This window comes from Trichomycterus rosablanca, chromosome 2 (assembly GCF_030014385.1).
Source record: "Trichomycterus rosablanca isolate fTriRos1 chromosome 2, fTriRos1.hap1, whole genome shotgun sequence".
NCBI lineage: Eukaryota > Metazoa > Chordata > Actinopteri > Siluriformes > Trichomycteridae > Trichomycterus > Trichomycterus rosablanca.
Window position 1 is genome coordinate 5,390,025 of NC_085989.1, and position 144,179 is coordinate 5,534,203.

Consider the following 144,179-nt stretch of genomic DNA (forward strand, 5'->3'; position numbering starts at 1 on the left):
ACAGTACAATGCCTGACCCTGCGCTCTGACCCCAGGTTCCAAACTGGGATACTTGGTACTGTACACCTGTATATGTATATATGACAAATAAAGCCATTCCATGAAAGCTTCTTGAATGAATGGTCATCTTCACAGATGTCCAATGAGATTTAAGTCTGTGCATTGGCTGGACCACTTCAGGCCACTGCGGTGTTGTTTTGGCTGTATGCTTGGGGTCACTTGTTGGAAGTTTTCATGCGTCCTGGTATTATGGTGTGGAAGAAATCTGGTCTGTACAGTCCTGATTTAACCCTAATAAACACCCTTAAGATCGGATGACTTGGAATGTTCATTGCAAGTCAGATATCATGCCGAACATCAGTCCAACATTACAAATGCTCAGTTGACCAAAGTACCACAGACACACCTTAACATCTTGTGGAAAGCCTTTCCAGAAGACTGAATGAAGAGAAACTCAATATTGAAGGCTGTGGTTTGGGAACAGGATGTTCAGCAAGCTCATGGTCAGGTGTCCAGATACTTTCAGCCATACAATCTGTGGATCCTTGAAACAAGGGCATTGTTTATGCCATACCAGTAGAGCAACACCCAATGGAGAAAAGTACCAAGAGGTCATTTTTTCTCAGGATAAATCTGGGTTTTAGCTCTTCTGGTCACTAGAGATAAAGCGTAGCTCTCTTTCCCTATTTTCCCTGCCTTGCTCTGTTCATCTGCCGGACCATTACCTGACATTTACACAATGCTTTTGTCCTTGCCATGCTGACACATTATCTCTCTTCTTTCAGTCCAGCTTTCTCTCGGATTTCTCCTCAGCATGGTTGGCTCCATTCTTCAGCATCTCAGTCAGGGTTGATGGAGAGGCGAGCGTATGCATCACTCAAGGCCTGTGCAGAGAAGTAATGCCTCACTTTCTTAATAATGTCATTTGGACTGAGTGCTATTGACTGATTTCTCAGGCTCAGGGTGCCGGGGCATGTGCTGAGGAAAGATAACCTTGCATTTCATGATTTAATAAAGATGTTTTCTCTGCAAGGCAGCGGTTTTCCACCATGGGGTCGGGACCCCATGTGGAGTCACTGAAATAGATGCAGGTGGGGTAGGAGGTTTTTATGAAAAAGAAACAACTTAGTTATGGAATATTTTCTTTAAGCATACATACTTTTTTATGCTTAGGTTATTTGTTCAAATAATAGTTATCAACTTGTATTTTCTCTGGTCCCAGCTTGGTCTGGCTTTGTTTGATTTATGGAAAATCAAAAGTTGCTTCTTGTTTCTGATTGGCTAAACAAAATTGATCAGGTATAAATCTGCCTAAATGTGCAGGGTAAAATATTTAAAATACATTAACGGTGGAGGAATACATCGAGAATAGCATGGTCCTCCATGAGGCAGATGAGACGTAGGTTAGCTTGCAGCCATCCTCAGCCACCAAGAGCGTTGCACAACTGGTTGCCAGAGTGCACAGGGTCTTTGTTTCAGCAGCTTCAAGTTTGGTTGTTGGATTACTCCCGACCATCAAGAGACCACTAATCCATGTAATTTTTAAAATATGTCATGTTTATATGGGCACAGAGAAGTCAACCAACTCATTGTCCTGCTGAAAGACAAATTAGTTCCCAGCTTAAGCTTTCTGGAAGAGGGGAAACAGTTGCAAAAGTTAGGGTCTGTTTAGGGCCAACACCACCTGTTTTAGGATAAAGTGGTTACTGAGGTGAAACAAGTTGTAATGTGGGTGCACAGCAACATGGGACCTGGTGACCTGAGTTTAAACCTTGCCAGTCACTATCTGGTTTCCTTATGTTACTCATGTTTCGTTACACCTACCAAGACCATTCAGAAGTAACTGGCTACCATAAATAGTCCCTAGGTACATTTAAATATGAGTGGCTAAGTAAGTGTGATAAATTGGCAACCAAATTCCCATCAAACACCCAGTGTACCATGCAGGCACCAAAGCTAAGTGGCTCTAAAAAGTCGTTTCCTTTCACAGACCAGATTAATACAGAAATCACGACAATCAAAAGGTTTGACATGTTTTTCTTATAACAGTACATTTATGATGCATTTTTAATGTAGAACTTAATTCAAGAGTTACCACACCACCAAGGTCTCTGGTAATATTCCTCCACCCCCTATATCAGGTGTGTGTTAAACTTCCATGCTGCAGTTTGATTGAAAAGAAAAAGAAATGTAAACCATTTGCAGGTGAAGTTCTTATGGAGTTTAATCTGCCGTTTTATCCCTACAAGCTGAATTTCTATCCCGCATTAGCTCTCGTCACGTCATTGGCATCGCTCTTCTCCTTCCATAAGCGTTCTATCGCTCGCTTGCACACCGGCATTAGTGGTTTATCTCATCTAGCTCAGCCACGGCTCAGTCCTCCAGGCGGCTCCGCTAAGAACGTGTTCCTTATCAGGCGCGCTGCTCCTCAGCCCGTGATCAAAGACCCAATTAATGGAGCAGGAAAAAAGGTGAAGCATTCGAATAATAAAGACAGCTGTTTTTCTCCATTCTGGAAAATCCATTCGTATTGTTATCAGGCGGGAACAGCTCCCCAGACCTGCGCTTATTTTAGTCCTTGTCTGCTCTGGCAGGATGATAAAAAGTAAGAACGTAAGAGGCATCGGTAGTAAATGGCAGCAATTTCAGCCTTCCGACTCATCCCAAGTTTGATCAAATTATATGGTGTTCCAAAATTATTATAACCGTTTCTTTACTTTTAAATTAGACCCATGTTTTCTCATTAAAAGACAAAAAGAAGAAAGCGGTATCTACCTACATCTACACTACCTGTTTTGGCCAAAAGTATTTGGACACCTTCTAATTGAGGTGTTCATTTGTGCCAACATCTATCTGCCCCTGTCTAAGAACACCAGTGGATTGAACAGTGCCCCAAAGCTCTGACCCCAACCCCCGGAAAAAAAAAACACCCAGGCCATATTAGACCATTTGTAAGTACTTCCAGCAGTATTTTAGGACTAGTCTCACTTCATATAGCATAACATGATGTCATATTGAATTTTGCATGTCTGCGTGGGTTTTCTCCAGGAGCTCAGGTTTCCTCCCACAGTCCAAAAACGTGCAGTCAGGTTAATTGGAGACACTAAATTGCCCTATAACTGAATGGGTGTGTGTATGTGTGTATGTGTGTCCGCCCTGCGATGTACTAGCGTCCCGTCCATGGTGTTACTGTGTGCCTTGCGCCCATTAAAAAGCTGGGATAGGCTCCAGCACCTCCCGTGACCCTGATTGGATAAGCGGATAAGAAAATGAATGAATGAATGAATGAATGTGTGAGTTTCCTCAGGATACTTTAGTGTCCTTCACCTCCCAAAACATGCTGAAGGTGGATTGGCTGATCAAGATTGCCCATAGGGTGTATTCTTGCCCTGCACATAGTCATTCCAATAGGAATACAAAACAGAATGTCATTTATAACATGCAGTTACTGAAACGACTGGGTGAAAATGTGCTGTATTCCAAGGTGAAAGATTATGAAGTATAGTTGTTAATTGTAACGTCTAAGCTGCGGCTAAATACAACATGTAATTGCTACAATAAATGCCATGTCAACTGCAGGCTTTGAGAGAAAAATAGTGCTGAAGGCTGGACGTATTAACATGTCTCATATCAGGTGGAATAAAATGAAGCGACAATTTCAAACCTAGACCTTCCACCTTAATAGCCTTCTTTAAGGCAGAGCAATTCCACCTAATTAGCCATGCGAGACCATTACTCGAAGCAAACAAAAGCAGAGCAGTTTCAGCACATCCCCGCAGCTACAGCTATACGACCAGCATTCTTTCATTATCATCAGGTTAAAGGTTAAGTACAGTAAAATTAAAGAATGGAAAGACAATTTATTATCACACCTGGGCTTCTGTGCTTTAATGAATGTTCCTCAGGTTTTTATTCATTATTATTATCTGCACTGTGTTGAGGCAAAATTGAAATAGCAATTATAATGCACTATACTGCGCAGGCAGCTAATTTGAAGGACATTTCATTATGGGTTTTGTCTTCTATTATGTATTATCGGATTGAATGTGACAATAAAGTGCTTCTATTTTGTACATTGTATATGGTTTACTATTGTTTACTGCATCAGCTGTCTCCTAGGCTTGCATTGAGCTATTTGTCCATTATTAATTGTCTATTCGATTTGCATTTTTAGTTAATATTAAATTGCAGAGTTAGATTTTGCTTTAAATTAAATATTTATTAATGGAATTATGCAGCAAATAAATAATGAATGGAGTATTTTAGAGTACAACAATATTATGTCACAATTATTCATTTCTGGTGGCACGGTGGCTCGGTGGATAACACTGTTGCCTCACAGCCACAAGGTCCTGGGTTCGATCCCCAGGCGGGGCGGTCCGGGTCCTTTGTGTACGGAGTTTGTATGTTCTCCCCGTGCCTGCGTGTCTTTTCTCCGGGAGCTCCGGTTTCCACCCAAAGCCCAAAAACATGCAGTCAGGTTAATTGGAGATACAAAATTGCCTTATAGGTATGTGTGTGTGTGTATGGGTATGTGTGTCTGCCCTGCGATGGACTGGCGCCCAAAAAATTTAATGCAGAGTACAAAAACACCCATGTTACTGACACGAAGACATGACGAACAAATGTGCTGAAACAAATGTATCATGCATCACAAGATCACTTCACAAGCAAGGACCTTATGGCCTGACTTCATGACTCATGTCACAAAAAAAAACTGACCAAGAGGCACAGGAGGAGTTGAATGGAATGTGCCAGAACGATTTTGGATAGGCCTCCAGAATTCTGGTACAAAGTTCTATGGAGTGACAAATGAAAAGTGGAACTGTTTGGCCGCATGGATCAGCGGTTTGTCTGGCACAAGAAAGCTAAAGCTTACTGCAGGAACTGGCCAATCTTGACCATGTGACTGGCATCACTGTTTCACAGATATACCAAGGCATTTTGAGGAGGAATATTATGCCCTCTGTTGTGAAATTGATCCTTGTTGATAATTGGACTTCCATGTCAACCAAAGCTTGTTTAAGGAATCAGTTGTGGAATATCCTGAAGTGGCCTTCTCAGGCTCCAGATTTACATCCAATGGATTTTAAAGGAATCCTGTGGATTTTAAAGGAATTTGCAGCATGAAAGCCTTCAATTATGAATAAAAAGCATCTGTACAAGAAGAATGGGCAACAATTATAAAAGAAATAAGTTAAATAATAGTGCACACAGACCTTTGACAAAAAATAGATGTTTTTTTATTTTAACTTATTTTAATGATGTTGACTTATAGCGATGTAATGATGCACTCTACCCACGATGCGATAGGTTTCACAATACTGGGTTCACGATACGATTTTTCCCGATTTTTTTAAACAAAATAAAAGTGAAGACAAATTATTATGTTTCTTTTTATTATTTGTCTTTAAAAAAAGTAAAGTACTGTATTTGTGCATATCTTTTATTTATCTAAATAATGAATGCCCTTTTATTTCTGAGGTAGGTACAGACTATGCCAAATAATGCTTATTGTGTAAAAAAAACTGAAATGAAATTTTAAAACAAATCCAACATTATATAAATAAATGAATAATACAAATAAAGAAAGTATCCTCACATAAATACATTTGGCTGGAAAATTCCCTACATGGCAACTTTGTGAAGTGCCATCAACCAGGCGAAGTGAATAGCGCCAGCGCCCTCTTCTGTTTAAAGTAAATATTGATTCATCTTAAATGAATAACCGATTCGAATCGTGGCACATGTGCACCGATTTTTAACTGTCTTGTGGTGCATCGTTACATCCCTAATCAAAACTGCTTGTATGCATTAATAAATATTATTTCTTTTTTCTGTGTTTACTAAGATTTCTATACACATCATCATAATACCTTTTAGGTGAGGGGAGTTTAATATTTCTGATCACAGAATCCTATAGAAATATACTGAAATGAAATATTCATAGTACTATGATGTCAAACATGACGTCATACATTTTCATACTCAATTCATGTTTTACAGATTTTTTTTTTTGTAATTTTATTAGGATTTGAACGTCATGTTTTACACACTTTGGTTACATTCATGACAGGATCCATCAGTTCAAGTTTAATGTCAATCACAGTCATAGACAATTTTTTATCTCCAGTTTACCTTATTTGCATGTTTTTGTACTGTTGGAAGAAACCAGATCTCCTGGAGGAAACCCACGCAGACATGGGGAGAACATGCAAACTCTATCTGGGAATCGAACCCAGGACCTTCTTGCATTGAAGCGACAGTGCTACCCACCGAGCCACTGTGCCACCCCACAGAAATGAAGAAAAACAGAAACTGATGCCTTCTGTGCAGGTATTAACATATTTATTACACAGTAAAGAGTACGACAATATCAGAATCATACTGCAAGGATTCACAGACTGACAGACCATTGATTATAGCCCCCCAAAATAATCATATAAACAAAACGAACAAAAGAAACAATAAACAAGAACCCACAGTTGTAACATAGTAGATGCCGAAGCGCAAGATTGTTCTGACAAAGTGTGATGAAAGAGCACATCGCCAGTGTCAGTCTACCATTAACCTGTGGTTCATGTTTCAAATAAGTATTGCACAACAACCTTCATTTATTTCAGCTTTATCTTTCCACAATAAAAACGTTCATTTCTTTGTGCCCGAACCAGACCCTCCCTGTACCAACCCGGTTAATCAGATCGGTCCTGTTTCCTCTGACCCATGTTTATTCACTTTATAAATTGAAAAATGCATGTACATACATCTTCCTCAATCAGGCATGCGCAAAAAAAAAAAAAAAAAATCACCAGCCTTTTTTATTCACACATCTTATGTTTAGTTCGAGTCTAGAACCTGAAGCTAGATGACCTAGAGCTTCTTAGAACGAAATTGGAAGGAAAAGGGACAAAAGGGATAGACGTGGTGTATCACATTTCTCACTTGATCAATTCTTATTCTGTCAAATGGAGTCATAATAAAAACATGAATATTTTCTATTCACAGACGTGATCTGTGTGCGACAAGAATAAAAAAAGAAAAGTTTGTTTTTTTCAGCTTATTTTTTCTTTTCATTAGGTTTTATTTCTTATGAGGTCTGCATTGTTACCAAGTAGTGATATGGTTTTGCAGCTGTATGAGCTTTTAACTTTGGATTTTTTTTTTAGTCCTGTTCTCACCTGCCCATTTGGTTTGACTCGACCAGTGTCTGCTCAGCGACTGGTGCTCGTAACATGCCGTCAGAGGTAGAGTAAGGTTTTTTTTTTTCATTTAATTTTTTCCACAGCGGAGAAAAAGAAGTCAAAGCAAAACAGAAGTAAAAGAGCTTTGTAGGTGTTCCGTCACACTTCCACGGTGCTGCTGCTGATTTACCCAGACATGCACTGATTATAATGACTGAGATAAAACTATGCATTTAAGTAGATGATACACTCAGGTTCACATCAGTTTGGATTGTTTATCTGTGAGTGTTGAAAAATGAATGTAAAAGAATGTTTAGCACCATGGATTGAAAAGAGAGTGTGTAAAAGGATGAGCGCTCTCCTTAACAGGCGCTTAGCAAATTTGTTTCAGTACATTTATTTGATTTAGGTTTGCTGATATGCACTTTGGCCAAAAATGGGGAAAATTCAGTTGTTCTAGTTGTTCAATTTTGCTTTTTTGGCTATGAAATCTCCATTAACAAACATTGCCAATAGAATGGGTCATACTGAAGAGCACAATCACTTTTTTATTAAGTTAATTTTATGCCTGGTTAGGGATAACGGCCTGGTTATTATGAAACGTGACAACTCGGCCTCAATACTAAGTGACTGCTTAGTGCTCAAGTCCATAATATGTTAAACCCAGTCCCAGACTGCCTCTGGAAACTACATCAGCACAAGATCTGTTAATGTGAAGCTTTATTAATTGGTTTTGAAACTTAAGCCCTAAGATAAACATGCACAGTCCAATGCATGGGCTATATTGATGTAAAGCACACAGCCACTGGACTCTGTAGATAGTGTGCTGGTCTTAAATAAACTCTAAATAAATGCACAGTTTTAAAGTATACACTAATGACTTTAGGTATCCGTAACAATTTGGCCATGAGGTGTAGAACTTGAAAATGAATCAGGGTTGGTTTCCCTATTTATGGCTTTACTGTGCCCTCTGAGTAGAGACATTTGAGTTTGGATATGATGTATGATGGTGTATAGGAATACGCTGCCTTAGTGCAATTCCAACCAGTAAAACCTGATGAGGCAAATCATCAATACACACTAACATGTTCTTTTCTATCAATAATCTAATGAAGATTAAGTCTAAGATACCTTCTGCGTTATTGCTCATTAGATAACACTGACTATTCATAATCGCGTACGTAATAACGACTTCACTTTTCCTCTATTCAGGCTGAGCAGGGCTGGTCTTGGCATTCAACAGGAAAATGTTAAAGGTTTTTAAATGGAAACGAACACGGTTTCCCCTGATGAACGCTCAAACAAAACAAAGAATCTGTCATGATTTTGTTTTTCTAACATTTAAACGTTGGATAAAATCAGGTTTTGGTCCTTGGTGTCGGTCTTTGGCTCTCTTCCGTGTTAATTCTTTTGTATTACTGTATAACCTGGTGCTTTGCAGTGTTAAAGCTGTCTGTTTTAAACCTCTGCATTTGGAAAGTTAAATTCTTAGTGAATTTTTTTGTATTTTTTTTGCTTTTTGTATAAAAGAACGAAAAAAGAAAACATATACTACAACATTCAGTAATGTGCATGCACTGGTTGTAACTATTTAAAGCAAATGTATGACTTTTCGCTAAGAAGAAAGCAGGTCGTAATACTTTTTTTCCCTTCGTGTTTTTACATAAAATGAAGATCACAGATCACTCGATACGTAAAGAAGCACTACAGAGGAAAAAATGGAATCTGCGATGTAAGGCTCTCGACCGAGGAAAAAAAGAAGAAGCATGCGGAGAGGAAACTCGTGACAGTGCAAATACATTTATGTACGTCCCATGTACAAAATATTAATGTTAGCATTCCAGGTTTCATGCTAGTTCTCAGAAAGGTTGACGTTAGACTGAAGCAGCTCTGAGAGATTGATTTTTTAAAGTACTACTTTGTGAAGATACTACCACAAATACATACAAACAGGAAAGCAGCTTGAAATATGCGCAATGTTATTTTACACCAGCTAGAAGATCGAGCGCTAAGGTATGACCGTATGACATGTTTTTTTCACAAAATCTGTCCAACACATATACAATAAATAAGCACCGGAGACAGTTTAAGACACTATACAATGAAAGCTAGATGAAAAAGAACTGAGAAAGATGCCAGGGCTGGAACTGGAGCTGGAACTGGAGCTGGAACTTGGCATGACTTGAGGAGCTTGCCTGTCACATAGCCTGCTGTTACAGGGGTTCTGTGTTTTTTAGCCCTTCATCCAAGCCGCTGTCACAGTGAGGGTCTGACAGTCCAGCTCAGGTGGGCGTTTGATTTTTGCTTCCTGTCGGATCCAAATAATTCTCCAGCAACATCGCAGGCTGTTCGATTCTTAGTAGTTCCAGCAAAACAGAGCTTTATTTTTCAGACCACTGACCTGGATCGCATCAAATGTCTTGCCAGTGTCAGAGATGCCATGCCACGAAGTCCAGCCCTGTTTTATTTTTGCTGTTCCTTACTTGGAATTCTGTCTTTCATGCTCACATTTTGTGTCTTTTTTTAACAAGTAACTCCTTGGTTTGTTTGGTAAAGTGTCTTTCATTGAGGTCAACTAGTTTTCCAGCAAGCAGAGAGGAAAGAAAAACAAAAACGAACAAACAAATAAAGATAAATGTGCTCATCCAGAGGTCAGAGGTCTCCACTGTTCAGTCTTTTCAATATTTACAAGAGCAAAAAAAAAAAAAAACATTTAACACAACGATAGTACAGGAGAATGAAACAGGGCAAGAATTTCAACCAAAGAATATCTTTGTCTTCTTTATCACAGCAAGTCAATATGACCCGAAATGGACCTCCGGTGGGCGATCGCTCTGAAACCGGTTAGTCTTTCTTGGTTAGCATGTTAGCATTAGCAAGTTTGACAAAGCACAGCCTACACGACAGTCCCGATTGCGCTGTAACGGCTCTAGCGTGGCGCGGGCTCTAACGCCGAAGGGGTGCCAGGCGTTCCCGACCGGGGTGTAGCGGTAGCCGAGGGGGTGTCAGCAGGGCTCCCGGTGCCACTGCTGGGAGTGCCGGAGGAGCTGCCGGTGCTGGCTGTCTCGCCCTGCTGCTGGGCTTGGAGTGTCTGGCCGCACACGTGGTGGTGCTTCTCCCAGTCCTTGTGCTGGCAGAAGGAGCCACAGTAGCGCGCCGTGTTGCACCCGCTGCATGTCTCGCTCGCTTTGCGCCCACAGTTCCAGCAGCTCTGCGGGAAGGAAGTCCAGGGAGAGAAGGTTAGATCTGTAAAGATGCTATAAAGTGTCATTAAAAATATATATATTTTAAAGCTAACCACAACCGAAGCTATTTAATGTTCATACTAGTTGGTTTATATTAATCCTTATAAGTTTGCAATTTTAAAATTATGATGCCTGATTTTCAGAAAAGCTAGCAAATCCTCAGTGCTGTAAAACTGCAGCAGGTTTTGATGTTTGTGCAAACTTTCACAAGTTTTAAGCCAGGCTTACGTCGTCTACCTTCTCCTAACTACTGCTTGTACTGCACTCTCAAGTCTCAGGTCTCTCAACACAGCAGTAAAAAGCAAAAACAAAAACTGTACATACAGCAACGTGTCATTTCATTTTATAGCATTATTATTTTTGTGATTATTTTTTACTTTTATCTGGTGACTTCTCTGTGCCCCTGAGCCAGTTTGAAAGAAGCTAGTTTGCTATTACTCAATAAAATATATGACACAGTGAGCTCTTTTGCCAAGGTCAGAAGAAAACACTAATTGGCATATTACACGTCTGGATTATCATATGAGACTCAAAAGTCAACCAAATAAACTCGATCCACTGTGTAATTTATTTGATTTATTGATTTATTCCACTGTAAAATAAAACAGTGGTTCTTATTTAGCAACATGTTTATACTGTAAAACACAGCCCCTTTTCTTTAGGCTATTTTGTAGTCCACAAAGTCTGCATTTAAGAATAACTGCTACAAACCATCTGTAAAATGCTAATAGAGACATGGTTTGTTTATTCTTTTCTTGTTTTTCCTTTCTAAATTTCTTTCTACATTTATACTTACGTTTGTAGATGCAGCAACAAATTGTGTTTTTGAACAAAATTTGTAAAGCATTTAATTTAAGGTGGTTTCCTTTCATTTACTAAATCTTTTGATAATATTATGCACTGTAGATGGCAAAATACCATGTTATTTGTATAATTATTAATTAAGTTTTGTGATATATATGATTTCAAGGTTTGGAAGTAATAGCAGGGTATATGCTGTATAATTGAATATATAAATTGTCATAGAATAATTCTTACAAACCAGTATGTAAAATGCTAATAGAGACGTGATTTGTACATTCTCTTCTCGCTATCGCCTCGTTTCCATCCATTTATTAAATCTTTTAATAATATCATGCACTGTAGATGGCAAAACACTTTAAACCCTTGTAATAACTGAATAAACTTTCTTACACTAAAAAGTAAACTATTTGCTCCAATTTTGTCTGGCTTATTAAAGCCTGGGCTTTTCCTCCTGCTTCTTTTACACTTAGTTGTGATTGCATTACCTGTTTACCATGTTATTTGTATAATTATTATTGTAATTTTTGTGATATATATGATTTCAAGGTTTGGAAGTAACAGCAGGGTGTATTTAATTGAATAATTGTTAATAATTGTTATATAAATTGTTATAGAATAATTGTTACAAACCTCAGTGGTTTGTGTATTTTTTTCACATTGTACCTTATAAACATAATGTTCGTAGATGAAGCAACAAATTGTGTTTTTGAACTAAAGATTTTTAGAGCATTTGTGCTGATACATTATAAAACATGCCATTTAAGGTGGTTTTCAGTCCCATTTCCTTCCTTTTTCTAAATCTTTTGATAGTGTTATGTACTGTAGATGGCAAAACACTTTAAACCCTTGTAATAACTTGTTGAGAAACTTTCTTACACTAAAAAGTAAATTATTCACTGTCATTTATTATTGCTTATTAAAGCCAGGGCTTTCCCTCCCGCTTCTTTTACACTTAGTTGTGATTGCATCACCTGTTTACCATGTTATATGTATATTTATTTATTTATTTTTGTGATATATCATTTCAAGGTTTGGAAGTAATAGCCATGTGACTCATACAGGCCTGTACTACGTAGCGAGACGTGAGGATACATTTATTACAGGTTTACTCCAAAACACTTACAGATCTCAGCACTACTCAGGTTACAGCGAGGGCCCCTTCATGTTTGCCTTGGGGCCAAATCTAAACAATTAGTCTAAAGTTCTGAATGTGAAGCAGAAATAGGAAGTTATAAACAGCTACCGATGCAGTTCTCCAGGGAGGCGTGTGCATAAACACGGCGCGTGCAATTAAAGTCAGATGTGTGCTGCATTTTTTCACTGATTAAATGTGCTGAACCTCGACTGCTTTCAGCTTTAACAGACTCCCCCATACACCTACCACACCAGTACCACCTTAAACATTTAAGCATTGTATTTAAACAAAGGACAGGTACTGCTTTAGGAGACAAATGCCATGTTGTGTCACTCTTTTCCTCCCAGGAACACCCAGCATAGACACTGGGGTGTTTAAAAATCCCAACAACATCATGCAGTACTGAGACTGGCCCATCACCCAAATAACACCTGGTCAGTAGGGCCCCATGGGGTACCGTGGTGTATAGTACACCTAGCTAAGGGTTTTATGGATATTTACCTCACTCGAGTCCTCTTGCTGGTTGATAACAGACAGCGCGTCCTCTGCTGCTTGCCTCTTAGCCTCGGTCACTGTGCGCTCCATCTTGGCACGTTCGGTACTGATCATCTCATGAGCCTTGCGTTCAGCTTCAGCTACGGCCTTCTGCAGCTCAGACATGGCCTGTCTTTTCACCTCGTTTACAGCCTCTTCTGGGAGAGAATCGAAGAGGGCATGAAATTCCAGGAAATACCATCAAAATGCTCATGAGAAACAAAACTTAATAGTCAAAATATTACGTCACTCTTTGAGCCTTTTGCATGGATGCAGTGTCATTAGATAGAATTATTCCATTATATTATTTAGTTGATCAGCCTTAATAAATAAGTATGCAGGTCACTTATTTCCTTGTGATAGGTGTCAAGCATTTACGTCCTCTTGGTGTACAACACAAATGCACTAACCAGTTCACACTTTTGGCCATATAGTTTATGTTTTATGATTAGGATTAAAATTAATTAAAAAAATATATCAGCAGCCTTGAGAATAAAATCTGTTGCCGATTTCAATGTATAATTAGAATTTATTCAGCTTCTTTATGCTTCCAGCTTTACAGCAATAGTTTAGGGAAGACCCTTGACCCTTGGTTTAAAGAAACTACCACTTTGGTTCACCCTGCCCTTTATGTCACCATAATTGTCTTTTATTTTAGGCTTTTCACATTATTGTCTATTTTCTGCTCTCACCTGCTTTTTTCCAGACCTCTTCGGGTACATAACCAGACACAGGTCTGTGAAGCACCTCCCGATGGATCTCTATTGCACAGAAAGAGAACGATTTTACTATAACAAACGACTAATTATAACTCCTAAGTGTGTAACAGGGCTGGGCAGTATGACAAAGATGGTAGGAAAGTGTCTCTTGCTCTATCGGCTTCACTGTTATGTACCCAGGGAAAACCCTGGACAGGCTGCTAATCCACTTTGGCCATGTCCACTCATACATAACCAATCCTGTCTGTGTAGTTGCCGATAGCACCACTGAGATTCGAAGCCAGATCTCATCTGTGGTGGGCTACCATAATAAATTGCTGCACCATCCAAGCACCTCTAAATCATTTACCTTACGTAAACTGTTGCTCATGTTAAATAAGTCTCTGATTAGAAAAATGTAGAAAAAATTTAGTAAACACCAATCTATGCAACTGTTTCCAAGTGGCACACTATTGTACCAAATATTAAGTCTAATTAGTGACCATTAAATAGTTCCACAATATATAGCACATAGTTTGGATGTACATGTGAGGCCTCTAGTACATTGATTCTAAATCACTGGATGACAATTTTAATGATATAAACTGCAAAATGTTCTGTAGTATTAGAAGAAATGTCTATACAGAATGTTAAATGATGATTGGTGTGATGTTACTCAGAAAATAAAGAAGCAAGAAGGACAACAGCGCACCGAAAAACCTCTAAGAGAACGAAATTAAAAGGTTTTTATGTTTTTTTAAATATATTTTTATATTTTTTTAAAATATTTTTTATTGTTTTTATTTTAATTTTTTGCATTACATCTACATTTTATTTCATTTATTTTTATTCTTTTTTATTTAAAAATAAAAATACCTTCTTTTTTTTTTTGCACTCAATAGAAGTGTTGCTGTAACACTGCAGTTTCCCTTTGAGGATCAATAAAGTAATCAATTAATCAATCAATTATGCAATCAAGCAATCAACCGTTCAATCAATCATTCAATCACTCAATCAATCATTAATTCAATCAATAATTCAATCACTCAATAATTCAATCAATAATTCAATCAACAATTCAATCAACAATTCAATCAACAATTCAATCATTCAATCAATAAATAATTTAATAAAAAATTCAATAATTCAATAATTCAATCAAAAATTCAATCAATAATTCAATAATTCAATCAATAAATAATTCAATCAATAAATAATTTAATAAAAAATTCAATAATTCAATCAATAATTCAATCAATAATTCAATCAATAATTCAATAATTCAATCAATAATTCAATAATTAAATCAATAATTAAATCAATCAATTGAATTAATCCTGGACAAAGTGCCAATTCAACCAATAAGTCATTCAATCACTTAATCACTCAATAAATCAATCAATAATTCAATCAATAATTCAATAATTCAATCAATAATTCAATCAATAATTCAATAATTCAATCAATAATTCAATCAATAATTCAATAATTAAATCAATTGAATTAACCCTGGACAAAGTGCCAATTCAACCAATAAGTCATTCAATCACTTAATCACTCAATAAATCAATCAATAATTTAATCAATCAATCAATAATTCAATTAATCAATCAATCATTCAATCAATCAAATGTTTCGTTCAAAGACTTGGCTGGTTGACCCACATTTAAGATGTTGTTTTGTGGGCGTGGCCACACTCAATTTCAGTTCCGTTCATAGGCAGGTTTTTAGTTTTGTTAATAAATTCCTTACAGGACTAACGTTCCTACATTTTTTTGAATGAAACACTACCTGCAGGATTGCTGTCCTGGCTGGCTGGACTCTGCTGTCTGGACTGGCTGCTGCTGCTCTTCTTCAGGTCCTCTGCATCACTGTAGCGCCGGATCCAATAATTGAGTTCCTCGCGGTCGGCCTCCTGACACCGCCTGAGCACGGTGAGTGAGCGGCGTGTCTTCTCCACCATATCCATGATACAGTTCAGGAGCTGAGGGACATAAACACACGTGTGTGTACAGCTTTATTTAACGGCTAACTTTATAATCATCAGTGAATCAGGCAAAAAGCATCATGCACATGTATGAAGATCCAGTCATGTAATTCATTTTAGTTCAGTTTTTCTACTTTTATTAAAAAAGTCCTGGTCAGGGTCGCAGCGAGTGTGGTTCCACTGTGAAACACTGGGTGCAGGGCAGGAATACCCTGGACAGGGCGCCAATCCATTGCAGGGCTTCGGTTGTTCACCGCTATACACAATCATGTCCGTATAGATGTCCGGCCAGCTGATAGCACAGCCGAGATCTGAACTTAATTTAGGATTTTCAGTTCTAACATTAGAATTGAGTAGAAGTGTGATCTATATGAGTGATTTTTGGTGTCAGATGGGCTGTTTTGCATATATCAAAAGCTGTAGATCTCTGTAGAATTCTATTTATAAAAAACATCCAGTGAGTGGCAGCTCTGCAGTTTTCAGGTAATTAAGGCATATTTTTTCCTCCAGTCATGCCAACAAACACAAATACATACCAACAAATACACGAATACTGGTAGTAATAAAAATGTTATTACTTTTCTTACATGGTCAAGGTGCTTCCACTCCTCGGCCCATTCCCGCTCTGTAAGTCTGTGATCGATGACCTCCTCCTGACGGGTTCCTCCATGCATCCCTGCTCAAAAAAAAAAAAGAGAGAGATAAGCGCTAGTGCAGTCATTACTCTCTAAGCTACCATTTTTTTCTTATAGCAGAGTTGGAGTCTGTTTCAGAGCTATCACTCAGCTCCTTCCTGACACTCCTCATCACTCTCATCCTCACTTACACACTCTTCATCACTTCCATCCTCCCTCCCGCTACACTTTCATTCCTCACCACCCTCCGCAGAACTGCCTACGGGCATCGGCTCGGTCTTGGTAAAATTAGGCCTGCCAGGCTCGAATCGATCTCATTCATACATCACAGGACAGTGTACATGTGTATTTTTAGTACAGCATTAAGCCTATTGAGGTTCTTTTTGTAATGATTGAACCCGATTTGTGTTTTTATGTCTTTTCATGTCAAACTGAATGAATTCAAATCATTAAACAAAACTCAACCCTGTGTGTAAAACATTGTACAGTTTTACTATATTTATTGAAGAGATAAAGGTATTCAACACCAGCATTGACCCCTTTATAAATTGTTGGATCAATTTCGGCAAGCAATGACTGCAACTATATACTTTTTAGACTAAATAGACACCCGAATCCATTTTACCCCTTTTTTCTCCCAATTTAGCATAGCCAATCCACTGCTCGGGACCCTGACGGCGTCCAGGGAGAGTGTATATTTGCCTGACACACACTCCCTTCAACATGTGCGCAGTCAACCAATCCCTTCTTATTCACCCATACTTCGGTGGATTTGCGCTTGAAGTCGGCTTCGCATACGGAGAGCCACGCCCTATCTCTAAGCTCCCTCCGCCAAGGTCCTTACACAGCATTAATAACCCCACCCCTTTAGTCCAGTCTTTTCTACCCAGCAGACTGGAAGCACACTGTCTGCTGCAGGCACAGCTAATCATGCCTGCTAGATGGTGCCCAGCCGACCGGTAGCAGAGCCGAGATTCGGACCCGGGAGCGGATTATCCCTCTGCGCCACCTGACTGCCTAGACACCCCATTTCTTAAATGCAATAAAAACAAGAATCTGTAATTTGTTAATCCTCTTGAACTTTGACAACTGACAGAAGTACTTACCGATGGGCCGTGGACGCTCGCGGATCTCCCGGGGGTTTCCATGCCGGTACGAGTCTCTGTAATGGTGCCCGATGGCCATGTCGTCGAGTCGATAGTGTCCCGGTGGCGGCGGAGTGGGATGAGGAAGTCCGTTGGGCTGGTACGAGAGCCCGTTGTTGGGGCTGAAGCGCTGCCCGGGACTGATAGTGCACGGCCGTTTGCTTGGGTGTTCCGGGTGCGGTGGTTCCCTCTCAAAGCCATTCTCTTTGGTTCTGGAGAAAGGGAACAAGGGTAAGGAGGGAACAGGGAGAGTTCTGAATATCAAAAATATGTAAGCCAATATGTAAGTTTTGAGGTGCCAAATTGTTGTTTTGTGAAACTTTATAGTTTGCAGCTATGGTGCAAAGATGCATCAGATTCTTACCTGCCATTAGTAACATTTACATATGCAATCAATTCTGTTGAAGTGATTTTTATTGTTCACATGTCACTAACCCCACCCTGTATTTTGCACCCAAAACTGCATATTTATTAAAGCAACCCTGCACTAAACAAAACTACACCCAACTATAGTTTTATTTTATTTCCTTTATTTTTATTAGCAGGATGCAATGCTACGTACGCCTATTGATAAATCAGCTTGACCGCTTTTTTATGCTTGCACAAATTTTCACACATGTAAATATAATATATCAGGTCTTAAATTAAAAACTGAGACATCCATCTGACTCCAAGATCAATGCTTAGTGGTAGTTAGAAGAACCTGGCAACCCAGTCACATTGAATTACCACTACTAGGCATTTCTACAGTAATGTGAATGGGGCTGGGATCATCATCACCCCTTGTGTTCTGTGGGTGGGTGTACTGTCACCCTAAAGGAGACAACTCACTTAATATTGATCAGGATATCAGTCGGATGCCAGTAATATGCCCACATAGCATAAAGCCACCAAATGCTTGAGAATTTACGCCTGTACCATTCTCTTGATGTATGCCACACATCCACGCACTCACTCATAAGGATATGGAGTACTACTTGCAGGCGGAGTTTACATTTTGAGGGCATCTGAAGAACATCAGGTTTTCCGACACGCTTGACTGTACCGAACCCTGCCAGGTAGGACATTGCGATGTCCTTCACCGCTTTTATGTGTCAGTGGGTACGCGCCCACAAAGTGTTCACTCGCTCTGATTTTTTTCTGTGTGCGGATGAAGTTTTTATGTTCGTAGCTATGCTTGCTGTGCCACCGCAGTAAGCCTGAGCCCCCTCTGTTAGCACTCAAACAGACCAAACTTCCTAATGAGCCACTTTTGCAGGCTCCTAATGCTCATCCGACGCAGCCCATATGCTTCACGCAACCCCCTTCCCCAGTACATGCTGTTCCAAACCTAATAAGCACTTTCACTTCTGTCTGATCCGAGACACTGTTGTTTTTTTTTTAAAAACAATATTTAAAATAGTCCATTAGACTATGTATAGACTATATATTCAGCTATGTATACACTGCATGATCTAGGTTAAAGGTTAAAAACAACCTGAATTGTTCCACATGAACAGTTTTAATGCCCCTTGGTATAGATTTCTTCCATATGCTAATAACAACCCTCGCTGTGATTCACTGGAGTCCTACTGCTTGTGACAGTATGTTGTCTAAGCAAAGGCCCAACAGTGACAACCTGGCAGAGATGGGGCTTGAACCAGCAACCTTTTGATTACTAGTTCAGTACCTTCTTTTTCTAAATCTTACTGATTAATCTCCAATTTCATCCATTAATATTTTAGCCCCTATTTTTGATTCCTGTGTAATTCTGACTCCTCTGCGCTTACCTGTCTGGCGTCCTCCTCTTCCCGTTCTCGTTGACGTCCAGCAGCAGGTCAGACGAGTCAACAGGGGATGTGATGCTGGTGTCGAGTAGCAGCTGCTCATGCTGTGCCAGGTACTGCGCTGGGTTCTGCTTGGCCAGGCGTGCACAGTGAAGAAGCTCCCGTTGTAGTAGCGGCAGGTTGGCCTGCAGGGGGAGATAGCATTTAGCACTCGCTCGTGAACAAGCCCTCGTCCGTTAAAGACGGAGTGTGACAATGCACTTGGATGGGTTCCAGGGTTTTTACAAGCATTGTTTACCCATTATGGTGATTGTGGGGAAGCTCTTTGGAGGTAAAAAAAATGCACTGCTTTAGTACTCTGTGACCCAAACTGTGCATTAGTGCTTTCAACGTGCCCGCCGCCTGGCAAAGGGCATGTGAAATTACCGTCCGCATGGAAAGTGGCTTCTTCAAAGCAACATCATCTATCATTTTCTCTCATTTCTGTCCTTTCTCTCTGAGCACTGATTGCTGAGAGGTGAGCTGGCTTTGTTCGCGAGTGCTTTCTGGAGGGGGTTGGCACTTCAAAGTGAAGCAGAAGGGCATTTTCAGGTAGAAACTGCATGACATTACGCGTGTCCAAAACAGCATGATGAGCTTAAAACTTTTACTTTTCTTTTTTTTTCTTTTTGAAATCAGCTCTCAGCAGTGAGGTTCAATTTTGTGAGTTTAAATGACTCTACATAGACGTGAGGAAAGCTCTGCTCCTGTTAGCCGGGTGACTGAACCAGCGTTGCATTAACAGCGGATGACGGTAATTACCACGAGGCTGAGAAATTGCTTTGACTGCACTGACCTCGTTACGTTTATTAACCAGAGGACGTTGACGTTACTGACAGGTCAGGTGCTGAATTATAGATTTGGCAATTATAAGGTCAAAACTCGAGCTCATTGGAATGGAAAAGTCAGGGAATGAGTTCAGACTGAAATCTTGCTCAGTATTTTACATGATACAGTGGTACCTTAAAACCTGACGTCAATTGGTTCTGGGCGTGGCATCAAGTTTAAAAGATGTTGAGTTTTAAGGTATTTTTTCACATTAGGATGTTTGGGAAACCTGCTAATGTGTTCCATGGTCCAGTGGAACTGCATATATTTTAGGCTAATGTAAAATAATGTGGTTGTTTTTTACACTTATACAGTAATCCCTCCTTGATCGCGGGGGTTGCGTTCCAGAGCCCCCCGCGAAAGGTGAAAATCCGCGAAGTAAAAACCATGTGTTTATATGGTTATTTTTTATATATTTTAAGCCCTTATTATAAACCCTCCCACACTCTTATAAACATTTCCCGCACAGTTATACAGCATAAAGCGGAATCTAATGCTTCTCTCCTTCGCTGAGCCAATAAGACTTCGATTTATAATACAGATTATTTAGACAACGGTTAGCCTCAGATCATTCAAACCAATGGGGTTGAGGCGGCACAACCTGCTAGCATGCCAGCTAACGTCTACCTCTGTGTACCGAAAACAGTTAAACTGTCACTGACGAGCCTGAATTTACAAATAAATGACACTTGTGCACCTTTATATAAATTAAAAAATCTGTGAGAATTTACTTACATTTGAAAAGAACTCTGTTGGTTGCTCCACATTCGTTTGCCACATTTCTTATTTTTTGTGAGACTGAATGCTGGGATTGCCTTTAGAGCTAAGGAAGCACTAGATGCTCCCTCGCAATTCAGGCAGTTTATCGCTTAGAAATAAGGCACCTCATAAGGCAGCATTTTAAGGTATCTAAGAAATTAGACATGCCTTCTTCTCGAGAGCATAGGATGGCGTAAAGTGTGTCTATAAAGAGAGATCACTAGGTTTCCGAACAGATTCCTAGTCATCCTGGAACAGTTGTTGTCAGTTGTGAACATATATATTGTTTTATGTAACTGCAACCCAGTGTAGTTCATACACCTGTAACAATTTGTGTAGCCGAATCCTCAGAACCTAATTAGAAGTGGTGTCCACAAATTTTTGGCCATTTAGTCCCCCACTGGTAACATATGTCAGATAGAGACACAGAAAAATGTCACCTCATCCCAATGTAACAGTCATTCGGACAAATCTTACACAATCTCACATAAACACAAAGGCCGTCAGCTGGTATCGACTCCAGATGACATCATTAGCATGGTGCGAGCTGCCCTTCCAGTAAGCACTTTTCTTCAAACCCACCGCTGATGTGAGGGTCATTAGATGGCATTAGCCTAATTAAAAAAAGAAACCCGCCTCTAATGCACATTGTTGCAGCTGAGCTTCTGTGCACTTATAAAAGCCCCTGTTCCCACAGCCATATGGTATTTGTCATTAAAGGCTCCTTTGAGGAAATGCACTAAAATTAGACGAGATCGAGCGAGAGATGTTGAGAGAATGAAAGACAGAAAAGAAAGAAAGTGAGAGCGTGAGAGAGGAAGAGACAGTGTGAGAGTGAGAACACAAGTTGCATGTTTGATAGCACCCCTCCTGACTGGATGATACAGTAACCATATGGTGCAGAGCGAAGAGACGAACGCTGAATGTGAAAGGAGGAAGTGTCCCTGTGTGCTTCTTCACATCCGTCAGTGACCCCTAATGGGAACGATTTTAGCGGTGCGATGCAGCCCCGGGCTTTCAGTGCATGAGATTTCATGTCTGAAAATAATTTCTGTATGAAAGGGTCAACATTCTGAACTCAGTGCATCTAAAGGCTTCATTTAATCTTGTTTTTATGTTGTACACAACCAAACGCGGGCTTCATAACAGCTGTTATTCTACTCATTATGGGATGGATGGGTACAGATTATGAGGGGAAATGACTAGCTTATTAGCATCTTTTCACAATATCTCTGGTTAGGGTACAGCCTAATCATACACCGATCAGCCATAACATTAAAACCACCTTGTTTCTACACTCATTGTCCATATTATCAGCTCCACTTACCATATAGAAGCACTTTGTATTACTGACTGTAGTCATGCATGTTTCTCTGCATGCTTTGTTAGCCCCCTTTCACCCTGTTCTTCAATGGTCAGGACTGTCATAGGACCACCACAGAGCAGGTATTATTTAGATGGTGGATCATTCATGTTAGTGTGTGTTGTGCTGGTATGAGTGGATCAGACACAGCAGCACTGCTGGAGTTTTTAAATACCGTGTCCACTCACTGTCCACTCTGTTAGACACTCCTACCTAGTTGGTCCACCTTGTAGATGTAAAGACAGAGACGATCGCTCATCTATTGCTGCTGTTTGAGTTGGTCATCTTCAGTGGTCACAGGACACTGCCTATGGGGCGCTGTTGGCTGGATGTATTTTTGGTTGGTGGACTATTCTCAGTCCAGCAGTGACAGTGAGGTGTTTCAAAACTCCAGCAGCGCTGCTGTGTCTGATCCACTCATGTACATATGTACAAATGTATCTTTTGTGTGACAACACAAACCTAGAAACCCAGAAACTCATCTAAACAGAGCACCATATACATTCATTTTTGCTAAATATTTTATGTCCCAACATAAACAGACATCGTACAGCAATGAAATCAGTGACAAATGAAGAGTACCACAGGCCGCTGTCCTGCCAGAGAAGAATAGTGGCTTATGTTGCCCTGCTAATGGTTTCAAACGCATCCCACCCTCCAACATCTAACGTGTGGGAAAATCGATCGCTAAACGTAAGGGAGTCCACATGGGAGTCACATGAAACGAAAAAGAATCATTGTTCTGGGAGCTGGACCAGGTGCACCTTTACTCCATATATAGGTGTCTGAGGACAGGAAATTTAGCGCTCATGGGAAACCTGGATACAGATCTATTTGTGCTCGAGCTTTGCTTCCCTGAAACCATAGGAAGCGAAATAAAAAAAAGAGCAAAAATGAGCTGAATGAAATATGCACATCTGGGTCTGGGTTGTACAAATGCTTTCCAGATATCTGGCTTGTGCCGTACCTTCAGAAACGGGATGACAAAAGGTCGGAGAGGGAAGTTGGTTGCTTCTTGCAGCTTGGAGTGGAATTCTTCTATGGTTAACGTCGAGTTCTGGAAGGAGCGAGACGGAGGAAAGAAAGAGTAAACAAACGAGTACATGTGGAAGACATTAGATGATAATATTACTTATTGGACTCTGAACCAGAGACCACTGCAGCTTGCTTTGATGGGGTGAATTGGAGACATATGGAAGGTACAGGGACTTAAATGCTCCTTACATGCACAAATACTGTCTAATGCATGATGAAACACACTTCCAAAACATCAATGTTAAAGCCCAAGAAAGGAAATGAATGATTACTGCCTGTTTAGGTTCATGTTTTCTTATTGGCTACAATATACATTATAAAATACCATACAAATAAAATAAAATAATAAAAATACACCAGATTATTGTTAGTACTTAGTCTACCATGAGAATAATTTGCCTCCTTGCAGCATTGGGGTTAAATTTTTGCCCATGTAAAAGCTGCTTAAGCTTACAAAGATCCTTTTGATAGACTTTTAGCAATTTTAAAATACTCTCAAAATGTTTTACGAATTAAGGGTAGGAGATTTATTAGGTCATGAAAGGACACTTAACTTCTTTAACCCTTTAATGGTCTCCTCAACCATTTGGTTGAGCTTAGATTGAGTTTAAATACTTGGGTAAAAATAAGCTGTATTTAAATAATGTTGTTTGGGCTGCATCTATTCCTTGGCTGACATATGTTAAACTCAAAAATATTGGTAGATGCTTTTTAAAAAAAAACAGCCTTTCTAACCTATATGTCAACTTGTACCTGACATATAATCCAGCTAGCAGTTTTGGGTGAGATGATTGGAGACGGTGCAGTAAAATGCTCCACTGTGTAACTGTTGTTCCTGCTGATTTGAAATTGTCCTGTCACATTTATCAGGTGACTGCTGGCTTCTTTCTTAAGTATACTAATCTAAGAGCACATTGTGTGGACCAGATCAGGGGTGATTACTCGTGATTACTAAGTTAATTTCCCTAAGGGGATCAATAAAGTCTTATCTTATCAATAAACCTTTAACATGCAGATTTTTAAACAAACTGTACTGATAGGGATGTAGTTGTTGATACATACAACTACATAAATATTTATTTGGATAAATTTGGATACTAGTGGAGTAAAAGTATCCCAATAAATGGCAAGATCTGTAATTATGTTATTAATAATTATGTTATTATGTTTATTTTCTTGCAACATTAACATTTATTTATGTATTATTATTATTATTGTGTTTACGCTTTTTATTCGTTTTTTAAAGTTTTTTTTTAGGTTTAGGGCATCACATGTACCCTAAAATAATAGAAATATTAAATATTAAAAATAACAAAAACAAAAGAGCTCCGATACTTGTTTGTAGGTATGAACACTGTATAATATCACGTACATAACAGCCTAATGAATGAGGTATTTAATGAAAATTAAGTGCATTGACATTCACATGTGCTACATCCTAAACCACATATTCTACCTTTATGATCAACTAGTAGAGTAAAAACATCCTAATAAATGTCAATATATTTTAAACTTTTTTTGCAACATTAACATTTAGGACTTCATTATGGGATCTTTCTATATAAATTGTATTATTATTACTGTTTTTTTTTATACACTTGATTCGTTTTTAAAGCATCACATGCACCCTGAATTATAAAAAAAAAAAAATTAAATATAAAAAAAAACAAAATAAAAGATGTCAGGTATTTGTATCTAATTGTAAGTATAAACACTGTATAATAGAACATGCACATATAAGGCTAATCACACAGAGGTGAAAAATCTGCTCTGTTTAATACGGATTTAGGTTCTGGTTCCTCGCGGATCTCCAGTGAGTTTGCACATATCGTCTCCTGCAGCTGCTCGGTGGAGCTCCAATCGCAGTTGGGAAAAAGAGAAATGACTAATTTCTCTGCTCCACTCTCGCTGCTCTATCTCATTTTAACAGACTGACAGGATGGTGACACTATTTTCAATTTTCAAGATGTTACTTCCAAGACGAAATAAGAAAAAAAAGTGGAAGAGGGAGATGGAGTGCGTTGGAGGAAAAAAAACTGCAGCTTTCTCCCTCATTTCCCAGACCTGAATTTTTTTACATTAGGCTTACATCTGTTCGCCCAGATTGCAGCGGCCTGTTTTGACAGCCAGAGAGCCTCCTGAGCTTTTCTCCGGCATTGCCGGCGCTAATTAAGTGTGTCACTCTTTTCAATAAGGCAGAGAGGGGAGCATATTAAAACGAGCCATGCAAGCCAAGGGGACACAAAAAAGCCTCTGCGTGGAGACACTGTAAAAAATAAACAAATGTGCGCCAAAAAGAAAAAAAAATAGAAGCCTGCCTTTCCGAGTGGCTAATTGAGGCGGCCTCCCTCTGGTATGACCGCTGTAATTTTACACACACTTCTTTCATAACTAGATGCTGTTTGCAGAAATGCTTTCTTAGTCGTAGCCTGTGCTCTATCAGGTCCATTGTGCTGCTACACCCAGCTGTGGTTTTCTACACCTAATTTGTTGGACATGCTACTATTTTTCTCCATTGTTATTTGGTAAGAGTATAAAAATCCACACCAAGGGTGGAATGAAACCCAGTCACCCCTTGATCCTCGCTGGTCCTCAAGTTGTCCTTGCAAAGCTTTGAGGTTTAAAAGGCTTGTGCTAGCCCACTATTGTTCCAGCCCACTACTGCTGGGCTCTAGGGTTCAAAAATTGTGCTAGCCCACTACTGCTGGGCTCTAGGGTTCAAAAATTGTGCTAGCCCACTACTGCTGGGATCTAGGGTTAAAAAATTGTGCTAGTCCACTACTGCTGCGATCTAGGGTTTAAAAAATGTGCTAGTCCACTACTGCTGCGATCTAGGGTTCAAAAATTGTGCTAGCCCACTACTGCTGGGATCTAGGGTTAAAAAATTGTGCTAGTCCACTACTGCTGCGATCTAGGCTTTAAAAAATGTGCTAGTCCACTACTGCTTCGATCTAGGGTTCAAAAATTGTGCTAGTCCACTACTGCTGCGATCTAGAGTTCAAAAATTGTGCTAGTCCACTACTGCTGCGATCTAGGGTTCAAAAATTGTGCTAGTCCACTACTGCTGCGATCTAGGGTTCAAAAATTGTGCTAGCCCAGCACTGCTGGGATTTAGGGTTTGAAATTGTTCTAGCCCACTACTTATGGGACCTAGGGTTCAAATATTGTGCTAGCTCACTACTTCTGGGATCTAGGGTTCAAATATTGTGCTAGTCCACTACTGCTGGGGTCTAGGGTTCAAATCCCCAGCAGTGCTATCGGCCCATTGAGCGTCTACATGCAGACACTGTGGGCGGTGTCTGAGGAGGAAGAATGTCCGAGGCCCTGCAGTGGATTGGCATCCTGCCTGGGGTGTGTTACTGTACAGTGCCCAGAGGCTCTGCAGAAACCAGACCCCCCGCAACCCTGACTGGGATAAAGCAGTGGTACACAGATGACAATAAAAATATTTTAAATGAAAAGAAACCTTGTTAACAGCCTCACCTGTCTGGCTGTGTGTGTATCTGTGTGTAGATAAAGACTCACCACAAGGCCCAGAACCAGTGTGCGAACTCTGTCGCCAATTTCAGGTGAGATGTCGTTGCCGAACTGCTGCAGCGTGGTGAGGAAACGTTTCAACTTGCTAAGCTGTCGTGCGCCACATGCTGGAGGGAGCTGCTGATTGGCCAGAGAAGAGGAGGAGGATGACGAAGGGCCATTACTAAAGCCATTCGGGGGTGATGGAGCGCCGTTTAGTGCTGTAGGCGAGTGGCTGGTGCCGTTTGTTACTGAAAAAGAAACAAACATTTAAATGTACTTTAATTATGGATAGCTGTATACATGTATTTTAACAGATACCATGTGTAGCCAAAATTATGTGGACACACTGTATATTTTATTTAGAAACTGTCATTTTATTGTCACTATACACAGGTAAGTTTGCTCTGGAGGAAGTACAGTACATCTTCGTGACAAATTGGAACATCGGTTGCTAGCCGGGCCTTCTATTCCAACAACAGTGACTGACCTCACAATGTTCTTTTGACAGAATGGGCACAAATTCCCACAGAGAAAATTCAAAATCTTGTGAAAGGCATTGTCACTACATATATCTGCCAAAGATTTTAGAAAACAATATCCAACATTGTCATGGTTAGGTGTCTACATATTTTTGGCCATAGACTTTAGTTTAGGTCCAGAGACTTCAGAATTGAAACCAGGGTGTCCAAATCCTGTCGCCTGTTTATATTTTGGATACAATTTATAATTAACAGAGACAACCATGATGGGAGAAACATCCGTCGGTAAGCAGCAACCAGAACATGAGGATTACATCTAAAGCATCGCTATTAAGTGCTACTTGATGTATGTTTCAAACACACAGATAATGCCCGACTTCCACATTCCTGGAAGCTCCAGCAACCCAGAGTCTGCAGCATTTGCTTCCAATCAGTCTCGGTGGTCTTAAGGTTAGTGCATCAGCCCTATGGAACGAAGCAGTGGAGAATACATGTGGTCGAATCATGATGCGAACCATACGCAGCGCGGCGTCAATGTCTCGCTAATGAGATTAGGCTGTGGCCTCTCTCCAGCAGCACCGAAATGAGATACTTCAGCCGCATCTGCTAACAATTACACAGGGAGGGGGGAATCAAAGCGCTCGCTTTGTTAAACCTTCAGCATGTGTAATTAGAGTCTGTTTTTAAAAGGTTCCTCGTTGTGTCGGTGCCAGCTTGCTGTGTATGTATGTGCATTTGTGTTTTTTTTTGTGCATAAGCGCTAATTGTAGAGTCCCGGGGATCTGGCGCTGAGAGGAAGTAAGGGGCGTGTTATCAGTGATGTATACGCAGCAGAACGCTACTTTGACTATGTTGGAACAGCTGTTTTGTAATTTGTGTGAATTGGGTGTTCAGGTTAGGTCCTTTTCAGGCAGGTAAAGTTCTGCTGGACTAAATTTACTGTCACAGGGCACTGTCACAAAAACATCATCCCCAAACCATTTATTTACCCTACTTCACAATCAGCATTACAGTATCTACTATCTACTTTTAATGTCTGTCTGAATTTGATATAACTGTGTACAATATATACTAAAATGTACTATTAACTAGTCAGAATGGGTGTATAAATATACTGTTTGCCGTATAGTGTATGGTCAGAATGGTGCTGCAGGCCGCATAAGTCCTCCCAAAGGTATAAGTTTATATGCCAAATTAAGTCTTAAGTTACAAGAGTCACAAGTCTGGTCAACAGTCTACTGTTCTCAAATTGAACTGAAGTACCAGGTCAACAGCTCTCAAGTCAAAGCAGTGTCTCAAGCCATAGCTGATTAGGGTTAGTGTTGGACTAATGTAAGGATAAGTGTAAAGGTAAGGGTTAGGGTTGGGTTAGGGTAAGCATAGCTGTAAATGTAAGATTAAGTTTTGGGCTAAGGTAAGGGTAAGTGTAAAGGTGAGGGTTAGTGTAAGGGTCAGTGTGAGGTTTAGGATGGGTTAGGATAAGGGTTAGTATTGGGGTTGAGGTTCGGGTACATGTTAGTATTGGGGTTGGGTTAAGGTAAGTGTAGGTGTAAAGGTTAGATTTAAGAAGTGTTGTGTTAGGGTAAGTGTAGGTGTAAAGGTGAGGGTTTGTGTTGGGGTTGGGTTAGGGTAAGTTTCAGTGTGAGGTTTGGGCTTAAAGTAAGGTTTAGTGTTGGGGTAAGGGTTAAGATAAGAGTTAGTATTGGGGTTGGGGTTTGAGTACATGTTAGAGTTGGGGTTGGGTTAGGGTAAGTGTAGGTGTAAAGGTAAGGGTTAGTGTTAGGATTAGGTTAATGTAAAGGTGAGAGGTTTGGGCTTAGGGTAAGCATTAGTGTTGGGGTTAGGATAGGGGATAGTATAGGGGTTAAAATTCGGATACATGTTAATGTTGGGGTTGGGTTAGGGTTAATATTGGGGTTGGGCTTAGGGTAAGCGTTAGTGTTGGGGTTAGGATAAGTGTAGATGTAAAGGTAAGAGTTATGGTTGGGGTATGCTTACTTAAACAATATACCTAATAGAAATCCAATTGGCTTATTTAAAGCGTATTCACATGGTAATAATGTAAATAAAATTGATTTTATACTGCCATGATTATGAAACAGTGCATAATGAAACAGTGAATGGGTGGTTTCCTCACATGTGGTGGGTGTGAAGGAGCTGGTTCTGGGGGCTCCCTGTGTGCTGGGGGGTGGAGGCATCGTGGGCGGAGTTAACCTGGGCTGTGCTTTCACATCGGCAGGTGAGTCGGGCATGATGGAGGGCTTCTCAGTACGATCTGTAAAAAAAACACACACAAACATTTAGTCTTATTTAGTCAGAGTAAAATAATAGATGAGAAAATGATAGAAAAAGGATGATCGAGTAAACAGAAAAGACCACTCTCCAAAAAGACAGTATTTCATGACTGTATTATTCAAATATAATACTTTAGCACCTGACCACAAGCTTGTTGGACATCCTTTTCTAAAACCACGAGCATTACTATGGAGTTGACCCTTGGCTCTGAGGCTATAACAGCCTGTACTCTTCTGAAAAGGCTTTCCACATAATTTTCAAGTGTGGTTTTGGGAAGGATGGCCTGGCTCGCAATACAATTTCAATTCATCCTGAAGGTTTTCAGAGCGGTTAGTAAGGTTAGTACTGTGTGCAGGCCACTGGAACACTTTACATTAAACGTGTCTTACAGTGCATGTTTTAATGAACTTTGCTTTGAGAACATGAGCATACAAGTCAAACTCAAGGCCTGCTGTCCACATTCGGCTCAAGGTACAATTATATCAAGTCAAGTAAAATTTATTTGTATAGCGCTGTTTACAGTGGACATTGTCTCAAAGCAACTTTATAGAATACAGGACCAACAGACCAAAAACCCCTGTTGAGCAAGCCAAGGGTGATAGTGGAAAGGAAAAACTTCTTTAAAACACATTAAGGAACTTTGAGAGGAACCAGACTGGCCCTCCAGTATATAGGACGCACACCGTTGATACTACAAGTACCAGAACGCAATGCAACAGCAAACATGCCAAGACCTGCAGGTCCAGCTGTACCTCTCCCCACTCTATAGCACATTCAACCAAGGTAAGAGGTCGAATATGCTCATGGCTTTTAATTACATTTCAACAACACCTCCAAAAGAATAGGCAACATGCAAAATTGCACTATAAAAACAGGGGCTTTCGAGACAGGTGGGAAGCAGAGTACCTATTTATATACATTAGCAGTAAACCAGTTTAAAAGATTCAAAGAATATAGTTTCCATTTGCACTTTATCCAATATCCTGTTTAATAATTGTTGACCCAGTTTAGCCCATAAAATAGTCCCTGTTTTTTTATTTTGGCCCTCTCTGTGATTGATTTTGACACCTCTGGCATATTAGAACAAAAAGAGGCACACAAATGGAAGCCTATTAATTACTAATTATATTTTACACGTTAGGAGTGGACCTAACTAAAACACATGAACACTTGGTCTACAAAGGGTGTCCACATACATTTGGCTATATAGTGTATATTGACTGGCAGGCAGTGGCTGCTACAGGCAGCTTGTAACTGTGGATGAAAAGCAAACAGTGTTATTCAACACCCACAATGAATACTGTGTAAAAGCAAACATGAAGTGTGTAAAGTAAAGGGAGGACACCTCATTACTATCTCAGGGAGGGAACTCATGATGGCTGGAGCTTGGGTGGCCAGAACATGTTCCAGACACCCGTCTTCCTGTATTTGGGGCTGTGTGTGTGTTTGATAACATAGAGGGAATGAAGAACGACAGCATGGAATGTGTCTTAAAATTGCAAGCTTGAAGCCTTACAAGGATGTTGACCCCTGCTTTGAAGGCAGCAGCTATGAAGGAACCAGTACACAAGCATCTAGAGAGGATTTGACTTTAAATCAGGAAACATCTTAATAAGAATCTTTCAAGACCTCCAAGAGATGCCACCTTACAGCATACAGAAATTAAAGGATCTGCTGGTAATGTCCTGGTACCAGATACCGCAGGAACCCTTTAGATGTCTTGTGGAGTTCAAGTATCAGCGAGTCAGAGCTGTTTTGGCTCATTAGTGTACACTATATGGACAACAGTCTTGGGACACCCCTTTTAATTTATAAATTCATGTGTTTTATACACAACAATTGCTAACAGGTGTTATATAAATCAGTAATATAAAGGAAATGATATGCTTTTAACTTTGCTTTGTGCACAGGGGCACATTCATGCTGGAACAGGAAATATCCTTCCCTAAACTGTAGCTGCAAACTCTATAAAGACATGAAGAAAAGCTCAGTTTAAAAAAACTCCAGCGGCCTGAGAGTCACAGAGTCCTGACCTCAGCTTCACTGAACAGCTTTGGAATGAACTGGAACATCAGTTGAGGATTTCTTGACCAAATCACTGTCCAGCCTTACAAATGCTCCTGGATTAAATGAGCGCAAATTCCCACCAACAGACATACTTTCAAGTCTTATGAAAAGCCTTTTAAGAAGAGTGGCTGGTTGTTTTGGCTGAAAAGATCACATAGAGGTCAGTCTATTTTACTAGCACTTGTTTTTGAAATCAGATGTCCAACAAGCTCTTGGTTAGGTGTCCAAATACTTTTGGCAATGTAGTGTATATTAAGTTTTAAAAGCAAGAATGGTTGAATAAGTGTAAGTCTAAACAGTGTTAACCACAAACCAACATTTAAAAAACACTGATGTCACAATCAGGACATAAATACTCAGGGTTTAAAAGAACGCTGCATTTTTAGTCCTTAAAGGAACCAGACAGCTTCACAGTCTGATCAAACACATGTTTCGTGCCAGAGCTGAAATGCTAATCAGGACAAAAAAATACATCTGGTTTAGTCTTTCCAGACTCATCCGAATAGCATGACATCATAAATTCCAGAGAAACAGTTAGCATAATTACGCTCCAGTTTTACAACAGAAAAATACTCATCTGATTCCTGGGAAAAGTGAAACCTGCCCTCGACACGCTCAAAGTGACAGAACAAGACACATGAAGCAAGTTAACAGTGTCTAAAAGCTTTAAAAGAGCCCTAATGCTAACAAAAAGCAGAACTCATGCGTTTTTATCAGCTATGACCAAACTGAAGACTCAGGGGACCGGGAGATAACAAAGGTGGGAAGTTCCACTGCTCATATCACTCTTCAGAATACAGCATTCATTTATTTAATTATGTGGACACCTGACTTTGAACTTGTAGCTATAACAGTCTCCACTCCTCTGGAGAAGCTTTCCACAGGATTTTAGTATGATATTTAAAATTTATAAATTTGTGATGTCAGGACAGGAATATCTGACTCACAATTGACATTCCAATTTATTCCAAAGCTGTTTAATGAGTTAAGATAGACACTGAACGCTGGTTGAATTTTAGAGTATTATACTCATATCTATCTATCTGTCTGTCTGTCTGTCTGTCTGTCTGTCTGTCTGTCTGTCTGTCTGCCTGCCTGCCTGCCTGCCTGCCTGTCTGTCTGTCTGTCTGTCTGTCTGTCTAATTTGATGTTAAATCAGTGTTAAGTGCTGTATCATGTCCAGTCTCTAAAGACCTTAACAAGGATCTTTTATCAGGTGTTCGATCTTCTTGCCTCACTACAGCCAAGATTTTTATCATTTTTTACTTTACATTGACTACGAAATCACAATATAAAGTCTTAAGAACACTTGTATGACCTCTTTCACTGGAGTAACAACAGATTAAGCGCCATGATTTATATATTGTACTCTATATAGTACAGGAATTACTAAGCAATTATTAAATTTATTAGAGCACATGTCTGTGTTTCATAAACAGAATAGAACAAATAAGTAGAACATGTAGAATTAAAGAGACTCACACCTTGCTAATTATGTAGCAACAGTTTGGGGTAGATCCCTACATGTTCCATTATGTCTGTGCCCATAGAGACGTGTTAGAGGAAATGTGGCATGTACAGGGCCCTAATCACAACCCCACTAAATACATTTGGAATGAATTAAAACACAGATAACAAATCAGGGCTAAATTGCCTCTAATTTCACATTTCAAAACTTTATATTAACAATAAGGTTTTATAATGGTACATTATATACTTCTAGTTTTGTGAAACAGTTTGGTCCTTTTCTCTTCCAGCATGACCATGTCCCATGTGTCCAGTGGCCTGCACAGGTAGAGGTCTGACCTCAAGCCCATCAAACCCTCTGTAATAAACTGAAACATCAGTACCTGACCTCATGTTCTTATGACTAAATCTGTAAGTAATCTGAGTATACACCAACAGCTTGTCATGGTTCCTGTTCTGCCGAGTGTAAGTAGCTGCAGATGCAGAAATGGTTTTCATTCATCACAAGCAATCTATGAAATAATATCAGGAAAGGATCTATAATGATGCAGCGGAGGAATTAAAGAATGCTCATTCTAATTCCATACAGGTTCAAACCCCAACCAGCTCATTTCCTCGTTTAATTGACGTAACGCAGACATGAACATGGTGTTAGTTTTGCCTTTCGGAATGAGAAACTGTTGCATGAACCACACAGATGAAAATGAGATGCTCTGGAATGACTACAGATGTAGAAGTGCTATCCAATTTCCTCTTGCCGAGGTCTTTTATTGCTTCTCAAAACAGCTCTGGAATCGTTCAGATCACCATTAGGTACCACAGTGAGCAGAAATTTGTTTGTGAAAAGCATAAGCAGAACTATCTTCACTTCATGCTCTGTCATTTCTAAAAAAAATAGTGCTGGTAATCAGTGCAAACCGAAACACAGCATCTGGCATCCCATACAGGGTGGTTGTAGCCTAGTGGTTAAGGTACTGAACTATTATTTGAAAGGTTGCTGGTTCAAGCCCTACACTGCCAGGCTGCCACTGCTTAGATAAAATACTTACTGTAATGTAAGTCACTTTGGATAAAAGCTAAATGTCGAAAATGTAAATATAGCAAAGGCGAGTAATGTGATTCAGCACATTTCACAGCCTGACAGTTATTTTTTTACACTGTCATTGCAAACCTCACCCCTTTCTTGCCTACATTCTTCTCAGAAGGCTTCTCACAATATTTCAAAGGGTTCCCATTCAGTTCATTTATAAGGTCAGGCACTGATGCTGAACGTCAAGGCCTGGCTCATAAATGACACTCGTATTAACGCCAAAGCTGTTCAGAGGGGTTATAATCAGGGCTCTGGAGTTCCTCCACAGCAAATCTGTCAAACCATGTCTTTGTGTGGCTCTGTGTGAAACAGAAAGCCCTAGCCACAAAGTTGGATGAATATTGTTTATTTTATTGTTATTATTGATTTTATACACCTGTTAGTAACAGGGCACGGTGGCTCAGCGGGTAGCACTGTCACCTCACAGCAAGAAGGTCCTAGGTTTGATCCCCAGGCGGGGCGGTCCGGGTCCTTTCTGTGTGGAGTTTGCATGTTCTCCCAGTGTCTGCGTGGGTTTCCTCCGGGAGCTCCGGTTTCCTCCCACAGTCCAAAAACATGCAGTCAGGTTAATTGGAGACACTGAATTGCCCTATAGGTGAATGTGTGTGTGTATGTGTGTCTGCCCTGCGATGGACTGGCGTCCCCTCCAGGGTGTTACTGTGTGCCTTGCGCCAATTGAAAAAGCCGGGATAGGCTGCAGCAACCCCGACCCCCCCCAATTGGATAAGTGGTTAAGACAGTGAGTGTTAGTAACAGGCATGGCTGAAACTACCAAAGTCAGTCATAAGGATGGGCGTCCACATATGGTGCATATGCATATATCCACTTAACGGCTTTTGATTTTGCACTTCTAACGATAAACCACAAAGTACATTTTTGTAAGCATGAACAAATACATGTTTACAACAAAAGCTGTAAGAGAAAAGTATTGACGCAAATAAAAATGTCATGTATATATAGGCAATTGTAGCCTAGCGGTTAAGGTACTGGACTAGTAAGCAGAAGGTTGCTGGTTCAAACCCTGCCACTGTTGGGTCCTTGCGCAAGGCCCTTAACCCTGAATTGCTTAGACTGTATACTGTAAGTCGCTTTGGATAAAAGCGTCTGCTAAATGCCGAAAATGTATATACAATATGTATTTATTTATTTATTAGGATTTTAATATCATGTTTTACACACTGTGGTTACATTCATGACAGAAACGGTAGTTACTCATTACACAAGATTCATCAATTTAAGTTTATTGTCAAACACAATCATGGACACTTTTGTATTTCCGATTCACCTCACTTGCACGTCTTTGGACTGTGGGAGGAAACCGGAGGTCCCAGAGGTAACGCAGAAGGGACCCGGACTGCTCCACCTGGGAATCAAACCCAGGACCTTCTTTGCTGTGAAGCGACAGTGCTACCCACAGAGCCACCATGCCACCCATATACAATATGTAAAAGTCACTGCTGTAAAGGGATGCACACTTGCAAACTTCTGCATCCAGTTTCCCTCTGATATACTCTGGTATTCTGTCGTAGCCCTGGCGCAAACAGTCACACATTTACTAGCGACATGCAGCAATAAAATCTGGAAGAACGTTCTCGAGCATCTGCAGGGTTTGCTATCAGTCTCTGCCAGGCATTATGTGGTCAGGAATCAGAGAGCAGATGTGTGTTTGCTACTGAATGATTATCCTAACAGAATTTTTATTTGGCGGCTGCGTTTGATATCTAAGTCTCAGCCTTAATATGGAAAAACCAAATGGTTGTATACACTGATCAGCCATAACATTAAAACCCCCTCCTCGTTTCTACACTCACTGTTTTATCAGCTCCACTTACCATATAGAAGCATTTTGAAGTTCTACAATTACTGACTGTAGTCCATCTGTTTCTTTACATACATTTTTATATACATCATATACATTTATATACATCAGCACTGCAGTGACACTGACATGGTGGAGGTGTGTTGGTGTGTGTTGTGCTGGTATGAGTGGATCAGACACAGCAGCGCTGCCGGAGTTTTAAAATACCGTGTCCACTCACTGTCCACTCTATTAGACACTCCTACCTAGTTAATCCACTTTGTAGATGTCAAGGTAAGAGACGATCGCTCATCTATTGCTGCTGTTTGAGTCGGTCATCTTCTAGACCTTCATGAGTGGTCACAGGATGCTGCCCACGGGTTGCTGTTGCCTGGACATTTTTGGTTGGTGGACTATTCTCAGTCCATCAGTGATAGTGAGGTGTTTAAAAACTTTATGAGCGCTGCTGTGTATTATCCACTCATACCAGCACAACACACACTAACACACCACCACCATGTCAGTGTCACTGCAGTGCTGAGAATCATCCACCACCCAAATAATACCTGCTCTGTAGTGGTCCTGGGAGAGTCCTGACCACTGAAGAACAGCATGAAAGGGGGCTAACAAAGCATGCAGAGAAACAAATGGACTACAGTCAGTAATCAAATGCAAGTCCAAATCAAAGTGTATAAAATTCTGTAGGTTATAAATGACCTGATTTTACACCATTAACACATACAGCTCGTCTCACTGCTGGAACGAAAGTTTTCGGTTTCATCACCCAGCGCCAGCCTGGTCTGGTCGCTTTTATGTAACCGCTTGGTTTTCGTATGTATAAAAATGTATAAAAACAGCAGCCGAGGTCTGTTCTTCGGTCTGATTCTGAACGCATTGCCACAGTTGCATATCTGTTACATCACTCACTGCAGTGATGTTGCTCAGTGAATTGCAGGATATTTAAGTGTGCTGCCTGTTTGCACGAGATACAGCAATGAAAAACAAGTATATGAATCAAATACCATCGTATTTTCAACTCGATGCATATTAAAAAGACTGTGCACTTTTTTAAAAAGCTGGATTTAATATAGCTAGCAGAGAAGCCACAATGAAAAGTTCTCAGAAATCTGATTTATCTTCCTACTCCCCGGCTCCGATGCTACGAAGCTTTGTTAAATCTAATCAGCTCTGATAATACCGAGTTTTATCATGACGGCTGTCTTACAAAAATCCGCTCGACTGGTAATAGACTGCGATTTTAAATTCTTATGCAGAAATCTACATAGTTCAGTAATTCTCCAGAGGAAGTGTGTTTCTGTTCATTCATTTCTCACTGATCCAAAAAGCATGACACACGAAGAGCCACAGGAAGCCAGGAGACTAAGTCTGAATGGTGACAACATGGCAACATGGGCTCCTAGTGGGCACCAAAAGGAAATCAGGTGGTGAGAGGAGAAAAAGAAGAAAAATGCTTCACACCACAGCCAGTTAATAAGCCAAACCAGTATAAGAACTGACATGACAATACTTTTCCAGCCAGAAGGCGGAGTGTATTCAGTACATTCGTACACTGCATTACATTACAGTAATGATACAGGATGATACAGGCATACCGAGTAATTGCATAATGTACTTTATTTTTAGAACAACCAACTTTGGAATCTTCTTATACAGAAAAGTAAGGAAACAGAGAGCAAAAAAAACATCATTAAGTGTCTAAGTAAAATTTGAGTCACTCTGAACCTCTGGAGCTGTTCCCTGAGTTGCTGTTTTAAAGATGGTGAAGGAAATCACCAAACCTTACCAGACTTGACACAGTTCCTGACGCGACCCTTTTATTTCTGTCTCGTCTCCCAGTGGCTGGGCAGTTTTGGCTATCCACCCACCCCCTGGACATTAGCCATTTATGTCCATGCAGTTTAAAGTTACATTTTCGGCACTTAGCAGATGCTTTTTTTATCCAAAGTACTTACATTACTGTGACAGTATATTGTCTAAGCAATTAAGGGTTAAGGGCTTTGCTCAAGGGCCCAACAGTGGCCCAACAGTGGCAACCTGGCAGTGGTGGGGCTTGAACCGGTGATCTTTTGATTACTAGTCCAGTACCTTAAACACTAGGCTACAACTGCCAAAGCAGAAACCCGACCAGCTGATAGCACTGCTGAGACTGGAACCCTGGATTGTGGGCTACTGTACTCCACTGGACCATCTGTGCACCCCCCAACCCTTTAACCAAATGATGGCTGAAAATCACCCTTGCAGTAGGAAAAAAAAATCAATTTAAACTTAAATAAATCAATTTACCTGCTAAAAAACAACTAAAACAAGCTGGAAAGAAACTGAACCATGAACCAAACATGGCAAAACCCATGGGGCTCGGTTTGCCCTAGTCATGTTCACATGTGAGCATGCTGTAGTATATTCAAAAAGCAGCACACAAAATTATAAAGTCATATTTGAGAGTCATCGATCTCCAGGCTCATTAGAATTCAGATGCTCTCTTGAGTAGACGCTCACAGAGAAGCTGTGTGCTTGCATTGGTATGCAAGAATCGCTATCTCGCTCGCAAAAATGATGAACCTGTGTGTGTCTGTGCACCAAGCAATCATCTCTGCCAGATGGAGAAACAAACTACCAAACCCCTTCTGCTTGTCAGAGAAGATGTATGAACGTCCCATGCCATCCTGGAGCTCATTCCCTATGCTTATCCCTCCCACTCTACCTACAGAGAAGCCTTCTCCCCTCAGACCTCGATCTAATTCTACCCCCTCTTACCTCCCTCAACTTCACTCTCTCTGGCTCCCGGAGCCCCTCCCCTCCACCAGGTGTTCTTGTTTCCCAGGCTTTGCTTGACCGGCGCCAGGTGGTGTGTCATTGTTTCATTTCATCTCATCAAATGACGCGAGCGCTGAGGGGACCTTCATCAGCTCGTGCTCACTCAAGAGTTACCGACCCAACCTGGCCACTTAAATATTTAAAGAACCCGCCTGCTTTAATTTCCTCGCCATGTCGCACCGTGTCGTTCATCATAGGGTCCATCAATTTTGCTAATAGGAGCCTGGATACAAAGATGCGAATAATGAAAAAGCATATTATTTGAAATGAATATCTTCTAATAAATAATCTACAGATTATTTACTGTATATAAGCACAAAGTTGTTGACACATTCTATAAAACTGATCAGCTGTAATGTTCATCAATCCTTCTAATAAGAGCTACCACTGGTGCAACTATAACTCCAATCAAATCCAATATAATCTGCAGCCACTGGTTTAAATTATTAAGGGAAAAATAATAAACAAGAAGATCGGATTATATCTGTGAACTTCAATTTATGATCATAAATCCTGCTAATAAGAGCTAGCTCAAAAACTAGCACAGGTGTTGAATTTAATAATGCACCAATCAACTTGCTCGTTCCTACAACGAAGTCCAAACTCCATTTGTTTTTAAAATTCTTAATAAATAGAGTTGACAAGAGTGCCTAAACTTTTTGAAGAACCCTCGTATAAATGATTTTACAACTCTGAACTCTGGACTTAATAATTAGAGGGTGTCCACACATTTCCGACAAAGATTTCAAGCCTTTTTCTAAGATTAATTAATTAATTAATTAATTCATTCATGCATTTTCTTATTCGCTTATCCAATTACGGTCGCGGGTATGTGTGCTGGAGCCTATCCCAGCTTTTCAATGGGCGCAAGGCACACAGTAACACCCTGGGCGAGACGCCAGTCCATCGCAGGGCAGACACACATACACACACACACACACACACACACCCATTCACTTATAGGGCAATTCAGTGTCTCCAGTTAACCTGACTGCATTTTTCTGGACTGTGGGAGAACATGCAAACTCCACACAGAAAGGACCCGGACCGCCCCCGCCTGGGGATCGAACCCAGGACCTTCTTGCTGTGAGGTGACAGTGCTACCCACTAAGCCACTGTGCAGCCCCCTTTTTCTAACATCTGATAAATATTCTTGGTAAGGCTGGTTGGTAGGCATTGCTGAGTGGGCACTGTTGGTATCTCAGCTCTATACTATACTCTGACTAACATACATACAATGCAATGTCACTTTCAGCCGGAGGTAAACACGAATGACAAGAACCATCTGCTGCTGCGCTTCAAGATAAAAGAAGCTGACTTGTAAACCATACGCGCAATTTACGCAGAAGTTTCTCTTTTTCCTCAGTCATCCTCGATCTGGATTTATCGTAACGTCTGCTTTAACCATCTGTTGAAATAATACCCTGCTGGCTCCAAACACAGAGGAAGAAAACAAGTGTTGGGAAACAATAAAAATGATTCACATTTGCTCGTACGCACGCGTTAAAATCTTCGAGATTTGTGCTGAATCTTGTTGCTGGGCGAAAAGAAAACACAAAGCGTCATTTCAGGCATTCGCCTGCATAATGCTTTGACGAAAATATAGCCAACTCTACAGCTCTACTGTAATCTTCTACCTCTCCTCTCCGGCGTATCCACGGGCGCGATGTTTGAAATGCAAGCTGCGCCGCAATTTCCGTCCCGTTTCGAGCAAATTGAAAATAATTATTTACAAACTTCTTATATGAAGAGGCAGAATTAAAGCGTTTGTCAATAAAACCGCCTTTATAGTGAGATTAGTGCTTTCGAACACTAATCTGAAACTCATCCAGCTCTCAAGTCAATGACTCACTCAGCTTCCTGGCACGGGCAGATGCCAGCTGAAGATGGAGAGGAGGGCGAGAGAGAAAGTGAGAGAGAGAGAGAGAGAGAGGAATGCAACATTGATGGTGGTGCTACATGGCTTCGTTTGGCATATCACCAATGAGGCTGTGTGATTGTGGGTTTTTGCCCCCATGGCAAAATCAGCCACAGTATAAAACCAAAACAATGTGGACACCTTATCACAAGCACCTTGGGCATCTGATTTTTAATAACCACCCCAGTATTTGTATTGCTGTAGGACAAAGATTTTTGCCAGTTTAAGTGTGCATGTTTTATTTAAGACCCCTCTGTACTGGGCATCATTCTTTTCCAACAGTCCTGGCCAGATTGCCAGTCCCTGCTGCTCCAAAAGCATCCCGTAACATGATGATATGGCGCTACCTATGATGCCACACACACTGCTTAGAATCCAAGCCGAGAAGTTCTTTTATATTAAAAAACAATATTAATATGGATATTGTTACTAGATAAGCACAGTCACATGACCTCAATGACCTGGGTTTGGTTATCGCCTCTGGATTACTGTCTGTAAAAAATTCTGCATGCTCTGCACACATCTGTGTGAGTTTCTTAACAGTGCTCTGGTTTCTCTGCACCTTACAAAACATATAGAAGGTAGATTGGCAGTCCTTAATACTCATTAGCAGTAAGTAGGTCAATGTATAAGTGTGCCTAAGTGTCCTGTGTTTTCAGGGACCACCAGACCACAAGACCCTGACCATACAGAGGATTGTTTTGCAAACAGGCTGGCTCTGGTAGAGTGGCTGCCACACAGCATCATGGGTCCTGTGGACCTAGGTTAAACAATGGTCTCCTGTGATGGAACGGTGACCTGTCCAGCATGTATTCAAGCCTTGCGTCCACTTTCTCGGACTGGCATTGGACCCATAGCAACCAGAACTTGGATGAAGTAAAATATTATTTTTGCAATTCCCTAGGTAATGTGAGCAACCATGTGTAATGATCCTGGAGAGAGGACACTACACTGGATAACCAAAAGTATGTGGACACCTAACCAGTAGAGTATTCCATTCAAAACCATTGGCATTATTATGAAGTTGCCCCCAGGTTTTTATGTATTACAGTCTCCATTCACCTGGAAATGCTTGCCATAAGATTTTGCAGTGTGTCTGCTGGAATTTGGGCCCATTCCATCAAAAGTGAATGTGCATGTAAAGTCTTTTACTAATGTTGGACAAAAGCCCAATTTATTCTAAATAAATGTAATACAAATCTAATATAAATAAAAAAATACAAATAAAATAAATAACAATAACAATAATAAATATTAATAATAATAATAATAACCATAAATAATAATAATAATAATAAATAAATAATAATGAATAAATAAAAAAGCCCAGCCTTACAATTTATGTTCCAATTTATTCTCCTTTTACTCCCAATTTAGTTATTTTCACTTCCCAATAACAGCACAGAAGTGATTCACAGGGATTCAGTACAGAAGTGATTTACAGGGATTTAGTACAGAAGTGATTCAGTGATCAACTTGTCCTCCATCAGAAATGGCAAATTGTGTCCGTTGGCTCCCTGATCAGGATGGTGATTAAGGCACATTTTAAGAACAGAAAACAATATTTTGATTGTTATGTAAGGTGTGTTTTTGTTTTTAACCTTGGGTACATGCCCAAATTGGAAATTCCAATGTTGTTTTCCCCCCAAGTAATGGTGTATGGTCTGAAATATATTTTCATTCCCAGAATCCATTTGATTTTATTGCCTGGACCTGCAATGCCACCAACACTATAGAGAAAACAGCTGCAAATGCATGAACTTAATTCGATTGGCAGATATTACAGAACATATTACAAATATATGCAGAATATATACAAAAAATTACATTTCACATCACTCGGCATGAATCTTCCAGATGCTATTTTGCTTTCTAATCTAGTTTCAGAATAACACACAATCCATTTTTATACTCAATCCTATCTGGCCAGATCTACGTGACCGGGCATTTCGGATGGGCTGGCAGCGACGGCGCAGTCTGCGCCTCCTCTGATCCTGAGAGGCATCGAGTCTGCGGCTATAAACGCCAAATCAATTTTTGACAGATAATAAAGAGGCTCATGTTTTACATCAGGGAAATGTTTTTCTTACTGTGCTAGCTGAAAATATATGGTCCTGCTAACTGAAAACACAGCTACGCTTTAAAGAAAAAAAAAAAACAGAAGTGGATGAAATAAGAGCTGCAGAAAAAGAAAAGAAAAGGACCTGGCGGCAGGATGACGGTATAGTACTGCTGGGACGGCCGTCTGCAAGCGTTTTGAAAATATCACATGACAGGGGCCATGTGTTAAAAATTAGAGCGAGTTAAGTCCTCTGCTTGGAAAAATATGTTGACAATTTATGAAATGTGGTCCAGGATGGAGATTTCTTAAGTAGAACCAGATTTGGAAAACAACTAACGCTGGTCTCCATCAATGCACACGAAAAAAAGAGAAAAACATCCCTCTCTTTCCATCCCCCTCTCTATCCACCGCTCCCCATTGGAGACCCTTAAAAACGATTTGAGTCACATCTGGCAGGCTGAAGAAGCCAGACACGGTGGTGTGTGTGACCTTACGTCAGGACATTTCCACTGCCAGCGCTGGTGTGCGGGTGGGTGGTGTGCGGTGTGGGTGTACGCTCGCTTTGCTAATGGATTTGAGCGGTAGGGACTGGGGCATAGCTTCAGGCGGTCACTGCACCCTAAACACTCCCACCATCACAGCTCCTTCATGACTAAATGCACTCTAGAGAACTGTGTGTAATGCTCCTAGAGAGCGGACACTGTATGTCCCTAACCAGTAGAGTATTCCATCCCAAAACCAGTGGCATTATTATGGAGTTGCCCACAGCTTTTCAAGTATTACAGCCCCCACTCTTCTGGAAAAGCTTGTTAAAAGATTTTGCAGTGTGTCTGCTGGAATTTGTGCCCATTTCATCAGAAGTGTATGTGTAAGTGAAGTCTTTTAATAATGTTGAACAGAATTGATGTTATTGTAAATAAATTTAATAGAAATATGACATAAATAATAAATATAATAAATATTATTATGATATATGTATAATAAATCAAATATAATAATAAAAATAAAATAAATAAATAATAAAAATAATAGTAATAAAAATAAAAAGCCCAGCCTCACAACTGATGTTACAATTTATTTTAAATAAATCTAATATAAATCTAATATAAATGAATAATACATCTAATAAATATTATTATAATATATTGATAATAAATAAAAAATATAAATAATAAAAAATAATAAATAAATAATAATGAATAAATAAAAAGCCCAGCCTTACAATTGATGTTCCAATTTATTCTAAATAAATATAATATAAATAAATAATAAATATAATTATAATATATTTATAATAAAGAAAAAATATAAATAATAAAAATAATTAAATACAATAAATAAATAATAATAATAAAAAAAAAAATTCCATCCATACCAGACTCTTTATAAGATTTGCTTCTGGAACAGTTATAGGCCTACCCCAAACTCATGCCATGCATTTGGAAGCATACAATTCATTTTATATAAGAGATTTTATATCTCTGATAGCAATATGTCTGGATAAAACACCTGAACTCAATAATCAGAAGGGGTGTCCGCATACTTTTGGGTCAAAGAGTACCTTTGACTGATCAGAATGTGTTCATGTTACTGCACTGACGGTCATCTGCAGCGACTCTGGCTAAGGCAGGAGGCAGAAAGCGCAGGCGGAGCAGAGGGAGAACGCCAGTCCCTGCCACAGATGGATGGCACTGAGACTGGCGCTTTGCCAGCAGAGCGAACAGATTGCTCGTCGCACAAGGCCTGGAGGAACGGTAGCTCCGGCGCAGATGGGTGTCCGAAATAGCCCGGTGTCAGTTCTGCTCAAGTGTCCCTGACCTGGCACGCGCTCTCAGACGCAGCTGCTTCCTCCAGACCCTTCGTTCAGCACGCAAACCCACACACACACACGGTACAAACTCACACACACATGCATGAACACACACACGTGCGCACCTCAGCCCAAAACAAAGGGAAACCAATCCTATCTCACACGTAAACATAATGCATAAATGCTTGTTTATATACACTATACTATACACAGATCTGTGACAAATTAAAAGAAAATCTGGGTTAATTGTGTAGTGAAACGAGTCCAGATGTTTCTAGACAGGTGTTTTGTATGAGACAATTCAATGGAAATGCCGGGCAGGCCCAACTGACCCTAATTTGGGGTCAAGACAGCAAAAGAGTTCATTACTGGCAAACACATGGCAGGAGCTTCAGTCACGCAAGCTGCTCAGGTGGCTGGAGTTTCAATATACCTAGAAAACAGTACACACCTGAATACACTTTGTACCTTTAGATGAAATAGAACATGATGGAACACTTCTAGACATATGGGAGTAGTCTTTGCCATGGCAATGGCAAGTCCAAGTTCAGGCCCTACCTAATTCACGGCCTAACCTTATTTAAGGCTTGTGTTTAGTAACCTAATGTAAGGTGTATGTTTAGCGATGTAACATTTTTTATTCACGTAGTGTTCAAGTGCCTCACACTTTTTATTGTAGCTTCTATTTATTCTATCATTAACGAGGTCCGTGAATTAAGCACATTTTCCTGCGACTTTAGTTAGGCCCTAGGAATAATATTAGAAGTGAAGGTCTGCCCATGGTGCTGCAAGTTGCAAACCCTTGTGTTCGAGAGCGCGCTCCACCACCGTCATCAATACATCAACTGGGGGAAGCTAATGCTGCAGTTCATCCCTCACACATTTCCTTCAATCTGCTGGCATGTCCCACAGTAAATATTATTACATTACATCCAATCTTCCCTGACTAGCTTCTGAACCCACCGTGACCTTGATCAGGTGAAATCTGATATTAAACATGCCACACAGCAAAATTTGATCTAAACTAAAGCGAAAGAGAAAAAGATGGGTAGTAGCGGGTGGGTAGGCTGGCGGTTCTGCAGTGCCTGTGGCACACAGGAGAGCAGCATGGCATGCAGTGCCAGCAGAGACTGTCTCACAACACCATCTGTGAAGACCAGGGAGTATGCGGTACTCAACCCCCCCAACACACACACACACACACACACACACCAGCTGCACTCTTTTTCCCTCTCTCCATCATCTTGCTCTGTCTCCTGCCATCCCTCACTCTATCACTCTTCATATTCATAAACCACTTTTTATTCTCGACTTATTCACACCTATGGACCCAGGCGGTATACACATCCACTAGGAGAACATACAAAACTCCTGACAAAAAGTGACCGAAGACATGTATCAAAATACACCTGGAGTTCGGAGTTTCATATATTATGTTATGTGTGTACGTGTGTGTGTATGTATGTGTGTGTATGTGTGTATGTATGTGTGTGTGTATGTATATAAGTGTGTGTATGTGTGTGTATGTATGTGTGTGTGTGTGTATATAAGTGTGTGTTTGTGTGTGTATGTATGTGTGTGTGTATGTATATAAGTGTGTGTATGTGTGGTGTATGTATGTGTGTGTGTGTGTGTGTGTGTGTATGTGTAAATGTGTATGTACTGTATATACGTGTGCAAGTGCATGTAAGTGTTTGTGTGTATGTGATACTCTTTTACCCTACAAACCTGCAGAAGGTAGATTGGCTATTAGCATAGACGCTGTGAAGTGAAGTACTGTGATAAGACGATTGTCACAAAAAAAGGCTATGACATTCATATCCATTGTGATAGTACATGTTTTGAGCTGGTATTGTTTGTGCTTCACAACTCCAGGGACCTAGGTTCAATCCCTTCTTCTGTTCTGTTTACTGTCTGTATATAGATCACCATACTTATCCTACATCCACGTCTACTTCAGTTATGTACACAAGTAAATGTGCAATTGTCTAAGCAAAGATGGGAGGCACAGATGGCAGGAGCTTCAGTCACAAAGACAAACGCATGAATGTCGTACACAGAGAGCAGTATAGGCCGAATAGCAGCATGTGAGCATGACCACTACAGTGTGGGTGGTGCTGTTATGCATTTTCTAGTCTACTGGCTTTGCCTCCACGTGTCTGCACTACAAACTGCTGCAGGATGGAGGAATGCAGAAGACAAAACAACAGCAAGATGCTGATCTGAATGCTGGTCCTGTCTCATCATACGCCTTCAAAAACAACAACACAGGCTGCTCTTGTGATTTTCCACACATCTGCTCGAGCTTCTGCTCATTCAGCTCTTAATTTTCACTACTACACCCTGAGAAATAACATGCAAAGTCGTGAAAATATAGTATTTTATACAGGGGTGTGAAAAATCAATTCCCGCATTTTTTATTACATCTGCATTTGCATACACACTCATGGAGCACTTTCTTAGGAATAGCTATCTTGTATGTTCATTTGTTGACTATTTTATTAGCTACACCTATAATACAGATGAACTTTGTAAAAATTCAATTACTGACTGTAATTGTGTGGTTCCCAGCAATGCAATGACACTGATGTGGTTATAGAATGGTGTGTGTTGTTCTGGTATGAGAATTTCAGGTGCAGCAGTGTTGTTGGGTGTATTAAACACACTCAGTGCTAATTTGAAGCCTGCAGTGTCTTGTGGTCAAAAAGTCCCTGGATAATGGACTAGGATGAAGAGAATAGCCTAGATTCCAACTCACTCACTTTCTTAACCGCTTATCCAAATAGGGTCTTGGGGGGTGCTGGAGCCTATCCCAGCTTTTCAATGGGCGCAAGGCACACATTAACACCCTGGACGGGGCCCCAGTCCATCACAGGAAACCGGAGCTCCCAGAGGAAACCCACTCAGACATGGGGAGAACATGCAAACTCCGCACAGAAAGGACCCAGGGGATCGAACCCAGGACCTTCTTGCTGTGAGGCGACAGTGCTACTCACCGAGCCACCGTGCCGCCCAGGATTAGTTCTCCAACCCTTATTAGTGAACCCTGCAGTGCCCTGTGGACAAAAGAAGTCCACTGGTAAAGGACTGGAGGAAGATTATCACATATTGTGCATAGGATGAAGGAAATAGCCTCTTGTTTGTAACTGTACACCCATATTTATTCACATTTAGGCCTTCTGCATAATTAATTAGGGTTCTTACAAAGAATTGAAGTCCATTTTAAGCACCTTTTGTTCCGAAGCGAGTGCACACCTTTTATAATGGCGCTAGTATGAATATTAGTGACAGCCATCGATGTGCAGTTCAATATTTCAAGGCCGGTGAAAAACGCACTCACGCGACGTTCCCCATCTGTAGGATTCGAGCAGCATCCTTCCTTCCCTCTTCCCTGCTTCCTCTAAAACAACAACCCCCTCCCGTCCAACCCCTCTCCCTCCATCGTCATGTCAGGAGCAGATACAGCTGCGGCAGCAGTGGCCTCATTAAAAAAAGAAAAATCAATTTGGAGAGTCCTAACAAAGGCATTCATCTGCTACTGCTACTGCTGCTGCTGCTGGGTTTTAGGTCTCCAGAGTGGTACGCCTGCCCTCCCCTTTTCTTCCTCACTCGTTCCTCTCCTAATCTACCCTCCTGCCTTTCTCTCTCGCTCTCTCTCGCTTTTCCCTGACTGCCATCACCATCGCCGCGTGTGATTAACATATGTCTGGGTTTTCAGTCCCTGTCAGCTTGAAGGCATTTCTCCCAGTCGCCTTCAACAGCAGATGAGCTCCATGTGGAGAAAACACTAGAAAAGCGAGGGGAGGGGGGTAAAGATGGCTGATCTTTCTCTTCTTCTTTATTTAATAGAGCTCGGGTTCTCTCTGCTGTTCTACCCAGCATCCTTCCTCCCTCTCCTCCACCCATTCTGCCTTCTGCAGCCCCTTCTGATATCTACTGGGTTTAAAATAGTAATGAAGAAGAATGCCTTTATTTGTCATATACACATACACACATGTACACATGTACAGTACAACGAAATTCTTTCTTCGCATATCCCAGCTTGGGGTCAGAGTGCAGGGTCAGCCATTGTACCACACCCCTGGAGCAGAGAGGTTAAGGGCCTTGCTCAAGTGGCACAGTGGCTGCATGGCAGAGCCTGGATTTGAACTCTCAACCTTTTAGTTGATAGCCCAAAGCTCTACCCACTAGGCTACCACTGTCTAAATGATTATGATAAGACATGCTACAAGGTGTTCCACCTTGTACAGAGGCTTCTGTAAGGTTGGCCTGTATGCACTTCAAATGAATGAAATAATTTCTGTTTATTCTATAATATTGTTAGAAAAAAATGATGTTTAGTTTGATGGGTGATGTTGCTACTAATGTACTAATGCTATAAAAGCAGCCCTTAAAAATAAAGCTGGGAGATTATGATACCAAGGTCATGAGTCTCAATCGTATCCATAAAGAACCTGTAGTATTTCTAAATACCGTCTCCGATGCCCTCGCTTCCTCCATATCTCAGTTTTGTAATGTAATTGTTTGAATTTTATCCCATGAAAACTGAACTGTTACCAAGACAGAAACACGGACAGGCCAAAATTCTGGGTTTACATTAAAGGCACAATTTGGGAACGAGAGCTGGATGCTGACTGCTGCTAGCCAATACCGGCTAAGTCAGTGAAACTAACAAGCAAGTGAAAGCTAGCATAGGTGTTCTACAAACTTTAGTGTTGGTCATAAATTTGTATTTAATTACAATAGGTAGATAACAGAGTGCGTGGGTAGCTGGTTTGTTAAACTAGCTCACCACTGCTATGATCTGGGTTCGAATTTCAGTGGTACTATTAACCGACCGGACGTATACACAGTCTTAATCATCTATGTCTGAGAGGAGCCCTGCGATGGATTGGAACCCTACTCAAGGTGTTCTTGCCTTGCACCCAGTGTTTTCCGATGGAACCTGATCAGGATAAAGTGGGTGAGGAAAATGAAATATAATGAATCATATATAAGTTCGGTATTACTGTAGATACTTGCTTTACCCAACACTGTCTTTATTCTAAAGTAAAATAAGGATCAGGGATCATTTTAATACCTGTGTTACTGGAGATTTAGTTTAGCTCAAGGTCCGTGGCAATAACAATTAGGTTGCTGGTTCTTGCACATAAGGAAGAAAATAAAAATAATGTTTTATGTTGTTCTATACCTCAGTCAAAAATAGTTTATATAGCAGTCATTTTTTAAATTGTACAAATTAAAAATGCAAACCTATCAATACAGTTAGATTAATCTGGTGTATGGAACAATATGACACTTCAGTGGCGAGTTTTGGAGCCAAGTAAACTGGTACACATAAAAACAACTGAAAAGCCCCTATAACACTGAACAAAATAGCAAACCGATTTCTGAAACTTTAAACGTTTTTGCTTGTTTTATGGATTAGACTCCCTGTTTTTAGCCACTTTTATTTTAGGTTAAATGGTGGCCAGTTTTTTCATAGACTTTCCTCAGATGTCATTTTTACCAAGATTATGTACGTATATGAGATGTAACATCACACAAGCTTAGCTGTTAATACAACAAACCAGTATTCCAATCTTCCAACTGTCAAACAGCACAGATACAAATAAAAAAACTTGCAAACAGAAGCAGAAAAAGGAACCAGCACTTACCATGACAAAAACCAGACCGCTGGCCGGAACATATGAGCATTTAGGACTGTATTAGCGCTCGTGAGAAAATCTTTTCTGAATTTACATGTGACCGGCATCTACAGCTCTCCTCTCCGAGGCACAAAGCCTGAGCTTTCCCTCGCTCCTCACTGCTAAGTGGCTTTTTCTAAAGACTTTAGAGAGGAGGCACATTGCGCTGAACAGTCCGGCCCTTTCGGATCCCGCCCTGCTCTCAGACTGAAGCCAAAAGAAGAGTAGAGAGAGTATTCAGAGTGATAAACGCCTGCTTTAAGCACTGGCTGCATTAACAGGCTGAAAGAGTAATAACAAGACAATAGAAGGGAGAAACGCTATAGAGTCGCTGGCTTTTTAACTGCCTTTACCAGCCTGAATGGGACCGACTTTTGTCCCGGGAGCTCGACAATCTGAATAGCTTAAAATAAGGAGTCAATGAGCTGCTGATGAATGGCCGTTGATCCTGTGAGGACCTGATCCCATGCTCCCTGGCCACTCATGTTTATACCAGCGCTGCTTGACCTGTGCTGTGGTCCACCGGTGCAGAACAAAGGTTCTGAATTAGCCAAGGCCCACTTGCTGTCTTTGCTCTGCCTACTTTTTGAGATAGCCCAATTTTCCACACAGCTGGAGGCCATTAGGGCTATACGATGAGCATCGCAGCGAGCTGGGAGGCAAGTAAAATATAGCCAGACAAGAAAAACAGTTGGTGAAAAAGTATAATTGTCCACTAAGAATAAAAGCATAGATGGAACCCTAGCTTGATTTTAATAGTCAATAAATAATTTATTCTTTAGTCTAGGTCTAGAGTCTCAGAAACACTGGACAAAAAGCAGAAACGAGTCAAGTATAGGGTGCCAGTCAATCACAAGGCATGGCTCACTTATATATTCACAATGACCTAGGAGTAAATTTAAGTAAAGTACCTGAACCAAATTAGAGTATCAAAATAAATAAAGTACCAAAATAGAAGCTTTAAGAAGCTGGAAAACACCACACAGACAGTAAATAAATGTAAGAATTAAGCCTCAGTCTACCAACATGTTGCTTAGTCTGTTAGTCTGCTAAAATAAGTCTGTCAGTACGACAGTTTCATTAATTTCTGCAAAATAAATAAATAAGTGAATAATAATAGTAATAAATAAAGTTTCTACTGTTAATATCTACATATCGGGGCTGTCAGATGAAAAACACGTATCTCAAAAAAACCCAACTTTTCAGGAAAAAGCAAAAACTTTTTCCCCTGACAGTAACGGTGCAAACAAACCACAGATGGTGACATTTAGATACAATTCAGCACAAAAATAAAAATACATCTTTATCAGGTCGTCAGTCCGTCGGTTTCATATGTAAAATGGACTTATGTGTACAAATATAAATCATGTTTACAACCATGCAATTGAATAACCTGAACCTGAAGGGGAAGGAGGAGGAGATACGTGGTTTTGATGGACAGGTCTAGCAGCCAATGGAGAAACTTGTTAAAGAGATTGCATGATTTTTCATCTTTTCATTGGTCATTTTGATATTCGCTGCTATGGACACTACAACTCACAATCAACACATGTAAAAAAGTGAAAACCGCTAAAAGTGGAGATACGTGTTTTTCCTCGGACAGTGACGATATAATATTTACAACATTTTAGTATTTTACATATTACATATCTTATCTGATAATATTTACTGCAATGAAACAATACTTGTGTACTTTAATACTTTTTGCTTTAATGTATCTTGAGCTGCTGTAAGACATATGGGATTAATAAAGTGATCTATCTATCTATCTATCTATCTATCTATCTATCTATCTATCTATCTATCTATCTATCTATCTATCTATCTATCTATCTATCTATCTATCTATCTATCTATCTATCTATCTATCTATCTATCTATCTATCTATCTATCTAGCCATCCATCCATCCATCCATCCATCCATCCATCCATCCATCTAAAAATACAACAATAATAATGAAAAGTTCATATGATTTTGTAGTTTGGGTGTCAATAGGAGTTTAGCAATTCAATTTTAATAATAAACTTCTATTTGTTCATGCCAACAACAGAAGTATGACGCTAAAATTTTTCCATAATGTCTAAAATTCACAAAACATTTCAATAAAAACCACATCTAATTTCCATTCCTGATTGCTTGGTGAGCTTGTAATAAGGCTACAAAGATCAGATGATGTAATATAATCCAAGCATTACCAGAAAGGCTCAGTTCTGGCATGCAAGTGTTTTTTTTTTCTTCTACAGGAGCCTCTAAATCCATGACCATGTCAGGCTTGGTTGAATGTTCACAGTGTCACCAATGTTCCAGCAGCTTGAAGTTTATAGCGGACCTGTTTGTAACGGTTCTTATATTACACGTGACTCAATTGGCACAAATTGGCGGTTTGAGTTTTTTTTTTTTTACTTGGGCACAACATGTTCTGTTCTTTTATCCCTGCATGTATGCAGTCAAACTTTATTTAGCTCTGTTTATAGGGGCACTGAGGAGTCACATGCTATAATCTAACTTGCCCATATAAAAGGAGTTAGGAAGCTATGCAATGAAGATAAACAACACTGTAGAACCTTCTACACCACTGAGTTTATGAGCAAAGTTGCTGTGTACATAATTGTGATATTTTAACACAACAATGCAACACCACATAGAGTAGATCATATAGAATGTGTCTTTAGTCAAACTGAGTGTTTATTATTGTAAATTCAGATACTGGGTGTGTTTGAAAACCTAGTGAGCTCGCTACATAGACACATTTTATATCATCCTACACTCTCGAGAGGAAGGCTGTTTGAATTCTTAGATGCCTTATAATGCTGTCTAGTACAGTACCTTAAATCTGAATGTATTTTGACTGAGCAGTGAAGGCAACCAGGTGTATAGCGCCAGTGACGTCAACCAGGCGAGGTGTATGGTGCCAGTGCCCTCTGCTGTTTAAAGTGAATATCGATTCATTTTACATGTCAAATCGATCTGAATCATGGATTTTTTAATCGGTTATTAACTGTATTGTGGTGCATCATTACATCCCTAGAAGTAACAGTTTAGATTTGTATAAGGTCCTGACCCTCACTGGACAGCAGACACAGTAAATTTTCTACTGCTGGGTCTTATGAGTCTTATGGTGAGTTCAGGGCACCCAGAAAAAAGTGGGAATACATTGTTGACAGAGTGCCAATTCATCTCAACACAGACATTTTCACTCACTTACTAACACGTATTGGCGCTATAATGGATGTGTCAGTTTTTCGTGTTACGGACATGACATTTCTGTGTCAAAATGTGACATTTGTGTCTTACAGATGTGACATTTATGTTATGGAGGAACATCTTTGCATTACAAAGGTGACTTTTTGTGTACCAGATTGACAATTTTCACATTATCGATGTGACATTTGTGCATTTTTTTACAGATAAGATCAGATGTGATACCTGAAACCTCACAGACTACAGATTATGTGCTTATATTGTTAACTACTACAATATGAAGCAATTAGAAAAGACAAATGAGCACATAAACTGTGAAATGTGGTGTAGGCTGGTACAGTTTTATAGAATAATAATATAGTTATAACATTATAATAACAGACAGTACTGTCCAGGTACTAATCCAGCCCACATTCCCCAAAAAAACCCAGAAAAAGCGTCTTTACTCTAGTTTTTACACTTCACATCTTCTCCTGAGATGAATTAGTGCACTGACAAAGCTTAACAGTGTGTGTCCCACTTCTGCTGATTCATAAACACCAATTATCTCATCAGTCACAAATCAGCTCACTCTCATTTGAACACAAGCCAAATCTCACTGACTGAGCAGTTTAACACACACACACACACACACACACACACACACACACACACACACACCGAACATACAGCTCGGCTCATTTATCAAACCACACCGATGATGGACATCATTCACTATTCTACTCATTGCATACAGAATGAAGTAAAGAGGAAGAGTTACGCGATCCATTCTTACACTTGATCACTAGGAGGCGCTGCTAGTGCACAATAAAGGCACAGACACCCACCCACCAACACATACACAAAATACATTTCCTTTCATCAGTACACAACTATCAATGTTTACTTATTGCTACACACACACACACACACACACACAGTTACAGGTGTCAAGTGTGTCTGAGGCCATTATGCAAATATCGAGGCATCATGCCTATAGAACTTTTGAGGGGCAAGGTTTCACAACTGGTGCTGCACAGCAACATGGGAACTGGGTTCCTGGTTAATGTCTGTGAGAATTTTGTATGCTCTTCCTATGTCTAAAAGGCTTTATGAGTTTGGCAGTGAGCCATGTTGAAGCCATGCCCTTCTGCATTGCCAATTCTGGCCAGCAGAGGGGGCACTGAGGCACAGATGAATGAATTATGTGTTCATGTGACATTTCTGAGTTAGAGATGTAACATTTTTGTGTTGCAGTTGTAACATTTTTGTGAAACAGATGTGACATTTTTCTGTTACAGATGTGACATTGTTGTGTTACAGGTGTGACATTTTTGTGTTACTGATGTAACATTTTTGTGTTACAGTTGTGACATTTTTGTGTTACAGCTGTGACACTTACAAATGTCACTTTTGTGTGTTACAGATGTGATAATTTTGTGTTACAGCTGTGACACTTTTGTGTTACAGATGTGATATTTTGTGATTTGTGTTACAGTTGTTACATATTTGTGTTACAGCTGTGACATTTTTGTGTTACAGTTGTTACATATTTGTGTTACAGCTGTGACATTTTTGTGTTACAGCAGTGACATTTTTGTGTTACAGATGTGACATTTTTGTGTTACAGTTGTTACATATTTGTGTTACAGCTGTGACATTTTTGTGTTACAGTTGTTACATATTTGTGTTACAGCAGTGACATTTTTGTGTTACAGATGTAATTTCATGTTACAGATGTGACGTTTGTGTTACATGTTCAATGTTTTTGTGTTACAGATGTACCATTTTTCTACAGATGTGACATTTATGTGTTACAGATGTGACATTTTTGTTACAGATTTGATGTATTACAGATGTGATATTTTTCTTTTAGAATTGTGAGGTGTGGCTAGAAATTCATTAATAATGATCATTAAATTATAAAATATACATTATCAGATCAGTTAGAGTGGTTGAAGCACTGAACCACTTTAGACTACTTTGTTAACTCTTTTTCTTATATAGATATATACTTTTTCTACAAATTTGACTGTAAAATAGACATAAAATGCACAATAATTAACCATTAAATACTAAACCCTGAGTGTAAAGGGTTACACCAGCTTCTGCTGTACACTCTACACACAACACCACACACACTCATCACTCTGCTATTTCTCTTAATGTTCGCACTGTTATTAAAAAGGCAGCAAAAACAAAACAGGAGGAATCTGTCAATAGGGCCAGGGACACACAGAGCGCTAGTCCAACAGGAACCAGTCGTTCCTGGCCCGGCCCTGCTGCACACAATGGTCTGGAGAATGGAAGGAACCGCGGGCCAGGCAGAGATAGCGCCACTGTCAGGAACCTCAGGGTGGGCAGGATGTCTCTGCCCCCCGATATCCCCCTCCGTTCACACACTCTACCCTCCTGGCCTGGCCGGGATGTTTTCATCCTCAGGTAATTAAAGTCGGAAGCCCCCGAGGACCTGACCTCCGCTGTCCAACAGAGGCTGGACCTCCTCTATCAGCCTTCCGCAAGATCTGCCCGGGGCATCAACAAGCCTTCGTGCCAGCCCGACAGCATTGACCACTGTTTTCAGAGAGAAACGCCCAGCGGTGCCACTGAAAACATGACCAAGTATAAAAAACATGGTCCTTTACTTTGCAAAACAAGATCCTGTATCCTATACTGGATACTGTAGTTTTATTAACGTTTTAAGCAGCTCATTCTTTAATGTACATTCTTTAATGTAATTCTTTAAACATCAGTTTAATTAATTTAATCCTGCATTTGTTGGAGTTGAGACTATCACACTCCACCCGCTTACCCAGAAAGAGACAAAGCACGTATTCATGTGTACACCCCACAGGGTCATAATCAGTACAGCCACCAGTCAAACACAACGCCACACAAAAAAACACCCAGAAGAAAAAGATAAAAGAGAAATATTGAGAACCTAGTCATCTATTATAATCAATGTATCTTTTACAGATGGGCGTGTCCTTATATTTTTGACAATTCTATTCACTTTTCCAAACACAAACTAATGGATAAACAATGTCTCTAAAGAATTGGAAGTAAAGGTCCACTGACCCCAGGAACTGGACATCTGGCCTGCTGCTGTTGCTATGACAACTCGGCACTCGAGATCCATGGTGATGCTGAGCGCCCTGTTGTGTGTGCTACACATTAATTAAAGTTAACTTCCATATTTGAGCAAGGCAGAACAAAATAAAAATAACATATAAGTTAGAAAGCTAGAAAGAATTTTCTGGATTGGCAGTAGAGATACTGTAGATGTTCAGCCCAAATCTGAATGCTTCATTACTGTCTCATAAAATAGCATGTTTTCTCCTAGCACGTGTACTATTAGCACTGCTGTCTGCTAAAACAACACTTTGGGGCTCAGCTAACGCTAATAATGGAATATAGAGACAAAAATGTAAGGAACTATGTAGATATTACAGGTTTTTGAAACACTCTGAGGCCACCACCAGCTTATGGCCACTCATTGCATATTCATTGCAAAAAGACATATTCAATTATAAATTTTTAAAAAGGCATATGCTTGTAAATATGTAGTATGAGTTTCTATTAGACACTCCTACCTAGTTGATCCACCTTGTAGATGTAAAGTCAGAGACGATCGCTCATCTATTGCTGCTGTTTAAGTTGGTCATCTTCTAGACCTTCATCAGTGGTCACAGGACGCTGCCCACGGGGCGCTGTTGGCTGGATATATTTTTGGTTGGTGGACTATTCTCAGTCCGGCAGTGACAGTGAGGTGTTTAAAAACTCCATCAGCGCTGCTGTGTCTGATCCACTCATACCAGCACAACACACACTAACACACCACCACCATGTCATTGTCACTGCAGTGCTGAAAATCATCCACCACCTATTGTGGTGAAGTGAAAGGGGGCCAACAAAGCATGCAGAGAAACAGATGGACTACAGTCAGTAATTGTAGAACTACAAAGTAAGTGGAGCTGATAAAATGGACAGTGAGTGTAGAAACAAGGAGGTGGTTTTAATGTTATGGCTGATCGGTGTAGAAACAAATAATACATCTCTATTCAGTTCATATAGCACCATACCTTTAAGTACTCTTCAGTGTTATTAAGGTTATACTTACTACAGCAAAAGACAACACTCACCAAAGAGCATAATGTTATTACAATATTTTCATCATATCAGCATATCACCTACCACTAATAAACATCTATAACATAAATTATTTTCTTTGCTCGACATAATCCCATAAACGTAAATCTGTTAAATCCAGCAAAAGTTACAATCTTGCACAACTCCAGGAAGGGCATCTTAAAAATACATTACGCTTCTGAATATGGATATACAACCACAACTGGCCTGGTAAATCTAAGAAACCAACCCACATGTAAATTTGAGATGATTTGATCCCATAGATTTTGGGTTCCACTGCTGGTTTTCCCATTCCTCCTCTGCTCGGCTGTCTGCTGCTTTACTTCTCTGGTTTCTGGCACAGCAGTTGGATGTCAATTCGATAACTCTTTCTGTCTCCCTTTAACCTTTTTTCTCTCTCTTACCCTGGTGTGGAGTTGTTCTTCTCTTGCTCTAGTTTCCTCTGCTGTGTCCATTCTAGATCTGACTTGATATTTTTGTATTTGTAGCCAGTACTACAGAGTCCAACACCTAAATAAATGTGTCTATATTAAATTTATCGTTCATTTTTATCTTTGGTTTTGTGCATTGCTCTATTTGGAGTTAGGGCTAGGTGCTTGTTTTAAAGCAGGGGTGTCAAACTCATTTTCACTGAGAGCCACATCTGCATTATTGTGTCCCCCAAAGGATAATGTATATATACAGTACATTTATATTGTACTCCTTTACCATATACACAGCCTCATAACACAAGAGACATACCGTTTTTTCTTTATGAAGCACAAACTTGTATTCACTTTCCCAGCTTTCATTTAATTTCCTTCCTTCTGCTTTAATTTTCTCTTCTTGTACATTTTGGAAAATTTTTTAAATATTTCTCAACATCACTTGTTGGAAAACAGCCTCAGTTAAATGCTGATGTAGAAACACTGCCATCTAGTGGCGGAATGCGGTCACTTTGCGGGTCACAAAATTGGCATGCATTGTGGGAGATGCAGTTTATGTACGATTTTACAGAGTATTTTAAGACAATCATACGTCTTTGAAGCTCTTGCGGGCCACATAAAATGACGTGGCGGGCCGGATTTGACACGTGTTTTAAAGAATACATTTTAAGGGGGTGGGTTTTTTGGTCAAAGCTAGCTGTATTTAGCTTAAGCTAACATGTCTTAACAAGCAAATTCAACCTTCTTATTTATGCTTGCTAAAAAGCCATGTGCCAATACATGCATTCATGCATTTATATTTGCATACATCTCGTGCCAGTTGTTTGATTTTTGAACTGATTTTTGAGGCCACGATGATTTTTTAAATCCATATAACTGTATTTTATGGACAGTTTCTTATTATAAGACATTCCCAAAATAAAAAATGGATGTGACTAAAAATCAGACCCTCAATCAAAGTCACACTGAAAATGTGTGTCGCCTTTAAAAACAGACATGAACAATTTCATAACAAAAAAATGTCATTTTGGTGCAATTAACAATTCAGCCTTGACTTGCCATGCCAAGTGTTTTACTTTTTCTGGTTTAAGCAGAATCATAGACTTTCTAATTCAAGTTCTGCTGATAATAAAAAGGTTTAAATGCTCTCAGAACTCCTTGTCTGATTTTTTTTCCTTTGCCATAGTTGACTCCTAGTCCACTCCTAATCCACTTGGCCAGCTTAACTCTATTTCCATCTCATCATGTGTGATAGTGCGTTCCCAGAGGTCCGCCGCTTTCCCTTTCATGGCATTGAGGAGCCCTCCTCCCCTCTATCGGCCCCTCTCTCTCTCCACACTGAATGCAGATAAATAATTGAAGACAAGTGTGCAGATCTGCCCGACTGTAAGCCTCCTTTCATATGCTAATTGTGCACAAACAGTTGTTTTGAATGAAGCCATTCTTGTCTCATCCCTCCTCTTCAGGCCCCCAAATCCTACAGGGAGGGAAAATACTGTGCCAAGCATAGATAAACCGAACTACATTTATAGCTCTAATCCATCACATACACACAAACAAACACAAACACAAGCGCCTCCGGTACTCAGCTGACGCAGAAGGCCTTTCAGAGTCGAGCTCGGAGCAAGAGCTAAAGGATCTTAATAAGCGTGTAAGTCTCTTCAGTCTCTAATCAGCCGTTAACTTTTCAGTTCATGCCCGGTGTTAAAGGCGATAACCTGGAGCCCGTGGGTGCTAAATGCTTTTGTCTCTTTAGGCTGCACTTCATCTACTAACTGGCATTCAGCAGGCAGATGTGTCATAGTCACCTCCACACGCCGTGGTAAAAAATACACCACTGATCGGTCTGAAGACAGAACAGGGCCAGAGTCTCGTTATAAGTTTAGTGTGGGACTGTACAATTTCTCCTCCACATTAATTTTGTTTTATGAGAATTACCTCTAAACCAAAACAAACTGATTGTTGAAGAAGGCAGAGCTGGATGGTAACTACGTATGTCTAAGTATGATCAGGTCATAGCAACCACTGGACTAAACAACAAGTTGAGAATTGATTCCTGTGACAGTTGCTAAACAGGAATGACACCAATATTTACTGTTGGGCCCCCCAGAAACCAGAACTAATCAAAAACTAGCAAAAAGGTCAGCAGGAGAAGCCAGGCAGATCATTAAGTTTGATCTTCAGCCAGACATATAAGGTAAACAAACAATCAAAGAGTCAAAAGACTCAAACTGAGTTCAAAGTCCACTTATCAAGAACCTCCCCATTAGCAGCAAGTAACGTTTGATTAGGCGCAGAGACTACTTTAAAGTGCAGTTTAAAGAGAACTGCACCTTCCAACTTGGGTATGGCAGTTGGACAGGTTACAGAGAGTAGTAGCTTAGGGTAAGAGTGATAAAATAAAGGGACGTTGTAGCCTCGCGGTTAAGGTACTGGACTAGTAATCAGAAGGTCACTGGTTCAAGCCCCACCACAACTGCTTAGACTGTATACTGTCACAGTACTGTAAATCGCTTTGGATAAAGGTGTCTGCTAAATGCCAAAAATGTAAACGTAAATGTAAAAAACACAAATGGTATAATTACAAAAAGCATCACTGCAGCTACACCCCTATCAGCTCCCCCTGAGCAGCAGTGAATTTGACAGTACTTAAATAATGTCAAAGAGGAAACAGCAAATTACCATTGAGAGCTAAAAGGAGGTAAGAGACCTGAAACAGACTCATCCAGACATTCTAAGAGCCTGTAATTAATTCATTGACTTAAAGAATATCAATGCCAGTGCAAAGTTTATTGGAAAAGAAAGAAGAAACACCCACGCTGATACACACTCAGTTTTACTGAAAAAGTTATTACATTTTGTAAACGGTACGGAAAAATGGCAAGCACATGTGGAGCGGCAGTCGAGGCTCGGCTAATAGCACTAGCAGAGCTGGAAACGCTCGTCCTATAAAAGAATACTTGTTACTGAAGTATAGCACATGAAACCAGATGTTGATACAGAGACGTAAAGACGGATGGCAGTGCGATTACTGGCGCGTGTAAAAACACCCCGCAACAACTTAAAACATTTCTGACCTTATAAGGTGAGACAGATTTATATTCCAGGCCCGTTTAATGCTCCATGTGAAGCCCTTCTGTACTCAGGTTATGGTCTTAATCTTGACTCCGCCACAATCTGCAGTCGTTTCAACGCTGGCACCGAAATGTATTTTGGAAGAAATAAATCAAGAGAGGGATCGCAAGGGCATGAAATAGCACTCCATACCACAAATCCATACCACAGGCATTTAGAGTTCATCCATAGCGTTCCTCGCTGAGGAAAAGCCGCCGGTCAGCAGGTTTTCAACAATAAATCCAGTCTGCAGAATCACTGGAAATGTAGAAGCAAGAAAATGATTCTTTACAAGCAGCTACTCTGATAGTGAGTTGAGTCTCTATTGAATTTACTTTACAGTCCTGCCAGGATCTTGTGACCTTTTTATGTAATAGTTATGAACTATGGTTGATTTTGCAGCAGTGATTCTTAAAATGGATGTTTTGTTTTTTCTTTTTCGATCTGGGCTTTGCAATAAATCTAAACATTTGAGATAATTGTGCAACAGTACAGCAATCACCCGACTACTAAAAGATGGTGGCTGGCTTGACATGTCAAGGAGGAAACAGATGCTAACATTTACTCTCACAGATTGCTGGCTGTCATCTAAGAGGAGACTCAGTTAGTGTGTGTTGCAGATGCTTTGTATAAAAGTATTAGTGTTTCATGTTTGAATACAATTTAAATGAAGTATAAGGGGATACAGCGGTAGAACTCGACGGTTTGAATCTCAGCTCTGCTACCGGCATGCTGGGCGCCTATACAAACAATAACTGACTTGTTCGCAGGGAGGGTGCCGGTAGGGGATTCCTCATTCCAACTGGTGCAATTACGAACTATGCTGGCTGACTGGTGGATTGTGGATCAATGTGTGTTTCTCTGTACTCAAAGCTGATCCACATATGAACTCACCTCGTGCAGGTAAAAAGATACAGTCGGCTACTGCTCACGTGTCGGAGGGGGCGTGTGTTAGTCACGGCTCTCCTCAGTCAGGAGTGGAGGTCAACGTCAGTAAAGGGGAAGCGTAACACAATCGGGTAAGACAAGAGAGGGAGGGCAGTGATAGCCCAGCAGTCAAGGTACTGAACTAGTAATCAGAAGATCGCTGGTTCAAGCCCCCACCACTGCCAGGTTGCCACTGTTGGGCCCTTGAGCAAGGCCCTTAAGCCTTAATTGCTTAGATTGTATACTGCAAGTCGCTTTGGATAAAAGCGTCTGCTAAATGCCGAATATGTAAATGTAAATGGGTAAAAATACGACTAGATTGGGAGGAAAATGCAAAAAAATAAAGTAAATAAATAAAGTATGAGGACATATTTCAAAATGAAGCAACAAGTGTATGTCTAAATAGTTAAACCTTACAGGTCCAGCTATCCCTGACCTCTTCATTATACAAGTGTGTAATTTTTTGTTTTCCTCACTGGCGTCTTTGACTATGCAAGACTACTCTGCTCCTTGATTCATGTGCCATCTATTAAATTTGATCTATGGATTTCAGAGCGTTTTATAAAAGGTCGGCCTCTACGGCCCAGTTAAAAGGAGCATAATTAAGATTTGTTTTAAGCCCCCGAGGTTGATTCCTTCAAGAGCTCTGAATCAATACACCGAGACAGTAGGCCCCGTGTTTTCACTTCACATATTGACATATTCAGTCAATTACTGCCCGTGCAAGAGGGGAAGATTAGAGGAAGAAGGATGGATAGAAGTGTGTCCATCACTGATGGATCTTGATAAAAACACTAGTCATGTACAATCGTTTTCACCATCGTTCAGACAGACGAACTTGGTCAGCATTGGATGAAATAATGAAAATCATTAAAAATGACATTGACCTTAAACTAAATCTATTTTTTGTTACTACTTTCTCTAGATTATAGACTCTGTTATATGTTATTATAATATTTTTAAACTGCATTATAAAAATATGGGAATTGAACTAAAAATAACAATCTTCACATAGCCAAGGATGTCAAAAATATTATTTGTCAGGTCGCTGCTTAGAATAAAGGTTAGAAACCTAGAAAATATTAATATTAGAAAATATATACACTGATCAGGCATAACATTATGACCCCCTTTCTAATATTGTGTTGGTCCCCCTTTTGCTGCCAAACCAGCTTTGCAGCTGTGATGCACTGTGTATTCTGACACTTTTCTATCAGAACCAGCATTAACTTCTTCAGCAATTTGAGCTACAGTAGCTCGTCTGTTGAATCGGAACACACGGGCCAGCCTTCGCCCCCCCACGTGCGTGTTCACTTGCTGCCTAATATTTCCCACCCACTAACAGGTGCCGTGATCAAGAGATAAATCAGTGTTATTCACTTTACCTGAGATAATCAGTGTCATAATGTTATGCCTTGTCGGTGTATAATTATAATTAATAATTATTAATTAATAAGCATTTTATACTGCGGATCAGTAGTAGCTTAGTGGTTAAGGAACTGGGCTAGTAATTGAAAGGTCACCGGTTCAAACCCCACCACTGCCAGGCTGCCACTGTTGGGCCCTTGAGCAAGGCCCTTAACCTTCAATTGCTTGGACAGTATACTGTCTCAGTACTGTAAGTCACTTTGGATAAGAATGTCTGCTAAATGCTGAAAATGTAAATATTAAACTTGCTGTAGTGATTCTCATTGGCATGTATCTTTTTGTCATCAGAATGGTTGAAAATGGATCTATTCTATACCTCTCTTATAGAGAGGAACTCATTCCATCTTTTTATTCCTTCCTTCACCCCACTTCAGCTCTGCCTTTCACTCTCATTCATTTCCAAACCCTGTATGTCTCCGAGTCCAGAGAAATCGCAGTGATTTCCCGCTCACTGGCTCAGCACGCAGCGAAATTGTGTTGTTGCCAGCGATCAGCGGGTGCCACCCGAGAAGAATGCCCAGTGTCAATTATTTTTCAGCAGAGCCGATTCATAAAGCGGCAGAGGCAGAAAACAGGCGGTAAAAAGAAGCGCACGAGAGAGGGATGAACCTTGCCTTTTCAGCACCTTTATTTTGGTAAAGAAATGCAGCCACTGAAAGGAGCGGGACCCCCGGCGCATTCAAAGTGTTTGAAATGAATGGAGAATTACTCGCCATTATCTCCCCATGATAGACTGAAGAGATCGTTTTAACACAACAGCACACTGAGACGGTATACAATAGAAATGTGCCGTCATGTTAGCAAGCAAAAACGCCAACAGTTGAACGAGAGATGAAGCAGATTGTTTAGACCAGAGTTTAGGAATGAATCTTGAATTACAGTGAAGATCTTGGCAGTGTAAATAACTGATTCTATTAATAAATGTTTAATATTATACAGTAAAAAACGTTTGCTGGTAGCCAAATCCAGTGCATCTGGGGACCTTGTCTGGAGCGCTGTATGGAAAACAGCTGATCTGTAAAACTGTATTGGTCTATGTAACTAGTTGTAGAACTGACTGATTTATGTTGTACTAATTTAGAAAACAGCTTTTTATCACCCTGGGAGTAATATACAACAATTTAAACAACACCTGTTTTTTAGTCTTTTTTGATTAGATCTGACCAACATACAGTTTGTAGGTCATGGCAGGTCCGCTAATCCTGGAATCACTGGGAACAACGCAGTAACACACATGGGGCCTCAGCCACCCCCCATGTAGATGCCCAACCTGCCGTTACCACTGCTGGGGATTCGAACCCTATATAGCAAGTTTCCTTTTATCCAAAGTGACTTACAATTGACTGAATACAATATGAACAATTGAGGGTAGGGGCCTTGCTCAGGGGCCCAACAGTGACAACTTGGCAGTCCCTCTACAACTGGGCTAGCATAATTTACAAAACCATCCGCCAAATTAATAACTATACTGTGTAAATTGTACAAAAAAGACCAACAGGGCACACAGGGAGCACAGCAGGATGTTCTGCTAGCACACCAGCACCGAGATTTTGAACTCCTCGGTTGCCACCGGTTGGCTGGGTGCCATCTAGCGGGCATAATTGAAAGTGCCTGCAGGGAGGGATGACCGGACTATGTGGGTGGGGTCTTCAAATGCTGTGCAAGGACCTTGATTAGCAGATAGAGAGGCACCTGTGCAGAATGCATGGGTGAAAAAGGGTTCCGAGGTGTGAGCAGCAATATACACTCCTTCACTGCAACCAGGGATCCCCCAGCAGCGTTAGACAAATTGACTACGCTAAATTGGGAGAAAATGCATACATAAAATGAAAAAAAAGACAACAGCTTTTAGTTTTCTTCTTCAAATAAGGTGCCAATTTGGACAAACCCCTAGTTTTGTGCCAGTCATTACAGGCAAAGATTTTTCTGTCTGCCCTTTCTCATAAGCTCCATCATCCTCGCCCCAAATTCCTGCCTCCGACACGTTTACACGCCCGCACACTAACACTCCCACCACCATGAGACTTTTCTACCTTTTTATTTCTAATCTCTAAATGTAAATTCAGCACTGGGAAAACAGAGGTGTGAGATAAAGGGTTACATCTTCACTGCTGGCACCATCGTCCCTGTTCTGCATCAATGAAAAGCACCTATTCAATAACATTAGCTGCCGGAGGTGTGTGCGGCTTTTGTATTCATTAAACGCACATCCCTGGCTTATCAGAAAAAGAAAAAACACACACACACACACGACGAGGGGGGGTTGTCAGGATGGCACATTGTGTGCAAGTTGGAGGGGAAGGCAATGTGCATTACGGCGATTACAATATCAGCCCAGTCCAGATGGAGGCAGGAATATAAATACAGAGAGAGAGAGAAAGAAAGAGAACGAGAGCGAGAGACTGAGATGCAGAAAGAGAGAGGAGGATGAGGAGATGGTTTCAGGTCTGTGTGACTAGGCGAGAGAGATTGTGTGGAAACGCGAGTGCAGAAGTGTGAGAGCTCATGTCAGGATACGAAAGGGGAAGGGAACGACTCGTTAATTGGCAAGCGAGTGTTTGATTAACAGGAAAAGGAGACAGCATGGGGGTAAGTGAGGGAGGCAGAGCGAAAGATGGCTAGAGAAAGAGAAAGGTGGTGAAAGAAAGCTGGAGGCTTAGACACCTGTCAGCTGGAGCTCTGGCTGTTTGGTTAACCCGGGTCGATGCTTCATACATCCAGAAAACATGCTTGTTTAGGAAATGGCAGTGGTAGCACAGTGGTTATGGTACTGGACTGTTGATTGGAAGGTTGCTGATTCATGCCCCATCACCACCAAGTTTCCAGTGTTGTGCCCCTGAGCAAGACCCTTAACCCTCATTTGCATGGCTAACACCTAATCTATTGTTAATGCCTTATGTGCGGTGTAATTGGGTTTAGTCATTGTTTTTGCAGAAATACTTAGACTAAGTGAAAGGATGTGTTGATTATTTGGGCTGGTTAAAACCCAACAGTGCTGGTCCCTTCATTTTTATGGAGCCTATCCCAGCTTTTCAATGGGCGCAAGGCACACAGTAACACCCTGGACAGGGCAACAGTCCATCGCAGGGCAGACACAGACTTATAAATACACACACACCCATTGACTTATAGGGCAATTCAGTGTCTTTAGTTAACCTGACTGCATGTTTTTGGACTGTGGAAGGAAACTGGAGCACCCAGAGGAAACCCACGCAGACACGGGGAGAACATGCAAACTACACAAAGAAAGGACCCAGACCGCCCCACCTGAGAATCGAACCCAGGACCTTCTTGCTGTGAGGCAACAGTGCCTTGCTTAATTTCACAGATTTCAATTGGTGTTGGACATAAAAGCTAAGATGATTTTGGTGCAGTTCTGTCCTTACTGTTAACTGTGACTGTTGTTCCAACTGTTCTCAGGTCATCCTGCAACCTTTCTGAGTGACTACAACCTACCTCATACCTTACACATTGTGAAACCTTGTGAAATCTCACATTCTGTACTTGTTTGGGTCGATTTGTGGTTCCATGAACTTTCCACCTGCATAGTCCACTTACTGAAGTTGTCAATTGTACTGACAGGGATGTTTAAGGTGTTTTGTTTACTATATGTTAATTAATTAAGTGTTAATTAATCATTATGTCTCTGAGAACATTTGGTAGGACGTTCACCTTCACAATAAATACACACCGGGTCAGATTCCTGCAAGAAACGGCAACTTCTGTTGTTATTGCATTAGGCAAACTAAAACTGAGCAAAAATTAATCTAGAATCCAGAGAATAAAACCACAAGATCAGCAGAACACCAAGAATATTGAGTTTTATTAAGCGTTAGGTTTGGGAAATGAATTATTATGAATAAAAATAATAAAAAGTTAATACTGCTCTTAGTCTATACCTTCTCCCCAGTGGAGGGAATAAAAATGGAGGGACCAGCACCATTGGGTTTCAACCAGCCCCAATAATCAACACACCCTTTCACTTAGTCTGAGCACTTCTGCAAAAACAATGACTAAACCCTTTTGCGATCACACCGCAGTGCGACTATACTGCATTCACATTAGATTAGGTGCTTTAAATTCATTCTGCATGTCTCTACCTGTTGGAATTCTATAACGCCTCTCGTTGATATATTAGTCGGCCATCAATAACTGGTATCGATCTGAAACGAGGCTTCTAGGAGATGGTTTGCGCATCAATAATTCATCTTCTTGCCCTTCGCTGTAAGTGATGTTGAAGCCAATCGACAGCCGGCGTGAAAAAGAGGGTTTTGAGCCATGCGCTTGCAGCCGAATGTTGAGTGTGTCAGCGAGTCCCTGAACGCCCCTCAATGAATATAAAGAGGCTCATACATGACAAACCTCGAGAAATATAAAGAATAAAACATTGCAGTTTAATGTGAAGCACACTGACGCTGCGGTGAATATACAAATATATAATGATGTTTTTTTATTTTTTATTATATTCATCTGTGCACCTTTTGAGTGCAAAGAATTAAATTTCTTTAATTTCATTTAGGATTAATGAAATATCTATCTATCTATCTATCTATCTATCTATCTATCTATCTATCTATCTATCTATCTATCTATCTATCTATCTATCTATCCATCCATCCATCCATCCATCCATCCATCCATCCATCCATCCATCCATCCATCCATCCATCCATCCATCCATCCATCTTGTCAACATTTTAACTTGAGCAGACAGCATCCTACAAAAGCCAAAATGTTAAGCAAGCTAAGCATTAGAGCACTAGACGTAAACAGCTTATTTTTGTAATCTGTGTGACACTAAAAATGAAGGCCCATCTTGCACAGATATGATACCTGGCTTCTGCCCAAAACATCTGCACTTCATTGCGTGAAACGCACTAATTAACCACCGGCAGGTGTTCTCACACCTAGCAGGTGAGGGATAACATAAATGTAGCTATTTTAATGCACATATGCAGTATTAGAAAAAAAGTATCCACCCCTCAACTCCCTTTTCATCTCTCTGCCATACTGATAGACCTCACAAAGACATGGGCTAATTATCCCCGTGAAGTGATTCACAAATATCTTGAAAACATCAAATGTGTTGGCAGTCTTGCAGTCAAATGTCTGAAAATAGACTAGATATTTTTAAGGCACCATAAAGTGATCCAGACAATTTATGGAACATAATAATTCTGTATTTCTAGGTTTTATATGCAGTTAAGGGTGGCCTGACCCTCCAGTCAATAGGCTGTAATCTTGTCTGGTTTCATGCATGAGTGGGAGTTGGAGAAGGGAACAGGTGTAAGGCTGCGGCTGTGCAGATGGCCTCGGCAAGATGGGGATTCTAATCTGCCTTACCAAGCCTATCCTGTTTTTGTGCTGTTCAAACAGACTTACTGCCAGAAAACACAAAAACGTACCATATGTATACTTATGATTAAATAAAAACATGTAAAAATACTATAGGTTTATTAGAATTTAAATTAATGAATGAAAAGTGCTGATGATCAAACTTGACCCCACATAGGAAAGACACTATTTGGCAAGGTTGTTCAATTTAGCATTTGGCATGAGTTGTTTATAAGTCACTTTTATTTTATTTATGGATTATTTTATGGATTATTTTATTTTATCATACATGCTGCACACATTTTTCCCTTATGCACTCAATGCACATATGCACCTTACTTACTCGTAATAATCTCTATCTCACAATTTTTCCTTGAAGTACTGTACTGTACATCTTTGTCTGGTGCTATACTGTCTATTTCACAGTTCTATTGTTTATTCTATGTTTATATAGAGTGTTTCTTTTTCTATTATTTAATTAGATGTACAGTGTATCACAAAAGTGAGTACACCCCTCACATTTCTGCAGATATTTAAGTATATCTTTTCATGGGACAACACTGACAAAATGACACTTTGACACAATGAAAAGTAGTCTGTGTGCAGCTTATATAACAGTGTAAATTTATTCTTCCCTCAAAATAACTCAATATACAGCCATTAATGTCTAAACCACCGGCAACAAAAGTGAGTACACCCCTTAGTGAAAGTTCCTGAAGTGTCAATATTTTGTGTGGCCACCATTATTTCCCAGAACTGCCTTAACTCTCCTGGGCATGGAGTTTACCAGAGCTTCACAGGTTGCCACTGGAATGCTTTTCCACTCCTCCATGACGACATCACGGAGCTGGCGGATATTCGAGACTTTGCGCTCCTCCACCTTCCGCTTGAGGATGCCCCAAAGATGTTCTATTGGGTTTAGGTCTGGAGACATGCTTGGCCAGTCCATCACCTTTACCCTCAGCCTCTTCAATAAAGCAGTGGTCGTCTTAGAGGTGTGTTTGGGGTCATTATCATGCTGGAACACTGCCCTGCGACCCAGTTTCCGGAGGGAGGGGATCATGCTCTGCTTCAGTATTTCACAGTACATATTGGAGTTCATGTGTCCCTCAATGAAATGTAACTCCCCAACACCTGCTGCACTCATGCAGCCCCAGACCATGGCATTCCCACCACCATGCTTGACTGTAGGCATGACACACTTATCTTTGTACTCCTCACCTGATTACCGCTACACATGCTTGAGACCATCTGAACCAAACAAATTAATCTTGGTCTCATCAGACCATAGGACATGGTTCCAGTAATCCATGTCCTTTGTTGACATGTCTTCAGCAAACTGTTTGCGGGCTTTCTTGTGTAGAGACTTCAGGAGAGGCTTCCTTCTGGGGTGACAGCCATGCAGACCAATTTGATGTAGTGTGCGGCGTATGGTCTGAGCACTGACAGGCTGACCCCCCACCTTTTCAATCTCTGCAGCAATGCTGACAGCACTCCTGCGCCTATCTTTCAAAGACAGCAGTTGGATGTGATGCTGAGCACGTGCACTCAGCTTCTTTGGACGACCAACGCGAGGTCTGTTCTGAGTGGACCCTGCTCTTTTAAAACGCTGGATGATCTTGGCCACTGTGCTGCAGCTCAGTTTCAGGGTGTTGGCAATCTTCTTGTAGCCTTGGCCATCTTCATGTAGCGCAACAATTCGTCTTTTAAGATCCTCAGAGAGTTCTTTGCCATGAGGTGCCATGTTGGAACTTTCAGTGACCAGTATGAGAGAGTGTGAGAGCTGTACTACTAAATTAAACACACCTGCTCCCTATGCACACCTGAGACCTAGTAACACTAACAAATCACATGACATTTTGGAGGGAAAATGACAGGCAGTGCTCAATTTGGACATTTAGGGGTGTAGTCTCTTAGGGGTGTACTCACTTTTGTTGCCGGTGGTTTAGACATTAATGGCTGTATATTGAGTTATTTTGAGGGAAGAATAAATTTACACTGTTATATAAGCTGCAAACAGACTACTTTTCATTGTGTCAAAGTGTCATTTTGTCAGTGTTGTCCCATGAAAAGATATACTTAAATATCTGCAGAAATGTGAGGGGTGTACTCACTTTTGTGATACACTGTATATATGTTGACACCTACACCAAGAGAAATTCCTTGTACATCTGGTACTTGTCGAATAATAAAGATTCTGATTCTGATCCATACATACAGCAAATATCTGCAGGAACTCTTTCCACCTACGTATTTGAATTAAGAACACTGCCTGTGCTGTTTAGGATTCAAGTATGAATTACTGCGCTTGAATACATAGAAGAGACATTTTAATTCAAAGTTTTTAGAGAAGTCTATGATAACAGTACTGTGTACCTACATTACAAGGCTAAACCAATGTTGACATCTAATCATGACCCTAAGTTCATCCTGATGCTAAACTATGGCTGTCAGTATGGAGTTGGACCCCCTTATTCCCAAGGCCACACTTAGATGTGTCTGTTCAATTTTAATCCCATTCAGCACTGGCGTTAGGTAAACAAGCTTGGCTTACAATTGATGCTCCAATTTATCCCAACCATCTTTAATGGGGATAAGGTCAAAGCTCGTAGCATGCTACTAAAAAATCCATCATACAAGCTTTGTCAAATCATTTCTCTACGGATCTCACTTTCTGCACAGTGGAAAAGTCACGCTGGTTGAAAGTGCATTATTAATTTGAAAACATATTATTTATTTTGCCTAATTAATTTTATCCAACTGTAAGAACTGTAAGGTTGAAGCTCAGTTGTTAAAAGGGTGTCCACATATGTTTGAGTAAACCCTTCTCAGATTGACTTTAATTAAACCTCTCTTTACCTTCTCTCCCTTGGTCTTTAAGGAAATAGATGTGTTGCAGAGCAAGTATTGACATCAGTGAGGTAATGATCAATGAAATATCAAGCTCACAGTCTTCGCTATAGTCAGCACTAATTGAACCAGCGCAGTGCATCGTACATCATGCTGTCAGATCTACGCTGTACAATATGTAGAATTTAAAAGGAAAACAGTCACGTTTGTACTTTTTTAATATTACAAAATGCTGTGTAATGGCCAAACTTTAAAACAAATATAATTTTGCATGGTGAAATCAAGAAAAATTGGAACAATGACATTCAAGTACCTGGATAAGCATCAGTTTTAACATCAGCTGGAAACAAAACTCTTTTCTGACAAATGATTTGATTTTCATTAATGATAGTACAAATAGCCAAATGTGACTGTTCCCAAATAAAGGAAGACACCTTAATTGACAATGTCAATGTATTAATGCTTATTAGATGATGCAAAGTGGTTAAACTGGATCAAATTTCACTGATAATTAGTAATTTTCTAACATAAAAAAACTGAGGTAATTAAACATTGCAAGAAATTAAACAGCACATAAATGTACAGTTTCTTCCACAAAGACAAATTATAAACAAATATGTAGCTTTAAATCGCCTATAAAAGAATATTTAATTCAAGCAGTTTTAGCCCGACAAGCTGTTAAAAGGCTTCTTCTACACGGCATCCACCTGAAGCCGCCTCAGACCAGACCACCAAACACTTCCAACGACCTTAAAGTAATTCTGTGATTTATAATCGACAACTAAAGAGTGCAAAGTTAAAGTGCAGGTACAAGTTGTATGGCAAAAATATACACAGGCAGTATTCACACAGTCATTCTAGGATTCTGTTGGAAAATGAATTGGTGCCCTTTGCTGGCGTGCTCACAGGTGGAGTTTATTTTACCAGATCACTGTGAAACTTAACTAAAACCACATGCAAACATGTCACACAAAAGCTACTGAAGATAGTAAAAATACTTTAATTATAAAGTACTCATTTATCATTTATTGTTTATTTAAAACACCATGATGCTGGTTGGGAGAATTCTTCTAAGCTATCAGCTTTCCTGTATACTGGATATGAGAACTGAAATCAACATGCTGTTCAGGTTTAACTCAGTAAGAATGCATAACTAAAATGCATTCAAGTTTATAATAGAAATTATTTTAATACTTTCGTCACAGATGATGGTGCAATACAGGATTTAGAATGAGAGCTCATAATCTCCTTCACTGATGTAAATGACCTAAGCTCCGTGTCTGATTGGATGAAATGTTATAACATTGAGGTGCTCGGCAAAATATTTTAATAAATAACGGATTATTATTTTATATGAACGGCCATGTGTCAGTGTGTTTGAGCCAGCAATGTAAGTTTTACCAGATGCAAAGATGTAAAAATGTGAGTGTAGTCTCCTCTCTCCTCAACAAAACATGCAGAAGGTGGTCTGGTCCAGGATGAAGCAGTAAAGTAAATATGATAATACATAAATGTTGTGTCTTCAAATTCATGTGGCTCTGACCAACATCATATTTAAAACTGATACCAACCCAAGACAAATAATAAGAGTATAATAAGAGTATCTACAGTATATCACCCTAAACAGCAAAACACCAGATGTGCCTACTGTTGCATTAAAACAACTCATGCCATCTAATCTGAAATCTTTATGAAGTTACTTTATCCAACCCAAGAAAATTAAACAATTGATGGATTGGGAGGAGATACAAGGGCATACATGCCAGGACCAGTCGGCTTAAGAACAGTTTCCATCCCACCTCAATTATTTTACTGACACCACACTACACCACTAACACCACCAACACTATGTACATAGACATAATGCCATATATGTAAAAAGCTTTAGTTATAATTATATATTAATCATATATATATATATATATATATATATATATATATATATATATATATATATATACAGTATATATATATATATATATATATATACGTTTACTATTATTCTCTGTATTTATTTAGGCCTGTAGTAACTTTATCTTGTTTTTTTCCCCCAATTATTCAATAATCTACCAATGGATCTGTGCATTTATTTGAACAGGTCATTCATGATTTCTGTTGGGTGTCTGATATTTCTGCATATATAGAAAAATAATTTTTATAGTAAACTGTACCATTATGTGTCTATATGGCATTGGTTTACTGTTCTACCAGAGTCCCTAATATAGTAGGATAAAAACTCAATTATGGTAAAGAGGACAATAATATCAATCAGGATGTGTTTAGCCTAGATTGTTTATGTTAATAATGACAGTGTTCGGTACATTACATGATTGAATAATAGTATTCCACACAGCTGACCTTTATAATCTCATAGTCACAGTGTTCCACACATCACACAGACGTTCCATACTGACTGTTCCACTTAGAGTTTCACTTTAGAATGATTTTAATGTATTTAATTAAGTAGCCTATATCCATGACATTAAAATTAATAAACTAAAAGACTAAACAAATTGTTACCTTTTTGTTATCCAAAAAAAAATAAGACTGTTTTTCAGCCTTTATAAAGACTTAAGTCAATAAAATAAACTGTACAGAATATAGAAGACATTCCTATGAGGATGCTACTACGCAAGGTAAATTATTGAAACTAGTTAATTATATAAATTCAGCCCAAATTAAATAATAACAATATAAATATGCTATTGTAAATAAATATCACTGGGTTATAAATACGAGGTATCATTGTTAAGAAATAATAGACAGACAAGCGCAGGCGCATCCAATCAATTCGTTATTAGAAGGGAATAGAACACATGCAGATATGATTAAAACAAAGACAATCATAATTGAAATACTGTATAAAAACAAACAAACACCCAATGCGTACTCACACTGAAAAGAGGCAGAAATTCCCACCATGCGTCACGATTATTCAGGAGGACCAAATTAATTCCCCGCTCGAAAATGCGATGAATAAATTATTTCTCAGTCCAGTAAGTCCGATAAGTCTTTCATCAGAAGCGTGTATGTTTTATTCTCACTCGTTATTAGTCCGCGCACGTCTGAGATAAACGCGTCGGTTTAAAGCGCGGCGCGGTGCGGCGATGCCGGTTCTCCCAGCGCGGTCAGAGGAGGAGAAGGAGGAGGAGGATGCTGCCGCTTCCACAGTCCGCTTCCACAGTCCGCTCTCACAAGCGCTTGTTTTGTTCTGACCGGTGCAAAATACGTCCTTTACAGTTCGGGGAGAAACCCGGTACCGGTACACGGTTCTGCTGGAATACTATAAAGCGTGTAGTGTGTGAATCAGACTCTGCGCTCTCGGTGTGTGCAGCACTGAATCGGTACAGATCAGAACTTAACCACGGAGAGCCTGTAGTGGGCAAGAGAGTGAGAGAGAGAGAGAGAGAGAGAGAGAGAGGATGAGAGAGAGCAAAAGAGAGAGAGTGAGAGAGAGCCAGGTGCGCGGTGGGCGGAGTCAGTGGGATGGGCGTGACCTGGGCGAGCGGGCATCTGGAGAGTAAGGAGGGCATCATTAACCAGTGGGGATCATCACCAGACTGCACACATCATATGGTGGCATGGCGGCTCAGTTGCTGGACTGGGTGCATGGCACCATGATGTAGACCTGAGTTCAGTTGACGCCTCTGGTCACTGTCTGTCTGTAAACACCGCACACATCATAGGGTGGCATGGCGGCTCAGTTGCTGGACTGGGTGCATGGCACCATGGGTGATGTAGACCTGGGTTCAGTTGACGCCTCTGGTCACTGTCTGTCTGTAAACACCGCACACATCATAGGGTGGCATGGCGGCTCAGTTGCTGGACTGGGTGCATGGCACCATGGGTGATGTAGACCTGGGTTCAGTTGACGCCTCTGGTCACTGTCTGTCTGTAAACACCGCACACATCATAGGGTGGCATGGTGGCTCAGTTGCTGGACTGGGTGCATGGCACTATGGGTGATGTAGACCTGGGTTCAGTTGACGCCTCTGGTCACTGTCTGTCTGTAAACACCGCACACATCATAGGGTGGCATGGCGGCTCAGTTGCTGGACTGGGTGCATGGCACCATGGGTGATGTAGACCTGGGTTCAGTTGTCACCTCTGGTCACTGTCTGTCTGTAAACACCACACACATCATAGGGTGGCATGGTGGCTCAGTTGCTGGACTGGGTGCATGGCACTATGGGTGATGTAGACCTGGGTTCAGTCGTCGCCTCTGGTCACTGTCTGTCTGTAAACATCGCACACATCATAGGGTGGCATGGCGGCTCAGTTGCTGGACTGGGTGCATGGCACTATGGGTGATGTAGACCTGGGTTCAGTCGTCGCCTCTGGTCACTGTCTGTCTGTAAACATCGCACACATCATAGGGTGGCATGGCGGCTCAGTTGCTGGACTGGGTGCATGGCACTATGGGTGATGTAGACCTGGGTTCAGTCGTCGCCTCTGGTCACTGTCTGTCTGTAAACATCGCACACATCATAGGGTGGCATGGCGTCTCAGTTGCTGTACTGGGTGCATGGCATCATGAGACCTGTAGACCTGGTTTCAATTGTCACCTCTTGTCACTGTCTGTCTGTAAGCAGTTTTGCATGTTCTCCATGTGGGTTTCCTTTAGTTTTTACTTCAGGTACTTTGCTTTTCTCACATCCTAAAATGACATGCAGAAGGTGGACTGGTTACCCGAAATTACCCTTGGGTGTAAGTAGATGAGTGAACGTCAGTGGGATGGGCGTGACCTGGATGAGCGGACATCTGGTGCAGCAGAGCGGATGCTCAGAGTAAGGAGGGCATCATTAACCAGCGGGCATCATCACCACACCGCACACATCATATGGTGGCATGGCGGCTCAGTTGCTGGACTGGGTGCATGGCACCATGGGTGATGTAGACCTGGGTTCAGTCGTCGCCTCTGGTCACTGTCTGTCTGTAAGCAGTTATGCAGTCTCTATGTGTCCATGTGGGTTTCCTGTAGTTATCACCTCAGGACATGCAGAAGGTGGACTGGTTACCCTAAATTACCCCTGGGTCTAAGTCTGGCATCTTATCCAGAGTTTACTTATGGTGCCATTGCATTCGTGATCAGAATAAAACAATTGGTAAAGAATAAGTGGAATAATACTGGTAACAGCCATCTAGTGAGAGGCTATGTCCAATGAACCCCATGACAGAGAAGAACATGTAAAACTCTTCACTGCGATGGATCGGCGCCCTGTCCAGGGTATTTCTTCCTTGTGCCTATTGTTGCCCGGTGGAACCAGACCCGCTGCCACCCTCACCAAGGTAAATCGATTGATGACAATAAAATGAAATAAATAATGCTTTACTTGCTCAGTCTCTCTCTCTCTCCCTCCCTCTCTCTCTCTCTCTCTCTCTCTCTCTCGCTCGCTCTTTCTCTTTGCAGTAACTCAAGGCAAACACTTTCCCTCCGTGCCATCTGGATCTCATCTCGGCCTGTCGAGCCAGAGAAAGCAGAAACTTCGTTTACAGGCTGATGATAACAGCCTCTTTCACACAGACGCCATTGAAGTTAATGCATCGCAGGCTCCCTCACAATCTCCCTTTAACCCCAACACAACCCATAAACAGTATGTTCCAATTTGGGATGATTTTTTTTCCGTCCCCTTCTTTCCATAATGTTTTGTGTTAAGTACACACACTGCTTTCACAAGTATGGAATATACATGCGTATACACTGAGTGTTTACCTTCATTTAAATGTAAGTACTAAAATACCTCTTTGTTGCTCGGGTGGTACCTTCAGGAATGCTTCTGCCATTGTATGACACCCCTAAAACTGAGAGGATTAAGGGCCCTGCTCAAGGGCACAACAGTGGCTGCATGGCAAAGCCGAGATTCAGTTGGTAACTTCTCACTTCCAAAATCATCCAACCAATGATGCAAAAGGACCCTGGTTTTACAATAATGCAGGGGTGCCAATACGCTGACCGGGTGCTCGTGCTGGTAGATCGCACCTCATTCAAACAGGTCAACGTGATTGACATGAAATGTGGCCACTGTTTCTTTCATTTGTGGTTGGTTACCGTAGCTACGCCTCAGCCCACCTAAAGCATCACTAATCTAGAAAGTTTTCATTCATCAGTAGCCAGTTTGCGCCATTTTTGCATTTTTCCTTTTGTAACCCACACTGTTTGTGAAGATGAGTGCGCAAAATTCGGACAAGCACACTGCAAACGCGGCTGTTTCGTTCATACGTAGAAGAAGCTGACAGAGAATATTCAGATCTCATGTTACATACAGAAATTTTAACAAGCGCCTCTGCTGGACAATTTTGGAACTTGCTGGCTGAGGAGAAATATCCAGGCATAAGAAAATGTGCCAGATATTTGACAGCATTTTTGGATCAACCTACTTGTAGGAATCAGCCTTTTTTAACATGACAATAATGAAGTCTAAATATCGGTCCACCCTTACTGATGAACACTTGGAAGCTGCTTGAGAATCAGCATCAGTAGCTATTGTAGAGACTACATAAACCTGACTGACACCATTCAGATCAAATAGAATATCAAATCAGAATAAGATTAGTGTGATTTTTCAGTCGCTTGCCCTGTAATGCTGAATGTCAATATAGGAACTGAAGCACATTTAAAAAAATACAAACTACAACCTTAAAAAGTAGATCATGGCCGCTCAGGTGGTGCAGCGGTAAAAACACACGCTGGAACCAGAGCTGGGACCTCGAATACATCGTATCGAATCTCAGCTCTGCCTGCCGACTACGCCTGAGCGGCCACATGAACAAGGATTGGCCTGTTGTTCAAATGGATGGGGTCTCTCTCTCATGACTGGTGCAATCATGACCTCTGCTGGCTGATTGATGGCGCCTGCAGGGTGTTCTCAGGGTGTGTCTCTCCGTACACATCGCTGAACTGCACTGCACTCGTCAAAGTGTAGGTGATAAGATGCATACGGCATGCTGCCCACATGTTGGAGGGGGCATGGGTTAGCTTCGTTCTCCTCAATCAGAGCAGGGATCGGCATTGGTGGAGAGGAAGCATGAAGCAATCGGGCAATTGGACGCGCTAAAAAAAGGGAGAAAAAAAGGAGAAAATGCATTAAGAAAAATATATGTATAAAAAAAGTAGATCGTGATGACCTGTCGACTGAAACAGTAGATCTAAAGCCACGAAAGTGTGGGCACCCCTGCAATAATGTATCATTTCTACTCAATCAAAGAATGCTTTAGTTACTTTATCAGTTTTAGATTGTTAAGTGTTATCTTAAGGAAGTTGTCTGTTTTCAAAAAGTTGTCACTTTTCTGTGTTGGTCAGTCTTATTCTTTTAAGACAATTTAGGAACCATGTCTTAAAAAATGAATTGTCATATAAAAGAACCTTTGTGGAACTCATTTTAGCTTAACTGTTTGGATATGTTATTAGAATCCTGCGTGTCATGCTTGCTAATTAAAGGCTAAAATGTAACATGCCAGGAATAGAAGCGGTTCTACCTACACTAAATGTTTTAATCATCCAATAAACCCTTAAGGACCTGTTATAAATGCCATGAACAGAAAAGCTTAAACCTTGGTGTATTGTACACTGAAAAAGTAACGCTGAGGTAAAAACAATTGAACATATCCCACTCAGCATTATCAACGCCTTTGAGAAAAGCTCTGCTCGCCAATCAGACGGCAACATCTTGACACCGGAGGCGCGAGGACGGCACTTTAGGAAACCTGCAGGGAAAAAAGAAACGGGTGCGAGCGGCCACTGATAACAGCGGCCCAGAGCAGGAAACTCGCCGCACTGTTTTTGCCACTGCGGTTCCTGGAAGTGAATGTACAGGATACCTCGCCTGCACACACACGCACACACTCGCACACAAAGAACAGTGCAGGTTTCCTGCATTTCCCCTGTTAGCACCAGGCCACCTGTCACACACACACACAGAAAACACACACATTAAAATTAGCACCTGGAAGTTGTGTAATGATAACAAAAGGAAACAAAGCAATGCCAGTGGGTCCAGGAGTGATCACATTTTTTATATAACAGCATGTCGTTGTAAACAACATGTACCATACAGCAGTCTTGAGATTTTGATCAATTACATTTAATAACCTTTTTCTGTGACTAAATGACTGGCACACGTCTTTGTAAGAAACGATACATATACAGTGTATCACAAAAGTGAGTACACCCCTCACATTTCTGCAAATATTTCATTATATCTTTTCATGGGACAACACTATAGACATGAAACTTGGATATAACTTAGAGTAGTCAGTGTACAACTTGTATAGCAGTGTAGATTTACTGTCTTCTGAAAATAACTCAACACACAGCCATTAATGTCTAAATGGCTGGCAACATAAGTGAGTACACCCCACAGTGAACATGTCCAAATTGTGCCCAAATGTGTCGTTGTCCCTCCCTGGTGTCATGTGTCAAGGTCCCAGGTGTAAATGGGGAGCAGGGCTGTTAAATTTGGTGTTTTGGGTACAATTCTCTCATACTGGCCACTGTATATTCAACATGGCACCTCATGGCAAAGAACTCTCTGAGGATGTGAGAAATAGAATTGTTGCTCTCCACAAAGATGGCCTGGGCTATAAGAAGATTGCTAACACCCTGAAACTGAGCTACAGCATGGTGGTCAAGGTCATACAGCGGTTTTCCAGGACAGGTTCCACTCGGAACAGGCTTCGCCAGGGTCGACCAAAGAAGTTGAGTCCACGTGTTCGGCGTCATATCCAGAGGTTGGCTTTAAAAAATAGACAAATGAGTGCTGCCAGCATTGCTGCAGAGGTTGAAGACGTGGGAGGTCAGCCTGTCAGTGCTCAGACCATACGCCGCACACTGCATCAACTCGGTCTGCATGGTCGTCATCCCAGAGGGAAGCTGACGCACAAGAAAGCCTGCAAACAGTTTGCTGAAAACAAGCAGTCCAAGAACATGGATTACTGGAATGCCCTGTGGTCTGACGAGACCAAAATAAACTTGTTTGGCTCAGATGATGTCCAGCATGTGTGGCGGCGCCCTGGTGAGAAGTACCAAGACAACTGTATCTTGCCTACAGTCAAGCATGGTGGTGGTAGCATCATGGTCTTGGGCTGCATGAGTGTTGCTGGCACTGGGGAGCTGCAGTTCATTGAGGGAAACATGAATTCCAACATGTACTGTGACATTCTGAAACAGAGCATGATCCCCTCCCTTCGAAAACTGGGCCTCATGGCAGTTTTCCAACAGGATAACGACCCCAAACACAACCTCCAAGATGACAACTGCCTTGCTGAGGAAGCTGAAGGTAAAGGTGATGGACTAAACCCAATTGAGCACCTGTGGCGCATCCTCAAGTGGAAGGTGGAGGAGTTCAAGGTGTCTAACATCCACCAGCTCCGTGATGTCATCATGGAGGAGTGGAAGAGGATTCCAGTAGCAACCTGTGCAGCTCTGGTGAATTCCATGCCCAGGAGGGTTAAGGCAGTGCTGGATAATAATGATTGTCACACAAAATATTGACACTTTGGGCACAATTTGGACATGTTCACTGTGGGGTGTACTCACTTATGTTGCAGCTATTTAGACATTAATGGCTGTGTGTTAAGTTATTTTCAGAAGACAGTAAATCTACACTGCTATACAAGTTGTACACTGACTACTCTAAGTTATATCCAAGTTTCATGTCTATAGTGTTGTCCCATGAAAAGATATAATGAAATATTTGCAGAAATGTGAGGGGTGTACTCACTTTTGTGATACACTGTAAGTACGAGGGATCTTCAAAAAGTTTCAGCACTTCTATATTTTGGTTGGAAACAGTGAGGGTGGTAGAAGTAGTTATTGGTTGTGTCTGAGAGATTGAGAGAGAGCTTATAGTCCGTATTAAGCACCATCTGATTTCCACCTTTTTGGACGCTCAAAGAAGCTTTAAGGGAAAGAAGATTTTTATGTGATGATGATGTTAAAGCAGCGCTGCATCAGTGGCTATGCTCTCACTCACTCACTTACTCAGTTTCTTAACCGCTTATCTAATTAGGGTTGGGGGGGGGGGGGGGGGTGCTGGAGCCTATCCCAGCTTTTCAATGGGCGCAAGGCACACAGTAACACCCTGGACGGGGCACCAGTCCATCGCAGGGCAGACACACATACACTCACACTTATACACCCACCCATTCACCTATAGGGCAATTCAGTGTCTCCAATTAACCTGACTGCATGTTTTTTGGACTGTGGGAGGAAACCGGAACTCCCGGAGGAAACCCACGTAAACACAGGGAGAACATGCAAACTCCGCACAGAAAGGTCCCTGACCGCCCCGCCTGGGGATCGAACCCAGGATCTTCTTGCTGTGAGGCGACAGTGCTACTCACTGAGCCACCGTGCCGCCCCAGTGGCTATGCGCTGAACCAAAAACATTTTTTTGCTGATGGCATTAAAAGTTGATGTCATTTGTTTCTGAAATTCTTAACAAATAGAGTTTAAAAAAAAGTGCGGAAACTTTTTGAAGAACCCTCGTACTATTAAATTTGTGGTAAAAAGTTCTGGAAGAAGCTGCTACAATGAAGCAAGCATTACATTCAGCAGCAGGAGATTACAGTTAACGATCTGCACAAATTTCCTCTCAGCTTAAGGTGACAGATTTGGTTTCCTTCCCTCCTGGATCAGAGACCACCATGCACTTTTTAATGGGTGCGGTCAAACTAGTCTTTTATATTTAAAGAAATCAAACACAATAAATTTATGACACAGTGGCTCTGTGGGTAGCACTGTTGCATCACAGCAAGAAGGTCCTGAGGGTTTGATTCCTGGGTGTAGTAGTTTGGGTCTTTTCTGTGTGGAGTTTGCATGTTCTCCTTGTGTCCGTGTGAGCTTCTGTTTCCTCTCATAGTACAAAGACATGCAGTCAGGTTAACTGGAAATACTAAACTTGCTCTAGATGTGTGTGTGTGTGTGTGTGTGTGTGTGTGTTTGCCCTGTGATGGACTGGCCACCTGTCCAGGGTGTTTCCTACCTTCTGTAACCACTGCGATCCTAAATAGGATTCCCAGAACAATAACGCTTGTCCCTTACAAGGGTTTGATCTGTACTTCTGGTGACTGGTAGGTTTTGCATGCTATACATGGTTTGCATTTGTCTTCCTTCAAGTAGTCTGGCTTTGTTCCTGCTCCAAAATATGCAAAAGGTGGATAAGCTGCTCTAAATAAACATTTAGGTGTGAGAGTAAATGTGTAAGTGTGTGGTGTCTTGTGATGGACTGATGCCTTGTCCTGGGTGTGTTCCTGCCCTGCACCCATTTATTTAGATGTTAGATTTATTTAAGGTGGCAGAACCGTTCTAGCCATGAACAAAATGAAGTGGTAATAAATAAATTAAGAAATAAATAAATGTGGGTCTATTTATGGTAGTGTGCATTGGGTACAGTGGGGACAGTAGTAGTTTACAGTGGGGACAGTGGTAGCCTAGTGGAGGGACAGTGGTAGCCTAGTGGGTAGAGCTTTGGGCTATCAACCAGAAGATTGGCGGTTCAAATCCAGGCTCTGCTATGCAGCCACTGTTGGGTCCTTGAGCAAGGCCCTTAACCCTGTCTGCTCCAGGGGCGCCGTACAATGGCTGACCCTGCGCTCTGACCCCAGCTTCCAAACAAGCTGGGATATGCAAAGAAAGAATTTCATTGTACTGTACATCTGTATATGTATATATGACAAATAAAATGTGTTTATATCTATTTAGTGACTTCTCCTCCTCTTACACCCATAGTGTAACATCCCTTCTTCATCAGTTTACCTTCCTAATCCCCCCAACCCTTTACCCCACTCCCCTCATACACACTGAGAATGAGTTAAATACTTAGCTGAATCTAAGCTTGTAGATGAGACTGAGTTACCCTAACTGCAAGTTCACTCAGTTGAATAGCTTTTCCAGAACTGTCTGCTGCACAGACAAATAAAAAGCCAGATACAGTATTAGACTCCACACACACACACACACACACACACACACACCCACACACACACACACACACACACACACACACGGTAGTCAGGTTTTCTTTACACAGGTCAGAGACCTCACTGCTGGAAAAAATATATTTGCCTTCATTTATGCTATAACTGAAAAATGTAACAGCTGATGGAGTAGGTACTGCACAGCAACCTGGATTTGACTATCAACTACAGGCAGTGGGAGGAGTTTTGCATGTTCTCCAGCAGTTCAAAAGCATGCACAAAGTGGATTGTCTCTTCTAATAAAATGTTTTAGAGAAGCCCCCAGCTTGCAAAACAGATAATTAAGAGATCTGGAAAAAAAGCTAAATACAGTGGTACCTTAAAACTCAACGTCAATTGGTTCTGGGAGTGGCGTTGAGTTTAAAAAGTATGTGTTGTGCTGGTATGAGTGGATCAGACACAATAGTGCTGCTGGAGTTTTTAAACACCTCACTGTCACTGCTGGACTGAGAATAGTCCACCAACCAAAAATATCCAGCCAGCAGCGCCCCGTGGGCAGCGTCCTGTGACCACTGATGAAAGTCTAGAAGATTACCAACTCAAACAGCAGCAATAGATGAGCGATCGTCTCTGACTTTACATCTACAAGGTGGATCAACTAGGTAGGAGTGTCTAATAGAGTGGACAGTGAGTGGACATTATATTAAAAAACTCCATCAGCGCTGCTGTGTCTGATCCACTCATACTAGTACAACACACACTAACACACCACCACCATGTCAGTGTCACTGCAGTGCTGAGAATGATCCACCACCTAAATAATACCTGCTCTGTAGTGGTCCTGTGGGGGTCCTGACCATTGAAGAACAGGGTGAAAGCAGACTAAAAAAGTATGTAGAGAAACAGATGGATTACAGTCAGTAATTGTAGAACTACAAAGTGCCTCCATATGGTAAGTGGAGCTGATAAAATGGACAGTGAGTGTGAAATCCAGGTCATTCCCAAAGGGTTGGCGTAAAGAATTTATTCTTGCAATAGTATAGAAAAGGGAAAAGAAGTGGTGCATAAAGAGAATCCGAATGTGAAAATCCTGAGATCTGATGTGAAAATCGCCCTCTGAATACAGATTCACACTTCAGAGTGATGGTTATTCGAGCCTTGAGATGGCATATTTCGTTGCAGCAGCACCGAGCATCTGAGGGTGAGGTGTCATTGGTATTCAGGACGAAAAGCGGCATCTAGTTTCCTGTTCTCCAGTCTGGCTCACCCCTCAATCCTGCTCTGCATTTATTTTCACTTGCACTCTCCGTCTTCCTCTCTCTCCTCCACCTGTTCCAAGGTCCAACGGAGGGTTTGGAATGCTATCAGGAAAGACCGCCAGTCCATCACGGGTGCACTCGGGCGTTGTGCCCAGCTGCGGCCCCCTAACTGCTGCGTTACAGCATGACGGATGGCTTCATATCAGGTGTTTAAAGCGAGCGGCCACTCCATCTGCCCCAGGATTTAGGAAGCATGGAGCTCACGCTCAGTGAATGGTGAAAATTGGTGCTGCCAATCAGGTCGACCTTCTGTTTTTTTTTCCTTACTACCACACTCCGTCTTTCATTACCTCTGTCTCTCCAGTGGGCTCACTCCAGTAGAAAGGCATGCAGCAAAGTCAGCACTGGCAGCGAGATACGTGCGTTCTGCGGAAGACTTTTTTCCTCCCAGATAGCACCCACTATCACACCGAGTGTGGTGTTTAGGGTTCAGATATGTGCACATAGTATGGATTTAGGAAGTGTTATAATAAAAAAATACTAATGTAAAAAAATTAAAAAAACTAATGTGTTTATACTAACAAACTACAATTAAGGTGGTAAGTGGAGACACTGGAGCCCTTGTTTTACTTTTGTCAGTTAAATAAAGATTGAAGACTAACAAATCAAAGATTCCTTTTATTACTGCATTTTGTAAAATGTCCCAAGTTTTTTAGAAATGGGGTATTAAGGTGCGACGGCGTATTAGGGCCACTTTAAAGAAAAATATTTTTTTAAGTTTCGATTTTGAGAATAAAGTCGTAAACGTTTTGATTTCGAGATTAAAGTCAAAATATTATGAGAATACAGTCGAAATAATTACGAGATTAAAGTCAAAATATTATGGCCATAGCAACCTCCTTAAAATGAGGGCTGTTCATGATTTGTTATACTTTCATATCGGTTTCACAAATAAAGAAATCCCCAATCTCCTGTAACATCAGCACCAGGTTGTTATTAGTATAAGGACGATGAAACGGCTTTGCAATAAACTGTATTTATTTAGAAGAACGTGCTCTGTACTTGTACGAGCCCTAGGACTTGTACGAAAAACTAAAGCGTATGGCATCACTATAAATGATTGCATTGACATGTATAGTCATCATGTCATGTGGATGGAAGTGTACAATACAAACAGCCACCCAAAAATAATCGCGGGTTATTGGCTAACCACAATAACAGTCATTATAAGCTGCCCTCTGGGCATGCATGCCAATCCATACTGAGACCCATGCTTCTCTGAACTGACAAGCCTACGATGGCTGCTCTTTGGCCATAATATTTCAACTTTATTCTCATAATCATTTCGACTTTAATCTCGAAATAATTTTGACTTTATTTTCATAATATTTTGACTTTATTCTCATAATATTTTGACTTTATTCTCATAATATTTTGACTTTATTCTCATAATATTTTGACTTTAATCTCAAATCAAAACCTAAAAATATTTTTTACAGTGGCCCTAATACGCCGTCGTATTAAGGAGGGTGTCCATATATGTCTGGTCTTATAGTGTCTATCTATATAATAAAATCAAAAGATTTCATAGCAAGACTACTCAGCATTAGACACACACACACACACACACATAGAGCTGAAAGCAAAGGGCGTGGTTAGCCAGGGCTGTTTCAGTCTCTGTGGAACGCCCCAAGTCCAAGACTCAATTTGTCAGTGAAAACAATTAGCGGGGAATGATCCGTTACACGGCTTTTAATGAGCGCAGTCAGGTCATGTCGCTAAAAGTGGCAACACAGAAAGGTCACGGTGACACCACTCCCATTCACCCCCTTCCCTTCATCACATCAGGGCGATGAAGGACTTGCACATAGAGCCGCTATAATTGCTCATGAGCCGGTTGAAACTGTGCAGTGTGGATGTCAGCGGGGCACAACATAGCCTCCAAAATACACCTTCAAAAATAAAACAGCATCGAGTCTGGCTTCTTCATCTGCGAGCTGTTCTTCACGAGAGGTTCATCTGCCAGTGACCTTGGCAAGGCCTTATTGTACCAACGGAAGAGACAGTGGTTGCCATAACTATTGTAACCATGGCTACTGTTTGACTGCACGGGTTTCAGACTTTTGTTGGAAGTCAATGGGATTTTTTTATATTTATTTGAATCAACAGTTTGTAGGAGGGTTTACAAATAAAGACTCGATTTCACCCAACCAAAATAATGAAGTATAGCGTAGAAAAGTTAGAAATCACTGCCAGCTGTTTTTCAATGGCAGAACACAAAAGGAAGTGTGTTATCACTGATAAGATTACTCCTTACACTTGGTCAGATGCACAAGCAAAATAAGTCCGACAGTCATATCCTGACAGTCATGATGTTATTTATGAAGTGGTGAAGGTATTATGATTGGGTATTAAAGGAGGATCAAGCCAAGGCTCAGTCATATTCAGGCGGGGCCAATAAAAGGTATAACACATGTTGTTTATGGACTTTGGTATCAAATTACAATAGCACTGTGTAGTATGATGTTTATAGATGTTTTATATTCATCCCTTGATGTCTACATAAATTTAGTTTTACAGTGGTACCTTGTAACTCAACGTCCCCTAAACTCAAAATCTTTGAAACTCAACGCCCTTCATCGAGAAATTTGTGTTCAGTTCCTTTAAAAAATATATTAATTAAGTTTCAAATAACAATAACGGTGTAGTGAAAAATCATCAGTGTGCAGATGAGACAAATCTGCATTTGTGTGGAATAACCATCAAATCCATTCTAAAAGCTCCACATGTATCTGTGTTTAGCTGAATTTTTCTCATGTTTCAATTTTAAACTTGTGTTGCAGTCGGGTTTTAAGAAATTGTAAGAATCAGCTTTTTTCGACAGTCTAAAATGCTTGTAGTTAAAAAAAAAGCTTAATGAGGTTTAATGTATAAAAAGATTAACATAGAAACACTAAGTACACAGTACAATACGTCACCTTAAGCTATTGTGCCGGAATACGGCATTCCAAGATCAAGCAGCTCCACAATTAAGAAGCATAAGGAAACAATAAAGAAGTAAAAGTAAAGTGCAGGTTTTATTGCATTTTTAATTGTATTTAATTGTATTACAGTGTTTCTATATTATATTTGTGTTATTTTTAGTGTATAAGTGTCAAAAACAACCCCATTATTTTACATAAGTCTAAAATATATGCAGTTGCACTCCTCTGAGGAGTGTAAAAGCACCTCAAATTCACGATTAATCAAGCATAAAAAAATCCAACCCATTAAAGTTTAATTTTAAGCAAATCAATTCATTCATTTGTGGAAAAGACATCACACGACTGGGTCGAGCTAATTGCACAGGCAAGTCAGCTTGCTTTTTCTCTTAGCACTCGCTAACATTTAAACCCAATTCTGCTTTTAGAGATGAGGACAGCTCCCTTATCTACTTGTCTCTCAATGTCCCTGTCTCCCATTAACCCATGTCAGGCTTTAACTACACAGAAAAGTGCTTTGTATATCACGGATCACCGGCTGACCTTTATAAAGGCAGGTTTTCTAGAGCAGGTCTTATAATCATTCGGTGAGAGACCTTCATCATTGTCAGGGTTGTCTGCTTTTTTATTGTAGAAAGAATGTGTTCAATTTTACTCCCAATTTCTCCCAGAACCAAAAATACACTATAATTAAAAAAAAAAGCAGCAATAAAGAGCACTTTTAGTGGGGGAAACAAGTATTCAACCACTTCTTACAGTGTAAAAATCTACTGCAGATTTTCACACGATGTCTTTTTACTGATGAATTAGAAACAAAAACATGTATTTGTAGGCATAAAAGACATGGCTATTTAACAAACCAATGGCTAATAATAAACTGACAGGATAAAAAGTGTTCAGTTAGCTCTTACAATAAATCCATGAAACGTATGAGAACACTTAAGAAGAACTGCAGAATGACCCAAAACAGCAGGAACAACAGTGAGAGCAAAAAAATGCTTTAAGATCATCTTTGTTTTTTTAACCTCATCCGAGGTAGCAGAGCTGAAGATGCTGAGATTCTCATTAGTAGTGATGAGAATGGACAAGATTAGGAAGGAGGTTATTAGAGGGACAGAGCAGGTAGGACATATTGGGGGTAAAATTAGGGAAGTGAGACTGAGATGGTTTGGGCATGTGCAGAAAAGGGATGAGGCATACAGTACCAGTCAAAAGTTTGGACACACCTTCTCTTCAGTGGTTTTTCTTGATTATTTTTATTTTCTACATTGTAGATTAATACTGAAGACATCCAAACTATGAAGGAACACATATGGAATTATGTAGTGAACAAAAAAATGTTAAACAAACCAGAATATGTTTTATATTTTACCAACTCTACCTCTGCACAGCACAACTGATGGTCTCAAACACCTTAAAAAAGCATGAAATTCCAAAAATTAACTCTAGACAAAGCACAAACATTAATTGAAAACCATTCCAGGTGGCTACCTCATGAAGCTGATTGAGAAAATGCCAAAAAGTGTGCAAAACTGTCATCAAAGAAAAAGATGGCTACTTTAAAGAATATAAAATATAAAACATATTCTGGTTTGTTTAACACTTTTTTGTTTACTACATAATTCCATATATGTTCCTTCATAGTTTGGATGTCTTCATTATTAATCTACAATGTTGAAAATAAAAAAAAAATCAAGAAAAACCACAGGAATGAGAAAGTGTGTCCAAACTTTTGACTGGTACTGTATATCGGAAGAACGGTGCTGAATATGGAGCCGCCAAGCAGGGAGGCCAAGAAAGTTTATTAATGTATTGAGGGAAGACATGCAGGTCCAGGGTATTCCTGCCTTGTTCCTAGTGTCTTCTATAATACCACACCTACTGCAACCCTGACCAGAATAAAGCGTTTATTAAAAATGAAAGAAATGGATTTTTTACACCTGTTAGCAATTGTTGTGTGCTTCGATGTGGCCTAAAGCAACAATCCTTTACTGTTTGTGTATTACACGATTCTCTCTGAATAAACAATACTTAAAAAAAGCATTTTCCATTAAATATCTTTCAAATATGTTTTTACTGCACTTTCGTTTAATACCTGTATTCACACGTCCATCAGCGCATGAAGAATAATCAATAACAGCAAACAAAAGCTCGGAGAAGCCATAAAGCTCCATCCGTGGTTGCCATGGGATTCGATACGCCCGACTTAACACAGACAATGCCATGTGATTGCTCGTACCAACATGCGTCCTCTCAAAAAATACAACGAGAGGAAGATGATGATGATGAAGGGACAAAGAGAGCCAAAATGTCTATACAATGAACCAAGTGAGACTCAATATTCTATTAGATGAACATTTATCAACTGATTTAATGTAACCTTAAAGGATGTTTACATTTAATAGACGCAGCGAGGGGTCTAAAACTATTTATTTTTTTAAAGAACAGCACAGCTGGAGGTTTATAGATCACATATAGACAAGAGAGGTACTGCTTTAAAGCTTAGAATCTAATAAGTTCTATTATTCATCCTTATTAGCCATTTAAAAATCTAGTTTAGAAAAAACACATAATTATAGTTATTTGTCTTTTATTCAGACCATTTTTGATCTGTGTGGATTATATATGGAACATCTATAACCAGTTTAATTAACTTCTAGAGTTATTGACATTTATAGTGATATTTACTCGCATTAACTACCTGGGGTTGTACCCTATAAAACCAAATAATCAAATTTCAAACATAGTAATTCTTAAATTTAAAACCCTTGAACAGTTTAAATACATTTAATATTTTTTACATTAATTTAGGCTCATGTAGCTCACAAATATTTCAAGCATTTCTTTATTAAAAGTAATAAAACATGAAAGAAAAGAAAAAAAATCTAAATGAATGAATCATCTACTTTAAATGCTTAATAAGTTCATTTTTATTCTTTTTTTAATTACTTTATCCTGGTCAGGGTAACTGTGGGTCTGGTTCCACTTGGAAACACGGGACGCAAAGGCAAGAATGCTTTTGACAGGGTGCCAATCCGTCTCAGGTCTTCAACCATTCCCCTCATACATAGCCAGTCATCTCTGTGGGGATACCAATAGCATGGATGAGATTCAAATCCAGATTTCAGTGGTGGTGAGCTAGCATATAAGACTTCTGCATCAATGAGCTCCTGCTTAAAGTGTTTGCCGTCTAACAGCCATAATGAAACATGACCAGTAAAATTATAAGTAATATGTAATAAGTCAATACAAAGTAAAATGTAAGTTATAATGAATAAATAAACTCAAAAGCAATGTATCAGCCACCACATTTAACCATCATAAAGTGGAATTAGGCAGTTTAGTTTACAGTGAAGAAAAAAACAGTATTCAGCTACTTTTGTTGCAGTTCATATATATTCACTCACTGCTGGAGCCTATCCCAGCTTTTTAATGGGCGCAAGGCACACAGTAACACCTTGGACGGGGTGCCAGTCCATCACAGTCCTACAGGGCAATTCCGTGTCTCCAATTAACCTGACTGCATGTTTTTGAACTGTGGGAGAAAACTGGAGCTCCCGGAGGAAACGGGGAGAACATGCAAATTCTGCACAGAAAGGACCCGGACCGCCCCGCCTGGGGATCGAACCCAGGATCTTCTTGCTGTGAGGCGACAGTGCTACCCACTGAGCCACCGTGCCGCCCTGCTAAGTGATGAGTTTAATGTGACTTTGTAAGAGTAAACACAGAATGTTTTAATATGGGAGTGAAAAATATTCAGAGAACAGAAATTAAAACCATTATTACTTTGATGTTAGCTGTTGTTCTGGCGTGATATGTTTAGTCTACGTGTAGTAAATGTATTTATTTAACTTTTAAACTAGACAAAATATTGGGGCCATGTTTTGGGAATAGAGTTTGGACATCAAAAAGACTGTTTCTTAGTGGTCTGAAAAAAAAAATGTTTTGTTTTATATCTGATGGGTGACTGGAGCTGTCAAATCCGAGTCTCTTGATTTTTCTTCGTGTGGCTGAGTATGAAAAGAAATGTCATGAGGACGCACGAGAAGCCATTACGTGATTACATGAGAGATGTGAAAAGTGCTTGACTGTAATAACGCACTCGTGATTAAATGAGTGTGACTGCCAAGTGCCCATGCCACCTTGAGAACAGCCATTTTTGCCCAAAGAGGTTGCGCAATTATAGTCAAATGCACAGGAAGGGGGTCAAGAGGCAGAAAGTATGAAAAATGAACTGCTCGTGTCATCAAGTTCCATCGACTGGAACCATTTTGGAGGTTGACATTCAGGAAGAGAGTGACCTTTGACAGATAAAGTACAGTGCACGCTGTAAAACCACTTATGGACGAGTTACAAATTAAAGACCTTGATAAAAGACTCCTAAGTTTCTTCTCCGTGTTTTCAACAAGTTTGCTAAAGCATGTGTGCAGAATTTATGGGCATCACATAAATTGGTTGGTACAACTACCAAGTTCTAAGTGCAGTAAGTTAAAAATTGTGGTTTTCAGATAGGACTAAATGCCTTAGAACAAATAGAACAAATATGGCATTTAACAGAAGTGACTATGATTGATGATAAAAACACAGAATTATGCAAGATAGGTAAGAAGTAGGAGTTTATGTGCTGGGCTGTTGTTGCTCCTAGATATTTCCACTTTACAACAATAGCACTTACAATATCAGATCAGATATTTAATAAGCTGACTTTAGAGGTGATTGCCTATAACAGTACTTTACAAAAGTGTATATCTAGAGTGCTTCAGTATGGGCCATTCTTCTGCCACTGTCTGTCTATGGCTTTACACGGCTTTGGGAATCTAAAAAGCAGAAGAATCCAATAAATGCAATGGGTCCTGAGGCCCTGAGTTTAATCCTTGCTTTCAGTCACTGTCTGGTAGGAGTGTTGCATGTTTTTATCTTGTTCATTGGGCTTCTGGAAATAAAGTTTCCTCAAAACTCTCAGAAAATACTGGCTAACTACATACATAATACATCATGGAGGTATCTAGGACAGAGATGTATTTCTGCTTTCCATAAAGGGAAGGGTGGTGACCAGGATGAAGAGGCTGGTGAAAATGAATAAAGGGAATAAACTACAGTTAAAAAGCAATTGTTTTTTTTTTCTGTGTGGAGGTGAATATACAGTTGATGATGATAATAATGATGATGGTGATGACATCCTCACCCAAACAAGCTTAAAATCTATCCTTGATCAAGTGTGAAATCTCTTTTACACACAGCACATGAGTCTGAGTGGACCATGTGCAAATAAAAAGCCTCATGACAATGAAGATGCTGCTGGTGTTTTCTCTGGATTTGATCTGATAGCCACTGTCTTGTAGCTGGTAGATTCCATCCAGCAGCAGCAGTCGTGCAGAGAGGAGATAAGACCAGACTCGAACACAGTTGATGTGAAGCACATACAGCAGTTCATCACTTCATTGTGCTGCTGGATGTTATCTACAGACATATTACAAACACACAAAGAAATAAAGAGACTGTGTTAATGAACACTGCTCACAGCTGGACAAAACCAACCCCCCAGCAGTGAGATCATTTCCACTCAAAATCCCAATCATAAAAACACTTCAGAAACAATGACCCTTCAACTAGTTACTCATCGACTCCTGGGGAGGGTTTTTGATTTCTTTCATTTCTGCCAGCTCATCTTTTACATGGAAAAATACATGCACTATATGGCCAAAATTATATGGACACTTGACCATACATTTGTTGACTATCTTTCTTCAATCATGTGCATTTGCATGAAGTTTTATTTCTCCAAAGACCTTCCTCTAGGTAATTGATCATTTCTTCATAAGTTGGGGTATAAAGACCTGACCATGATCTTCTTAGACTTCCCATTGCAAAGCAGTCGGCCTTAGGATTGAGTTTCAGTCCTCTAGCCACTTTGCAGCTATTACAGCTTCCACACTCCTAGGAACGATTTCCACCATATTTCCACAAGTATGCCAACGGGAATTTGTGCCCATTCAGTCAAAAGAACATAGTACAAGAACAAGTACAGTGTATAGTAGCCTACAGTAGTTGTCAGGGCTCTGTGTAGGTCATTGATTTTCCTTTATACCAAACTCATCAATCCATGTCAGGCTGGAACAGAATAGGATCTTTCCCAAACTGCTGGCAGAAAGATGAAAGCAATGGATGTAGCTGAAATGCCTTAGGTCAACAATTAGTAGGGATGCCTACATCATTTTAGCCAACATACTTGTTCACTTTATTTTCTGTCTGATTAGAAAGCATAAGAATGCACAGTTTCAGGTGAAACATAAATGTTAAATAAAGCAGACTTATTGTTTACTGAAATTTTTTACAGCAGTTTTCCAGAATCTAAAGCTGCATCAAAAAGACAAACGAGGGAAAAGTAGCGCTTTACCACTGCATTAAAGATTTCAATTGGCACATGGACCCCCACCAAGATGTGAGATGTGTGAGCATGGCAGGACTTTTAAAGGTGTTGGGAGGAAAAGTCATCAGAGGCCCCCATTTACAGTGAGCGCTCGATTTGTCATAATTATGAGGTTGTGGAGGCAAGTCTGGGAAAGGTCTAATCAATCTGATTTAATTAAGTGCAGTCAGTCATACGAAATGAGCAGAATGGAATTAATAAGCATATTTAAATCTGCATTTTAAACTCCACTAATTATGCCAATTTAAAGCACTTATCTACTTTCTATTCTAGGAACTTTCATTTATTTTTTTTCTTATATACTTATATACTACAGTGTATCACAAAAGTGAGTACACCCCTCACATTTCTGCAAATATTTCATTATATCTTTTCATGGGACAACACTATAGACATGAAACTTGGATATAACTTAGAGTAGTCAGTGTACAACTTGTATAGCAGTGTAGATTTACTGTCTTCTGAAAATAACTTAACACACAGCCATTAATGTCTAAATGGCTGGCAACATAAGTGAGTACACCCCACAGTGAACATGTCCAAATTGTGCCCAAATGTGTCGTTGTCCCTCCCTGGTGTCATGTGTCAAGGTCCCAGGTGTAAATGGGGAGCAGGGCTGTTAAATTTGGTGTTTTGGGTACAATTCTCTCATACTGGCCACTGGATATTCAACATGGCACCTCATGGCAAAGAACTCTCTGAGGATGTGAGAAATAGAATTGTTGCTCTCCACAAAGATGGCCTGGGCTATAAGAAGATTGCTAACACCCTGAAACTGAGCTACAGCATGGTGGCCAAGGTCATACAGCGGTTTTCCAGGACAGGTTCCACTCGGAACAGGCTTCGCCAGGGTCGACCAAAGAAGTCGAGTCCACGTGTTCGGCGTCATATCCAGAGGTTGGCTTTAAAAAATAGACACATGAGTGCTGCCAGCATTGCTGCAGAGGTTGAAGACGTGGGAGGTCAGCCTGTCAGTGCTCAGACCATACGCCGCACACTGCATCAACTCGGTCTGCATGGTCGTCATCCCAGAAGGAAGCTGACGCACAAGAAAGCCAGCAAACAGTTTGCTAAAGACAAGCAGTCCAAGAACATGGATTACTGGAATGCCCTGTGGTCTGACGAGACCAAGATAAACTTGTTTGGCTCAGATGGTGTCCAGCATGTGTGGCGGCGCCCTGGTGAGAAGTACCAAGACAACTGTATCTTGCCTACAGTCAAGCATGGTGGTGGTAGCATCATGGTCTTGGGCTGCATGAGTGTTGCTGGCACTGGGGAGCTGCAGTTCATTGAGGGAAACATGAATTCCAACATGTACTGTGACATTCTGAAACAGAGCATGATCCCCTCCCTTCGAAAACTGGGCCTCATGGCAGTTTTCCAACAGGATAACGACCCCAAACACAACCTCCAAGATGACAACTGCCTTGCTGAGGAAGCTGAAGGTAAAGGTGATGGACTAAACCCAATTGAGCACCTGTGGCGCATCCTCAAGTGGAAGGTGGAGGAGTTCAAGGTGTCTAACATCCACCAGCTCCGTGATGTCATCATGGAGGAGTGGAAGAGGATTCCAGTAGCAACCTGTGCAGCTCTGGTGAATTCCATGCCCAGGAGGGTTAAGGCAGTGCCTGATAATAATGGTGGTCACACAAAATATTGACACTTTGGGCACAATTTGGACATGTTCACTGTGGGGTGTACTCACTTATGTTGCCAGCCATTTAGACATTAATGGCTGTGTGTTGAGTTATTTTCAGAAGACAGTAAATCTACACTGCTATACAAGTTGTACACTGACTACTCTAAGTTATATCCAAGTTTTATTTCTAAAGTGTTTTCCCATGAAAAGATATAATAAAATATTTGCAGAAATGTGAGGGGTGTACTCACTTTTGTGATACACTGTATATATATATATATATATATATATATATATATATATATATATATATATATATATATATATATATATATACTATATATATGTGTGTGCGTGTGTGTGTGTGTATATATAGAAGCACTTTGTAGTTCTACAATTACTGACTGTAGTCCATCTGTTTCTTTGCATGCTTTGTTGGCCCCATTTCCTGCTGTTCTTCAATGGTCAGGACCCTCACAGGACCACCACAGAGCAGGTATTATGAGTGGATCAGACACAGCAGCGCTGCTGGAGTTTTTAAATACCGTGTCCACTCACTGTCTACTCTATTAGACACTCCTACGTAGTTGGTCCACCTTGTAGATGTAAAGTCAGAGATGATTGCTCATCTATTGCTACTGTTTGAGTTGGACATCTTCTAGACCTTCATCATTGGTCACAGGACGCTGCCTACAGGGCACTGTTGGCTGGATATTTTTGGTTGTTGGACTATTCTCAGTCCAGCAGTGACAGTGAGGGGTTTCAAAACTCCAGCAGCACTGCTGTGTCTTATCCACAAATCGACTGCTTTCAGACAGGATTTCCATATAGATGCTTTTCAGTGCTATTTTGTAGCCAGAAGACCATTTTTGGCATGGTTAAGGGCACTAACATTGAGAACACCACAGCTTCCGAATGTGTAGGCTGGAAAAGGTTGAAAAGTGAATGTTTGGCTTGTGAAGCATAGAGAGAAGAACTGCAGAGAGTGTGACTAACCTGAAGAGACAGAGGATCATTAGAATGCCTTGGAGCAGAGATCAGGAACTAATAGAAAGAAGAAAAGATCACCTGTTCCACATCAGAGGAGAGAGCCAAGGTGACTGGTACAATATGTACTAATGCGTGTCCACCTTTCAGCATACACTTTGTTGATAGGAGCTGCAAGGCAGTTATACAATCAGCTGTTTCCCCAGAGAAAATAGGGTGTGGAAATGTGTAGAGTTTATTGTCTTTTATTTGTTCTTCATATAAAATATTTTGTCAGAAGTAATTGGACACACCTTCCAATTATTGAATTGACGTGTTTCAAGCACACCTATTAGAAACAGGCTTATATATACACTGATCAGCCATAACATTAAAACCACCTCCTTGTTTCTACACTCACTGTCTATTTTTTCAGCTCCACTTACCATATAGAAGCACTTTGTAGTTCTACAATTACTGACTGTAGTCCATCTGTTTCTCTGCATGCTTTCTAACCTGCTTTTACTCTGTTCTTCAATGGTCAGGACCACCAAAGAGCAGGTATTATTTAGGTAGTGGATCATTCTTAGCACTGCAGTGACACTGACATGATGGTGGTGTGTTAGTGTGTGTTGTGCTGGTATGAGTGGATCTATTTTTTGACTCAGTGGGCAAAGGTTTACATAAATACACTGAAATTGGTGCTGCTAAGATGGTTTGGTCGATTTTGCTCCACAGACAGTCGAGGTATGTTCTTAGCACACTTGTTCCTCCAGCCCCCCTGCTGAACACACAGGCACACACACTTACACTCGTACTGAATTATTGAGATGGGGGACAAGTGTGCCAAGATTCCTATCAACAATGCAGCACTTGCCAAACAGCCATGTATCCGGCTTTTCCATTATAAACGGACACGCTCCGAGTAACAATCCCTTCCAGAGCCGGCACTCGAGCACAAATGAAGAGCGAACTCTGAATCTCACATTTACATAACCGTTCATAAATTTCCCCTCTAAACAGGAGCCATAAAATATCCAATAATCTAAAGGGCTTCTCTGCACCCCTCTCTGTGTATCCTTATTCCCCACCCCAATCAGACTACAATGGAAATGATCTAATTATCCCCCAAGTCCTGAAAGGGAGGCTGCAGCTTGCTCTTGCTTAGTAAACATAAGTTCGGTGTTACCTCCCAACACTAAATCAAGGGACATTATTGGTCCTCAGAGAGTCCGGGAGGCTCAGATGGGCTGGATGAAAGTGAGATCATCCTAGTAAGACAGCTGGCTGACCCCCCCATCCCTTCCCTTCCTCCCAAATACAAAACACACACACACACACACACACACACACACAACACACACATACAAAAAGTACAGGGACTCTGCAGCCTGTTGTCATGTATTTTTATGAGTTTGTCCTATGGCAGGAGTGTCCAAACTTTTTTTTGTTGGGGGCCAGATGGAGTAAAACACGGGGCCACAGACTCTTTTGTAATAAAACAAATAAAAATATAATAGACCTACTTGATTAGTAACAATTCCACTTCCTTTTTATTTAAGTGAGGTTAATTAGAAGATTATTATACTTCTTTAAGTTAAACATACTCACTTCCCTCAGAACTCAGTGAAGAGATATTCATTTTCCCAGCACGCCTGAAATCTTCTGCATTCTCTGTCTAGTTTCCGTTTTGTTTGAAGCCGCCATGTTTATCCAAAAACTCGAAACCGTTAATATAGGTGTAACGTTAATGTTTTGAGTTGGGGGAAAGAAGACAGGGAGAGTTTTAGATTTGTTTTATGTGATAGTTACACCCAGAGTTCAAACAGTGAAAAACCTGCTTAAGGTGCTCAGGTGGCACAGCGGTAAAACACTCTAGCACACCAGAGCTGACATTTCAAACTCATTGTGTCGAATCTCAGCTCTGTTACCCGGCAGGCTGGGTGTCTACATGAACAACGATTGACTGTTGTTCATACAGGGTGGGTGCCAGAGGGGATTCCTCATAACTGATGCAATTATGACCTCTGCTGGCTGATTGATGGCGCCTACACAGAGACGGGGGATAATGTGTAATCAGGGTGTGGCTCTCCACACACAAAGCTGATCCATATATGGACTCGCCTCGTGCAGGTGAAAAGATGCAGTCAGTATTGCACACGTTGGAGGGGGCATGTGTTAGTTACGGCTCTCCTCAGTCAGAGTGGAGATCAGCATCAGTAGAGAGAAAGCATAATGCAACTGGGTACATGGATACGCTAAAAGTCGGGAGAACAAAGGAAGAAAATGCATAAACAAAATAATAACAATAAAAAAAACTGCTTAATAGCGGGCCGACTTTTTTTATTTCTAAAATACCTCGTGAGTCATTTTAAAAATGGTAACAGGCCACAAATAGCAAATGTGGACATCCCTGTCTTATGGGTACAGAGCGGCGCCAATGCAAATGAATTGATTGTGCGTCTGACTGACTGAATAAATGAATCCCAAAACTGCAGGACACAGATGTCCTTCACAGATGTACGTAAACGTTTGCACTTTTGTATCCAGATGCTAATTACCGCTGCAGTGCAGAGTAGTTTGTTTCATAGCATTAATATTTGAGTGCATTTCAAACCATTAGACTGTTTGCGGTCGATTCGAGCATGTTTTTAACTCTGAGTGGTGAGAGGTTATCATCTCCTGCTGCCGCTCATTCCTCAGATTCCTGGAAACAGATACAAAATATTTGAAGATTTGAAGTGATTACTGATGCGTTTTATTAGACTTGGTGTTATTGTAATTTCCTACATCAGTTATTAAAATAAAGACATTTGTGTGTATTTGTGTGTGTAAGTATGTGTGTGTGTCACCAGATGAGCGTATCCTTTAACTATAAATGCACACATCTGCACTTAAGGCTCCACATCTGCTTCTCACATTTTCCCCTGGTGTTGCAGAGTAAAAGAAAACCGGGAATGAGAGAGAAAGTAAAAGAGGGCGAGAGAGGCCGGCTAGAAGTGAAGCAGTGAGGAAAAACAGTCCATTTAAACTCCAGTTCTTCACTTCACTAAGCAAGTTTCTGGCTAATGTCTGGCTAATCGGCGATGTGGCAGCTACGCTAGTTTATCAGTCAGAAGTCAAGCGACCTCGCATGGGATTTGACCTATTTGGCCCAGACGATGTTTGAGACATGTTTGCCCCCCCCCCCTCTTTTTTGGGCTTTAAAATACAGTGGTGGTTTGGAATGGGTGAGGGTGGGATTCGTGTTCAACCACTTTTGTTTTTTAGTGCATAAAACCACTTCAGATTTACACTCATGATAAGTTTTGACTTTCTACATATTAATCAAAAACATAAATGTTTTAAAGGTTGAAGAAAATAAATTCTAGTTATATTTCATGCTCCAAAAACGCCATATAATGCTTCATATAAAAATGTATAGAAAAACTTCTTAAAGAAATAAGTTAATACATTAATAAATAAGTTAAATAAATTATTAAACAAAAATTGGCCAGACTGTGGGTAATTGGACTAGAGCACCTGGAGGAAACAGGGAGAACATGCAAACTCCACACAGAAAAGACCTGCCTGGCCAAAAAAACAAACCTACTCCTCCACCACGCTTTTAAAATGATTTTGTTATTAATATATATACACTGTTTAGCCATAACATTAAAACCACCTCCTTGTTTCTACACTCACTGTCCATTTTATTAGCTTCACTTACAATAAGCACTTTGTAGTTCTACAATTACTGACTGTAGTCCGTCTGTTTCTCTGCATGCTTTTTTTTCCCCAGTATCACTTTGTTCTTCAATGGTTATGACCCTCACAGGACCACCACAGAGCAGGTATTATTTAGGTGGTGGATCATTTTCAGCACTGAAGTGACACTGACATGGAAGTGGTGTGTTAGTGTGTGTTGTGCTGGTATGAGTGGATCAGACACAGCAGCACTGCTGGAGTTTTTAAATACCGTGTCCACTCACTGTCCACTCTATTAGACACTCCTACCTAGTTTGTCCACCTTGTAGATGTAAAGTCAGAGACGATCGCTCATCTATTGCTGCTGTTTGAGTTGGACCTTCATCAGTGGTCACAGGATGCTGCCCACGGGGCACTGTTGGCTGGATATTTTTGGTTGGTGGACTATTCTCAGTCCAGCAGTGACAGTGAGGTGTTTAAAAACTCCATCAGCACTGCTGTGTCTGATCCACTCATACCAGCACAACACACACTAACACACCACCACCACGTCAGTGTCACTGCAGTGATGACCCACCACCTAAATAATACTTGCTCTGTGGTGGTCCTGTGGGGGTCCTGACCATATATATATTTGGACATAATTGGAAAAGATTCTTATCTGTGATTTAGTGAGACAATTAAATTTTGTACTTTTTCAATGAGCAAAACTGTGAATGTGGTTATTTTGTAATATTTGGTTATACCTTTAATTGTGCTTTCTCTGTTGATTCCTAATTTCTATTTACTGCTAACAACTTCCATCAAATATGAAATGCTATTAAGTCTATTATCACCCCATTTCCCTCACAAAAAAATAATTAAGAATAAAAAGCAGCTCTGAGCATATTTCCATTTGTCAGCTGCTTTACTTTATACGGTAAGAAGTCAAGCATGTGGGCCGGACAGTTTGGCCAAGACAAAGTTCCAGCTGCGTTTATTCTCTCTTTCCTGCTCATCCAGATGTTTTGAAACTTGCTTAGCTTGGGCCAGGCCGTACTGACCCACATGAACTTGGTAATTGGTGGAATGATTTGCCCCGGTTTACATAAACACTCCTTAAAAGACTGATTCACTCGAGTGATACCCACCAGCTCTCCGGGAGGGGCGAGGTGTTCTGCGGATACACACTGCTGGAGGGTTCGAGAGGCGAATGTGCAACTCGTTCCAAAGTAAAGCAATAACAACTGCATCCATCAACAAATATGGTGAAATGTTCTGCAAGCTAAATTAGAGGCAGAGAGAAGAAAAAAGTTCTAAACTGTCGTGCAGGAGTTCATTTTAATCGCATCTGCCCAATCTGAGAGTTGTCGTAAATGGAACAGAAAATAAAATATACTATTTTTAATTGTTTTTCATACAGGGCGGCACGGTGACTCGGTGGGTAGCACTGTCGCCTCACAGCAAGAAGGGGCGGTCCGGGTCCTTTCTGTGTGGAGTTTGCATGTTCTCCCTGTGTCTGTGTGGGTTTCTTCTGGGAGCTCCGGTTTCCTCCCACAGTCCAAAAACATGCAGTGAGGTGAGTTGGAGATGCAGAATTGCCCTATAACTGTATGGGTGTGTGTTTGTGTGTCTGCCCTGTAATGGTCAGCTACCATATTAGACCAATGTACCATCCGAGTTGCTATTATAAATGTAATATTTCCACAATGGTTAAATAATAACGTTCATGGAACACATGTGCTCTAATAATCCAGCTAGGATCAGCTCCCCTGATCTCCCCATGATCGCCCCATGTCAGGCAGCCCTCTCACCCTGCTGCTCACCTACATGAAATGTATTAGCAGTTGAACTGATTGAATCCTGTATTACTTTGAACATTTTTTTGTAAATGGTGCGAGCAGCTTTGAGGTCTTCAGACATCGCTGGGCTGCAAATGGGTTCCATATGGAGTGTCGAATCCTGCGGTTCCCCCTGCAGTCCCCCTCTCTGCCTTCACTAAAATTACAGCAGCATATGCACAAAAAGCTCTCTGCTGGAAACCTGACCTGGATGAGAATAAAAATGAGTATAAAATGATCAGGTTTTATTAAGAAAAAATAAACAACAACAAAAAAATTATAATGAATTGGACACAGATACTTACAGTAACCAATATCATATGGAAAAGGTTTTTTTTTTTAAGAATGATGGAGGCTTATATGGTGGCAAAAGTGGGAAGGTGGCAAAGTAGCAAAAGTGATTTTAGAACAGGGTGTCCAACAGGGTTATGGTCAGGTGTCTCCTAACAGGTTTTCCCTGACCATGACCTGGCAGGTAACCCCATACTATATAGAGCATTATAATTGCCTTTACAAATTTACCATGTTATTAAAAAACTTATAAGTTATCCAAAACTTATAAAACAATTAGTTACTTCATCAACAAAGCAAACTGAACATGATTCATTAGCTAATTTAGTTTATTGAACACTGTTAGGCAGGCTTAGTTTCAGTCAGCTCCACAGGATATAAACTATATGGACAAAAGTATTGGGAAACACTTTTTTCCATTGAATTCACATGTTTCAGTCACAACCATTGTCAACAAGTGTAATAAATCATATATATCATATACAGTATATTTAAAACTACATTTACGGCATTTAGCAGACGCTTTTATCCAAGTATACAGGTTTGGTTGAGGGTTAAGGGCCTTGCTCAAGAGTCCAACAGTGGCAACCTGGCAGTGGTGAGGCTTGAACCAGCAACCTTTTGATTACTGGACCAGTACCTTAACCACTAGGCTATAACTGCTACATAACTATATACAACTTTATATATATACAGTATATACATATTTGCTGCACAGATCTCTGACCTCAGTCCCACTTGACAGCTGTGGGATGTACTAAAACTTCAATTGAGGCTTTTTTGACCAACAACAGTGCCCAGCCATACAAATCACTTCATTTTTATAGCATTTGTTTTGAGATGAAATGTCCAAAAGGCTAATAGTCAGGTGTCCAAATAATTTTGGCCATATAGTACATTTATCGTACTCATATAAAGTGCTAAAATATAAAGAAATAATAAAAAACATAGTCTACCCAGGAGTGGCTTATCTATTAAATCTGTCCAAGTGTTTAGGAACAAAAAACATCACTAAAGCAATATCTTTTTGAGGGGTTATAAAGAGGAAATCACAGCTAACCCAGAAAAATATCAGTGCTTGTTTGACATTTTTAGTAAAGAAACTGGATGACTCATGACAATTTTAGGGTAATATTATACACACCAAGACACATCAAAATTGAAACAACAAAAGACTGGCAAACAAAATCAAACACATATTTCATAATAAAACACATATTTCATAATAAAACCATTTACGGTGACAAATATACAATACCAGAAAGTGGGTAATTACATTTTACAGCCATGTTAGTAGCCATAAAATAAAGTCTGCTGCAGTAAGATTCTGTAGACTGGAATTATTAACTACAAATATATTATATGACCAAAAGTGTGTGGACACATGACCATGAGCTTGTTGGACATCCCATTCCAAAATCACAGGCATTAATATGGAGTTGTCCCTCCTTATCAGCATTCACTTTTCTGGAAAGGCTTTGGAAAAAGAGTTTGGATTGTGTAAGTAGGTCTAACTTACAGTTGGCATTCCATTTTATCACTATGGTGTTTAATGGGGTTGAGTTTAGGGCTCAGTGCAAGTCAGAATCATCAAACCAGGGTGCAGTCCTACTGGAAAAGAAAACAATTACTATAATGTTGAAAGCATATAATTGTTGACTTCATTATTGACTGGCTAAGTGGGTTCGTGTCCTTTCTGTGTGGAGTTTGCATGTTCTCCCCGTGTCCATGTGGGTTTCCTCTGGGAGCTCTGGTTTCCTCCCACAGTCCAAAGACATGCAGTGAGGTGAGTTGGAGATGCAGAATTCTCCATGACTGTGTTTGATATAACCTTGTGAACTGATGAATCTTGTGTAATGAGTAACTACCGTTCCTGTCATAAATGTAACCAAAGTGTAAAACATGATATTAAAATCCTAATACACAAACAAACATGATGGACATTATCATGATTAAATAAATTAATCTAGGGTTATAGTACAGCTGATTCAATCCTGTCTACTTTAGGCTGAAGTGAACATGCAGGAATTAAGTAAAGCTAATTTTTTCACAAATGTAATTTCTTTATTTTTCTTTGATTCTTCCTCTTGGTTCTACTTGGTTTTATCTTGCAGCCAGACAATCCCAGGCTGCCTGTTCATCAAATATTAAGGTAATATTATTGCTGCCAGATTAGGTGAAATATAAGTAAAACTGTGATGGTGTCTTTCTCAATCCATCCAGAGAGAGAAATCCAGCCGCTGAAACCTAACATGAGGATCAACGTCCTTAAAATGCCTTAATGGTTTTGCCATGTCCATCAAGTTGGGTTAATGCCATTTTGAGCACTCTTCCAGAAAGGGCAAAGCAAAGCAAAGGCAGGTGGATTTGGTTACCTACGTACATTTGAAGCAAGCCTGTTGGACCTTGTATCTTATTTTAAAACTATGGGTATTAATATGGGTATTAACAGCTTTCAAAAATTCATCCACATTTATTTAAAAGACTATTTGTGAGGTGAGGCAGGGATGTTGGCGCTCCAGTTTATTCCAAAGGTGTTCCCTGGGGTTGAGGTCTGGGCTATGTGCATTTCACTGAAACCTTGTTTTTTATGGAGCTTGCTTTGTGCCACACATAGAAGCATAGAATTAATGTTATATAATTGTTATTATACACCTGTTAACAATGGGTGTCTCTGAAATAGCTGAAACAATGTGTAGGAGGGGTGTCCACAAACTTTTGGCCATATAGAATATATTTATTTCTAATTTAAAAATAATAATAATGGTTGGCAGTGGTAGCATAGTGGTTAAAGTACTGGACAACTGATCGAGAGGTTGCTGGTTTAAGCCCCACCACTGCTAAGGTGTCACTGTTGGGCCCTTGAGCAAGACCCTTATGTTTACTTTGCTTGGATTGTATTTAGTCTGAAGTTTACATCACTCTGGATAATGTTGTAAATGTAAATCTAATAAACTGACGACAATCCAGTCCTAAATAAGAACTGATTTTAGTGAATAATAGATACAGTTCAATTTTTGCCCTGATCTGTCGTTTTACATTCCACACACATCGCTGTGTTTGATCAACATGACCAGTAGAAATATGATCACACAGAAAAGAATTATAGAAATAAACACCAGTCTACAGAAATCATTGGCAATAATTTGACACAACGGCCTGCTATCACGTTGCCTTTTATGGTGCTGTAGATGTCATTTCTGTATTAAAATGTAAGAGCGTGCTCCAGGCCTGAGATCACACTGGGTTTCTGGGTTTAGTGTTATTGATGGCAAAACCATTCCTAAATCAGAGCGCGGTGCAAATTCGGCGAGTATAACTGATCAAGTGACAGAGAAGTGCAGACGTGCCAGGAAACAGAAATCATGCCGACGATGTAGCCACATGGATCACCTGTGTACTAGGTGCATAACGGTAAATTGATCATTTTTAAACCGCAAATGACTGAAATGGCACACGGTCAGTTCTGGGTTTATTGCAACTCTTGGTAAAGCTGTGGAGAGAAAGGTTAAGTGTAACGAATCGGGCTAGACAAGAGTGGAGGACACACACACACACACACACGTTATTTAACAAAGTGTTTAATAATAATCAAAGACAATACAAGTGTACGCAAGACAAGACATACGAACACGTGACCTATGCTAAACCCTAAGCTAAGCTAACAAAGAACACTGACTAACACAAAACATGAAGACTAACTTTAAACAAGACTTATAAACATGGACAGGAGCAAACGAAATCTACAAGAGCAATATATCAATCCAATCCAATCCAATCCAATCCAATCGACCATGACCTAGGAACAAACCACCATCACCAAGGCAAACCAAAATAGTCCCCAATGTAGAATCCACAGCTGCCTTCTTATATTCCCTGAGCTTATGACCTCAGACGGGGTGCAGCTGTGGATAATTAGCCAGAGACCAATCACAAAAGGGATGTTGGCTCGAGTCTGAGAGTACTCCTGTAGAGAGGGGCATGGCACATAGGAGCACTCCAGGAGCACAGACAGGCTGGATTCATGACTTTATGAAAAATTGTGGTTAATTAGCTTAATTGTTCAGTCTCTCTTTTTCTATAATGCTTATAATTATCTATTTCAAAATGTATTCATTGCAGTGTTGACTCCCTTCCTCATCTTACTATAGGATTATGTATGATTACTGTAGGGAAGTTGTAGCCTAGTGGTTAGGGTACTGGACTAGTAATCAGAAGGTTGCTGGTTCAAGCCTCACCACTGCCAGATTGCTGCTGTTAGGCCCTTAACCCTCAATTGCTTAGACTGTATACTGTCACAGTACTGCAAGTCGCTTTGGATAAAAAAAGTAGTAGATAAAAGCATCTACTAAATGCTGTAAATGTAAATATTACTGTTCTGCTTTAAGATCCAACCATGACTATGTTTTGTTATAGATTATGTTTTGAGCTTCTTTTCAGTCTATAAATTCCATGTAGCCTAACAAGGTTCTCAGGACCTCACGTGGAAAAACAGCTCCTTAAATATTTCATAGTTTATCCACAATTAATAGTGGGGATTTGTTTCTGTATTGCCATCCCAGTTGGCATGATGGTGGTGCTTATTGAATTGTATATTTGGCAACTTAATTCAACAAAATGCTCCCATATTCAGCAAAGTTTTATAAGCCTTGCCAAATTTTTGCCTTTCTTAAACATCCTTCACTTTGTGTTTGAAGGTAAATATATTTGTGTACTCTTCAATGGCGGTGGCACAGTAGCACTGTCGCCTCACAGCAAGAAGGTCCTGGCTTCGATCCCCAGGTGGAGCGGTCCAGGTCCTTTCTGTGTGGAGTTTGCATGTTCTCCCCGTGTCCGTGTGGGTTTCCTCCAGGAGCTCCGGTTTCCTCTCACAGTCCAAAGACATGCAAGTGAGGTGAATTGGAGACACTAAATTGTCCATGACTGTGTTCGATATAACCTTGTAAACTGATAAACCTTGTGTAATGAGTAACTACCGTTCCTGTCATGAATGTAACCAAAGTGTAAAACATGACGTTAAAATCCTAATAAAACAAACAAACAAACTCTTCAATGGCAGCTTAGTTTAGTTTTACTTTTAGTTTAGTTTTAGGGAAATATTTGGAATTGAACTGAAGGGAATTTATAAGCAACCTAATCTTTAAACCCCAGTAAAATAAGAGGTAATTGATTTGTAAACCCAACAATCTCTATATTTGTAATATACGTATATATATTTTTTTACGTTCTTTTATTACCCTGCTTTATTTTTTTATGTTCTTTTATTACCTCATTTTACAGACTGTTCCTAACAATTCTGGAGCTTTTGTACACAAGGAAAATATTTCATAAAAGACAAACTGTGTTGCTCTGCTTCTTGCTGTCTGTCTAGACACTGACACGTGAGGATTTTGAAATCCAGCGTACACTGCAATTAGCTCACACTGATTTAGTGCTGCCATGCCACCTACACTCACCGTGGCAGAGATGTTGCGGCTGCCAGCTGTGTCAAGCGCCAGGTTAATTACGGTGTGTTTGCCCTAATAGAATCCTTTTCCTTTGGCATATGGCGGATGCGTTTGTGAAGTCATGCACAGTATTAATTCTTTATTCAATCAACCCATCAAGCTACCATGGGACTGCCCAACCCGCTAAGCTGGGCACCGCCGACTCCACGCCACCCCCGAGGGTCAGATGGCTATATCGGGGAGGAGGGCACAGACAAGAGCACCTCATGCACGTTAATCACAGGTGTGCAGATGGGCGCATCACTCGGCGCCTTCACTCGGCGCTCGTCACTGACAATTACGGTCCTATTTTGGATGTCATTAATCAGCAGGCTGCATGGCGCAGTCCAATTCATATCTGTCAGATGCAGCGGGCAGAAACTAATAGGGCAGCAATTACTCGAAAGGGGACGAGCGCACTGCCGTGAGGTCTATGACATGTATGTTTTAACACGGGGCCCTTGCTGCAAAGCCTCAGGCCAGAAAAAAAGCCCTTATTTGTGTTTCTCCCCAGTAAGTGAAAGAGGAGGGAATGGATCGATGGGTTCCATGAATAACAGAAGGATAAAACGGATCAAGATGTTTTCCCTCCATCCACATCCAACAGCAGAGGGGAAGCAGATGTTGGTAAAAAGCAGAAATCGTTGTCTCTCAGCCCAGAACTGATTCTCATCTCTGAGGCATTTACATCTTTTTTACCCTCTCAGTCTTAATCTAGAAAAGTCACCGCAAATAAAATTAAAACACACATAACAAAAAAACTATTCAGGGGTGAACTGGCAAGCGAGTTGCACACAAGCATTCATCCCTAAATTACGAAGGCTGGATGTCCCAAAGCAACATGCTCCGAAAACACGGCTCCCAGCTGAGTCGCGGGGGGAAGTGTAATATAATTGAGGCCATATGTAAAACACTGTAGCACCTCAGTCCTGTTACAAATAAACAAACCCTCTGACTTATTCGTAATTGTAGCGAGTACTGGCTTCCTTTATTAACAAATAAATAATGGAAAAAGTTTCCTAGTTCTGGGCCAGTATGCATAGGAGCATGTGGTTTGTATTAGGACTGCTGAAGGTACACAATAAAATGTTTCTCTTTTCAACATTTGGCAACCATTTTACTGTGCCAGATGTGCATGGCATACAGTTGTTAGATTGCCCGGAGATGAGCACATAGAAAGCCTTAAAAACAGAGTTATAATTGTCACAAATCTGATGACTAATTTATTGCAGTGGCTTTTTTGTTATCACTTGTTACATGGGATAAAAAAACATTCATTTGTAAGGAACAACCAACACATTACTCTAATTCCTAATGTTATATCTGCAGTACATTCCGAAAAAAGTTGGGACAAGGACAGATTAACACCAGGAATGCTGTAAAAAGTTCTAAAATAAGAAATATTTTAGCAAATAAATACATTACCATGGTTCAAAGACTGTATGAGCAAACAGTCCAATAGTTTAGGAATCTACCAACTGCAAGTTAATATCAACAACATCCAGAAATGCCTCCAACTTCTCTGTGCTTTACCTAATCAGAGATGGACAGACACAAAATGGAAAGTGCTCTGACCAGTCCAGCTTTAAATTAGTTTTAAAAATAATAAGCATCTTGTTTTCCTGGCAAATAGAAAAATGACCCGAACAGCTGCCAATGTGGCAACACTCAGAATTATGTTTACATTGTCAGCATTTAGTAGACGCTTCTATCCAAAGTGACTTACAGTACTGTGACAGTATACTGTCTAAGCAATTGAGAGTTAAGGGCCTTGCTCAAGGGTCCAACCTGTGGCAACCTGGCAGTGGTGGGGCTTGAATCGGCAACTTTTCGATTACTAGTCCAGTACCTTAACCACTAGGCTACAACTGCTCTTTACAGGGCAGGGCAGAATTACAAGGAATGTACTATATAGTGAGTATTGATAAAAGTACTGAAAAAATAGTAGACAAGTGAGGTTTGAGATATAGCATCTTCCTAACAATCACCTCTGTGCACAGTAAGGAATACAAGCAGCTTTATATCCATTTTTTTAATGATGTGGTTGTCTGATTATCAAACAGAATCAATCATCAGTAACTACTTCACTTTTTCTTTATTAGATATTTTACATAAATAAAACAATAAGTAAATTCCCAACTTGGATAGCTGCTTATAGTTTTTTTGCTTTTTAGTCATAAAAGCTTGGCACTGAATAAATAATCAGGTCTGATTTATGAATTACAGGCCTTTGAAGTAACTCATTTTCCCTTTTATGCGCAGGTCAGGGTGGGTCAATAGCTATTAGTCAGACTTATAAACAGGACACAGATCAGAGCATCTGTAGAAGATTCCAGTCAGTCAGAAATAAAGAAAGGAAAGATAGAGTCAACAAGAAAAAAATGAAAAAGGAAAGAATAATGAGGATCTGTGCCCTCGGAGAAACTTCTCTACGCTTTGATCATACACCTCTGAAAAAGACGAGCTGTATTACACCCGGCCTTCAGACGCCAGACGATGCATTCCTACAGTGCTACTGCACAACACATGGCATGTATAGCCTTTTTTCTATAGGATCCTATAAGAAAAAGCAAGGGCAATACAGCCACGGAAGATGACAATTTCATCCCGTGCTACTGTTAAGACCAGCCAGTAATAGGCTGTCTGTCAGAGAGAAACAGCAACCTGAAAATACAGAGCCAGGGCTATAAAATATCACAAATATGTGAGCTATGTTGTACAGGATTTGACAATTTTGACACATTAGTATTAAACAAAATAAAGAAAAATGGAACACTATTACTGCATAGCTTTAAAAGATCAGAATATCACCATTATCATCAACATAATGCTAATAAAATAATAAAGTCTGCAAGCCAGATCTCCTCATGATGTATGAACTCAATTGGCAAAATGCTAGAGCAGAGCAACAATTGTAAATAAAATACACTGTGGTTATACAACTGCTTTCCTTTTTTATACACAGACACATAAACATGTTTTCAAAGCCTCCTGTGAACCACCTTCAATTTTATTTTCTACCTGATTTGTTGAAAGGCTTTGACAGCAATGGGATGCAAATTTTTTTCTATATTTTTTTCTCCAGTAACACTAAAAAGGCTGGAATGCAGCAGTCTCAAATGGAAAACACAACAGCTCCCGGCGCTTTTAACTGACAGGCCACAATTTTCTGCTCAAAATTGTGCCCTTCCGCAACGAGGCGAGGGCTTTACTGTTGCCGGCTGACACAGACAATGCTTTTTCCCTGTTAAGCGTCGTGTTCAGAGCCACTCTGAAGTCCTGAATAAAAAAAAGCGTTTTAGAGGAACTGTCACTTAGCTGAGAAGCAGGAGAATAATGAGCACTCTGTGAAGGAGCAGACATCGGCTGGCATTTACAGGAGTCAGATTTTATATGCTCTTCTGCTACATATCAGCTGGATTAAACAACCAGCAACGGCTTCTATAAAGAAATCTTAAAATATCAAGATCATTATAAAATACAACCAACACTGGCATTTTATTTACAAAAAAGTATCTACTGAGGTACATAAATGGGCAAAATATTAAAAAAACAAATCATACGCTTGTTAGACATTCTATTTCAAAACCATGGCCATTATTATGGATTTGGCTGAATTTAGTGACTATAACAGCTCCAACTTCTCTGTAAAAGCTTTCCACAAAAAGTATGTCTGTGGTAATTTCAAAAAAGCATCTGTGATATCAGGCATTGATGCTGCACAAAAATGTACAGTGGGGTTAATCATTTTATCATCATTTTCCCTGTGTGCTCCTTGTGGAGCAAAGTGCCCCAACCACACCCCTCCAGCAGACTCTGTTCTGTGCATCCCTCCTCAACTGGGTCCATGACAGGCCGGCGTCCATTGCCTCGCCCTCGACTGCTCTCCTCCACGTCTGTTTTGGCCTCCCCCCTTTGCGTTTCCCCTGTGGTTTCTAGTCCAGGGTTTGTCTCATGACGTCTCGAGAAGGCTTCTTACAAAACTTTGAAGCATATCTGTGGGAATTTGTGCCCAGTCAAAAGAGCGTTTGTATGGCTGGGCACTGATATTGGTCAAAAAAGCCTAAATTGATGTTCCAGTTCATTCCAAAGCTGTTCAGTGGGGCTGAGGTCAGGGCTCTGGAGTTTCTTTAAACCGAGCTTTTCCTTATGTTTTATATGGTTTGCTTAGTTCACAGGGGCACAGACATGCTGGAAGAGGAAAGGGCCTTCCCTAAACTGTCGCTGCAAAGTTGGAAGCATATAATTTCTTTTATATAGTGAATTTATCACAGATGTTAGTGATTGTTGTAGCTGAAACACATGAATTCAACAATCGGAAGGGGTGTCCAGATACTTTTGTTCCTACAGTGTATATACTGTGTATATATATAACAAGGTGGTATTATTTTTCACAGCCCTGTATCTTTATTAAAGTGAATAAGGCAACAGAGCAGCTGTTAACTGTTTACAGAGAAAAAAAAGGGTGTGTTCTGCTTCCTAAGGTGTCAACAACAGATAAAAGCAAAACGAGCTCCAGCGCTACGGATACTGCTACCTTATGCATCTCGGTGACAAGTCCTTCTAAAACATTACGTCTCGTCTCGCTGTTCCACACAGACAGTTCATACATACACACTTCTTGCTCACACACAAACACACTCACACACACCAGCTGCACAGCATATGGACCTTCGCATAGGGACATCCGCCAGTGAGCAAATACAGGAGGGATGTAGCAGCAACAGCAGATCAAGTCAGCTTCAGCTGCAGCTGTGCCGTCAGGGAGAGGTGGAGAGAGAGAAGTGTAGAGTCAAAGAGAGAGAGAGAGATAAAAATGCCTGTGAAAATGCCTCCTCGATTGGGTTATGAATGCTTGGACAGGAACCAAGTGGCACAGCTATTTTCAGCAACTCCTCTGGTTTGCAGGAGACAGCAACAGCCAGTGGCACAGATGTTGAAAGAGTTTTTTTTCCTCTCTCTGCTTCTTTGCACCTGTGTACGATTGGTGCCAAATTCCTCTTGTGCCTAAATGGGAGGTCCAAACATTCCACCCGCGTGAAGCGTGAAAGCAAATATCACATTATTACTTATTACGAGGCGGCTCTGGGGCGGCGCTTTGGCTCAACACCAGCATCCAAACCATAACACGCTGAAATGCAGACAGATGTGGGAAGAGTAGCTACAAATGCTAACCGCACAATTAGTAATATAATTATTCTGAAAAATAAATAGTGTGTGTTGTGCTGGTATGAGTGGATAAGACACCTCACTGTTACTGCTGGACTGAGAATAGTCCACCAACCAAAAATATCCAGCCAACATCGCCCCATGTGCAGTGTCCTGTGACCACTGATGAGGGTCTAGAAGATGACCAACTCAAACAGTGATCGTCTCTGACTTTACATCTACAAGGTGGACCAACTAGGTAGGAGTGTCTAATAGAGTGGACAGTGAGTGGACATGGTATTTAAAAACTCCAGCAGCGCTGCTGTGTCTGATCCACTCAGACCAGCACAACACACACTAACACACCACCACCATGTCAGTGTCACTGCAGGGCTGAGAATGATTTACCACCTAAATATTACCTGCTCTGTGGTGGTCCTGTGAGGGTCTTGACCATTGAAGAACAGCATGAAAGGGGGTTAACAAAGCATGCAGAGAAACAGATGGACTACAGTCAGTAATTGTAGAATTACAAAGTGCTTCTATATGGTAAGTGGAGCTGATAAAATGGACAGTGAGTGTAGAAACAAGGAGGTGGTTTTAATGTTCATATGTATATATGGGAACATGGAACTTATCTTTGTAAGTTAGAAAATGCCTCACCAAAACATGCCCATATCTACAGTAAGATTATTAATTTTATTGTTCAAATCAACTGAAACTGTGACAAACCTGCCTGGATGAGGCTTCAAATTTGTTCTCATGCTGTGTAAAAGATGCTGAGAAGCAAAAACAATCCCCAAGGATCACTGTTAAAGAGTTACAGAATTAGCATCTTGGAGTCACCATGTCTCTAAATCTACCACCAGACGCCACCCCCATGCCAACAGATTATCTGGAAGGCTTGCCAGGAAAAAGCCTTTCCAGTCATCTAACCACAAATGGAAGTGCCTGGAGTTTGCTAAATGCTACTGGGACTCTGACTGGAAGCATATCCTATGGTCCGATGAAACAAACATTGAGTTTTTTGGCAGGTTGGGTTTGGCGTGAAATCAAGAACGACTACAGTAAGAGGAACCTGATGGCTAGTGTTAAATATGGTGGAGGGTCTATGATGTTGTGGAGCTATTTTTCCTTCAAAGGCTCTTGTTATGGTACATGGCATCATTGGCTCTATAAAATATTAGGACATTTTAAATGAAAATCTGGCAGCCTCGGCCAAGACACTAAAAATGATTCACTGTTTTATTTTTCAGCAGAACAATGATCCAAAACATATTGTATATTCAGTTCAAAAATCAAGCTTCTGCCATTGCCATCATAATCACCTGATCCTGTGGGGTGAGACCCTGAACAACAATCTGGAGATATTCTGTAGAAAGAAATTGTCTCATATTTAGTGTTCTGTGTTCTACAACCTCCTATAAATAAAATGTTATAAGAGGTTGTACAAAGTATTAAATGCAGGGGTGCCAGATATTTCTTAATTAAGTTTCTCTTTTTTTGGAATGTGTTGCAGGCATGAAACTAGCAATGTGAATATGAATAATTTAATTACCCCTCCTACCCACCAAACCAAAATATCACCTCCATTTAGCCCCACCAGAATACCTGCATGTATAATCTGCACTATATAGCAACAGTATATTGAATAATTCTCTCTAGATTTGTTTATGTACCATGGAGATTTGAGTTCACGTCAGACACTGGTGTTGGATGAGTAAGACTGGCTCACAGTTGACATTCCAATTTATCCCAAAGCTGTTCAGTGTACTTGAGGTCATGGCTCTGTGCACACCTCAGAAGAGCACACCAAACTCTTTGAACCCAGTCTTTATGGACCTTTTGTTGTACACAGTGCCACAACCGTACTGTAACAAGGACCATCCTAAAACTGCTGATAGAAATTTGAAAGTATGTTATTTATATTATGATTATATGATCTATGCTTGTTAGACATGGGTGTGGCTGAAATGCTGGAACATAATAAGTAGGATGGGTCACCACATATTTTTGCCCATAATCATTTGCACCTGCACTTTAAATAACTGTCAAACATATACATATGTGCACAATTATTTATCCGTATATGTATTGTTATTTGGCAGCATCTTTATATAGTCATAATTACAGTTGTATAGTTATTTATTTTACACATCTTTATTATTATTAGTACTGTTATTATTATGGCCGGCTCGGTGGGTAGCACTGTCGCCTCACAGCAAGAAGGTCCTGGGTTCGATCCCCAGGCAGGGCAGTCAGGGTCCTTTCTGTGCGGAGTTTGCATGTTCTCCCTGTGTCCCACAGTCCAAAACCATGCAGTTAGGTTAATTGGAGACACTGAATTGCCTTTATCTATCTATCTATCTATCTATCTATCTATCTATCTATCTATCTATCTATCTATCTATCTATCTATCTATCTATCTATCTATCTATCTATCTATCTATCTATCTATCTATCTATCTATCTATCTATCTATCTATCTATCTATCATCTATCCATCCATCCATCCATCCATCCACCCACCCATCCACCCAGCCATCCATCCATCCATCCATCCATCCATCCTTTCATCTATCTGTTATACTATGAAGTAAACACAGCACATTACTAACCACCTAAGTGTGTGTTACAACTTACAACTTACAAAATCTTTGTTACAAAACATGCAAAACTATTAACATAATTTCTCTCTCTCTCTTTACCTCTTTTCTTGCCTCTCTCGCCCCTCACAGATGTTACATGCACATTCCATTACACCTACAACCCATTATGTTTAATGGCTGGTTGGAAGTAAGCTGCACAGGGACTTCGTCTGTGACAGGATACCAGGGTCTTTCAAATGAACTTCCACCCGCTCCCTGACTTCCTATATCCCCTGGGGTCTTTTCCATACCCTGCTGGTAATTGACTTTTCAGTGCAATACATTCTATAGCTTTCACTGTATGGAATATGCATGACATTGCAGATATTACATCAGAGCTGCGGCTCAGGCTTGTGCATGTTTTATTTAGTTCAGTATTGGGACACCACTTTTAATTTTTGAATTTGTGTGTTTCAACATGAATACAACAAATGCTAACAGGTGTAATATACAGTATCAATAATCCTTTAAAAGGATATATGCTTCCAACTTCGCAGTAACAGTTTAGGGAAGGCTCTTTCTTGTTCCAGCTCTATAAAGAGTTGATGAAAAGCTTGTTTTAAAAGAAACTTCAGTGTCCCTAACAGAGCTCTGACCTCAGCTCCACTGGACAGCTCTGGAAGGAACTGGAACATCAATTAAGGTCAACTTAAGGCCATTCTTGACCACTTTGAATGCCCAGTCATACAAAATCTCTTTTCACTGCTTTTGTAGCTAAGAAAGTATCAGAAAAACCCTAAATTTCTATTTCTTTAGTAAAACATTGACCAAATCATGATTTTTTTTTAGAATTTACATGTACTGTAAAGACATTTTTACATTAAAAGTACAGTAAACTTTATAAAACATTACAACAGTTTTTTGTTCACCTAACTTACTGTGGAGGCATTTCATTTTATTGAACTACAGACCAACACAAGGTTCTTCTTTCTTCTTATCAAAAAACTACAAAGGAATCTTTATGTTTAAGGCTTAATGCATATTTATTTATTCAGTAATTATTTATTCCTCTTTGACTTTGACTTGAACCATAAAACTACTCTCATAGCATGAAATACAAAAATGCATCTATAACTTTAATCCCAAATAAATTTTTCTTCTTGGAAACTCAAAATTGTTCCTGAAGAATGCAGGTAGATTCAGAAAGGCATTTTGCCTTAGGTTTTAAACCCTGTAAATGAAATGCAGGAGTGTTACATCGGTCTAACACAAGATGAAAGTGGAGAAAGCAGGAGGTTCACACGTCTTCCTGCTATGAGTCTCGGCTTCACTATCATCATATTAACATAGATGACAATCTGGCGAGAAGGTGCTGATCAAAGATAAATCTTACACCGCGGCTCAGATCCCTCTAATTATGCCATCTGTGGCGTGTGCCTCAATGTCACACCGGGCTCAGATCTGTCAAATGCTGCGTGCTGACAGGGTCCCGGGTTCTTTGGCTCTGGAGACTGATATTGAAACTACAAGGCCACACAGATGGTTTTATATTTATGAGCTGTAAATGTTTATTACGAACATGTTAACAATATTTTTCTATACCTAATTATTTTTATGTATATATTATATTTTTATCCCTGTGCCAAATAATACAACAGATGATCTTATGAACATTTTAGTTTTAATAATAGGACACTAAGGTACACTAAGAGTAAAGTTTATATAAAAAAATGCTATAAATTTGGTAAATTTTGGGATTGTGGCGGCCCTGACTCAACAGGGAAACACTGGACACAAGGCAGAAATACCCTGGCCTGTCTAACTCTCTTCTGCACTCTTCGAGAGGGGACAAAACAAATTTGGTCATCATCCAGGCAGGTTTGTCATAATTTTAGTTAATTTGAATGTTTTTATTATTATCCTAAGTGTAAATAAGCACATATATAGGTGAGTAACTTTTAAAAGGGGTTCACTGACTTATAAAGGTCTACAGACTCTACCTTCATTTGAATTGTGTTTAGACTAAGAGAATTTGCTCCAACTGGCATGGCAGGTAGGCAGAATACTGCAATCCATGCTCTTGCTGAGCTATACAGCAGAGGGGCTTGTTATGCTTCTTTTTTTTCTGTAAAACTGTCACTTACTGGATGTTTTAATTTTGCACTATTGTGCATACCAGTCCCAGAAGATCAGTTTCTGACATACTAAACTAATCTTTCTTTCTCCATCATCAATGCCACAGTCAAGTCATTTACAGTGTGGATCCAGGATTTTCCAGGATCCACACAGAATTTTAAGGAAATGCATTTTCTTATTTTCTTTGTTATATATGTACACGTTAGTTACTAGTTGACCCATTGTACAGTACAAAGTAGTTACTGTGTTTTTTACACTGTACTCACAGCGTTTGTTAAATAAAGCATTACCATATGTGAGGTCAAACTGCATAAAGGACATCCTAAAGAATGTTAAGGAGAACCATGTGGAAATGTTCAAGATTACTAAACGCCTCCTGCATGCATACTTAACCAAGCTAGTTCAGCCTGGACTGATTTTATGACCTCTTATGGGAAGGCATCTTGCTAATGCTAAATAAATCAATATGAGTTGGTAAGTGTACTGTGGTTTTTTAAGTTTCATCTAAATGAATATTTAAGGACAGTCGAGTTTAAATTAAAGCTTGATTGAGTTCTCCTTGGTCATATCCAATCAGAAACATAATTTTTTTAATAATGTTACTGCAAATAATGGAATAACAGTGGCTGATTGTGTAGCGGCATGTCTTAGTGAATTTACTGTTACTGTTCTTTTATTTATTTATTTTTTTAAGAATACCATATGTGCTTTTCTGAAGTTTAATTACTCACAGGTTTTCAGTTTAAGTGTTTTAATACAGAAAACTTTTGTTCCTCCTATGAACATGAAATAACAATGTATAATTTCAACATCAGTCTTTTTTCTCCATTTAGAACCAACAATCATATTTCTGAAGCACCTACATTTAAAAAATTGTACATGTTTATTTCTGATTCCATTGTAAAAAAAAATACAGAAGGATTTTGCTTGCTCATTGCAGGGTTCATGCTAGTTTTTCTAATAATAAAAAAAAAAAATAGTGCATAGTGTTGATTAACCATTTAAAACATTACATTCAAACAGGGGCGTAACTACTGGTGAGGCAGGTGCACTGGGGCCCATGGCGGGTGGAGGCCCTCCACGACATGAACTAAACCCCACACCGCACTGCCCCCCCTTTGGCTGCACTCGCCAGGTCATTATTATTATATTACAATATTTTTGTGAAGTAAAATATTAAAAGTGAGTGAGAACCTTTGATCCATTCAGTATAGCATTTATATATATATGAAATTTGTTGAGGGGCCCAATTTTTTTTTGCACTGGGGCCCATGAGCTCCTAGTTACGCATTCAAACTATATGTTCTGTTTTGGTCTTGCTTTTTGGGTGTCTACATGATCTAAAAAATAAATGAACCACTACCCAAAGAGTATTTTAATATTATTAAATAATCTAAAATTTCCTTAATCAACATCCAGAGATTGATAGTAATTTTTAAAATAGAACCCATATAACAGCTCAGGAGTCAATGCACAACACACACAAGTATGGTCAGGTATCAATTCAGCCTCCATAATTCATTGTTCTAATGTTGCAGATGGGTGTAATAAATGTATAAAGCATTTTCATGCCTCACAAAAATCATAATTTTTCTTTTTTGTCTACAAAAGCTCTCGACAGGCATTCACTATTATAATAAAATGTTTATGAAAATAAATGGCATGCCGGCATTCTATTCTCCCAGTATGATTAATTATTAGTCATTCCTTTTTTAATTCAGTAATACTACTCATAAACAATCCTCTCCATCATGCCATCAAAAAAAAACCCAGGGAATAATTGGTTGGCTGCTTAAGAGACATAATTGTTGCCGTTACTTAGCAACTGAGACACGTGTCAATAAATCTAAGAGGACAAAAGGGCCCGGTGCTGGAACCTTGCACATTTTAAAGAATTAAACAAGCACACAACAAGGCAAAACTCTTTAATAAGTACAAGAGATTTTTTGTGCAGTAAGACATTTCAATCAGTAAATGGGTGGCACGGTGGCTCGGTGGGTAGCACTGTCGCTTCACAGCAAGGAGGTCTTAGGTTTAAATCCCAGGTGGAGAGGTCCGGGTCCTTTCTGTGTGGGGTTTGCATGTTCTTCACATGTCTAAGTGGGTTTCCTCCGGGAGCTCCAGTTTCCTCCCACAGTCCAAAGTTCTGCTAGTGAGGTGAATTGGAGATGAATGTATTTGACATTAAACTTGAACTGATGAATCTTGTGCAATCAGAACATGAATGTAACCAAAATGTGTAAAACATGATGTTAAAATCCTAATAAATAATAATAAATAATCAGTGAATTGGTATGTGTTGATCCAAAATCCGGGCAGCACGATGGCTCGGTGGGTAGCACTGTCACCTCACAGCAAGAAGGTCCTGGATTCGATCCCCAGGCGGGGCGGTCCGGGTCTTTTCTGTGTGGAGTTTGCATGTTCTCCCCGTGTCTGCGTGGGTTTCCTCCGGGAGCTCCGGTTTCCTCCCACAGTCCAAAAACATGCAGCCAGGTTAATTGGAGACACTGAATTGCCCTATAGGTGAATGGGTGTATGTGTGTGTACATATGTTTGCCCTGCGCTGGACTGGCACCCCGTCCAGGGTGTTACTGTGTGCCTTGCACACATTGAAAAGCTGGGATAGGCTCCAGCCCCCCCCCATGGGTATCTCAGTAGCCATCTTGCTGTGCAGCACCCACTCAACCAGTTGAGCCATTATGTCACCTATGCAGAACACTTGTGTAGATGGTTGTGTAGAACTAATCTAACTATATAGCAACAACTATGTGGAGATCCTATTTCAACCCCCTCTCCCTTTGTCCAGTTTGGACAAAGAGGCATGCCAATCAATATTGTAATTGGCCACTTGAGTTCCCCTAAATCAAATACAGTCCCAAAATATCTCAAAATATAACTCTACAATGTAAAAGAACCCCTAGGAACACTGGGACTCATGGTGGGGGGCAGCAAGGACAAAACTACTGGAGATAAAGAAAACAAACAATAAAGACACTAAAAAGTTCAGATCCTCCCAAATAAGTTTTTTTCCCCTCCAGAATAAAAACACGTTACTTAGCATGGCATCCAAGGGCAGCAGATAAAGGGCCAAGGATTCAGCTATGCTCCACTGAGCCCAGCTCATGCCAGATGTGCACTGGGGAGAGAGAAGCTCTTTTCTTCATTTGCTGCTCTGGCATAATATGCCACTCTAGAAGAGCGACACAATCCATTAATCCCTGCGCTCCAGAGAGCAACCAATGGCGCTCAATTCCCTTGAGCTCTTCGATCCCTGCAGCCAATGAAGTTGTCACAGCTGTGCGAGTCATTTCTTGGACCTCTTTGATCACAAGATAACAATTATTGACTCCATTAAGGGAGCAGAGTAGTGCCTTTTGCTGTCGCATTGATCAGGAGATCAATGAATGGTTGAGGGATTGGAGTAGGACTAAAAAAAAGACCAAGCATTATTACAGGTTAAGAGGTTAATTTCATTTTCTGCTTCACTGCTTTATACTGGTCAGGGCCACGGTGGGTTCAGTTTCCCCAGAATCACCGGGCGCAATCACGAACACATCCCAGACAAGACGCCTGTCCAGAGCTGACATAGCCAAATATGTCTGTATGTAGCATACAAATGGCTGGTAGCACTGTTGTGGATTTGAACTCTGGATCCCAGCAGTAGTGAGCTAGCATAAATTACTGCTGCCTGAGAAGCTGATTAATATGGTAAACATTATATGGCCAAAAGTATGTGAAATCACTCCTAACTATTGAGTATTGCTATTTCAACCACACCCACTGCTAACAGCTGTATAAAATCAGAATACAAGTATGATTTGGAACAGTTTCCCAACAGTTTGAGAAAGGCTTTTTGCAAAAATGGTTGTTGTATAGGAATTCCAGAATCCAACACCTCAAACCCAATAAACACGTTTAAGATGAATAAAAACACTGACTGCAAGCCAGGTCTACTTTTCCAACATTGTTGAATGGATGGGTACAATTTTCCACAGATAGCAAAAAAAGAAGGGCAACCTGATATAAATGGGATATCCAACAAGCTTATGGTCAGGTGTCTAAATACTTTTGGCCATATAGTGTGCTTGTACACATTTGACATAATACAAAATATAAAAAAGAAAATTAAACTGAATATTTTATTCTATTTAAAATATGTTCTCATCCAGAGGTGAACGTTTGTGTTTATCACCCCATAACCAGGTCAACTTTTCCTTTTGTAAGTGGTAAAGGTCAAAGGTTGTACACAAAGCCAAAAGCACATGAGAGGGAAAGCAGCGGGAGAAGGGCAACGGAGGAGGAAGCGAGCGTCTGTTTGTGATTATGGTGCAAATTCAAACCTGCTGATGAGTGTGAGGCTCAGTGTACGTCTCCTGGAGATATCCCAGATGGCCTCCGCCACCCGTCCCAATCTCCGGCCTGTTGGCAGTGCCAGATCGCAGGGCACAGACTGCAGCCCTTGGCATGCCACTAATGCACAGGACAAAGGATAAACTTTCTAGAGGTCATAGCAATGTGCATCAGCAAGAGTCACTTCTTTATGAACTGAGTATTGGCAGCCTTAGCTCTTCTCTTATATGACTCATTTGGAATCAGAATCATCTGCATTACATCCAGTCGGTTCACATGAATGTGCTTGGAGGGTTTAAAGAACTTGGACAAATGGTCATGTTATTGCAGGAGGTATTGATTAAAAACTGTATTCACATGACTTTTAGGGGTTGCTTTCCTTAACTTTATACTAAAAAACAGTGTTTATTATGGACATTAGTGGTAAAGTGGGATTCAGTTTCTGTGTCAGTTCAAAGATCCAGTGGATAAACAGAAAAAGGATCACTACATCAGGAACTGTCGGCTCTATTTGATCTGTATTAAACTAAATGCATACAACTGTATTTAAACAATGGTGGTGTGTTAGTGTGTGTTGTGCTGTTGGCTGGATATTTTTGGTAGGTGGACTATTCTCAGTCCAGCAGTGACAGTGAGGTGTTTAAAAATTCCAGCAGCACTGCTGTGTCTGATCCACTTATACCAGCACAACACACACTAACACACCACCACCATGTCAGTGTTACTGCAGTGCTGAGAATCATCCACCACCTAAATAATACCTGCTCTGTGGTGGTCCTGACCATTGAAGAAGAGAGAGAAAGCAGGCTAAAAAGGTATGTAGAGAAACAGATGGACTACAGTCAGTAATTGTAGAACTACAAAGTGCTTCTGTATGGTAAGTGGAGTTGATAAAATGGACAGTGTGTGTAGAAACAAGGAGGTGGTTTTAATGTTATGGCTGATTGGTATATAATAATAATTTGAGAAGTGAAAACAGCAGATCTAGTTGTTTATTACCATTCTACCATTAATTATTCAAATAAGTATCCAGCTGTGCAGCTGTATAAGATATTCATTGTAATAATTAATTGAAACATTTGCAGAACGTGATGTGACAATATCAAATAAACATAGACATTGTGCCCTTTTTTAATGCAATGCACCCGATGGATTGCGCAATCACAGAAAATTAATTGTAGCGTTTGGCTTTGCACCTGAAATGTGGAGAAGGGTTTAGATTCTAGACCTTTTTGTGTAAATCTTTTGATAATATTATGTACTGTAGAGGGTGAAATATCTCAGATTAGTGCAGTTGCTTTTTGAGAAACATTGTTCTCAATGCTTTAAGCTCTTCACTAGGTTGCAAGTCCATTGTTATTGTACTAACATAGTCACAGAAGGAGCTGAGTCTAATTTGCTAGCCCATGACCGCCACTTGGAGACCCAAGTTCCAATCCAAGTGGTGCTTTGGCTTGGTCAGGCACTCAGTAGACATAATTAGTCATGTTTGAGGGAGGGAATACAGATTTTTGCTGTCTGGTGACTCTCTGTAATGATCTTCTACTGGCTGGTGACACCACATGGGCTTCTTCAACACTCATGAAGCTGTTGGCCGCATCTTCATACCAACCACATGCAGATACGAATGAAGGACTACAATACTAACGCCCGAGCACCACTTTTAATCAGGTAGATATATATTTTATTGGTTTTTGATGCACAATAAATAGTTCTGTAGTCTTATTTATCATGTACTGTTTATACACATGAAGAATATACACTACATTGTCAAAAGTGGGTTTTTTTTTTTTATTTCTTCATATTCACAAAATGAGTAATCTCACAGTTGGTCCAGCATATAACTATGAAGGATTGTGCTTAGCTCTAGGCCAAGTTTACTTTCCAGGTCTTGTATCCATCACCAAAACAGTGCTTTTATGATGATTAGTTTTAGTGGTGGACTAACACTTTTGGACCCCACACACAAATTCTGCATTTTTGCTATGGCACTACGTTGTCCTCTAACCTTATTCTGTCATTTATTTAAATGTGTAAGAGTTCAAGGCGAGATGATAGCTGTTGCTACTGATCAAAGCATTCTTTCATTGTAGACTCCGGAGATTTCGCCCAGCCAAGCCACCGTCTGTCCTGTCAGCATCCAGAAACAATCGTCTGTGTTGCTCCGTCTCCTGAGTGCCGCACTGCAGGGGCTCCATCTGGACCCAGTACGACGAGGATGAGGTTATGCAGGGAGAAGACACTTCCTCCTCGTCCCCATTTGGCTCTCTGGCCCGTGTGCACCTGTTGGACTGGCACCATCTGCTAACTCAAGTGTTGGAAAAGGCCCTGACCAAGCACTCTGTCCTGTCAGGGGAGGACTTAAGGACATCTGATGGTGATATAAACAGAAGAGCAGAGCGTGGAAAAAACATGAAAATATAAACAGGCTGGTGGAGTTCTTTCACTGTGATGAAGCTTCACACGTACAAGGAACCAAATTCAAGAACAACATTTGTGGACAATGTATGGACACCCGTAATAATTGTTTATGAGTTTAGATTTAGTCATATTCATTGCTAACAGGTGTATAAATTGAATCATCTTGTTTAACCTTTCCTATTTCAGCATGATTAGCATGATTGTGCCCCTGTGAACAAACCTATGTCCATAAAAACACGATTTGACAATTTTGGTGAGGAGAAACATTTACAGTGTCCTGACCACAACCCCATTACAAACCTTTGGTATGAATCCAGGCCTTCTTGATCAATAGAAAAGTACAGAGAAGTAGAGGCTGTTATAGCTGCAAAAATGAGGCAACAAAAAATTTCCATAGTTTTGAAATGTCCATAAAATTCAGTCAGGTGACCACATACTGTACCTTTGAGTATTACATTTTAAATCATATTATAACATAATAGTAGCATTTAACATGCTTCATAAAGCTCAAAACTCAAAAGTGTTTTGAAATGCACCTGGAAGAACCTGGATGATCCTTTTCTTCACTTAGATGATTATTCTGGTGATGTTTGTTTACTGTTTGTTTATTAGGATTTTAACATCATGTTTTACACTTTGGTTACATTCATGACAGAAACAGTAGTTACTCATTACACAAGGTTCATCAGTTCACAAGATACTGAAGTACTGAACACAGTCTTGGACAATTTAGTGTCTCCAATTCAGTCTCCAATTCACTTGCACTTGCATGTCTTTGGACTGTGGGAGGAAACCGGAGCACCCGGAGGAAACCCATGCGGACACGGGGAGAACATGCAAACTCCACACAGAAAGAACCCCGCCCCACCTGGGGATCAAACCCAGGACCTTCTTGCTGTGAGGCGACAGTGCTACCCACTTAGCCACCGTGCCACCCCTCTGATGATGTAGGAAGTCTTTGAATGCATTTTTACCTAGTGTCACGGCCTCTTAATTCTTTCTCGGTTATTATAATTGACTACATCTGATTCTTTACAGCATTACAGTAGAAAAGTCTATTACGCTCTGTCCAGACCTAACAAACACATGTCAGGAATGTACCTAGAGGCCTTTTCTTCAGATCCCAAAATCACTCACAGAAGGTTCAAAGCTTAAGAAAACTGAAAACTCAAAAAAGGTCAGGTATAAACTGGTCTTCTGAAATGCATGTGTCACTGGCCACAATCAGACAAGCTTTGCATTGCCATGGACATGCCAAGACTATCACATAGAAGCTATTTGTTTCCTACAGTACACATCTAAGAATTCTAATTGACATAAAAAAAAAAATCAGCAACAAAGCATTAATATAAATAAATTGTGGTATTAATGATTATAAAGCCTTTTATGTTTTAAGTCAAAAGACGAGGATATACGAGGGCTCTGCAAATACTCTATTAAGAATTTCAAAAACAAATGACATCACTTCTCTACATAGTCACCTTCCAACTTTTAACAGCAATAAAAGTAAGACATTTTATTAAATTTAAGAAAAAACAAAATAGGAGCAAAATATAAATTTATATAGTACATTTATATACATATATTCACTTTAATTCTATTACACGACACGAGCGCTGAATAAAAGATGTGTTGGAAAACACAGTGATAATTCCTCAAATAATAATATTCTGCCACCTGAGGTATCCAAACCCCACTGAGTTAAATGTGCCGGGGTCCTGCAGTGTGCATTTAATTACATCTTCTTTGCTTTTAATGCTTTTATTTCATTACCTTGATGTAATTTATATGCAGAGCCCTGACAGAATTCAGATCTAAAACTTTCTTATCTGCGAGTCCCGCTGCATGGCGGCATCCAAAATCAATTATCTTCCATCTCCCCCGCTGAGCTGAGGTGCTTCCTCTGTTCCTATGTCTAACTTTACCCTTAAAGTTTTACTCTTTTCTTCCTTGAAGGTCAATTTGTTATTAATCCATTTAGGCAGGAAGATGATTAAAGTGAATATAAATGAAGCAAAAACACACCTCTGCATATCTGGGTTGATGGCAGTTTTATTTTATTTTATTATCTTTGTGCACTATTTTCCATTAAAATAATGTAATAATACACATTAGACAAGGCACCAGTACATTGTAGGTGTTCACAGTCAGCCATTCATTCATATTAAATCATTCCTAAGCACTCAAAATAATGCCTAATAATTTAATTGTAAAGATAATAAGTTGACTTTTAAATGTAAAGGTATGGTTAGCAATATGTTTCTGTATGCAGTCTATAACAGTAATATTTATATGTTATAAAAAAGAAAAACTGCTTTAATATTGCACACATCCTCCGTTTTTGTTTGAGTGTGTATAATGAATTCATTATGGACTGAATGTGCTGAAGCTGTAACGCAGCAGCATATGGTTCAACCACACAACATTACCCACTTCTGAATGTGTTTGGAGTCTGTTCCTCCCCTGCTGTATTTAATATACGAAAATTATCATAATTTGAAAAAAAAAAAGGAAGTGTTTTAAACTTGGCATTCTGCATAGTTTGTGTATAATGATTTCATCATGGACCGACTACATCACACACTGGTGCTGAGGCCATAACACAGCAGCATATGGACCAACTACACAACATTACCCACTCCGGCATGTTCCTCCCCTGTGCCTTGATGGCAGAGCGCCTCAGTAAATAAACCATTAGGCATCAGGAATGACTTATCGACTCACATGCTGCCGATCATGTTCCTTCTGCCCCGCCAGTGATGCGGGAAGAATTCTGTATTGCGTTAACAGGAAATACAGACATGTGTACGACAAAGTGTAGTATGACTAATAGTTGGCCTGACCATTGTAGATCTTTTTATAGAGCTATAGATGTACTACAGATATACACAGACAAGAGGTATTATCATAAATATTAGACACAGGTTATGAATTGCTATTACCATGAGTTTTTTGGAGATCTTATTTGCAGGACACTGAATTTCCTTCATGCCCAACTAGTATTTCTTTATCAACCTTGCTTTTGGCACAGTTAGGGTGCCGACATGAGAACCGGCAAAACTGCTTTAGCGCTGGCTGTGCCATTATTTCTTATGGTGTGAGGCATGTACCATGTACTGACCAACACTTGTCTCTAGTCTTGTCTCCTTTAATCACTTTTTAGATTAGAAATGTCTTTTTGTATTTATTTGTTGTACTGTTGTTTATCTGTACTGTTTATCCGCACTTTTTGTTCTATGTTGCACCCTGGTCCTGGAGGAACGTTATTTCGTTTCAATATGTACTTGTATATAGTTGAAATGACAATAAATCCCCTCTTGACTGCTGGGCTTTTGCTGCATTGGCTCGCCATTTTTTCACCTGCTGCGGCGCTCAAAGTTCACCTGATTAATCCCAGTTTGCCGCTTACCTTTTCAAAGCGCCACCAATGAGACGAACTGTTTGATACGATGCTATATAAGCAACTCAACATGAACAAAACTTAACATGACGTATTAAAACAACGAATGATTTTATTAATGGAGAGAACTTATGAGCAATAGTAACTAAGAGAGGTTTAGTGTTCCTGTGCCATTCTTTTAGTACATTAAAACACATTAAGCTTTTTTAACTGTAAGCGCTTTTTTGTAACACAAGTGAAACAGTGAGAAAAATCCAGCTAAACATAGATGTACGTGGATGCTTTCAGAGTGAATCTGATGGTTATTCCACACAAATGCAGAATCGTGTCGCCGCTCATGTGGCGCATGATGACGTTTTACTGCACCGCTCAAGTCAAGCTGCGATTTGCACAGAGGTTCACAATTTGCTGCTTCTCATGTGAATGTGCCCATATGCTAAAAGAGAAAAAGTCCTTCCAAAACCTGTTGTCTTAATGTTGTAGGAATATAATTTATTTTATTAAAGTCATTGATTTTAGCAATGGGTGTAACTGAAACACATGAACCTAATTAAAATTAAGAAGGGGTGTCTAGATACTTTTGGGCGTATAATAATTTGTACAGCCAACTTTTGCCTTCAGACAGCCTTAATCGTACTCTAAATGCTGTCCAATTCTCCCAGTTTTGATGTGTAAATCAGTTTAACATAAACAAAACGTCAATCAACAAACTAGCTGTTTTATAACAACATTTTGTTAGGGTTGAATTTATCATCACATTTCAAATCCATTAAATTTAATGACTGATGAAATGGTGAAGACGTTTCAATGAAGATGCTGGACCGGTTAATGTAAGTGTCTTTTACTTTTGTGCTTTTTACTATTTATAGTAAAGATATTGGTTTATATTTGGAAACTCCCAATGTATGAGGGTTCTTCAAAAAGTTTCCGCACTTTAACTCTATTTATTAATAATGTTTAAAAACAAATGACATCACTTTTCTACATAGTCACCCTCTAATGCATTTTTCCCAGCATCAAACCAACTCATTAATGCCATCAGAAAAAAATGTTTTTGGCCACTGATGTACCACTGCTCCATCATCATCATCACATGAAAATCTTCTTTGAGTGTCCGAAAAAGTGGAAATCTGATGGCGCTAAATCTGGACTTTAAGCGTCTCTCAGTCTCTCAGACACGACCGATTACTACTCCTCCTACCCTCACAGTTCATAACCAAAATATAAAAGTGCGGGGCGGAAACGTTGTGTACAAACCTTGTGTACCTTTGTGTTCACAAAGCCTTCTGGGTAGCGCAACTGAAAAAAGTGAACACTCCATCATTAGAAGTTTGCAAGTTTGAGCCACAACTATACCTTAAGCTATCTTTGGCAGAGCGGGAGGCATGCTTGTCTCCCATATCAATCATGTGACACAAACCACTCTTGGGCATCTGTGAGCAAATCCCCCGGCATGTTGATCTGCCAGATGATGTTGCATGAGCTACTGCGTGTAGAGAGACAGAAGCATGTGCTAGTCTAACATTCCCTCACCGGTGGTTGTTGTGTGATAAGTAACACTCTGTAACTTGACAGGTATTTGGGAAATATTAAGGTGTTATTTTGAAAGTAGCCCATTAATATTTGCAATATAAACAGTATAATATTCTAATATTTGTAATCATTTACTTAAACCCTTTGTCATAAGCTTGTAGGTGGTGGATGGAATGACATTTTGCAACTGTTGTTATTCTGAGCTGAAATAATTCAAATATTTTGTAAAATAAATAAATAAATGCATTTATTATGCAGGTATTTTAAAAGTTAAAAGTTAACTGTGGGTGGTGTGGAAGGTTTTACAATGTTAAATATCTTTGTGTAATGGGCTCCTAATTCCTTGTTGGTGATTTTGATAACAGAAACAGTGAAGAAAAGAAAACAGTGGGTAGCTTTTCTGTGCCCATACAAATAGGACTAGTTTCACTAGTTTACAGTCTGTAGTGTAAGAAATAACTTGATGGAAACTCAAATAACTCGTCTCATTTCTATGTCCCTTTAACTATAAAGTGTCTGCTAAATAAATAAATGTAAAAATTAATGTAAATGAACGGTTGCTCTCCTTAGAGGAACAAAGGTTGAGCTGTCTGGACCCTTAAACACCCCAACAGCTCTTCTTTCCCTCACCTGGAGCTTGCCTCTCCACGCTTCGGTACCTAATTATATCCACAACGTGTTAATGTATTCATATTCATGGAGGCACAGATGCTAAATTAACTGTGGCAGGGCTACATCTCACTGTGCCGACTTCGCAATCTGTTTCCTCCAGTTAGGGAGCAAGGAAAGGGGTGGCGGCGGCGGTGGTGAGGTGTTCAGGAAATGAAGCAGGACAAGGAAGAGGACAATATGAGACAGAGAAAACAAAGGAAAAAAGTGAAGGTTGAGGTAAGAGAAGGGAGGAGGTGATCGAAGCCAAAGAGGAATAACTTCGAACCACTAGAGGATGGCGAACTCCTGAAGGAAAGAATGACTGACAAATCAAAAAGTCACAGTAAAACTTCCTCTCTCTCTCTCACACTCTCTCTCTCTCTCTCTCTTTCTCTGTCTCTTGTTTTTTTTTCTCTTTCACCCTCCGTCTAAAACGAGGCAGATGGAGGGAGGTGCAGTGGTGCGGTGCGAACAGATGGCCGCTCCAAATGTGATATATGAAATTAATAACGTCTCTCAAATAGAATTCAGAAACAGGAATACATTACCTGAATTTTAATAAGTGATTATTTTCTCCCCCTCCTTCATTTGCAAGTCAATGAGAGAAATGAAAAACAAATATGAAATAGTTGGAATATTAAGGTGTAATTTTGAAAGTAGCCCATTGTTTTCGTAATACAAACAGTCTAATGTTTCAATATTTGTAACAATTTACTTAAACCCTTTGTCATAAGCTTGTAGGTGGTGGATGAAGTGACATTTTGCAACTGTTCTTATTCTGACACAATAAAGGAATACAGTTATTTTAAAAGTTAACTGTTGGTGATGTAGAACAGTTCACAATGTTAAATACCTTTGTGGCATGGACTCCTAAGTCCTTGTTGGTGATTTTGGGAGACTACAGTTGATGACTTCTCTGTGCCCATACACATATGACTAGTCTTAGTCTGTAGTGTAAGAAATAAATCTTCTAAAATAAGCACCTTCACCTTAAAACGTACATACAGCTAAGTAGTAAGTAGATGAAAGTAGTATCTTACATTTTGAAGTCATATGTAAATGTACACCGATCAGGCATAACATTATAACCACCTTCCTGATATTGTGTTGGTCCCCCTTTTGCTTCCAAAACAGCCCTGATCTGTCAAGGCATGGACTCCATTAGACCCCTGAAGGTGTGCTGTGGTATCATTAACTTCCAGCATTCGCTCCGTACGTGTATCAACGACCCTGTCGCCGGTTTACCACTGTTCCTTTCTTGGACCACTTTTTATAGATACTGACCACTGCAGACCTGCATTTTTCCTGCTTCTAACGCCAACTTTGAGGATAAAATGTTCACTTCCTGCCTAATATATCCCACCCACTAACAGGTGCCGTGATGAAGAGATAATCAGTGTTATTCACGTCACCTGTCAGTGGTCATAATGTTATGCATCGTTGGTGTATTTTGCACTTACTATTAACAATTTATGATTAGTGTAGTTATTTTCCAATATCAGAAGGTTGTTTTTAATGCCAGAATAAAAAATGTATTATGCAAGAAATTCTTCTAACTTGACTCCCATCTAGTTCAGTGCTTCTTAAATAATGGTACTAGGTCTCAAGATCCTTTCGAATTACAAAATATCTTAAAAATTCTGTAGCCTTCAAAATAAAATGTTAAGCATGCGTTTTGTGTTTAATAAAAATAGTGCTGGCAACGTAAATGGCATTTTATTACATCATGACATCATGAATTCTGCTTTATACCATATTCCAACCATATTTATTTCTCAAAAAATACATATCTAGCAAAAATCTAACATTTATAAGCCATGTGATGTCTAGTGTTAGTTTTATATATGCAACACTGGCAAGAAACGTCAAGACCACAATCCTAAACCCATTTTAGTGGAATGGTATGTCCTACTGCATATATTCTGTAGTCTTACCATATTTCTTAATTAAGATTAGGGTTTGGGAGGTTTTGATTTAATCATGGTGGTACTTAGTCTACAAAGTTCGATAACCACTGAGTGAGTGACAAACTACATTTACATTGTTTTATTGTTGATGTCATTAAGGTGATGCTTTTATCCAAAGTGACTTACACTTGTGACCAAGCAATTAGGGGTAAGAGCCTTGCTCCTGGCTCAATAGTGGCAACTTAGTTAGTGGGGCTTGAACCAGCAACCTTCTGATCACAAGGCCAACAAAGGCCTTAACCTTGAAGTTATCACTGATTTATAAAAAAAAAATACAGTCTAGAATAAATGTATTGCTGCTTAATACAGACACAATGATGTCACTGGTCCTATTTTCTCTACCTTTAATAACTATTGAGTTTGAATAAAAGTAACCTAAATATTTAAGCTCTAATATTTTATATAATTTCTAATATTAAACTTAGTTTAAAAGATAACCAAACAAGACTGTTTCCTGCTCTAATGCTTTTTTTCCTTATACATGTTTAAAGGTTATAAACAAAAAGGAGCATTACAACAATGCAAACAAGCTGCCGCCAAATGTTTTCCCCACACATTCTTTCCACCGTGTCACTGTAAACATTCTTGACACTTATCCAGGAATTCAGCGACACTCTTAATAATACAAAGGCTACATCTGCTCTCTAATATCAGATGAACTGATGAAGGAAAAGCTGCCACGGTGGCTTCTTCTGTCCTTTCTAACCAAATCTGTTGATGCTGCCAAAGTCCAGTTTCGAAGTCTGATTTGATTTTATCAGTTCTGAAAACTACAAATTAACATTTGTCAGTTTATAATCATTATACTACATTAATTATAATATTCTGAAAGGAGTAGAGTTGATAACACATTTAACATCCTCAAGGAACCTGAGTTAGTTTTAGAAATTAAGGGGTGTTGTTGTAAATAAATATTCAGAAAAATTGAATAATGGAAATTACCTGCATACTGTTAATACGTTAGAGGTTGCTCTTGAGGAATGACTTTATCACACTTCAGTTGCAGCTTGACCATCCCCTTTAAAACAAGCACCCACTAATCCTAAAATACAAACTGATAAAAGTAGTTTGTTAGGCGCCCAGGTGGCACAGCGGGATATTCCGCTAGCACACCAGCGCTGAGATTCTGAACTCCTCGGTTCGAAGCGCATTAAAAGAAAAAAAGGGGTTTCTACATTCAAGGTACATTCGAGCCACCAAATTTATTCATTCCTTCATTCATTCATTTAGCAGTAACAAATCCATCTGGGATGAATCAAAAATAAAACATCAAAATTTGTTTAATAATCTACAAGGACATAATGAATAGTGCCACTATTCAAGGGTTAGGGTTGGAGTTAAGCTATAGTAAACACCTTAAACCTCCAAAATCAGTGCAAATGTTTAAATAATCTGCAAAAGAAAAGTTAATGAAGTCACTACTATAGGGTTAAAATTGAAGGTTGAATTAAGTCAAAGCAAACACCTACAACACCTAAATCAAAACAGTTGATTTAATATTATACAAAAAAAGTTAGTAGGGAAACTATGGGATCAGGGTTTGGATTTAAAGTGTTGTGTAGGGTTAGAGTTGAGCTTAGGGTTAGGGATAGTATTATTTAACTACTTAAAAGGCCAGATTTCTCTGAACCCAAATGTGTGAAATGGTCATAATGTGTTTTCTGGCATCCTAATGATTTACACTATATCTGATGTTTTTGCAAAATAACATTCATAACCATTCATAATATGAAAAAGCTAAGAATTTTTATGTGATAAGAAACTTTATAGTTGCACTTATGCTTTTACTTTTAATAGTCTGGTGATATTATTGTAACTTTCCAAAGTTTATAAAATTCAGCTATTTTCCTGATAGGGTAGATATAAACACTAAGCACTAAATAATTCTCTACTTTGCATTATTACCTTCATTTAACCCACACTATGTTGCCAAATGTATTTTATCAACCCTCTTAATCAATCAACACCATTGCTATAAGGGCTGCAATATACAGTATAAGGGGTATATGATTGCTATACAGTGTTACACATACAATCATGTATTTACCTTGTGATGTTCTGCACTTACTAAAATAATAATAAAATAATATACAAGACAAACAACTTGTCCTGTTTCAGCATGATTGTGTACCTGATAATTGTTCACCAAAGTGAGGTCTATAAAAACTCAGGTTGATGAGTTTAGTGTGGAAAAACTCTAGTGGCACAAAGCCCTGACCTTAGTCCCACTTAATAACTCTAAGATTAATTACAACATTAATTAGAACATTAAGAACATCAGTGCATGACCTTTCAAGGAGGAAGAGTATATCTAACATGCTCATGGTCGGGTGTCCACATACTTTTGGCCATATAGTAAACATTACATTTCTGAGTAAGTACTAGGAATATACAATTACACAGTCTCATTATACTATGGTTAGATGTAATCTCACCCAGAATTCCTTCTAAAACTTTGTGTCTGAAACTCCATGCCTGACAAATTCATGTCTGTGCCAGTTTTAGTCAGAAGCATTGCAGAGAACATCTCAATCCACAGGGTATAGGTTCCTCCTGAAACCAGAAGGTAGAGTTGGCTCTTGGCTTCACACACAGAGTGTTACTTACTGGTTATTTTGGTGGTCATACTGTGTCCCGTATGGCAGTGTATTAACGAACAGCATGCAAACACCTTCTGTTGAAACATCTGTGACAGGCACATTTTTAGGCTGCCTTCCAAAAATCTGAAAAAAGACAAGAAAATGTTCTTTCGTTGGCTTGTGCTCATGAATCTTAGTCTCACAGATAAACTCGGTTATTTACTATATATTACAAATTTAGTCTATGTTTTTTTCTCTATTTCTCCAACTAGTCAAGACATTTCCATAAGGTGAACCAATTCTCATATAGTCAAGTCAAATGTATTTGTGTAGCACTTTTAACATTTACATTTACATTTTCAGCATTTAGCAGACGCTTTTATCCAAAGCGACTTACACAATAAGCAATTGAGGGTTAAGGGCCTTGCTCAGGGACCCAACAGTGGCAACTTGGTGGTAGCGGGGCTTGAACCGGCAACCTTCTGTTTACTAGTCCAGTATCTTAACCACTGAGCTATCACTGGCCCACTATCCATTAACAATAGATATAGTCTCAAAGCAACTTTACAGAATCCAGGACTGACAGACCAACAACCCATGTTGAGCAAGCCAAGGACAACAGTGGCAAGGAAAAACTCCCTTAAAATATAGTAAGAACCTGGAGAAGAACCAGACTCAGCAGGGACCCATCCTCCCTGGGTGAAATATAGGGGCTGCATTCGAAATCGCATACTCCATACTGAATAGTATGTGAAAGCAGCATGTGAGAGCGGGAATTGTGTCAGAATACGTAGTATTCATAAAACAGTATGCAAAAAGTACCCAGATGACTTACTGCCTGGGTAGCCATTTTTGAGTATGCAAAGATGCACACTTATGGTCCAATAATCTATCCCATAATGCAACTGGAGCTGCAAAGGGGTTTGTAGAGAATATGAAAGATGACGGAAAGCAGAGAGTCAAGTCAAGTCAAATTTATTTATATAGCGCTTTTTACAATAGACGTTGTCTCAAAGCAACTTTACAGAATCCAGGACCAACAGACAAAAAAACCTTATTGAGCAAGCCGAGGGCGACAGTGGCAGAGAGAAACTCCCTTAAAATTACAGGAAGAAACCTGTAAGGCCTGGAGGAAACTAATAAATAAATAGGATTTACACAAATCATACAAACACAAAATTAAATTGAACTGAAAGTTGTAACTAGCAAAAAATAATTTAAGTTCTTCATTGTTCAGTTCAGAGTAAGACAAACATTAAAAATGTTATGATTAAGTACAACCCTGAATAACGTTATAAGTAGTTTTGTGGAGAACGACAGAATTCATTTTGTCAGATTTTATTATTTATATACGTAATTGTTATAACTGTGGTGATGTGACGTTGGTAAGCTGGTGGAAACAGTACATCTGAGGTTATGTTCATACTGCACACTTGCATACTGAAAGAGTTTACTGCTTTACCAGCCAAGCAGTGCACACTGCCTCCAATTTAGTACATACTCTTTAAGTATGCGATTTTGGATGCAGCCAGCGTTTTAATCAATCTTAGTAAATAAAATATGCAAAAATGATCAAAATTCCATAATTACTATAAAATCAAGTCCCCTACAAGTCTATTTAAACTTTGAGTATGACTTCATCACCCGTGTCAGATCCTGCTTACAGAGATAAACACAGTTTTAAAGCCCTGTCCTTTCTCTAACTGCTGATCAATCGTACAAAGATGTTTTTCATTTAAGAGTTACATGACCTGTTTGATGCTGTGTACACAAGCGCTTGGCACGGTGCGGCTTAGCCGGCCAACAAGGCGCCGGCTATGAAAATACACAGCAAAGCTGGAGTGGAGTCCTGCTCCTTCTCAACCCATAGCGTCATGCATTCCTTCTGTTTGGACTCATTTTTCCAGCGTTTCGTGTTCACCCCCAAACAAGCCTTATAAAAGGAACACAGTGTCAGCCGTTTATTTATTTAGATTTTTTTTTTTGTCCTTGAAGGTCATAAATCAAAGATGACTAATAAAACTAGGACGGCCAAATCGAATTTCACGTGTGACTTTGGGTGGATTAAAATGAAACCAGATGGGCTGGGATATGGCCACTGAACATATCAGTATCTGCCCGGCAAATGACTGTGTTTTCCTTTTTTGCGCAAATTACAGCTGAGCTTTATTATTTGACCTAAAACAAAAGCCAAGCTGGAGAGATGAGAGGCTCTTTGACTTTTTCACTGGTAACGTCACTGATGGCTAGTTTTAAATGGAAATAATTTCGCTTTATATGAAGAAAATATCAATTATTAATAATATTATTTTAAATTGTGCAACATGATCATTTTATCTTGCTAATAGCAACCAAAAAGTGTGACAAATCTGACATTTATGAGTATTTTTTATCAGTAGAAACCACTATCCTTACTGTCATAAAGTCTTGTCTGAGTACTGGTCCACTATTGTGCAGGCACTCAACTTGACGTCCTTCATGACAAAGTTTGTTATCTAGAAACATTTTGTCTAATAACACAGACACTTACCTCTCTACCTATTGATTTATTTTAATTCCTATATAAACTGCACCATAGACTCATTGACACTTCCCTGCACTCTGGAAAGGTGCCCAGTGACCCTTCACAGAACAACCCGCAACTTCTCTGAGGCCTTCATACTATTTGGGGGTAAATTAAACAGTCGCAATTGCACATAATAGGTAGTACTATTAGCTTTCTCACATTTTAAAAATTTGAATTATGGGTTACAGTAAAAAGATGTGCACCTAAATTCTGGGTTCCTTGTCTGGCCACATTTTTAGGGCTCCCACATGCATAATCCCGACCTAAACCTGATTTTCTCATTGCAGTCCAAAAGTGACTCAAACAAAGAGTTGGATTTGGGGCTTTTTTAGAGCTAGGAAAATTTATAACTGATGACCATAATATTTTTGTTCCCCACCACTCTGATCCACAGGCTCTGAAGAAAAGGGCAAAAAAAAACCCAGAGTGCTCTGGATTTATTAAAAGCTGGGAAAGACATGGCCTGTGTGCATTCTAGTGGCTGAGTCTGGAAAATTTGGCCAAACAAAACACAACTTCTCTATTTTGCAGACTTGGACTACTTAATCAGCTGATGATTAAAAGTCAGTGCAGGAGAATCTGCTCCCTGCAAGAAATGATTTTGTAAAAAGTCTGACCCCTACAAGTTAATATGCTCAGCAGGAAAACTGAGCGCTCTCGATTAGCAGTGCCTGTGGTTCGGAGCAGGACGACGCTCCAGCTCTTATAACAGGATCTAAATCAGATGTAGTCGGTGATTTATGCCAGAGATGGAAAATCCATTTTGCAGCATCTTGGCTCATTCACAAGACCTCTCCACTAGGACGTCGTGTACAGTTACCGTTTTATTACCAACAGAGGTTGAGATTTCACAGAATGCTTTATTAAACACCCTTGCCAACTGGATGTCAATGGAGTAGGGCAGGGGTTCAAGGAAAAATCTAATTCACACCAATTTTCCACTAACCTTAAATGTAGTCGACCAGCCAAGACATGAATACAATATGGACAGTTGTGCACGCCTTCCCTTAAGCTTTTTGGACATATCATTCTAAAATCCTGGGCATTAAAAATGAGTTTCCCGCCCAGGTGGCGCAGTGGGATATTCCACTAGCACACCAGCACCGAGATTCTAAACCAGAGGTTTTCAACACACCAGGCCGCAACCACCGGGCCGCACTGAAAGAATAAATAATTAGAGATTGCTAAATCAGCCATGAAAACACTGCTTTTATTTTCAACACATGGGTGTTTATCGTCTCATATCACCCCCAGGTGAAATTATATTTTATATGAAACCGGTCCGTGGAGCAAAAAAGGTTGGGAAGCACTGTGCTAAACACCTCGGTTCAAATCTTGGCTCTGCCACTGGTCGGCTGGGCGCCATCTATCGGGCACAACTGGCAGTGCCTGCAGCAGACAATAATTGGTGGGTGGGATGACCGGACTAAGTGAGTGGGGTCTTTAAACACTGTGTAAGGACCCTGGTTAGCAGATGGAGGAGCCTGTGCAGAAAGCATGGGTGAAAAGAAGGGGTCAGTTAGGACAGCGCACAGTTTGGAGGAGGCTTGAGCAGCAATATACCCTCCTTGAATGCAATCATGGATCCCCAGCAGCGAAAGACAGATTGACTACGCTAAAATGCATAAGTAAATTTAAAAAAAGTTTCCCATCCTTTTGTGGCTATAACAGCCTACACTCATTTTTGTGGGTTGCCAGTTCAGTCAACACAGCATTTGTGAGGTCATTACTGATGTAAGCTGCAATGTGAGATCCTACTTTCTTAGGTGGTCATGCATTTCTTTCCAGAAACCCCCTCTAATTCAAAAATGGTATACAAGCATATTCTAGCAATTGTATCTTGTAAGCTTTGATAAATAGGAGGAATTTTAAGAATGGAGGTGTCTACTGTGTTCCCTGAAGATTCTATTTAGAGAATTAGAGCTCAGTCAAAGAGGGAGTTAATAATCCAAAAAAACAGTAAAAGAACACGATACAAATTATGCATTATTTGACGCTATTATTTGTCATAAAACAGTGGACATCAAGTCTCAGACAAAGCATTTATCTATGGCATTTTCTCAGAGGCCAGGCCAGGGGGTAAAGGCACACAAAGACACACAAAGAGTCCACTGGACAGAATGGAAAGAAGACAGAGCAAGGCGGACCTGCATCTTATCATCTTGTTTAACACTAAGCAGAACATCGAGCAGAAGCAAATTAGGACTGTGAGCTCCAGTCATCCTGTCATACAGCTGTGATACAGTCCAGTCGTGTTCTGGGGGCCTGCTGCACTCCAGTGTGGAAAGTGATAGGAGAGGAATCTGGTGGAATTCATCTCAATCTTATTATGAACTCCATGCTTCTAACTAATCATAGCTACTCACAATCTCATCATATATTTTATGGTCAAAATAATAAAGACATCTATCCTTTTTATTATTGGGCTTTGGCATTCCAGCTGCAACTATTGCAAACAGGTGTAAAATATAATAAATGAATAAAATAATTTATGTTTTATGTGAAGGAACTTCAATGGCCTACAGGATATAAACACTACTTAGACCCTATATGAACACTTTTGAGGCTGGAAGTTGTTTCTCATCCAGTATCAGTGCCCGATCTCACAACTTATCTTCTGAGTACAGGGTTCTGCCACAGGCAAACTCCAATCTTGTCGTCAGCTTTTCCAGAAGAGTGAAAGCTGTTGTAGCAAATAGAGGGCAACTCTATAAAGCCCCATAGATATGTACCTCCGACATGTGTGCAGTACCGACTGCCTCTTTTCACCTGCACAAGGCGAGTTCATATGCAGACCAGCCTTGTACATGGACAGCTACACCCTGATCAGCATTATTCCTCAACTCTGCGCAGGCGCCATCAATAAGCCAGCAGAGGTCGTAATTGCACCAGTTATGAGCAACCCTGGTCCGGCTTTCCCATCCCTGAACAACAGCCAATCGTTGTTCATGTGGCCACCCAGCCCAGCCGGATGGCAGAGCTGAGATTCGATAAAATGTATTCAAGATCCCAGCACTGGTGTGCCACCTGAGCGGCCACTGCCAACATATTTGGCAACATATATTTCACTCAAACCAATATTAATTAAATGTTCTTTTATTATATCCAAGCTCACAATTAGATCTAGCATCTCAATTAGTTTGTCCTTTCTCTGAAAACCCTAAATCATTTCTGTAGACCTGAGGAATTCTAGCAATAACTATTTAAGAAATTGAACCAATAGAACCTTTAGTAAGTAGTCAATCAGGTATTGTAAGGTCTTTGATTATTACTTAAAACATTTTAATTCCCAACACAGGAGATTGTGTTTTTGGAAAACTGGTTTGCTTCAAATGGTTCTTTTTTTTATTAATTAACCATAGGTTTTATGGTTAGAACTTGCAGTAAAAGACTCTTAAATGAATGATTTAGAATCATTTAACAAGTAGAACATATTCAAACAGTGAATTGTACCAAAGACCATTTTGAGGTGCATCCAACACCCATGTCTTCAGTAGGTTCATTAGGTAGAAATTGCTCCTATAAACCAATAACCACCCAAATAAAACATATAAGGATTATTAACAGTGTGGTTTTATAAACATAAAGCAGCATAGACCACTATCTCTGCACGGACCATGTGATTCCATTTCACTCTGCCCTACACATATAACCACTCATGACCTCATCATATATTACTTTATTACTGTTTTACTGCCAACATGCATTTTACAGCCCATTACTCAAAGCCATGAGAGTTACACATGACTTAAAAACATACATGTTATGACCTTTCAACCAATAATAATTATAAGATATTTGGCTGGTTTTAACTAACAAAAAAAAGGGGCTGTTTAGTTTTTTTCAACCTAACCCTAAAACCCTAGTACCTAGAAGACACTAGAACAGTTTACTTTTAAAGGCACTAGAACAGTTTACACTTAATGACACTAGAACAGTTTACCCTTAATGACTCTAGAACAGTTTACTCTTAATGACACAAGAACAGTTCACCCTTAAAGACACTAGAACAGTTTACCCTTAAAGACACTAGAACAGAAAGTTCTAGAGCATCTAGACCATTTTAGAGCAGATTTAATGTAGAACTTTGCTAAGTTACAAGGAGTCAAACACTTTTCTATGATTTAAAACTTTATAAAGACTTAAACTGGTCTAGGGCTCCAGTGGGTCCTTTTGTTTGTCAGTGCAAGAATAATTTTTATACCACATTAAAGCTTTCAGTGGTGGCTTACGAGGGGCATGAAATTAACCAATTGCTGCTGTGTTAAACATTGTTCTCACTGTTTATTTTTTCATTATTTTGCTTGTGACCTTATCTCTGCCTGGGCGAAAAAGATCTCAACCACGAGATCTTTGTCTCTGATTGTTAGCAATTTTCCCTTAGACCGAGTCTATCTAAACCCAGGTCACTACAGCGCTCTCCATCTTTTCTGAGACTTTAATTTACACTTCACCCATGGCGAGTTCTCCTGGAGATCTCTGTGAGTCACAGTGTTACTCTTGGAAGCTTTCGCGGTTCTGGGGGTACTAAGCACCTCAGGACTTCTGGCTCACGTACTGCACTCTCATTTTTTTGGATATTTTCAGAGGTTTATTTGATTGCCAGAGTTGTGCTCAGGGTGTGTTTCTTAGATTGTCTTAGAAGTCAAGAGAATTGTAGATAAAGGGATTTAAATAAACACCAGTAAAGCTGCCAAAAATTGGCATTGTGTGGTAACTTCAGTACTTCTGGTCATATTACAAAAAAAAAAAGAAAAATAAAACAGTTAAAAAAACAAACAGTTAAAAAATAAGAGATTTAAAAAGTGATACTGCTTAAATGTTATTTTATGTAAAGTATAAGGATCATGGATGGACATTATGGATTTATTATTGGAAACCAGTTATGACTTTAATAATAGAGTAGCTGAGATCTCAAGAAGGATACAAGACCACTTTAAAAGCACTGAATATACTTGCTCAGTATACAAACTTTGGAGCTCAGTTCAGTCCGGCATAAAGAAGTGCGTAAATATGAAACTGCAACAACACTTATTAGATCAGGCTGCTGCTCCTAAACTTCAACTCTCACTGTACATTCAGTGTACAGTGCCTTTATGGAAAAAGTTGCTTTTACCAGAATAAAACTGGTGTCCTTTGGTGACCCCACAAAGTTTGAGATTTTTAAATTGTGTTTCACCAACCAAAAATATCCAACCAACAGCACCCTGTGGGCAGCGCCCTGTGACCACTGATGAAGGTCTAGAAGATGACCAACTCAAACAACAGCAATAGATGAGCGATCGTCTCTGACTTTACATCTACAAGGTGGACCAACTAGGTAGAAGTTTCTAATAGAGTGGACAGTGAGTGGACACGGTATGTAAAAACTGTGTCTGATCCACTAATACCAGCACAACACACACTAACACACCACCACCATGTCAGTGTCACTGCAGTGCTGAGAATGATCCACCACCCAAATAATACCTACTCTGTGGTGGTCCTGTGGGGGTCCTGACCATTGAAGAACAGGGTGAAAGCATGCAGTATGCAGAGAAACAGATGGACTACAGTCAGCAATTGTAGAACTACAAAGTGCTCCTATATGGTAAGTGGAGCTGATAAAATGGACAATGAGTGTAGAAACAAGGAGGTGGTTTTAATGTTATGGCTGATCAGTGTATATTCTGGCCAGAATATTAGTAGGTCTATCTAAGAGTTTCCTTAATCTTCAAAAGCTTGCCTTGACTTCTAAAGTTCTCCTTAAATGCAATTTTTAACAATGAAAATTGCAAGATGGAAGTGTTTGGATTTTACATCCTTCCTTTGCTTTGTGGGCTTTAATCAGCTTCATGTTTAGATCCTTTAGAAAGTGCTTAGAGGAGCCAGTGAGCCAAAGTTGTTGCTTTGGAACAATGAATCAGCTGATAATTTAACGACAACTCCTGACCGTAAAGAACATTCAACAGTTTTCACTTCATAAATGAACAGCATGTGTAATCTGGCTGTGGTTTCCGCACATTTACATGCAATCGTTTGTTATACAATACAGAATAAAGTTCTGACAACTCAACCCCTGAGATTAAAGAGATCAAAACAAAGCTGCAGGGGCTGAAGGATGTGCTCGATGAAAGAGTAAAACAGTTGCTGGTTGTAGAGGACATGTCTGGAGCGCTGGTGTGTCAGAACAGCGTATCTTACGCCTCGCTATCAGCTAATCAACAGCAGCTAAAATAAACTGTCACGAGACAGAACGCCCCATGACTCTTCCTACCACAACCTGGTCTTTCTTTACTCCTACACACTCCCTAATCCACGAGCACTTTAAACACCCAGGACTCGCATTTACAATGTACAGCGCTGAGTGTTAAAGCTGTTACACAACACAGACTTCAGAGGTCTGAAGTGTCTAAAGTAGTGCTATGCAGATATGAAATAAAACATCATAGAATTGTATTACTCAATCCATTAATACAATTTACTATCCATTGTTTCTCAGAATTATATGTAACAAAAATGATCAGGGCACTCGGATGGTCCAAAAGTATTTAGACACCAGACCATGAGCTTGTTGGACATCCCATTTCAAAACCAATGGTATTTAAATAGAGTGACCTCTATGTGATCTTTTTAGCTATAACAACAGCCACTCTTTTAAGACGGCTTCTCACAAGACTTTGAAGTATGTCTACGGGAATCTGTGCTCTTTCAGTCAGTCAAAAGAGTACTTGTATGGCTGGGCACTGATTTTTGGTCAAGAAAGCCTCAGTTGATATTCTTGTTCATTTCATT

The 144,179-nt window shown here is 40.0% G+C and overlaps 1 protein-coding gene across 1 annotated transcript; it reads right to left on the minus strand.

Annotated features, from left to right (window-relative positions):
• Positions 1-9,234: 9,234 nt before the first annotated feature.
• Positions 9,235-74,547, minus strand: runx1t1 (RUNX1 partner transcriptional co-repressor 1). Its single transcript, XM_062989776.1, has 11 exons — positions 74,485-74,547; positions 29,290-29,427; positions 26,680-26,921; positions 23,087-23,176; positions 19,134-19,315; positions 17,326-17,576; positions 16,172-16,260; positions 15,389-15,581; positions 13,592-13,660; positions 12,867-13,057; positions 9,235-10,392 (listed from the first exon to the last, which is right to left on the minus strand). Exons 1-11 carry the CDS (start codon positions 74,510-74,512, stop codon positions 10,111-10,113), a joined length of 1,755 nt encoding a protein of 584 aa, XP_062845846.1. The 5' UTR covers positions 74,513-74,547; the 3' UTR covers positions 9,235-10,110.
• Positions 74,548-144,179: the final 69,632 nt, after the last annotated feature.

Coding starts and splice junctions, on each gene's coding strand:
- runx1t1 (XM_062989776.1), bottom strand. CDS start 74,512: ATGGTGGGAATTTCTGCCTCTTTTCAGT. Junction 29,428..74,484: donor AATTTCTGCCTCTTTTCAGT/GTGAGTACGCAT, acceptor TTTTTTTTACAG/ATCGTACTGAGAAGCCCTCC. Junction 13,661..15,388: donor CCAGGACAGCAATCCTGCAG/GTAGTGTTTCAT, acceptor TCTGTGCAATAG/AGATCCATCGGGAGGTGCTT.